This window comes from Xenopus laevis, chromosome 4S (assembly GCF_017654675.1).
Source record: "Xenopus laevis strain J_2021 chromosome 4S, Xenopus_laevis_v10.1, whole genome shotgun sequence".
NCBI classification, from domain to species: domain Eukaryota; kingdom Metazoa; phylum Chordata; class Amphibia; order Anura; family Pipidae; genus Xenopus; species Xenopus laevis.
Genome location: NC_054378.1, coordinates 130,483,661 through 130,617,184, shown reverse-complemented (window position 1 = coordinate 130,617,184; position 133,524 = coordinate 130,483,661). Strand labels below are relative to the sequence as shown.

The 133,524-nt window shown below is 42.7% G+C and overlaps 2 protein-coding genes across 3 annotated transcripts; both read right to left on the bottom strand.

Annotated features, from left to right (window-relative positions):
* Positions 1-7,636: 7,636 nt before the first annotated feature.
* Positions 7,637-34,194, bottom strand: LOC121393410 (sushi domain-containing protein 3-like). Its single transcript, XM_041561872.1, has 5 exons — positions 33,632-34,194; positions 19,264-19,452; positions 13,659-13,806; positions 10,628-10,789; positions 7,637-8,846 (listed from the first exon to the last, which is right to left on the bottom strand). Exons 1-5 carry the CDS (start codon positions 33,717-33,719, stop codon positions 8,648-8,650), a joined length of 786 nt encoding a protein of 261 aa, XP_041417806.1. The 5' UTR covers positions 33,720-34,194; the 3' UTR covers positions 7,637-8,647.
* A 21,905-nt stretch (positions 34,195-56,099) lies between these two features.
* On the bottom strand, positions 56,100-124,617 carry fgd3.S (FYVE, RhoGEF and PH domain containing 3 S homeolog). Of its 2 annotated transcripts, XM_041561871.1 has the most exons (20): positions 124,407-124,617; positions 87,718-87,876; positions 84,889-85,072; positions 84,197-84,773; positions 79,814-79,903; positions 79,566-79,702; positions 78,494-78,650; positions 78,162-78,300; positions 72,974-73,032; positions 71,343-71,489; positions 71,034-71,126; positions 68,798-68,877; positions 66,067-66,097; positions 64,914-65,015; positions 63,870-63,935; positions 61,523-61,645; positions 60,988-61,137; positions 60,163-60,303; positions 58,167-58,208; positions 56,100-58,083 (listed from the first exon to the last, which is right to left on the bottom strand). In XM_041561871.1, exons 1-20 carry the CDS (start codon positions 124,453-124,455, stop codon positions 58,072-58,074), a joined length of 2,538 nt encoding a protein of 845 aa, XP_041417805.1. In that variant the 5' UTR covers positions 124,456-124,617; the 3' UTR covers positions 56,100-58,071. The 2 variants fall into 2 exon arrangements, with proteins under 2 accessions (XP_041417805.1, XP_041417804.1); XM_041561870.1 differs by having other exon boundaries at positions 56,100-58,208.
* Between the last annotated feature and the right edge of the window lie 8,907 nt (positions 124,618-133,524).

Genomic DNA, 133,524 nt, shown 5'->3' with positions numbered 1-133,524 from the left:
GTTATAGATAAATGTTTCATTGCAGAGAAAGGAAATATAAATCACAGGAAACGTCCCACTGATTTCCTTGGAGAAGTATTTGTTTCCCACAGAACCTCCTATAACTGTAGCTACAAACTGTAACACTAGGGGGCAGCATTGCACTGCAGGAAGCTCAGGATAATGTACAGGGGTTGAAGTATCACAGAATAAAGGGGAAATAAATATTATACAAAGGAGGTTTTGGATTGGATTCCGCACTCCTCAGAACCATATGAGAATAGAGATTATAGATACAGCACATTCCTAATTATAACAAGTCATTTAATTACTCGTCTTAATATTCAGACCCTCCCCCATTCATATTCCATTGCTGCAGTCAATCTGCTGTTTCGTTGCTACGGTCACTGGCCATAACAACCAGGCATATGTTTCAGCTGCAGATCTGCAGAACAAAAACAGGTAAATGATTCCAAAACAGAAGATTAAGACTGAGAAATTCAGTTCCCCTTTAAAGGGGAAGTAAAGTGTAAAATAGAATAAGGCTAGAAATGCTGTATTTTGTATACTAAACATAAACATGAACTTACTGCACCACAAGTCTAATCAAACAAATGATTTATACTTTCAAAGTTGGCCACAGGGGGTCACCATCTTGTAACTTTGTTATACATCTTTGCAAGACCAAGACTGTGCACATGCTCAGTGGGGTCTGGGCTGCTTAGGGATCGTCATAAATGATGAAAGCAGCACAAGTCAAATAATATCTGCCAGAAGCCGATACAACAAGACTGATTAATAATCAGAATATAGAGACTGCACTGGGTCCTGTGTTGTCATGTAATCTAATGTGGATTTTATAGTTTTTGTATTGTTTAATACAAACTTTCTCCAACTCTGCAGAACCAGTGGCTGCAGCAAAATAATCCTCCAAATAGAATCCCAGTTTATCTGTTTAAATCTGGCTCCATGATCTTTGTCCCTGCAGCTGGAGTTGGAAACAGTAAAGGGGATGTAAAGGCAAAAATAAAATTCAATACAAATCTCTACACAGTCGCCGACTGCTCTACAGGGAAACAAACAAAGCTGCTTGAGTTCTGCATGGCTGAGAAGTAAGGCGGGGGCTCCCCCTGCTGTTCATAAGTATGATTGTTTCCCTGCAGAGCAGTTAGGGACCGTCTGACAATTCCTATCCACAGCAGTAAATGAAGGGACAATTTCACTGCATACAGTCAAGTTTCTTATAAAAATTGTACATATTTTTTAATTAAAATATATTGGATATAGGTTTCTTTTTCATTAAAGAAAGTAAAAATTGGATTTTTCTTTAGCCTTTACATGCCCTTTAATCTTCAGTGTGGGCCTAATATTTGGTATCCGTAGCAACCAGGTAACAATTTATCAGCATTAATACTGTTTTATTGGCACATTGCTACAAACTCGGAACGTGTATCGGGAGCGGTTTCTGGGGTGTAGGGGTCCCACACATCACACAGGGCTGGAACATAACAATCATTAGGAATTCTCCAGCCCCCCCCCCATATTCATTCTGCTCATTGATCTGCTTAGAGAAGCCCCCCGGGCATCACAGCCTCACCCACTGAATATTTTATGCACCTTCAGACTGGGACAAAATGTGCCAGAGAATAAAATCTGACATTTCACATTACTGACACTTTCCTCAACCCCGAGCTCTAAATAACCCCTTATATCAACATCCAATTAATCACTCATGTATTATAAGGGATAATGTACCCCCTACTGTAAATGATAAGGATATTAGAAGTTACTGAGGGGTTGTTCTGTGACCACATAAAGGCACAAGGTTGCAGGCTGAGTTATACAGGGAACTCTGAGTATCACTCATGTATTATAAGGGATAATGTACCCCCTACTGTAAATGATAAGGATATTAGAAGTCATTGAGGGGTTGTTCTGTGACCATATAAAGGCACAAGGCTGCAGGCTGAGTTATACAGGGAACGCTGAGTATCACTCGTGTATTATAAGGGATAATGTACCCCCTACTGTAAATGATAAGGATATTAGAAGTCACTGAGGGGTTGTTCTGTGACCATATAAAGACACAAGGCTGCAGGCTGAGTTATACAGGGAACTCTGAGTATCACTCATGTATTATAAGGGATAATGTACCCCCTACTGTAAATGATAAGGATATTAGAAGTCACTGAGGGGTTGTTCTGTGACCATATAAAGACACAAGGCTGCAGGCTGAGTTATACAGGGAACTCTGAGTATCACTTATGTATTATAAGGGATAATGTACCCCCTACTGTAAATGATAAGGATATTAGAAGTCACTGAGGGGTTGTTCTGTGACCATATAAAGACACAAGGCTGCAGGCTGAGTTATACAGGGAACTCTGAGTATCACTCATGTATTATAAGGGATAATGTACCCCCTACTGTAAATGATAAGGATATTAGAAGTCACTGAGGGGTTGTTCTGTGACCATATAAAGACACAAGGCTGCAGGCTGAGTTATACAGAGAACTCTGAGTATCACTCATGTATTATAAGGGATAATGTACCCCCTACTGTAAATGATAAGGATATTAGAAGTCATTGAGGGGTTGTTCTGTGACCATATAAAGGCACAAGGCTGCAGGCTGAGTTATACAGGGAACGCTGAGTATCACTCGTGTATTATAAGGGATAATGTACCCCCTACTGTAAATGATAAGGATATTAGAAGTCACTGAGGGGTTGTTCTGTGACCATATAAAGACACAAGGCTGCAGGCTGAGTTATACAGGGAACTCTGAGTATCACTCATGTATTATAAGGGATAATGTACCCCCTACTGTAAATGATAAGGATATTAGAAGTCACTGAGGGGTTGTTCTGTGACCATATAAAGACACAAGGCTGCAGGCTGAGTTATACAGGGAACTCTGAGTATCACTCATGTATTATAAGAGATAATGTACCCCCTACTGTAAATGATAAGAATATTAGAAGTCACGGAGGGGTTGTTCTGTGACCACATAAAGACACAAGGCTGCAGGCTGAGTTATACAGAGAACTCTGAGTATCACTCATGTATTATAAGGGATAATGTACCCCCTACTGTAAATGATAAGGATATTAGAAGTCACTGAGGGGTTGTTCTGTGACCATATAAAGGCACAAGGCTGCAGGCTGAGTTATACAGGTCAGGGAACTGCTAGGTGACTACTGTTATTCGCCCCAAACACCACACTTGTTTATCTTCAGGCTGTGGCCTCATGTTATTTTTGACCCATTTGGAAGGGGGGGGGAGCAAATTGAAGGGAGCCCCAAATTCTAGTGACTCAACATGAAATAACCAGATAGTCACTGCCCAATCAAATCCCATTGGCTGAGCAGGTGAATGGGCAGAATAACTGCCAGGCTTAAAAATGATCACACAAAACAAATCAAAGAATTGAAAAAATCATACTATTTCTTCCCTCCTTCTTATTACTCTTCCCTATTGCAGCAGTATACTAAGTCTAAATGTGCGCTCAACAAAAGTAAATGGCGAATGTAAATGTCGTATCATGGAACATGATCTCAATGACAAAATCAAGTGGGCCCTGTTATTCACTGCCCTCAAGCAGTGGTCCCCAGCGATTGTGTGTTTGCAGGAAACACTTGCTCTTAAAAGGGGTTGGGTTGCTCAGGCGTATCATGCTACCGTATAAAACCCATGATAGAGGTGATTTTAATTAAGAAAAATACCCAATTAAAGGTGCACCAAATATATTCGGATCATTATGGAAGGTATATTATTTTGCATTGTACCCTGCTTACTTTTTAATTTATATTGATAAATGTATACCTAACACCCTCGTTTACCACTGAGGTTTTTCCTGCTAAAGTGGTGGCTACCCCCCCCCCCCCCACACAAACACACACACACAATGCTGGCTGGGAGACTTTAATTGTGGTTTGACCCCAGCTTTGGATAAAATGAACTCAACAGATAATAACTCCACTAAACTTAAGAATTGGGCAGACTCCATGGGCCTAGAGGATGTCTGAAGGGCAAGGAACCCTGCTGAGTATATTCATGTCACTCACTTACGCATCAGGTTTTATCAAGAATTGACTTAGCTCTAGTCTCAACTGACATGGCACCCAAGGTGGTTGACATATTCTATGGTGCTAGGTCTATATCAGATCATTCTCCCCTCATTATTACCCTTCGCCCGGATGTACATCAGGTTTCTTGGAGATGGAGATTGAGTCCCCTATGGCTTTCCCAGGTAGAAATAGCTGAAAAGGTAGAGAGATATTGGGAGGAGAATAAAGATACGGCAAACCCTCCAATACTGTGGGGTGCCTTTAAAGAGGTGGCCCGAGGTGTAAAATAAATATAGTAAGGGCTAGAAGTGTAAACTTACTGAATTAACTCAAAAGAAAATATTATACGCAGCTCAGCGGGGTTTTGAGCAAGTAGAGAAAACCGGTAGATTGTTAGCCTATTTGTCCAAGGTATTCTCCCCCCAAACCATAATACATAGAATATTATCAAGTTCAGGAGAAGAGATTATGGACCCCAGATATCCCTCAGATTTGCAGAATATAATGCTACACTCTACCAATCCCAGGCCCAGTACTCCTCTCAACAATGGTACCCAGATCCCTAAATTACATCCAACGTTTGCAGCCATGCTAGATAGTCCAATCACCCCTAAAGAAATCCAAGAGGCAATAGTTGCAATGGAGTCATCCAAAGCCCCGGGCCCTGATGGATTGCCAATAAAACTGTTTAGGGCATTGGGTGACAGGGTGATGGCACATTGTGTGAAATTTTAACTAAAGCCAAAGATCTAGAAAACCTACCACATTCCTTTGCTAATGCCCTCATTGTGTTAATCCACAAGGAAGGGAAGGATCCAGAACTGTGCGGATCATACCGTCCCATATCGTTAATGAATGTAGAAAAGATTTTAGCAAAAGTGCTGGTCACTAGGCTTAAAATGGTGATCACCCAATTTATTCATCCAGATCAAACAGGGTTCACGCCAAAGCGCTCCACTGATGTTAATCTAAAGAGACTTTATTACAATTTACAGGTACCCCACGACAATATTGGATCCAGAGTTATATTCTGAAAAAGCATTAGATTCCATTGAGTGGCCATACTTGTGGGAGGTGCTGAAATGCTTTGTCTTTGGGGGACACTTTATAAAATGGCTTAAACTTTTGTATAAAAATCCCACAGCCCAGATTCAGTTGAATGAATATATTACTCCATCATTCCCACTTGGCAGAGGTACGTGGCAGGGCTGCCCTCTCTCCCCGCTGTTATTTGCACTTGCAATAGAGCCGCTAGCCATCCAAATCAGGCAATCTACCCGAATGTCAGGGCTTAGATATGGCCCCATGGAGGAGAGGAAATCTTTGTATGCCGACGACATACTCCTCTATGTAGCAGACCCAGGTCCATCACTTGCTGAGATACTGAATATTTTCTCCATATTTAAGACATACGCCGGCCTAAGAATCAATTGGTCCAAGTCCATTATCTTTTCACTAGATGGACAGCAGAACCAGGTAGCAGATCCCGCCTGAAATGGGTGGAAAGATTTAAATATTTGGGGATAAACATTCACTTGAATCCGGATCAATATATTTCTATGAATATTACACCTATTACTCAACACTTATCCAATGCTCTAAACACCTGGGGGACACTTACTCTGTGGGGAAGAATCAACATCATCAAGATGGTGTTCCGTCCAAAATATTTATATGCATTTTACAATTCCCTGACGCCAATCGCTAAGCAGACATGTAAGTCAATACAGGCACTTATACAGCCATTTTTATGGAATAATAAAAATCCCAGGATCTCCTTTGTCACTCTGTCAGCCCCTTAAGATAAAGGAGGTTTAGGTCTCCCAAATCTATACCACTATTACCTGGCGGCTCAGTTAAGTTACATTAACTGGTGGCTTAAAAGGCATGTAAAGTCTAAAATAGAATGAGGCTAGAAATGCTGTATTTTGTATACTAAACATAAAACATGAACTTAATGCACCACAAGCCTAATCAAACAAATGATTTATGCTTTCAACGTTGGCCACAGGGGGTCACCATCTTGTAACTTTGTTAAACATCTTTGCAAGACCAAGACTGTGCACATGCTCAGTGGGGTCTGGGCTGCTTAGGAATCATCATAAACAAAGCTGCTTGAGTTCTGCATGGCTGGGAAGTAAGGCGGGGGCTCCCCCTGCTGTTCATAAGTATGATTGTTTCCCTGCAGAGCAGTTAGGGACCGTCTGACAATTCCTATCCACAGCAGTAAATGAAGGGAGAATTTCACTGCATACTGTCAGGTTTCTTATAAAAACAGTACACATGTTTTAATTCAAGTATATTGGAGATAGGTTTCTTTTTCATTAAAGACAGTAAAAATTAGATTTTATTATTTTTGCCTTTACATGCCCTTTAACCAGGACCTAGATAATCCCAATGTACCACTTCAGGCAAGATTACTAGGCTCGCTAGAGGCCTTAAGAAATTGTATACATAGGAAACCCACGGACTACCAGGATCTCCCACCCTGTATGAGGGCCCCATATGTAGCATGGGAAGCCACACAGAAAATACTTAACATAAAGTCTCCCATACTTACGCCAACATTACCACTGTGGATGAATTCTAACCTGCAACATTTTCGAGCTTCTGAAGCAATGTGATATTGGGGAGAGAAAAAGGTGAAATACCTGGGGGATATAGTGATAAACTCAAGATTTGTGGATTAGAGATCCTTAGGGACAACATAAATGCCCCACAATTACCCATGTATAGGTACCTACAATTGAGGCACATTTTCAGGGCGCAATTCGGACCTGAAGTGTTGGCATTAACGGAACTTCCAATTCTGGTGCAACTGGGGAAGGAGGATACCTCTAAAATTGTGTCAGTCTTATTCTCACGGATACAGGCCCGGTATGTCCTACTACAAGTGGTAGTAGGACATACCGGGCCTGACTGCAGATCAATGGGAAGAAGCTAATGATAAGTTATATCAGTTCCTTATCAGCTCAAGGGATGGATTGATCCAATAGAAATTTCTCTTGAGAACGTATTTAACCCTCGAATAGATTGCACCGAATGGGACAAATTCCCTTAGATTTAAGCAAGAGGTGTGGAGGCAGAGATGGTCCTATTGGCACATGATATGGGCATGTCCAATGATCCAGAGACACTGGGCTAAAGTCACTTATTGGATACACTAGCCCTTCCCCCATTCATTCCCCGGAGGTGTGTTTATTGGGGTTGATAGATGACCTGTTACCTACAAATAATTAAAAGGATACTGGTTAGTTCCTTCTCTTCTATGCCAAAAAGCTGATAGTGATGTGTTGGATGCCCCTCTATCTCCACAGAAAAGAGCCTGGATAGATTATATCAATTAAATGTTATCACTCATTAAACTTTCCTATGAGACCAGGGGACAACCTGACAAATTAGACAGTATATGAGGCACGTATAAATGTTTCCACGATGTTTGCTTAAAATAAATGAGATTTCATGTGATATTTATTGTATATGTTATAGTATATGGTTTAACACAATCAATGCTGTAAAAATTCCCCCCCTCCCCCCCTTTTTTCTTCTGTATCCCCTCCCCCCCATTTTATGTTTGAAACTCAATAAAATAGAATTGAAGAAATCGACAAAAAAAATGTTTCCCTTTTAATCTTGATTGCTCAGACATTATGTGCAAAAATATGCTTTTCTATCAAATTAGAACATTTTTTTTATAAGAGGATTCTGTGCATGTATGGAAATAAATGTGGCATTGCCCCGGTCTGGTGAGGGCGTCACTTTCAGGACCATTCGGAAAAGATTGTGCTGCTGGGAGTTATAGTTCTATGAGGAGCGACCCATCAGAACCAACATCACACTGACCCTCAGTCCAGAGAAACCCAAACAGTAGTCAGTGCCCTCCTTCATGCCCAACCTTGATGGCACAACTCACAGAGGGAGACACTGTCAATGAGATGAAGTGGTTCCGGGTTCTGGTAGAACCTTGAGTCCATCTCTTGTTACACATTATTGGGAATAAACATTAAGATTTCAGGCTGCTTGTGAGAATTGCCTTTACTTGGTACAAAACACTCGCTGGTATCAGAGTCAGATCAAATACAAGAACCCAGTTTGTTATTTATTGCTAAGGCCGGTGCCTCTATCAGCTGGTTCTGACATCGCAGCTCAGACACAGGTTCAAATCTGGCGCCGATCCAGTGAATAAGCCTCAAAATAAACGGCCTCCTGCATTTGCCGCTGCACGGTTACATATAGATACAGCCCTCGTTCTGCAAAAGGAAACTTGGCCCAAGAGCTTACTATTCTCCTAAAGCATTCGAAAATACCGACACTGAAACTTCATGGGCAACAAGTATCAGCACCTTCTCCTTGAGGGACATCTGGGTTCTAAAGGGATATTCCATAGGATTCCTATTGTCTTGAGATGTCGGGTGGTTCCAGAGAATTTTAGAATTTTTTCATGAAACTGAGATTATTTAGCAGAAAAAAACCCCAATTTTCAGTTGGCACCTGGAAATATTCTCTGGAGTTTAATATGATCCGACCCACAAGAATGTTCCAGTCGTGAGTAAGGCACGTGGGTGACCCCATTGGTTCCTCATTATTTATCTATTTGTCTCACTCGGGTAAATGCGCCTCAAATCTTCTCATCAATTTCTTATCCCTCTCATAGACTTCTATTGTGTGCCCCCCACTCACTGTCTGTACGGCACCCCCACAGCTGGGCACAATGACACTGGCGCATCTTCTCCCGGCAGCCGAATGTTCTCCACCAAATCCAACACTAGGGACTTCCCTCGCCCAGACATCGTGGCATCTAAGGGCATTAAAAACAAAAAATTGGTGGAAATAAAGAAATAGTTACGAGTATTGGAGAAGGTAAAGTTTAGGGAAAGGAAAGATGATTATATCCTTTAAACTCTTTTGCCAAAATGGGGTAATGCCCATTGGTAAACACTAGGCGGTATTTTAGATAATACAGGTATGGGATCCCTTATCCACAAAATCCATTATCCAGAAAGCTCAAAAGTATAGGAAGGCAGCATAGGTATTCCCTTGTACCAAGCACAATTCAGCAGGAACAGTCCCTAAGTTTGCTCATAGTCTGTACAGAGAGATCCCATAAAACTATGGCAGCATAGGTATTCCCTGTACTAAGCACAATTCAGCAGGAACAGTCCCTAAGTTTGCTCATAGTCTGTACAGAGAGATCCCATAAAACTATGGTACATAGGTATTCCTCTGTACTAAGCACAATTCAGCAGGAACAGTCCCTAAGTTTGCTCATAGTCTATACAGAGAGATCCCATAAAACTAAGGCAGCATAGGTATTCCTCTGTACTAAGCACAATTCAGCAGGAACAGTCCCTAAGTTTGCTCAAAGTCTATACAGAGAGATCCCACAAAACTATGGCACATAGGTATTCCCTGTACTAAGCACAATTCAGCAGGAACAGTCCATAAGTTTGCTCATAGTCTGTACAGAGAGATCCCATAAAACTATGGCAGCATAGGTATTCCCTGTACTAAGCACAATTCAGCAGGAACAGTCCCCTAAGTTTGCTCATAGTCTGTACAGAGAGATCCCATAAAACTAGGGCAGCATAGGTATTCCCTGTACTAAGCACAATTCAGCAGGAACAGTCCCTAAGTTTGCTCATAGTCTATACAGAGAGATCCCATAAAACTATGGCAGCATAGGTATTCCTCTGTACTAAGCACAATTCAGCAGGAACAGTCCCTAAGTTTGCTTAAAGTCTATACAGAGAGATCCCACAAAACTATGGCACATAGGTATTCCCTGTACTAAGCACAATTCAGCAGGAACAGTCCCTAAGTTTGCTCATAGTCTGTACAGAGAGATCCCATAAAACTATGGCAGCATAGGTATTCCCTGTACTAAGCACAATTCAGCAGGAACAGTCCCTAAGTTTGCTCATAGTCTATACAGAGAGATCCCATAAAACTATGGCAGCATAGGTATTCCTCTGTACTAAGCACAATTCAGCAGGAACAGTCCCTAAGTTTGCTCATAGTCTATACAGAGAGATCCCACAAAACTATGGCACATAGGTATTCCCTGTACTAAGCACAATTCAGCAGGAACAGTCCATAAGTTTGCTCATAGCCTGTATGTATGTAAATTTCTTTTTACATATTACCGGGTTATAAGGGTTAAATTCTCCTCATATTGAGCAAAAGATAATCAGAAGGAAAGAGCCCAGTTATATAATTTAGAATTGTATTTTAGGGGATCAGTTGACTGTTAATTGTTACCCCAGTAATAATATAAATATCTCCCATTATATTCAGGGATTTTTGGGGACAGTCCCCACGATATTCAGCTCTAAACCTTCTACACAAGTCCCTTGATTATAAAGGCAGATTTCCTGGAATTCCCCCCCTCCCGGATCCTTCATTAATATTCACAAATAAATGGTTTCCTGTCAGCGAATCACATTTCCTCATTCTTATCAGATTTATTTTGATTTGTGCAACGTCCAGTAGCCACATGGGGGTTCAGTCCAACAATGGGGGGCACAGGGTTCTGTGTGTTGGAAACAGGGGGGCAGTTGTGCCAATGTCTGAGTTACTCACCTGCAGAATCCGTGGTTCTCATACGCAAAATCCACCCAATCCGCCAACGCAGGCCGGCCGCCATCTTTATTATTGTTATTATTTCTGCCTTTCATCCCAAACTGCTCCACCTGCACATTCTCCAGCCCCTCACAGTCCAACTGATTCCACACGACCTTCTCTCTGGGCACAAAACAAGTTGACAAAAGAAAAAGAAAATAAGGAACGTGCGTCTGATAGAGACTCAATTCCCTCCTGATCCCTCCTGCCCCGAACATCACAAATACCAATTTACTCTTCCATTTTCCTTAACGGCTCAGATAGATTTACATCACCGAGTCACAGCTAGAGATACATTTAGTAGGTTTCAAGCAGCAGCAACTGGTCTGAACCCCAGAAGATATTAAATATATAGATATATAAGAACTATAGTCTCTGGGAAGGGAGTGTGACTGTGGGATAGCAGGTATAGTAGGGAGAGATGGTGCCTATAGTAACAGTGGATAATAGTCTCTGGGAAGGGAGTGTGACTGTGGGATAGCAGGTATAGTAGGGAGAGATGGTGCCTATAGTAACAGTGGGATAATAGTCTCTGGGAAGGGAGTGTGACTGTGGGATCGCAGGTATAGTAGGGAGAGATGGTGCCTATAGTAACAGTGGATAATAGTCTCTGGGAAGGGAGTGTGACTGTGGGATAGCAGGTATAGTAGGGAGAGATGTGTCTATAGTAACAGTGGATAATAGTCTCTGGGAAGGGAGTGTGACTGTGGGATAGCAGGTATAGTAGGGAGAGATGGTGTCTATAGTAACAGTGGATAATAGTCTCTGGGAAGGGAGTGTGACTCTGGGATAACAGGTATAGTAGGGAGAGATGTGCCTATAGTAACAGTGGATAATAGTCTCTGGGAAGGGAGTGTGACTCTGGGATAACAGGTATAGTAGGGAGAGATGTGCCTATAGTAACAGTGGATAATAGTCTCTGGGAAGGGAGTGTGACTGTGGGATAGCAGGTATAGTAGGGAGAGATGGTGCCTATAGTAACAGTGGATAATAGTCTCTGGGAAGGGAGTGTGACTGTGGGATAGCAGGTATAGTAGGGAGAGATGTGTCTATAGTAACAGTGGATAATAGTCTCTGGGAAGGGAGTGTGACTGTGGGATAGCAGGTATAGTAGGGAGAGATGGTGCCTATAGTAACAGTGGATAATAGTCTCTGGGAAGGGAGTGTGACTGTGGGATAGCAGGTATAGTAGGGAGAGATGGTGCCTATAGTAACAGTGGATAATAGTCTCTGGGAAGGGAGTGTGACTGTGGGATAGCAGGTATAGTAGGGAGAGATGGTGCCTATAGTAACAGTGGGATAATAGTCTCTGGGAAGGGAGTGTGACTGTGGGATAGCAGGTATAGTAGGGAGAGATGGTGCCTATAGTAACAGTGGATAATAGTCTCTGGGAAGGGAGTGTGACTGTGGAAAGACATTTTTCTCGCAGGTTTATATGGACTTTAGCTGTAGCTGAACATTAAGTTCTCACCGTGAGGCTCCACTTATTTTCTGCCGCATCCAATTAAAGGGTCTAGTGCCCGACAGATGCTCCAATCAGTTACGGTTCTATTAATGTCCCACTAATAAAGACAATGAGCTGTGACTAATTACACAAATCCCCCGGGGGCTGAAGGTGAATAAATACAGGACAAGGACTCTGGGCACAGGAGGTAGAATTTAAAGGAACAGTAACAGAGAGAGAGAAAGACTCTGGTCATTTGGGTGAAATAAACAGCAATGTTGATTTGTTTCCATGGTGCCTGACAGGGAGGGGCCCAGTTGCAAGTAAGTCATTAGTGCGACCTGTGCCCCTGTGACAAGACACACCATTCTGTGGCATTAGTATTACAATACTTATTGATACTTTTTATTCCTCATCTTTCTATTCAGGCCATTCCTATTCATATTTCAGTCTCTCATTCAAATCAGTGCATGTTGCTAGGGGAATTTGGACCCTAGCAACCAAATGGCTGAAATTACAAACTGGAGAACTGCTGAATAAAATGCTAAATAAGTCAAAAACCACAATTAATAAAAAATTAAAACCAATGGCAAATTGTCTCAGAATAGCCCTCTCTACATCATAGTAACAGTTAATTTAAAGGTGAACACCCCCTTTAAAAGGGAAGTAAAGTGTAAAATAGAATAAGGCTAGAAATGCTGTATTTTGTATACTAAACATAAACATGAACTTACTGCACCACAAGCCTAATCAAACAAATGATTTATGCTTTCAAAGTTGGCCACAGGGGGTCACCATCTTGTAACTTTGTTATACATCTTTGCAAGACCAAGACTGTGCACATGCTCAGTGTGATCTGGGCTGCTTAGGGATCGTCATAAATGATCAAAACAGCACAAGTCAATTAATATCTGCCAGAAGCTGATACACAAGACTGATTAATAATCAGAATATACAGACTGCACTGGGTCCTGTGTTGTCATGTAATCTAATGTGGATTTTATAGTTTTTGTTTTGTTTAATACAAACTTTCTCCAACTCTGCAGAACCAGCGGCTGCAGCAAAATAATCCTCCAAATAGAATCCCAGTTTATCTGTTTAAATCTGGCTCCATGATCTTAGTCCCTGCAGCTGGAGTTGGAAACAGTAAAGGGCAAAAATAAAATCCAATACAAATCTCTACACAGTCGCCGACTGCTCTACAGGGAAACAAACAAAGCTGCTTGAGTTCTGCATGGCTGGGAAGTAAGGCGGGGGCTCCCCCTGCTGTTCATAAGTATGATTGTTTCCCTGCAGAGCAGTTAGGGACCGTCTGACAATTCCAATCCACAGCAGTAAATGAAGGGAGAATTTCACTATATACAGTCAGGTTTCTTATTAAAACGGTACACATTTTTTAATTAAAATATATTGGAGATAGGTTTCTTTTTCATTAAAATGGGATTTGTTTTCCCCTTCCTCAAGTTGAGCCTCCAGCTTTGCAGCACTGCTGGGAATCGGGCCCTTACAGAAGGCGGAGCAACTATACAGACGATTTCCCCTACTTACCTCTCGGAGCGGCGCCTCTCGTTTTTCTTGATGCAGCTGAAGAGACAACACGTCAGGAAGGCCATGGACATGAGCAGGATAATGGCGCAGCTCACAATGGAGGCGATTACGGCGACTTTAAAGCCAAACGTCTCATACCTGGAAAGGGCTGGGGGGACACGGGAGAGAAACGGAACAGACGTTACTGGGGCTCATTCACATCAGGGTGAAAAGCACGGGCGCAATCAGTCATTTTAATCATAATTAAATAATAATGCAGCTCATGAAATGGTTTAGAAACGTGTTCAGACGCAAAGTACATTGTGTAACATCCACAGTGACCCCTTCACCCCCCCCCCCCAATCCACTCGCCTGTAATTGGCCTATAGAGAACAGCAAACTGAGTTGCACTGAGACCTAATGAATATCAAATAGAGAACAACCTGTTTCAGCTCTCAGACTGTCTGGAAGAAACATTCCTGGCTGCAAAGAGGAAACATCTTCAATATAATATTGTACATTAGGCAATTAAATAATTCTGCCCCCCAGCATCTCGGCTGTTCTCTCCCTCCCCACTGCTCATGCATCACATTATACCTGAAAAGGGCAACTTAACCCAGAAACTGTTATATATGATTCATTCCTCATTCTTGCTGGCCTTTAGTTATGTGTAACTGTCACTGTGTCTGACTATCACTGTCTGTCTGTCCCTTTCTCTAGTTTTGACTCCTGATACCTCCCCCAATATCCACTCCTACCTCATGTGTAACTGTCATTGTCACTCTCAGTCTCTTTTCTGCACTGCTGCCTCTGACTCCTGAAATAATGTGTTACAAACCAGCTGATTAACAGATCTTAAGAACAGACTTTTTCTACTTTGTTTCAACAGTCAGACCCAGAGAAGAGAAAGGGACAGACACAATGACAGTTACACAGAACTATAAACCCAGTGAGAATGAGGAATTAATGGATATTGGGAAGTTGTATCAGGAGTCAGAAGCAGCAGTGCAGAGAAGAGAAAGGGACAGACACAATGACAGTTACACAGAACTATAAACCCAGTGAGAATGAGGAATGAATGGATATTGGGAAGTTGTATCAGGAGTCAGAAGCAGCAGTGCAGAGAAGAGAAAGGGACAGACACAATGACAGTTACACAGAACTATAAACCCAGTGAGAATGAGGAATGAATGGATATTGGGAAGTTGTATCAGGAGTCAGAAGCAGCAGTGCAGAGAAAGGGACAGACACAATGACAGTTACACAGAACTATAAACCCAGTGAGAATGAGGAATGAATGGATATTGGGAAGTTGTATCAGGAGTCAGAAGCAGCAGTGCAGAGAAGAGAAAGGGACAGACACAATGACAGTTACACAGAACTATAAACCCAGTGAGAATGAGGAATGAATGGATATTGGGAAGTTGTATCAGGAGTCAGAAGCAGCAGTGCAGAGAAAGGGACAGACACAATGACAGTTACACAGAACTATAAACCCAGTGAGAATGAGGAATGAATGGATATTGGGAAGTTGTATCAGGAGTCAGAAGCAGCAGTGCAGAGAAGAGAAAGGGACAGACACAATGACAGTTACACAGAACTATAAACCCAGTGAGAATGAGGAATGAATGGATATTGGGAAGTTGTATCAGGAGTCAGAAGCAGCAGTGCAGAGAAAGGGACAGACACAATGACAGTTACACAGAACTATAAACCCAGTGAGAATGAGGAATGAATGGATATTGGGAAGTTGTATCAGGAGTCAGAGGCAGCAGTGCAGAGAAAGGGACAGACACAATGACAGTTACACAGAACTATAAACCCAGTGAGAATGAGGAATGAATGGATATTGGGAAGTTGTATCAGGAGTCAGAAGCAGCAGTGCAGAGAAGAGAAAGGGACAGACACAATGACAGTTACACAGAACTATAAACCCAGTGAGAATGAGGAATGAATGGATATTGGGAAGTTGTATCAGGAGTCAGAAGCAGCAGTGCAGAGAAAGGGACAGACACAATGACAGTTACACAGAACTATAAACCCAGTGAGAATGAGGAATGAATGGATATTGGGAAGTTGTATCAGGAGTCAGAAGCAGCAGTGCAGAGAAGAGAAAGGGACAGACACAATGACAGTTACACAGAACTATAAACCCAGTGAGAATGAGGAATGAATGGATATTTGGAAGTTGTATCAGGAGTCAGAAGCAGCAGTGCAGAGAAGAGAAAGGGACAGACACAATGACAGTTACACAGAACTATAAACCCAGTGAGAATGAGGAATGAATGGATATTGGGAAGTTGTATCAGGAGTCAGAAGCAGCAGTGCAGAGAAAGGGACAGACACAATGACAGTTACACAGAACTATAAACCCAGTGAGAATGAGGAATGAATGGATATTGGGAAGTTGTATCAGGAGTCAGAAGCAGCAGTGCAGAGAAGAGAAAGGGACAGACACAATGACAGTTACACAGAACTATAAACCCAGTGAGAATGAGGAATGAATGGATATTGGGAAGTTGTATCAGGAGTCAGAAGCAGCAGTGCAGAGAAGAGAAAGGGACAGACACAATGACAGTTACACAGAACTATAAACCCAGTGAGAATGAGGAATGAATGGATATTTGGAAGTTGTATCAGGAGTCAGAAGCAGCAGTGCAGAGAAGAGAAAGGGACAGACACAATGACAGTTACACAGAACTATAAACCCAGTGAGAATGAGGAATGAATGGATATTGGGAAGTTGTATCAGGAGTCAGAAGCAGCAGTGCAGAGAAAGGGACAGACACAATGACAGTTACACAGAACTATAAACCCAGTGAGAATGAGGAATGAATGGATATTGGGAAGTTGTATCAGGAGTCAGAAGCAGCAGTGCAGAGAAGAGAAAGGGACAGACACAATGACAGTTACACAGAACTATAAACCCAGTGAGAATGAGGAATGAATGGATATTGGGAAGTTGTATCAGGAGTCAGAGGCAGCAGTGCAGAGAAGAGAAAGGGACAGACACAATGACAGTTACACAGAACTATAAACCCAGTGAGAATGAGGAATGAATGGATATTGGGAAGTTGTATCAGGAGTCAGAAGCAGCAGTGCAGAGAAGAGAAAGGGACAGACACAATGACAGTTACACAGAACTATAAACCCAGTGAGAATGAGGAATGAATGGATATTTGGAAGTTGTATCAGGAGTCAGAAGCAGCAGTGCAGAGAAGAGAAAGGGACAGACACAATGACAGTTACACAGAACTATAAACCCAGTGAGAATGAGGAATGAATGGATATTGGGAAGTTGTATCAGGAGTCAGAGGCAGCAGTGCAGAGATGAGAAAGGGACAGACACAATGACAGTTACACAGAACTATAAACCCAGTGAGAATGAGGAATGAATGGATATTGGGAAGTTGTATCAGGAGTCAGAAGCAGCAGTGCAGAGAAGAGAAAGGGACAGTGAGGAATGAATGGACAGACAGACACAATGACAGAATGAATTAGTAGTGGATTTCTGGTCTCTGTCACTTTATGAAACAACTTGTAGATCAGAGTCTCTCAGAGCCCCGGGGCCCATTTCTCTCGTTTGTGACTAATAGCCGGGGGGTTTGGGACACTAATAAGCCCAATGCTCCAGTGGAAACCTCATGTTCCTCACGTCTGTGGAATCACAAGCAGTAACTGTAGGGGGGGCTGATGACTCTTCCGTTCTGCAGTTAAAACCTCAGCGTTGGAGCAGATAAAAGAGGGGGCACATCACTAACTATGAGCCCAATATCTCTCTCTGCGCTAAAGGAACCCAGAAATTTGGCTTGTTGCCACTACTTGTAACTGGCTGTTCGTTGCCATGGCAGCGGCGGCCCTGGATGGGGGTTTATGGGGGAAACAGAGGCATCACCATGTGCAACACCCCGGCCTATGTACCCACTCCCACTGGTAACCAGACACTGGGGCGCAGCGAGTGGCACATTCAGTGTATCACTAGTGGACACCAGTCGCCGCTGTGAAGTGAGGGGGCAGTTGGGCCTATTCATTATGTGGCATAAAAAAGGGCGAGATAATAAATCACACATCGCCACACTTTACTGTGTAAAACAAAAAGACGTAAAGGGGCATCACATTTTCTTCGTTTCTTCTTATGTGACTTCCATCAGAAGGAATGTAATATAACGGCGTCAAATCTGGCATTCGCATAATGTAAAATTACACACGCCTTCACCATTTATTTTACATGGTTTTTACACAGTTATTCCAGCAAATTTTGTTTTACACAGCGTAATGAATATGCCCCTTAGGGTTAACATGGAACTTCTAGTCATCTAAATTGATTGGCTACCTCGTGTCTGCTGGGAGGAGCTACTGGTGAATAAAGGATCAGAGAGTTTATTGTATGGTCCCCTTATATATTTATATATAGTGATCATATCCCCTTATATATTTATATATAGTGATCATATCTCCTTATATATTTATATATAGTGATCATATCCCCTTATATATTTACATATAGTGATCATATCCCTCTTATATATTTATATATAGTGATTATATCCCTCTTATATATTTATATATAGTGATCATATCCCCCTTATATATTTATATATAGTGATCATATCCCCCTTATATATTTATATATAGTGATCATATCCCCTTATATATTTATATATAGTGATCATATCCCCCTTATATATTTATATATAGTGATCATATCCCCTTATATATTTATATATAGTGATCATATCCCCCTTATATATTTATATATAGTGATCATATCCCCTTATATATTTATATATAGTGATCATATCCCCTTATATATTTATATATAGTGATCATATCCCCCTTATATATTTATATATAGTGATCATATCCCCTTATATATTTATATATAGTGATCATATCCCCCTTATATATTTATATATAGTGATCATATCCCCCTTATATATTTATATATAGTGATCATATCCCCCTTATATATTTATATATAGTGATCATATCCCCCTTATATATATATATATATATAGTGATCATAATCCCCCTTATATATTTATATATAGTGATCATATCCCCTTATATATTTATATATAGTGATCATATCCCTTATATATTTATATATAGTGATCATATCCCCCTTATATATTTATATATATAGTGATCATATCCCCCTTATATATTTATATATAGTGATCATATCCCCCTTATATATTTATATATAGTGATCATATCCCCTTATATATTTATATATAGTGATCATATCCCCTTATATATTTATATATACTGATCATATCCCCCTTATATTTTTATAGATAGTGATCATATCCCCTTATATATTTATATATAGTGATCATATCCCCCTTATATATTTATATATAGTGATCATATCCCCTTATATATTTATATATAGTGATCATATCCCCTTATATATTTATATATAGTGATCATATCCCCTTATATATTTATATATAGTGATCATATCCCCCTTATATATTTATATATAGTGATCATATCCCTTTATATATAGTGATCATACCCCCTTATATATTTATATATAGTGATCATATCCCCTTATATATTTACATATAGTGATCATATCCCCCTTATATATTTATATATAGTGATCATATGATATTACCTTTGCACGTGGGGGTCCCTGAGGTCCATAAGGTGCTGTTCCCTCTCCATACACAGGTAGAGATTCCTTCTCCCACCAGTTGGTACATAGAGGAACACTGGAACATTAACACGGAGCCAACGGAGGAGCCATTGCCATAGACGACGTGCAGGGTCCCCGACTCTGGCGGCGACATCTTCTTACACTGATCTGAGAGGAGAAACATGAGAGAGGGAGGGTCTCAATATACTCCATCTAATTACACCTGTATTCTGTGCCCCCCACATTCACTGGTTTGTTAGTGGCGCCCCAGTATAACTGCTTGGTTTGGACGCAACCTTGGCCCTTTCAGGGGCCACAAATATATCTCCGGTAGTATATATATATATATTCTTATAAACAGTGCTTAGTGATGTCATCTGTTCTAATCAGTGATGTCACTTGTGTCACATGACTGATTAAAACATATCAATTAGAACTATAATGTGCCCCTGTGTTATAAGAGGATGGTAAAAGTCATGACATTGTGGATCTCACGTGCGCCTTCTAATATCCTGACACGTGACACTAGGGGGTCCATTATACACACTCAGTATGTAACGATGAGCAGTGACGAGCAAATTATGGATTCTCAGCAAAATTCCGCATTTCACCATCTGCATTTTTTTTCTCGCAAAACTGCAGCAAAAAAGTTGCCATAAAAAATAAAACATCCATTGACTTTCATGTATTTGGAGTGAGAAAAAAATTGCCACGGATAAAAAAAAAAAATTGACACCTATTGACTTTAAATTTTTTTTTTCGCGAGTTTTTTGGCAAAATGAAAAAGGACAGATTCGCTCCTCACTGATCATTTACAGTAAAATTATTGCTCTTATTATAAAGTAAATTCCAACTGATTAAAGTTCATTTCATTCTGAATTTCCATCTTCCCCCTCGTGAGTTCCGCTGATAAATATTCCTGCCCAGATATAAGTCGCCCCCCGGCCTGAGACGCCTGGACCCCCCGTGTGCCCAGAATATATTAGAAATACATTATAGAATGAGTCGAGTGCTGTCGCTTGTGTTTTGGTAGAAGAGAAGAAATACAAAGTAGGTCTGAGGGAAGATTTACAGGAGCTGAATATAATCACATATAATACATAAAAGCCATGAATATTTTGTAAATTACATCCTTATAAACGGTGAGTAGTGATGTCATTTTTGTCACATGACTCACTGAAACTTGTGTATTATAATAAATAAAGTACTTTCCCTTGTTGGAAAATATGAGGATATTAGAAGTCACTTTAGAGTTCCATGACTCAGCCTTCGGCCTCGTACTTTTATATGGTCATGAAACTCCTCTGTGACTTAGAATATCCTTATATTTTACAATAGGGGGTACTTTATTCACTATATAATTACCCTTCGCACCCAATTCCCTTGTACAAGCAGCGCAGCACCTTGGGGGTCCGGCCAGAGAACTAGAAGCCTCTAACTGCACTGCAGGTTTCTCAGTTATAACGACTGCCCATGGAATGGTAAAGTTATTGGGGTGAGCGGGAGGAACCCCAAAAGGAAAACTCATAAGTAAATGTGCAGATCAGGATGCTGAGGTGCCCCCCCAGACCCCTGTGTAGATCTTAGAGAAAGTGAGAGTATCCGCCGTTGCACTTTGTTATTATTCCAAAGCCAAATGAATTCCTATCGGCGTCACTAACAAACTGCAATAAACTGGGGGAGGGGTTTTCATCGGATTAAAGTGATACTCACATCTGTAAACTAATGGCTCCAATGGATTCTGGGCGGAGAAACAACCCCAGGATTAAAAATTAAACTTCATTTACAACCGTCTTCTCTGTGTTCTCCACATTGTCAGGCCAAGAAAATGGGTGGAGCTTCTTTGTGTGCACTGCTGGTGGGAACCTACCTGTCCCCTTAAGGTGGCCATACACAATAAGATTCGCTCGTTCGGCAACCTCACCTCATGGATCTTTCCCTGATATTCCCACTAATGGCAGGGCGCTATCGGGTTAATACAAACGTTCGGCCCTAGGGCCAAAAGATTGGATTATAATGAAGAAAATTGGCCTTGACAGGTCTTTGGATTGCATCATCAATTTAAGGTGGCCATACACGGGCCGATTAAAGCTGCCGACAGACCGTCATCAGTATTGGCCCGTGTACGGGGCTTCCCCGATCGAGATCTGCCCGAAAGTCGGCCAGATCTTGATCTGATGGGACTAAAAATCCCGTTGGATCGCGGCCGCATCTGTTGGTTGATGTGGTCCCGTGATCCGACCGCCCGTTCCCATTTATTAAGATCCGATCGTTGGGCCCTAGGTTCCTATCAAACACTATTATATTATATTATTATTACTACTATTATTATAGCAATAAATTCCTCCGATTATAAAGGGGCTTATGATTATCATTGTTGAATGTTTGAAGGGAAAAATCGGTTTCTATAGGTTACTAGACCCAACTCCAACTCTCTTTTTATTTCCTCATCATTTAAACTGCTGCCTGGTTCCTAGGGTAAGTGGGACCCTAGCAACCAGATGAGAGAAATATTAAATAGTAAATCATTTAAAAACAAAAAGTTAAGGCCGCTCACAAATTATTGAAATGATGATACGTGCTGTTAATCATTAGGTAACCGCCCCCTTTTAGCATCAAATCCAATAATAAATATTATGGAAAATAAAAATAAACACAAGGCAGATCGAGAGAGAATTTTTACATTACGGGTTCCTAAGGCAACCGCAAGGTTAAGGTAATAACTGCCGTTGCCCCTAGCAACCAGTTTAAAGTTGAACACCTGAAAAAGTGGGATTTTAGCAGCCGTGCTCGCAATGCTGGATCCCCTGACTGTATCCAACTTAAAGGGGAGGCATAGCGCCCATAAACCCCCCCCTCGTCATGCAGCCAATGAGAATATAGGATAATATATGGCACCTTGTTTCAATTTGGCCTAAAGATGATTAACTTTAGAAACAACTCCATTGGTGGAGCTGCACCTACATTGTCTCTGGTCTGAGTGGTAGGCGTGTCCTAAGCACAGTAGGATGTTGACAGCCAATTACAGCTCTGTCCTTACACATGTAGAGATACTGCAGTTCCCTGTCAGGTCCTCCTAACTGCTGAATGTCTCTACATATCTGTTTTGTATGGACTCCCCCAACTTCCAACAACCTCTTCCACAATTCCAAATGCATTTCTTGCTTTTGCCTCACACCCAATGTCATCCCCACAAGTTTTCTTTGGATTGGGGGGCCCTAACGTCAATCTTGTTGGCGTGGAACCAAGATGTTGCTCAGTTACTGGTGTGTTTGGGCTCGTTGTCCCCCCATTTCAAGGGCATTTGCTCTTGGGCATAAGGAAACATGACAAGTATTTGGATTGAAACTGATCCCTGGTATAAAGGGATAAATAGACCCAACACCAGAGTATGAGAAACATCCCCATATCATGATGCTTGTGCTTCACTCTGCACTGGGGCTTCAATTCAGTGTTTGGGGGCGTCTGACAAACTGTCTGCGGCCCCTACACCCAAAAACAACAATCTTGTTTCATCAGTCCCCAAACTGTTGCGCCATTTCTCTTTAGGCCAGTCAGTGTGTTCTTCGGCAAATTGTAAGCTCTTCAGCACACATCTACAACAATGAGATCATTTTAGCTGAACAGACTCTCATTTTCTGCACTTCTTTCTATGTTTGTCCCTCTCCTTTTGAAGCAAAGTGGGTTGTTCTTCTAAGCAATGTGTGGAAGGAGCCATTTGAGTGAGAGTTTCAGAGAGAAATACAATATAACCGTTATTAAGTCAATGACACACAGCAGCATGGCATGACTGTTTCTATTCTATTTCTATTATTCTACTACACCTACTAGTAGTCATAAAATGTATTATTTATATATGTGTGTGTGTCTAGTGATATCACAATAACAACGTCAACAGGCGTGTAGTGATATCACAATAACAACATGTACAATTGCGTAGTGCTGATATTTGCTACTAACTGTCAGCAGCATCTCAGACAAAAGTCTGTCCATGCACAAAGGATATATTTCAGATTATTGGTGCCTGTGTCTCCAGCTGATTCGGTGGGTCCAGGGGAGGCACCTTCCAACCCCCGGTGAGTCTGACACCTCAGTAACTTGATTATTTCCCACAGTGAGACAAATCCACAAGTCAGATTGTGCAGCGAGTAGCAACGTTATTATTATTATTATTAACATGTATTTATGTAGCGCCAACATATTGTGTAGCGCTGTACGTTACAGTAATACCCAGTGATGCAGCAGAGTCTCCCCTCGCCAGACTATAAATCAGCCAAACAAAGGGCCGGCACAGATTTCCAACATGGATTTTTCCATAATAATCAACACAAAAGAGGCCAACGCATTAGTAATAAAACCTCAGTCAACTGCCTGTGATCCCCCGAGACCCAACAATAAAAAATGCATGAAAACTGCAACTTTGTCGTTATTAATATTCCTTCATTTCTTCAGGAAACTTCATCTCTCTACTAAATGTCAATGGGAATTATTGTTGTATTACACAGACTGCCAAGCAGGACGCACGGTGCAGCCCCATTAAACTGACACAGACGCAGTATATGAAATTCACTGATAGTCTCACGTGTCATTCATTCATGTTACTTACTCAAAGGGGAGCTGTACCCCACAAGAGAACTCATTCAGAATAGAATATTGCACCTTCATTTGTTTCAAACATAAAAACTGTTTTAAAATAAACTGTCCATCCAACTATGACCCCACAGTATTCTGTCCCATGTCTGGACTAAGTTCTTGGCCCTTCCCTTCATAAAATGCATCAGTGTTCAAATGAACTCCACTACTTACGGTACAGGCTCCCTGCCCCTTCCCTATAAGCTGCCATCAGAAGGTGCTGGTCCCACCCACTACTTGAGTCACAGACTTCCTGTCCCATACCCTATAGGCTGCCATCAGAGGGTTCTAGTCCCACCCACTACTTGGGTCACAGACTTTCTGTCCCATCCCCTAACTGCTGCCAGAGGGCTCTAGTCCCACCCACTACTTGAGTCAGAGATTTCCTGTCCCATCTCTTATAAGCTGCCATCAGAAGATTCTAGTCCCACCCACTACTTGGGTCACAAACTTTCTGTCCCATCCCCTATAGGCTGCCATCAAAAGGTTCTAGTCCCACCCACTACTTGAGTCACAGACTTCCTGTCCCATCCCCTATAGGCTGCCATCAAAAGGTTCTAGTCCCACCCACTACTTGGGTCACAAACTTTCTGTCCCGTCCTCTATCTGCTGCCAGAGGGCTCTAGTCCCACCCACTACTTGATTCACAGATTTCCTATCCTACCGCCTGTAAGCTGACATCAGAGGATTTTGTTACCACCCACTACTTGGGTCACAGGCTTCTAGTCCCACCCTCTGTAAGGTGCCATTAGTGTGTTTTAGTCCCACCAGGGCCCCATCAGGAAACACAGGGAGCAATACGATTATTTTTCAGTTCTCCCACAGGAGCCCCAATTATTAACTCATGTTACTGGAGCTCCTGGGTGTAAGGCCTTACTTATAAGTACAGTGGGACCCCATTTTTTCATAATTGAATTTATACTAATGCCTCTGTTTCCCCCTAGTACAGAGTATGTATAAAACTGAATCTGAACAGAGGGTTATTATAAGCCCACCCTGTATACCCCACCCAAAAGGTACCTGCACCCCCTCAAACCAAAATCCGCAGCTTTATCTTGCTCCATATAAAGGGCAACACATTGCAATTAAACCACTGGCTGTATGTTGTCACTTTGTGCATATATTGTGTATATTTAATGGATTCTAGGGCCCCCCGAGCCTCCTATGACAAAGGACCCCATTAATCATTGCAGGACATGTATACAAGGTTTCTGTACATAATTGCACTGGGGAGGTGGCGGTATAGTAAATACGAGTGCGGCACTCGGCTGAACAATAGTATTGGGGAAACGTTGGGGAAACGCATTGCATCTGTGACGGTGACGGCGTTTGAACTAAAATAGGAACAAAACACTCATTTTAAAGAGGCAAATGAAACTGCCACCCTGGTGCCGACTCAGCAGTTGTTTCGCCGCTGCAGGGACTCATCTCCATTGCAAATCAGCACAAACACAAAGAGAAGCAACAAAATCATCGGCTGAGCGACTCCTGAGTCACATCTGGGACCTCCGGACATAAAAGCTCTCGGATACTGAAAGCAGCAGCTCAGCTTGAAATAAGACACATATTATCCTTCATACTATTTACTGTGGACTGAAAACTCAGTCATGTGACCTGCACCGCTACCTGTTGTGGAACAGTAAGTGGCTCTGACATTTCAATGTCCTATTAATCCTCTGCCAGGGAGACTGCGTGTTTGGTCCCAAAACTCATGCTGGTAACGTCCCTCCCTCGCCTACAAAGTTACCCCTACAATCACCCAAATGCTCCCAGAAGGGTGCATACCTCCCAACTGTCCCGTTTTTCACTGAGCAGTCCCGATTCTGACAGCTCAACCCCCAGTCCCAGATTGTTACTGAAATGTCCAGACATTCTCTTTGATCTCCTGCACCGAAACAGCCAGAAATAGATGCAAAGCTTCTAAAACTTAATTGGCTTTTGGCAGAGAGCCCAGAATATGTGGCAGGTGCACTTAGATACTTGTGTAACAATTTAAGATAAGCAAAGAAACAATTGTAACAATTTAAGATAAACAAAGAAACAATTGTAACAATTTAAGATAAGGAAAGAAACAATTGTAGCAATTTAAGATAAGTATAGAAACAATTGTAACAATTTAAGATAAGGAAAGAAACAATTGTAACAATCTAAGATATGGAAAGAAACAATTGTAACAATTTAAGATAAGGAAAGAAACAACTGTAACAATCTAAGATAAGCAAAGAAACAATTGTAACAATTTAAAATAAGGAAAGAAACAATTGTAACAATTTCAGATAAGCAAAGAAACAATTGTAACCATTTAAGATAAGCAGGTATTTTGGGGAAACTGTGACTTGCAGCTTAAAGGGCAATTCACCTTCATTAACAAAACTGTAATGACATATAGACAAATATAAAAAGTCCTCTGCACTCAACCCACTATCAATATATTTAAGACAGAGACATTTTGTGCTACTGCTATTGAAAAATGCCTTACCCTTTAAACAACACAGGGATTGTTTGTCCATATATTACAATATATTTAAGATGAAAAACTACGTCAAAGTCGTCCCATATCTGGCCAGTCCTACTCTGAACTTTCATCTGATTCATATTATGCAGAACCCAGTTGGTGAGTGGAGTTCCCCTTTAATAAATGGTGCTGCCCATGAATGATAAAGCAGTTACGGTATTTCTGGGTAAGTCGGCAGTTGTAGCCTCGTTAGTTAAGGACCATGAATCATTTCAGTTCGTTAGGGACCCGCCAGTTGAGGGGTTTGGGATAATTGTAACATTCATCAGCTCGGAGCAGAGGAGAATCATTCGCTTGCGCGTCTCGCTGCGAATGTTACCGATGTATCTTGGGTGACACTCGCCGTTTAGCTTAACCCCTTCCTGGCTGGTGAAGCCTCTCAATGTAGAGTGAAATATTCCCTTTTCGGTGCTTTGCACGTTTGATTTACAGAGTGTTTTCTTAAAAGTAATGAAGCCGTTATTGGCCAATATATCAAGTTGATTTTATTCGCCGCATGACACGCTGCAAAAATTGGCCGTCGCATTTGTTTGTGCCAGTTAGAGAGGGAGGCTCATAACAGCGGCTTTTATTAAGCACCAATGTGGCACAATTAATAGGGATACACCCAATCCAAGATTCTGTTCGGGATTCGGCCTTTTTCAGCACGATTCGGATTTGAACCAAATCCGAATCCTAATTTGCATATGCAAATTAGGGGTGGGAGGGAAATCGTGTGACTTTTTGTCACAAAACAAGGAAGTAAAAAATGTTTCCCCTTCCTACCCCTAATTTGCATATGCAAATTAGGATTCGGTATTCGGCCGAATCTTTCATGAAGGATTCGGGGGTTCGGATGAATCCAAAATAATGGATTCGGTGCATTCCTAGTAATTAATGAACCTGAGATGATACGAGGCTGAATTTGGAGACGTGGGGTCGTAACGTGTGGGCCGGCCCAAGAACCATAGCGGCAGGTTCAGGCTGGTGAAACACCTTTAGGGGGATGGAGCAGGTATAGGCCAAACCTGTGCCCAATTGCTGCTCTGGCAATTAGTATAGTTTATATGTATATAGTTATATATATAAGTAATGACATCATGCTGGGTCAGGTCAGGTTTGGGAGAGAGCAGGTCGGCCAACGTGCCCGGGAACCAAATTTGCAACCGTCCATGCCCCCCAAACAGCTCCCTGCCAGTCTCCTCACTAATTTGCTTCTCCTTTAATTCCACGTCACAGGGGTGAGCCGCCTGCAATTGGGTCACCATCAGAAACTTTGGGGCCCCATACAAATTATTTATCTGCACCCACCCCAGGAACACAAGTGCATTGCACCAAAATACTGGGCTGAACCCCCTAAGCAAACGGATTTGATAGGACAAAAGGCTGAACAATGATACAAACCCCCCAATCCCTGGAAACCAGCAGTGAATCTATAAAGGAAACTGCTGGGGGCAATAAATATTCAATCAGTAGTAGTTCATATAAATAGTACAAATAATTTAAAGGATTGTTCCAAGCACTTTTTCACTTCACTTCAGATCATTCACCAAAAAAACTGAAAACAATTTAAAAAAAAAAGTGTCCGAAGGTGAATAACCGTTTTAATGCGCTAATAAGTCAGTCACTTTATTCGGGGGCAGTGGAATGTACTTTGAGTTTTTTAACTTTATTGGGGGTTAGTGGGTTAAATGTTACCGACCTTACTGCACCGGTCACACTGCTCTGCCCTCTCATTGCTTTATACACAATTTAGCCAAGTTGCTTAAGTATCAGGAGTCAGAGGCAGCAGTGCAGAGAAAGGGACAGACACAATGACAGTTACACAGAACTATAAACCCAGTGAGAATGAGGAATGAATGGATATTGGGAAGTTGTATCAGGAGTCAGAAGCAGCAGTGCAGAGAAGAGAAAGGGACAGACACAATGACAGTTACACAGAACTATAAACCCAGTGAGAATGAGGAATGAATGGATATTGGGAAGTTGTATCAGGAGTCAGAAGCAGCAGTGCAGAGAAGAGAAAGGGACAGACACAATGACAGTTACACAGAACTATAAACCCAGTGAGAATGAGGAATGAATGGATATTGGGAAGTTGTATCAGGAGTCAGAGGCAGCAGTGCAGAGAAAGGGACAGACACAATGACAGTTACACAGAACAATAAACCCAGTAAGAATGAGGAATGAATGGATATTGGGAAGTTGTATCAGGAGTCAGAGGCAGCAGTGCAGAGAAAGGGACAGACACAATGACAGTTACACAGAACAATAAACCCAGTAAGAATGAGGAATGAATGGATATTGGGAAGTTGTATCAGGAGTCAGAGGCAGCAGTGCAGAGAAGAGAAAGGGACAGACACAATGACAGTTACACAGAACTATAAACCCAGTGAGAATGAGGAATGAATGGATATTGGGAAGTTGTATCAGGAGTCAGAAGCAGCAGTGCAGAGAAGAGAAAGAGACAGACACAATGACAGTTACACAGAACCATAAACCCAGTGAGAATGAGGAATGAATGGATATTGGGAAGTTGTATCAGGAGTCAGAAGCAGCAGTGCAGAGAAAGGGACAGACACAATGACAGTTACACAGAACAATAAACCCAGTAAGAATGAGGAATGAATGGATATTGGGAAGTTGTATCAGGAGTCAGAGGCAGCAGTGCAGAGAAAGGGACAGACACAATGACAGTTACACAGAACTATAAACCCAGTGAGAATGAGGAATGAATGGATATTGGGAAGTTGTATCAGGAGTCAGAGGCAGCAGTGCAGAGAAAGGGACAGACACAATGACAGTTACACAGAACAATAAACCCAGTGAGAATGAGGAATGAATGGATATTGGGAAGTTGTATCAGGAGTCAGAGGCAGCAGTGCAGAGAAGAGAAAGGGACAGACACAATGACAGTTACACAGAACTATAAACCCAGTGAGAATGAGGAATGAATGGATATTGGGAAGTTGTATCAGGAGTCAGAGGCAGCAGTGCAGAGAAAGGGACAGACACAATGACAGTTACACAGAACTATAAACCCAGTGAGAATGAGGAATGAATGGATATTGGGAAGTTGTATCAGGAGTCAGAAGCAGCAGTGCAGAGAAAGGGACAGACACAATGACAGTTACACAGAACTATAAACCCAGTGAGAATGAGGAATGAATGGATATTGGGAAGTTGTATCAGGAGTCAGAAGCAGCAGTGCAGAGAAGAGAAAGGGACAGACACAATGACAATTGCGCAGATAGTAATTATATATATACAGTAGAGCATTTGGTTTCCCCAGTGATTATAACCTGATTATTGGTTGTCCCACGGCACAAGGTGGATAGAAGTGATACATTTATAACGTTCCCAGACGTGTCAGAAATGCCCCACATGCTCCTTCTATTGAACAGAAACAGCCCACACTGATAGTTGTCTTATTGCAAAAGGGGTGATTAACTGAATGGGGTACAGGACTGGTTCTAGGCTCGTCCCACAGCCCCCAAGCAAGAACTACTGTGGCTCATACCCAATGTCACACACAGACCCAGTTCCTGATTATTGGGAAATTGCTCAAAAGAGTTAAAACAAGATTTTCTTGAATAGCAAAATTCGATTTTGGGTGGAGTTACCCTTTAAGGCTGGACAGGGTTGATCCATTATCTTTAACCCTCTGATAATTGTTCCTCAATGGGATTTTCAGCCAAATATAAATCTTCTCAGCGCCCCATATCTGAACTTGTGAGATCACATTAACCGAATGTTTCACAGGGAAACAATTCTCTCCTATTTGAGGTTTCTGGTTGCGGGTGGATTAAATGATAATAAGAATCTCCCTGACTCGTCTCTCAGTTCAGAATTGTCACATTCCTGCGAGGGGGTAACAAGTGGCATTGGGGGGAGCTGCACCCTGTACTGACGCTTATGAGAAATTAAATATTTACTAATGTGCTGACACTTACTGTTCCCAAATCTCATTCTACAGAGATGCACTGCTGGGAATAAAACTCCCCCCTCTATATTTATAATAGTAACTAGAATCTCAGCTGCCATAAAATCACAATGGGCCCCTCACACCAATTACTTCTGGGGACAAACAGTCTATTTAGTTTCCTACAATTCAGTCAATTAGTAAAATATTATCAGCATAGGAAGGGGCTTATTTACTGTAAGGGCAGTCAGGTTAAGGGATTCCCTACCAAGAGAGGGGAATGAGTGATTCATTGGTGGGGAGGAAAGGAGATCTCACCATCAGCATAGGAAGGGGTTCTTTACTGTAAGGACAGTCAGGTTATGGGATTCCCTACCAAGAGAGGGCAATGAGTGATTCATTGGTGGAGAGGAAAGGAGATCTCACCATCAGCATAGGAAGGGGTTCTTTACTGTAAGGACAGTCAGGTTATGGGATTCCCTACCAAGAGAGGGGGAATGAGTGATTCCTTGGTGGGGAGGAAAGGAGATCTTACCATCAGCATAGGAAGGGGTTCTTTACTGTAAGGGCAGTCAGGTTATGGGATTCCCTACCAAGAGAGGGCAATGAGTGATTCATTGGTGGAGAGGAAAGGAGATCTCACCATCAGCATAGGAAGGGGTTCTTTACTGTAAGGACAGTCAGGTTATGGGATTCCCTACCAAGAGAGGGGGAATGAGTGATTCCTTGGTGGGGAGGAAAGGAGATCTTACCATCAGCATAGGAAGGGGTTCTTTACTGTAAGGGCAGTCAGGTTATGGGATTCCCTACCAAGAGAGGGGGAATGAGTGATTCATTGGTGGGGAGGAAAGGAGATCTCACCATCAGCATAGGAAGGGGTTCTTTACTGTAAGGACAGTCAGGTTATGGGATTCCCTACCAAGAGAGGGGGAATGAGTGATTCCTTGGTGGGGAGGAAAGGAGATCTTACCATCAGCATAGGAAGGGGTTCTTTACTGTAAGGGCAGTCAGGTTATGGGATTCCCTACCAAGAGAGGGGGAATGAGTGATTCATTGGTGGGGAGGAAAGGAGATCTCACCATCAGTATAGGAAGGGGTTCTTTACTGTAAGGACAGTCAGGTTATGGGATTCCCTACCAAGAGAGGGGAATGAGTGATTCATTGGTGGAGAGGAAAGGAGATCTCACCATCAGCATAGGAAGGGGTTCTTTACTGTAAGGACAGTCAGGTTATGGGATTCCCTACCAAGAGAGGGGGAATGAGTGATTCATTGGTGGGGAGGAAAGGAGATCCCACCATCAGCATAGGAAGGGGTTCTTTACTGTAAGGACAGTCAGGTTATGGGATTCCCTACCAAGAGAGGGGGAATGAGTGATTCATTGGTGGGGAGGAAAGGAGATCTCACCATCAGCATAGGAAGGGGTTCTTTACTGTAAGGGCAGTCAGGTTATGGGATTCCCTACCAAGAGAGGGGGAATGAGTGATTCATTGGTGGGGAGGAAAGGAGATCCCACCATCAGCATAGGAAGGGGTTCTTTACTGTAAGGACAGTCAGGTTATGGGATTCCCTACCAAGAGAGGGGGAATGAGTGATTCCTTGGTGGGGAGGAAAGGAGATCTTACCATCAGCATAGGAAGGGGTTCTTTACTGTAAGGGCAGTCAGGTTATGGGATTCCCTACCAAGAGAGGGGGAATGAGTGATTCATTGGTGGGGGAGGAAAGGAGATCTCACCATCAGCATAGGAAGGGGTTCTTTACTGTAAGGACAGTCAGGTTATGGCATTCCCTACCAAGAGAGGGGGAATGAGTGATTCATTGGTGGGGAGGAAAGGAGATCTCACCATCAGCATAGGAAGGGGTTCTTTACTGTAAGGACAGTCAGGTTATGGGATTCCCTACCAAGAGAGGGGGAATGAGTGATTCATTGGTGGGGAGGAAAGGAGATCTCACCATCAGCATAGGAAGGGGTTCTTTACTGTAAGGACAGTCAGGTTATGGGATTCCCTACCAAGAGAGGGGAATGAGTGATTCATTGGTGGGGAGGAAAGGAGATCTCACCATCAGCATAGGAAGGGGTTCTTTACTGTAAGGGCAGTCAGGTTATGGGATTCCCTACCAAGAGAGGGGAATGAGTGATTCATTGGTGGGGAGGAAAGGAGATCTCACCATCAGCATAGGAAGGGGTTCTTTACTGTAAGGACAGTCAGGTTAAGGGATTCCCTACCAAGAGAGGGGGAATGAGTGATTCATTGGTGGGGAGGAAAGGAGATCTCACCATCAGCATAGGAAGGGGTTCTTTACTGTAAGGACAGTCAGGTTAAGGGATTCCCTACCAAGAGAGGGGGAATGAGTGATTCATTGGTGGGGAGGAAAGGAGATCTCACCATCAGCATAGGAATTTAGCAGCTGAATGGATAGGGTACTGTGGTGCCACATAAGATCATAGGCAGAAGAACAATTACAGCACCTTTATCTGAATCACGCTCCACTCTAGGGCCCTTCCATTGTGGCTCTGTCACCCCCTCTCTGCTCTAACTGCCCAATATACATGGCACTTAACCCCCCCCTTAGATTGTGAGCTCTTGGAGAAAGAACTAAACACTTATTAATTGTATGTTGTTTGGGTTAGAGATTGTTTCCAGACTTATCTTCTATAAACATTCCATAGCCAATGTGATTGCAAGCTCCTAGGCACAGGTCCAGCCTGTGAGATGAGTACTGAGCATTAATCTCTGTATATACTCTGTATATGTTCTCAAACGACAGGTTCTTTTCATCAGGATCTGCACCAAGTGTGACCAGTATATAAATATCGGTTGAACAATTAGAGTGTAAGCTCTTTGATGCAGGAAACAGCTCGGGCTCCTCGTGTCCCTTGTTCCCTGTCTGCACATTACACAGGATCTCATACAATATAAATCAATAATTCCCTCTATACCTTGTGGGCACCAATATGACTCCCCAAATAATTCTTTGTGCCCAGCAGACTCCCCTGGTGACGTCATTAAGCCACAAGGAAGCAGGGGGGCACCCACTCAGGAAGCAGGGGGCACCCACTTGAGACAAATAGTAAATGCCTCCAGCCTGAGCAGCACCAAGGGTTAATGACTTTCACTTAAAGACACAGACAACATAAAGGGCCTTTATTGTAAGAGTTGGTGCAGGTAAAGGGTTAACAAAAGTTTTGGAAAGGAAATCGCCCATTTAACCCTTTATTAAGAGGGAATCAGGTCCCAGTGGGACATTCAGGCAGGTCCCCCCTGTCCCCAGATTAATGTTGGGGCCCCCCATGTGTTACCTGATCTGTTGTACAACTTGTCTCTCCCCTCTGACACCAGGACATTAGGAGACAAGTCCAACACTGAGTCAGTGACCGGCTCCATCATCACAAACGCCCGAAATCGCTCGTCTCTCAGCGGCAGCAGCTCAGACTGAAGGAAAAACTGCCCGTCTGCTCATCCGCGGCCCTCAGTCTCCTCTCTGAATGTATAATGACTGGAGGGACCGCCCGGCCCACGTCTCCTGCCGCTGTCGCATCATCTGGAGGAGAATTGGGCGCAAGTGAAACAGTCGCGAAGTCTGAGCCGCTCAAACCTCAACCGACGCTGCTGCTGCTGCTGCAGGAAAACTGAACTCAAGTGCGACCTCTGTGGCTCCCGGCTGGTACTGCAGCAGCGCTCGCACTGATTAAAGGAGCAGTAACACCAAATCATTTATTCATGTCAATTTAATCCCCTGTGTTACCCTGGACTGGTACATAGGAATAAATTAGATACATTAGATTCATTAGATACATTAAAAATCACAGTTACAACAACATTTCCCACCCCAAGCCCCAAACCCCACACTATAGTTAAAAGACAACACAGACACCAGCGCTAAAAACATTACCCCCCCCCCACATACAAGTTATAAAAATCAATTGAAGGTCAGGGCCCTCCATAAATAGGGTTCCCACCTTTTCTTGACTAAAATATCGGCCTTCCTATATATTTATGTTTATTCCCTGTTAATAACATTGGGATCACTGACCTTCCTATATATTTATCTTTATTCCCTATTACTAACATTGGGATCACTGACCTTCCTATATATTTATCTTTATTCCCTATTAATAACATTGGGATCACTGACCTTCCTATATATTTATGTTTATTCCCTTTTAATAACATTGGGATCACTGACCTTCCTATATATTTATCTTTATTCCCTATTAATAACATTGGGATCACTGACCTTCCTATATATTTATCTTTATTCCCTATTAATAACATTGGGATCACTGACCTTCCTATATATTTATCTTTATTCCCTATTAATAACATTGGGATCACTGACCTTCCTATATATTTATCTTTATTCCCTATTAATAACATTGGGATCACTGACCTTCCTATATATTTATCTTTATTCCCTATTAATAACATTGGGATCACTGACCTCCTATTATATTTATCTTTATTCCCTATTAATACATTGGGATCTATATACTGACCTTCCTATATTTTATCTTTATTCCCTATTAATAACATTGGGATCACTGACCTTCCTATATATTTATGTTTATTCCCTTTTAATAACATTGGGATCACTGACCTTCCTATATATTTATCTTTATTCCCTATTAATAACATTGGGATCACTGACCTTCCTATATATTTATCTTTATTCCTTATTAATAACATTGGGATAATAAACGGCTGGTCTATAGAGTCCACATTTGCACAGCCGATAAGCTCCATGGAATACAATGGGTTTAGTTCATAGCAAGGAGGCAAATGCTATAACACAATTATTGCCAAGAGACAGTTTGTTGGAAAATATTTTGACTTTATGGTGTTACCGGTCCTTTAAAATACTTGCAGGAGGGATGAGACAAGGTTACAAGTTGTTAGACATGGGAATCATTCTGGGAATGTTCTGCTTCACTGGCACAATGTACCCCCTGCTCTTACCCCTCCAGCTCTCATTAAATCTTACATATTAACCCCCTGCACACCCTTAAGACACAGTGGGGGTCATTAGTGACATTAGTGACATGGGGCTGAATTATTCACATGGATCCCACGTTGCTAAATCTCCTGCAACTGGATGAGGCAACTGAACGGATCCTGGATTTAGGGAATGAATAATTAAAGGGGCTCATTTCTAAAGCAGAAGCCTAATTACATTCATCTCATCATTAACCCCTAAATCTGGGCCCCAATGAAGTTCAGACCTTAACCCCCCTATACTTATTGGCCTCCAGCAACTACTGGGTCTGCCCCCCCCCCCTGCCCAGCTCTCATTTCTACCCTCCCCACGGCGGCGACTCCTTGGGGTAAATAAAAACATGAGCAACAATGGGCCTCTATTATATAGACCCCCCCCCGCCTCTATAAAAACCGTAGGGAGAAGGACAACAAAAAAGCAGAAACATTCGGGAAGTCTGTGACCTCTGGGGCGAGGTTTGACCTTTACTATGGAGACAAGACAAAGGGCCCAGTTGTGCCCCAGTTCCGGCTGTTTATTGGGCACCCGGGGGCTAATAAAGTCGCCAGTAATGGGCAGTCGCCAGGGAACGTGTGGTGCCGGCTATTGACTGTCATGTGATTAATCTGGGGGTGAGGGGTTAATTGCTGCAGCAACTCCCTGCTCTGCTCTGAGCTGCAATGAAGTTACACAGGGTGGTACTTACCTGCTTGTACCACTCACAGTCACATGGGGAGGGTAAGAGGTTGGCAAACACTGGCACTGCCTTCACTATTGGATATTGATCTGATGCCCCTCCCCCACTGATACCACATAGGCCCCGCCCATTGCTATTGGTGAATTGTTGCCCTATTGGCTGGATCTTTGTGCCCTTCCCATAAACCTGAGCCTGGGAGTAGAAGTGGCAGAATAAAGAGTAGGAATGTGCCTGGCACCCTCCAAACTTTGCACCCTAAGCACCCGCCTCTTCTACCCACCCCTAATTCCCAGCCAATCTGCCCACTCAGTCTCTCCCTCCCACTCATTCTGTGCCACATGGCAACTCCCGTAAATAAACTTGCGGCTGCAGGAGGTTTTGTTTCTGCCTTTAATTAAATGTTCACACGCTCCAGACTCCCGAGGTTTTGCCGATAATTGTCAGACCCCGGGATCTGGGGATAGAGGGTCCCATTTTCCAACATCAGGTCACCCCCCCCCCAAACAAACTGAATCTTTATCCACTTTCAAGGGATTGTTCACCTTTAAATTAAGGTGAGGCCTGAATAGAAAGATAAGTAATAAAAAGTAGCAATAACTATAAATCTGCAACCTTATTCATAACCTGAATGCCCTTACAGTAAAGAACCCCTTCCTATGCTGATGGTGAGATCTCCTTTCCTCCCCACCAATGAATCACTCATTCCCCCTCTCTTGGTAGGGAATCCAATAACCTGACTGTCCTTACTGTAAAGAACCCCCTCCTATGCTGATGGTGAGATCTCCTTTCCTCCCCACCAATGAATCACTCATTCCCCCTCTCTTGGTAGGGAATCCCATAACCTGACTGTCCTTACAGTAAAGAACCCCTTCCTATGCTGATGGTGAGATCTCCTTTCCTCCCCACCAATGAATCACTCATTCCCCCTCTCTTGGTAGGGAATCCCATAACCTGACTGCCCTTACAGTAAAGAACCCCTTCCTATGCTGATGGTGAGATCTCCTTTCCTCCCCACCAATGAATCACTCATTCCCCCTCTCTTGGTAGAGAATCCCTTAACCTGACTGTCCTTACAGTAAAGAACCCCTTCCTATGCTGATGGTGAGATCTCCTTTCCTCCCCACCAATGAATCACTCATTCCCCCTCTCTTGGTAGGGAATCCCATAACCTGACTGTCCTTACAGTAAAGAACCCCTTCCTATGCTGATGGTGAGATCTCCTTTCCTCCCCACCAATGAATCACTCATTCCCCTCTCTTGGTAGGGAATCCCATAACCTGACTGTCCTTACAGTAAAGAACCCCTTCCTATACTGATGGTGAGATCTCCTTTCCTCCCCACCAATGAATCACTCATTCCCCCTCTCTTGGTAGGGAATCCCATAACCTGACTGTCCTTACAGTAAAGAACCCCTTTCTATATTCCTGTTTCAATATAAAGTCCACTATCACCTTGAGATTGAAGACGTCTATTAGGTGAATCTATATATATATATACTGAACAAAACAGCCTGGCGTCTTGTATTTATCATTTTTCCCCTGGCAGATTATTATTATTAGGTTATTCCATTGTATATAATATAATACAAAGCAACAAATAGTAGGTTTTGAGTCTCTGCAGTGACCAGTTCTGTGTCCCACCAACAATATAATAATTCATTTTAACAATTATTTCTGCTCAAATGTTCTCTGCCCTTAATCTGGGGCACCTTGTACTTTTAATCACATTAATGCAGATTATATACGGACATTTACTCACAGCCATGTTGATGCTAAAGTATCTCACGCTTTCATGATCCCTAATTATTAATAGATTCATATTAAGTAATTCCAGATATTTCCTTAAAGAATTGTAAGATCAGCAACATATGAATCAGCTGCAGAGTGTGACCTTCTCTGTCTCCTTCCTGCCCCAATCCCCAAAGTGTAAAGATTAGAAAAAATTGAGCCAATCACTGGGAAGCACTGGGGGTAATGGCGGAAATATACCAAGTCTGTAATTAGTGCTAATTAATTGTATATTTCCATTAGCTATTCCACAGCCTGAGACACTGAGATAGGCCAATGTTTTTGAACATCCCCCATCCAGATTGGAATTATGGAAATATATATTTAATATTCACACATCAACCTAAAAAATGCCAACCCAGGAAACTAAAGATATAGTTATTACTCTCAGCTTACTATAGACACCATCTCTCCCTACTATACCTGCTATCCCACAGTCACACTCCCTTCCCAGAGACTATTATCCACTGTTACTATAGGCACCATCTCTCCCTACTATACCTGCTATCCCACAGTCACACTCCCTTCCCAGAGACTATTATCCACTGTTACTATAGACACCATCTCTCCCTACTATACCTGCTATCCCACAGTCACACTCCCTTCCCAGAGACTATTATCCACTGTTTACTATAGGCACCATCTCTCCCTACTATACCTGCTATCCCACAGTCACACTCCCTTCCAGAGACTATTATCCACTGTTACTATAGGCACCATCTCTCCCTACTATACCTGTTATCCCACAGTCACACTCCCTTCCCAGAGACTATTATCCACTGTTACTATAGGCACATCTCTCCCTACTATACCTGCTATCCCACAGTCACACTCCCTTCCAGAGACTATTATCCACTGTTACTATAGACACATCTCTTCCCTACTATACCTGCTATCCCACAGTCCACACTCCCTTCCCAGAGACTATTATCCACTGTTACTATAGACACCATCTCTCCTACTATACCTGCTATCCCACAGTCACACTCCCTTCCCAGAGACTATTATCCACTGTTACTATAGACACCATCTCCCCCTACTATACCTTGCCTATCCCACAGTCACACTCCCTTCCCAGAGACTATTATCCCCACTGTTACTATAGACACCATCTCTCCCTACTATACCTGCTACCCACAGTCACACTCCCTTCCCAGAGACTATTATCCACTGTTACTATAGACACCATCTCTCTCTTACTTATACCTACTATCCCACAGTCACACTCCCTTCCCAGAGACTATTATCCACTGTTACTATAGGCACCATCTTCTCCCTACTATACCTGCTATCCCACAGTCACACTCCCTTCCCAGAGACTATTATCCACTGTTACTATAGACACCATCTCTCCCTACTATACCTGCTATCCCACAGTCACACTCCTTTTCCAGAGACTATTATCCACTGTTACTATAGGTACCATCTCTCCCTACTATACCTGCTATCCACAGTCACACTCCCTTCCCAGAGACTATTATCCACTGTTAGTATAGACACATCTCTCCCCTACTATTACCTGCTATCCCACAGTCCACACTCCCTTCCCAGAGACTATTATCCCACTGTACTATAGACACCATCTCTCCCTACTATACCTGCTATCCCACAGTCACACTCCCTTCCCAGAGACTATTATCCACTGTTACTATAGGTACCATCTCTCCCTACTATACCTGCTATCCCACAGTCACACTCCCTTCCCAGAGGACTATTATCCACTGTTACTATAGACACATCTCTCCCTACTATACCTGCTATCCCACAGTCACACTCCCTTCCCAGAGACTATTATCCCACTGTTACTATAGACACCATCTCTCCCTACTATACCTGCTATCCCACAGTCACACTCCCTTCCCAGAGACTATTATCCCACTGTTACTATAGACACCATCTCCCCCTACTATACTTGCTATCCCACAGTCACACTCCCTTCCCAGAGACTATTATCCACTGTTACTATAGGCACCATCTCCCCCTACTATACCTGCTATCCCACAGTCACACTCCCTTCCCAGAGACTATTATCCCACTGTTACTATAGACACCATCTCTCCCTACTATACCTGCTATCCCACAGTCACACTCCCTTCCCAGAGACTATTATCCACTGTTACTATAGGCACCATCTCTCCCTACTATACCTGCTATCCCACAGTCACAGTCTCTTCCCAGAGACTATTATCCACTGTTACTATAGACACCATCTCTCCCTACTATACTTGCTATCCCACAGTCACACTCCCTTCCCAGAGACTATTATCCACTGTTACTATAGGCACCATCTCTCCCTACTACACCTGCTATCCCACAGTCACAGTCTCTTCCCAGAGACTATTATCCACTGTTACTATAGACACCATCTCTCCCTACTATACCTGCTATCCCACAGTCACACTCCCTTCCCAGAGACTATTATCCACTGTTACTATAGGCACCATCTCTCCCTACTATACCTGCTATCCCACAGTCACACTCCCTTCCCAGAGACTATTATCCACTGTTACTATAGACACCATCTCTCCCTACTATACCTGCTATCCCACAGTCACACTCCCTTCCCAGAGACTATTATCCACTGTTACTATAGGCACCATCTCTCCCTACTATACCTGCTATCCCACAGTCACAGTCTCTTCCCAGAGACTATTATCCACTGTTACTATAGACACCATCTCTCCCTACTATACCTGCTATCCCACAGTCACACTCCCTTCCCAGAGACTATTATCCACTGTTACTATAGGCACCATCTCTCCCTACTATACCTGCTATCCCACAGTCACACTCCCTTCCCAGAGACTATTATCCCACTGTTACTATAGACACCATCTCTCCCTACTATACCTGCTATCCCACAGTCACACTCCCTTCCCAGAGACTATTATCCACTGTTACTATAGACACCATCTCTCCCTACTATACCTGCTATCCCACAGTCACACTCCCTTCCCAGAGACTATTATCCACTGTTACTATAGTAACATCTCTCCCTACTATACCTGCTATCCCACAGTCACACTCCCTTCCCAGAGACTATTATCTCACTGTTACTATAGGCACATCTCTCCCTACTATATCTGCTATCCCACAGTCACACTCCCTTCCCAGAGACTATTATCCACTGTTACTATAGACACATCTCTCCCTACTATACCTGCTATCCCACAGTCACACTCCCTTCCCAGAGACTATTATCCACTGTTACTATAGACACCATCTCTCCCTACTATACCTGCTATCCCACAGTCACACTCCCTTCCCAGAGACTATTATCCACTGTTACTATAGACACATCTCTCCCTACTATACCTGCTATCCCACAGTCACACTCCCTCCCAGAGACTATTATCCACTGTTACTATAGGCACCATCTCTCCCTACTATACCTGCTATCCCACAGTCACACTCCCTTCCCAGAGACTATTATCCACTGTTACTATAGACACCATCTCTCCCTACTATACCTGCTATTCCACAGTCACACTCCCTTCCCAGAGACTATTATCCCACTGTTACTATAGGCACCATCTCTCCCTACTATACCTGCTACCCCACAGTCACACTCCCTTCCCAGAGACTATTATCCACTGTTACTATAGGCACCATCTCTCCCTACTATACCTGCTATCTCACAGTCACACTCCCTTCCCAGAGACTATTATCCCACTGTTACTATAGACACATCTCTCCCTACTATACCTGCTATCCCACAGTCACACTCCCTTCCCAGAGACTATTATCCACTGTTACTATAGACACATCTCTCCCTACTATACGTGCTATCCCACAGTCACACTCCCTTCCCAGAGACTATTATCCACTGTTACTATAGACACATCTCTCCCTACTATACGTGCTATCCCACAGTCACACTCCCTTCCCAGAGACTATTATCCACTGTTACTATAGACACATCTCTCCCTACTATACGTGCTATCCCACAGTCACACTCCCTTCCCAGAGACTATTATCCACTGTTACTATAGACACATCTCTCCCTACTATACCTGCTATACAGTTTATTACAGAGCATTACAATCCCTGATGCAGAACAGATATGACACAGAGAAGACACAATGCTATGAGTTGTATATTTAACAAGAAAACTAATACAATTCCCAGTATACAGTAATCCTGTGTAGTTTCCAGCTGTTCCGTGTGATGATGCTGCACAATCTGCAGGTATATAATAACATATAATAACATGGGCATATTCATTACTGATAACCTACAGCAAAGAGTCGCAGGTACCTAACATTTGTCTTTAACGTAATGTAGGGAAGTGTCTGTATCTGGCTGGTTGCTATGGGTTACGTGCTATATTTTACCAATGATGTGTAAATGAATATCTATTTATATGGTGCCCCCTGTGTACTCGGCGCTGAACGTTATTACAGGACAGTGACAGACAAAACAGGGGAACCAACACTACAATAAAATGAATCTGAATCTACATCTACACACTGAGGTTGAGTCTATTAAGAGACACAGAAGGGAGGCGGCACTTTCCTGCAGAGCTGACATTCTACTATACTACTGTATGTGATGCAGCTTCTCTGATCTATGAGAACATTATTTGTGCATCAGTCAGGCCCCCCTGAGAGACAAGAATGGGTAATTAAGGCTTAAGGTGAATTTTTTGTTCTGTATGTGGTGTCCTGGAGCATCAAAACCAAATATCATTAAAGGAGAACTAACCCTATAAGTGTATAACACTATTGTGTATCAAATTTTAGAGTCCAAATGCCCAATCTGGCCTTTACATCTAGCAAAAATAGCCCTAAAGTTCTTAGTTTAAGGTTCCCATAGTGATACCAGTTTATAGGCGGGTGCCCTTAAGTCAGAGCATCTTCTTCACCCAACAGCACCAGCTTGGGACACAGGGGGTTGTGGGAAATGTTTCAACTAAAATTATGGCTAAAGAGGCCATTGCCCATAGGGGCTTCTCTCTGTATTCACAGGACTCCCATGGGCAGGAAAAAGAGTGGCCTTTGGGATTATTCTGTTGGGGTGAAGCTCATGTTGGTGGGATCATCTAAACCTCTAAGGATCCTCCAAAAGGAAGAGAAGGAGGGTTGTTCATCAGTGATATTGTGCTTTGTCCCTAGGGAAATGCTCTTAGCTATGTGTGGGGGTCTCACCATCTCTCTCTGTCCACCATGTCTCTGGGTTACCATGGATTCTATGAGGAATGTGGTCATCTATGTTATCACTTGCAACTATATCTCTACACACTGGACCAGTACATGAACACATTGGGATCACCTGCTCCATGGTTACAAGAACAGAGTGCGGCTGGTGGGAGCCAACAAGGAACCATTAGACATTGGACCTCCACCTCTCCTCTCCCCCCTTTTCTCATCCCTCCTGTTTTATTAGTTGATCCTTTCTTGACTGCTTGTCTTATTTCTCTTGTCTCTTTCCCCCATCCTCTGCCCCGTAACCCTCTTTCCTCCCTCTTCTTTCCCCTTCTATATTTCTTTTCTGCCCATTTCTCTCTCTACTCCCCATCTGTCTCTCATCCCCTCCCCTCTCCTTTTCTCCCCCAACTGTTTGTCCTTACTCTCCCCCCATCCTCCCTCTTCTCTCCCCTTCTATATTTCTCCTCTCCCCCATTTGTCTCTCTACTCCCTAACCCCCTTTCCCTTCTCTACTTCTGTCTCTCATCCCCTCTCCTTTCCTTTTCTCCCCCAACTGTTTGGCCTTACTCTCCCCCATCCTCCCTCTTCTCTCCCCTTCTATATTTCTCCTCTCCCCCATTTGTCTCTCTACTCCCTAACCCCCTTTCCCTTCTCTCCTTCTGTCTCTCATCCCCTCTCCTTTCCTTTTCTCTCACAACTGTTTGGCCTTACTCTCCCCCATCCTCCCTCTTCTCTCCCCTTCTATATTTCTCCTCTCCCCCATTGTGTTATTATTCCCAGGCAGTGTACAAATAATAAGTGACAATGCAAAGCTGTGACGGGGAGACCAGAATGGGCCACTGAAGGGCCAGACCCAGTAGTTGGGGTGTTGGATACATATTACCCCGGGTACCACACGAGACAGATTTATTTTTTCACTTCTACCAGGATTTAACAAGGAGGAAAGTTTTGCAGTAAATGAAAAGTTCCAGTAGAACCAAGTGATAGAAACCTCAGAGCAACTTAATCCCTGGATTTATCGTAGGTTTATAGTGGCCGAGTCTCTGCACCTCCTCAGCTCCCCCCGGCAGTGGAATATTGGCAAGTTAAGCTTTTCCTTCACTAACTCTCTGTCCCACTGACCCAATAAACCCAGATTTGTTCTTCAGCCCTTCTCATTATATTTCACTTAATCCTCACTCTCCCCCGTGGGAATCTTTACCTTTTAATCCTTCACATTCATTTCTCTATCCCGTGGATTATCTGGAACTTTCCAATCACAATGGCCGCCTGATTGGGAACAAGACTTATAGTCTGAGCCCTTTCTTCAGGTTTTGCTTTCCCTTGATTTAATCTTCTATCTGTTGAAATATGGTTGAAATGGAGCAAATTCATTCAAGTCGTCGCTTCCTTCCCAATAACACACAGAATTTAGCCGCCTTGGGATCTAATGCAGAAAACTTGAGCCGAGCTGGGACCATATTCTGGGTCACATTTCCCATGAAAAGCTTCTTTGTGCCGGGGATTTGGAGGAAAGTACTGGGCTATTGTTACTACTCCAGCCTGAGATTTACAGACCATTCTTGTCTGGGGCAACATCTCCTCTTACACATCTCCTTCTATTTCCATCCACATTCTCTCCTGAGTCTCTTCTTCTCCAACCTCCCCGGCCTGTCCAGCACCAATTACTTTCCAGCACAGGTTTTTATTGAAGAGAAGGGTCAGAGCTCTGGAATCAGGAGGGGGTATAATGTGGCAAAATATTCAAGGGACATATAATAAAACTTTTATGGGATCTCTCTGTACAGACTATGAGCAAACTTAGGGACTGTTCCTGCTGAATTGTGCTTAGTACAAGGAATACCTATGTGCCATAGTTTTATGGGATCTCTCTGTACAGACTATGAGCAAACTTAGGGACTGTTCCTGCTGAATTGTGCTTAGTACAGGGAATACCTATGCTGCCATAGTTTTATGTCTAAAGAACCCATACATAAATATACGCAGTGAGTGAATATTTACATATAATACACAAAAGCCATGAATATCTTGTAAATTATATCCTTATAAACGGTGAGTTCTGATGTCATCAGTTATAAACGGTGAGTAGTGATGTAATTTCTGTCACATGACTCACTAAAATTTGTGTATTATAATTAATAAAGTACCCCCAGTTGTAAAATATGAGGATATTAGAAGTTACCTTGGAGTTCCATGACCTGTATAAAAACACTCGGCCTTCGGCCTCGTACTTTTATATGGTCATGAAACTCCTCGGTAACTTATAATATCCTTATATTTTACAAGAGGGGGTACTTTATTCACTATATAAATCCGACCTGTGTGAGTCGGTGCCATTGTTTGGATGAGTGAGTTCCGGAGGCTGTAATTGGTTGTTACAAGGTCACAATTGAGTTGCACTGTGGGTTCTCACATCTGTTGCAGAGTCAGTAGTCGTGTTGCTTGGCTGAACAGTGCAGTGTTTAGTTAATCCCTCCCTCTAATCTATCAGTTTGGTCGGCTGCCAGTGGCTACAGCAGTTACATCTCATCAGACTGAGCCGAAGGACAGGGAACGGCTGTCACTTTATAGGGAATGAGAGAGATGAGAGTGAACAATCCATCAGCAGAGACTACAGAGTCAGTGTCTGGGCAGATTCCTGATACACAGGCCTCTGTATACTAATCTGCGGATTAAAGGGGATGTAAACTCACAATGACAAATGTTACCTAAAGAGAAAAATTCCAACTCTGCTCCACTTCCCAATATCCATTTATTTCTCATCTCTGCACTGCTGCCTCTGACTCCTGATACAACTTCCCAATATCCATTCATTCCTCATTCTCACTGGGTTTATAGTTCTGTGTAACTGTCATTGTGTCTGTCCCTTTCTCTTCTCTGCACTGCTGCTCTGACTCCTGATACAACTTCCCATATCCATTCATTCCTCATTCTCACTGGGTTTATAGTTCTGTGTAACTGTCATTGTGTCTGTCCGCTTTCTCTTCTCTGCACTGCTGCTTCTGACTCCTGATACAACTTCCCAATATCCATTCATTCCTCATTCTCACTGGGTTTATAGTTCTGTGTAACTGTCATTGTGTCTGTCCCTTTCTCTGCACTGCTGCCTCTGACTCCTGATGAGCAAAGCTTCCAATATCCATTCATTCCTCATTCTCACTGGGGTTTATAGTTCTGTGTAACTGTCATTGTGTCTGTCCTTTCTCTGCACTGCTGCTTCTGACTCTGATACAACTTCCCAATATCCATTCAATCTCCTCATTCTCACTGGGTTTATAGTTCTGTGTAACTGTCATTGTGTCTGTCCCTTTCTCTTCTCTGCACTGCTGCTTATGACTCCTGATACAACTTCCCAATATCCATCTCATTCCTCATTCTCACTGGGTTTATAGTTCTGTGTAACTGTCATTGTGTCTGTCCTTCTCTTCTCTGCACTGCTGCTTCTGACTCCTGATACAACTTCCCAATATCCATTCATTCCTCATTCTCACTGGGTTTATAGTTCTGTGTAACTGTCATTGTGTCTGTCCTTTCTCTGCACTGCTGCTTCTGACTCCTGATACAACTTCCCCATATCCATTCATTCCTCATTCTCACTGGTTTATAGTTCTGTGTACTGTCATTGTGTCTGTCCCCTCTTCTCTGCACTGCTGCTTCTGACTCCTGATACAACTTCCCAATATCATTCATTCCTCATTCTCACTGGTTTATAGTTCTGTGTAACTGTCATTGTGTTCTGTCCTTTCTCTTCTCTGCACTGCTGCTTCTGATCCTGATACAACTTCCAATATCCATTCATTCTCATTCTCACTGGGTTTATAGTTCTGTGTAACTGTCATTGTGTCTGTCGGCTTTCTCTGCACTGCTGCTTCTGACTCCTGATACAACTTCCCAATATCCAGTTCATTTCTCATTCTCACTGGGTTTATAGTTCTGTGTAACTGTCATTGTGTCTGTCCCTTTCTCTGCACTGCTGCCTCTGACTCCTGATACAACTTCCCAATATCCATTCATTCCTCATTCTCACTGGGTTTATAGTTCTGTGTAATTGGTCATTGTGTCTGTCCCTTTCTCTGCACTGCTGCTTCTGACTCCTGATACAACTTCCCAATATCCATTCATTCCTCATTCTCACTGGGTTTATAGTTCTGTGTAACTGTCATTGTGTCTGTCCCTTTCTCTTCTCTGCACTGCTGCTTCTGACTCCTGATACAACTTCCCAATATCCATTCATTCCTCATTCTCACTGGGTTTATAGTTCTGTGTAATTGTCATTGTGTCTGTCCCTTTCTCTGCACTGCTGCTTCTGACTCCTGATACAACTTCCCAATATCCATTCATTCCTCATTCTCACTGGGTTTATAGTTCTGTGTAACTGTCATTGTGTCTGTCCCTTTCTCTTCTCTGCAGTGCTGCTTCTGACTCCTGATACAACTTCCCAATATCCATTCATTCCTCATTCTCACTGGGTTTATAGTTCTGTGTAACTGTCATTGTGTCTGTCCCTTTCTCTTCTCTGCACTGCTGGTTCTGACTCCTGATACAACTTCCCAATATCCATTCATTCCTCATTCTCACTGGGTTTATAGTTCTGTGTAACTGTCATTGTGTCTGTCCCTTTCTCTGCACTGCTGCTTCTGACTCCTGATACAACTTCCCAATATCCATTCATTCCTCATTCTCACTCGGTTTATAGTTCTGTGTAACTGTCATTGTGTCTGTCCCTTTCTCTGCACTGCTGCTTCTGACTCCTGATACAACTTCCCAATATCCATTCATTCCTCATTCTCACTGGGTTTATAGTTCTGTGTAACTGTCATTGTGTCTGTCCCTTTCTCTGCACTGCTGCCTCTGACTCCTGATACAACTTCCCAATATCCATTCATTCCTCATTCTCACTGGGTTTATAGTTCTGTGTAACTGTCATTGTGTCTGTCCCTTTCTCTGCACTGCTGCTTCTGACTCCTGATACAACTTCCCAATATCCATTCATTCCTCATTCTCACTGGGTTTATAGTTCTGTGTAACTGTCATTGTGTCTGTCCCTTTCTCTTCTCTGCACTGCTGCCTCTGACTCCTGATACAACTTCCCAATATCCATTCATTCCTCATTCTCACTGGGTTTATAGTTCTGTGTAACTGTCATTGTGTCTGTCCCTTTCTCTGCACTGCTGCTTCTGACTCCTGATACAACTTCCCAATATCCATTCATTCCTCATTCTCACTGGGTTTATAGTTCTGTGTAACTGTCATTGTGTCTGTCCCTTTCTCTGCACTGCTGCTTCTGACTCCTGATACAACTTCCCAATATCCATTCATTCCTCATTCTCACTGGGTTTATAGTTCTGTGTAACTGTCATTGTGTCTGTCCCTTTCTCTTCTCTGCACTGCTGCTTCTGACTCCTGATACAACTTCCCAATATCCATTCATTCCTCATTCTCACTGGGTTTATAGTTCTGTGTAACTGTCATTGTGTCTGTCTGTAAGGGGGGTTAAGGGTTAACACCGAATTATGAAAGGGTAGGAAGGGGTTAACACTGTCACCATGGAAACCCAACTTGATCCAAAGATTAAAGTCCACACTCTTGATGATAAAACAAACTTGAACTGTTTATTTGGACACACTTTCTTTCATCAGATGACTCTTCCTTACATCAGGGCATACAGATATACAATCCACGGCAATGATACACTTCTCCTTTGCTGGCTAAGCCGACACTCCAAACACACAAAGGTTTTTCCCCAAAACCTTCCGAAGGACATCCCTTTCCAGGGTTACTCACCACCTCCCTGCTTCAGCCGGGCTGACACCACGCCAGTGCACCACTGACCTTTCAGGGTAGGACTTTTCTTGTGACACCTTCCGGTCCTACCAGTCCGGCATACGACCTATGCCCCTCTGGCCTACTCCGGATAGGACTTTTCTTTTCCCCCTCCTTCAGGATGTCCTTTTTCCTATAACTTCCACTTGCACCCTCACTGGCTTAGCCTTGGCACATATGCCACTACCTCCTCGTTGGGGTCTTAACTACCCATGCTAAATAGTCCTGACTATCTGAAATACCTAGTATTTCACACTTGTGCCCTCTCTCTATCTAAATCCAAATGCATGTTAACAAACCTTTGGTGTGTCTCCCCTTTAAATACCTTCTCAATTAAACACTACCCTGACACTTACTGTGCATGTGCTGCTCTTAACTCTGTGCATGTGCTTTCCCTCTGCTCTCCAGCATGGAACCTCCTGAACCATAGGTTTGACACCACTGCCACCTTGTGGTAGTTTCTAGTAATTACATTCAGATATTTACAACAATTTCCAAGCACTTCACACTTTGCACAATCCACAATCACATTTCCATTTAACATTCTGCCAATCACAAATTTTGCATAACATCCATTCAGATACATATTCAACACTTGATCACCCTCTTACACGTCCCTTTCTCTGCACTGCTGCCTCTGACTCCTGATACAACTTCCCAATATCCATTCATTCCTCATTCTCACTGGGTTTATAGTTCTGTGTAACTGTCATTGTGTCTGTCCCTTTCTCTTCTCTGCACTGCTGCTTCTGACTCCTGATACAACTTCCCAATATCCATTCATTCCTCATTCTCACTCGGTTTATAGTTCTGTGTAACTGTCATTGTGTCTGTCCCTTTCTCTGCACTGCTGCTTCTGACTCCTGATACAACTTCCCAATATCCATTCATTCTCATTCTCACTGGGTTTATAGTTCTGTGTAACTGTCATTGTGTCTGTCCCTTTCTGTCTCTCACTGCTGCCTCTGACTCCTGATACAACTTTCCCAATATCCATTCATTCCTCATTCTCACTGGTTTATAGTTCTGTGTAACTGTCATTGTGTCTGTCACCTCTGTGTCGTCTGTCCCTTTTCTTCTCTGCACTGCTGCCTCTGACTCCTGATACAACTTCCAATATCCATTCATTCCTCATTCTCACTGGGTTTATAGTTCTGTGTAACTGTCATTGTGTCTGTCCCTTTCTCTGCACTGCTGCCTCTGACTCCTGATACAACTTCCCAATATCCATTCATTCCTCATTCTCACTGGGTTTATAGTTCTGTGTAACTGTCATTGTGTCTGTCCCTTTCTCTTCTCTGCACTGCTGCTTCTGACTCCTGATACAACTTCCCAATATCCATTCATTCCTCATTCTCACTGGGTTTATAGTTCTGTGTAACTGTCATTGTGTCTGTCCCTTTCTCTGCACTGCTGCTTCTGACTCCTGATACAACTTCCCAATATCCATTCATTCCTCATTCTCACTGGGTTTATAGTTCTGTGTAACTGTCATTGCTATTGTCTGTCACTGTCTGTCCCTTTCTGTATACTGCACTGCTGGTTCTGACTCCTGAAACAATATAGCATAGACCAACTGATTAAAAACCATTGCTGCATTGTTTCCAGAGTCTGCCCCAATAAATCAGCTGAATAGACAGATAGGCTATAGATACAGTAGATAGATAACAGAATGAATCATGGGGGATCTGCAGTATTGGGGATCCAGCTTTGCCAGAGATCCAGTGATTTCCATCAATTCTCATCATCGTCATCATCATCATCATTAGGAAAATGAATTCTCCAGGGCAAGTTGTTTTGATGTAATGAGCAGTAAACAAGTGCAATTATCCTGACAACTAAAAGACGGAGATAATCGGAACGCAGCTCTGAAATCTCCATTTCTCAGGAATATTGTTCTAAGCGGCAGCAAATGAAGTTTCCTGAGCAGTTAATTAAATCTAAATCTGCCCAATAGGAGCCATTTAAGGGTCTCATGGACCCGACTGATACATTTGAAATGAATCCGCTCCATTAAATATTCTATAATAAATGTTTTAGCGCATGGAATGAGGGGGGAGATGGGGGCGATGGCTCCTCGGAGATAATAACAAAGGGAAATATACTGATTTATTGCCGGCGCTACAAATACGGTTTTATTGCAGTTTTGTCGCCCGTGCGTCACCGTTTCATTTTGCCGATTCGCTGTTCCTTTTGCAATTATTGAAATTGAAATGAGTGAATTGTGCCTGGAATGTAAAGGGGAAGTGAAGCTTAAATAGATCTCAGATGAACAAGCAGTGGGGACATGAATATTCTGTTGGTCCCATTTACACTGATAATATAATGAACTTTGAACAACAGCGTCACCTGCTGCCCATTGTGGCAGATAGGGGACAGTCGACTGAAAATTAATTTCCTAAGAAGAGAAACATTAATGCCAATCAGACTGGGTCGGCAAATACCAGATAAAAATTCCGGTGGGCCCCAACAACCCTGATCTGCTCCCCACTTCACACTATTGTCGCTCTCCCTTACCTTCCCCCAATCTCAGCTCCAATGGAAAAGAACAAGGAAATCACAGGGGAGGGAGGCTGAGGGGCCCGGGATATATGTGGGTCCCTGAGGTGGCAATCCCAATGGGCCCCAGGCCCCCCAATTCAACACTGCACCAAACACCTTCCATGCTGACGGCTTGTAAATAAAATCAGATGAGTCACAATGGAATTTGACAGGGGAGCCCGGGGCCACTGTGAGTTTTCCCAATATCCTGATGGACCAGTCCAACTCTAGTGTTAGGAGGAGAATTGTGGAAAAGAGGCAATAGCTCTCCTAGATAGACCTGAAAGCCCAGCCTTAAGGGCAGTTAAGATGACATTTGGGGTGAATATGTATCTCTTGCCCTAGATATTCCTGAAACTATGGCTCAAAGTCTGAAACCCCCAATAGTTTCAGTGAGGGGCCTGGGCAGAAGTTAGATGTGCAAGGGGGCTCCAATAGTTGGACCTACAAGGAGGCTTCAAGTTTGGGAACCAGAACTAAGTTTGTGAACATTCTGGTGTTGTCATTGACTACCTGTTGCCCCAGTTGGGCTTCCAATGACTTGCACAGAGCAAACACTTCATTCCTTTCAACAGAAGGTCTCGTTCTACTAAACTGTGTTCACCTGTCAGCCCCGTCCATGGATTTCATACGACCTCATGAAATAGTGCCGGCAAGTGAAGAATTAGCCAATTGGTGGTGACAAACGGTGTTGGGGTTAAGTGTTGGGGGCATCGCAGGTAATGGGTTTGTTTTCATATCAGTTGGTTCAGGCAGAAGATCCAATCGGCCAAGGACTCCAGTTTCCCTCACTTTACAGGATTCTGTGTTACTCCAGGGGGAGATTCAGGTCGGCCCAGTTTGGTTCACCATGTAAGTGTCATGTCCAGTATCTCAAGCCCAGAACAGACGTCAAGGTCAGGGCTCAATCTTCTGTCTATAACAGTCGCCTTTTGTTTCTGGAGAAGACCTTCACTACTCAGATGCCACCAGATCTTAAATTGAGAGAACTAAGGCGAGGGTTCTGGGCAGACAAGGGAACCGGAACGTGTGACAGGAGGAACTATTATCATTATTATTATTAATAACACTTATTTACTGTATATAGCACCAACATATTTCATACACTGAAGAGTAAATGTGTTTATACAACTAACCTAAATCACATGAGTTACATACATCACAACCAATCCCGGTACAAAAGGTGAGGAAGGTTCTGTGCAGAAAGAGCTTACAATCTAAAGGGAAGGGAATAATACACAAGGTGTGGGAGTGGGCAAGATCAGAATTAAGTGGGTGAGAAATGTGGTATTGTATGTGGTGTTGTATGGGAGTGAGGAATGGGGTCAGAGCAAAGAGAAGTCGTGGAACAGGCCGGGTCAAACCAATCAGTAACGCAGTACAAAGTCTGGACCCGGAAGGTCAGTAACAGGTAAAGGTCAGTAATTAGCAGAGGTCAGGGACAGACAAAGGTGAGACAATAAGGGCACAAGGGATTTCTAACAATAGACCTACGTTGGGCAGTGAGTGAAAGGATGAGGTGCCTTTAAATAATTGAAGTTTACACCAAGTGCCATGTTATAAGATGCAGCGCCAAATAAAAATACTCGCGCGTCAAACCAGGAAGAACACGTGTGAATGCGCCAACCCAAGAGGAAGGCTGTGGGCATCGCCACCTCTCCACTAGAGCCCCAGGTTTTCCTACAGTGAGTAAGTAACTTGCACCTGACCCTAACCTGCAAATCCTTAACCCACATCCAAACCTAAACTGCAAAATGTTACCATGGTAGGACCTGCAAACAACCTGCACCCCTGTCTTCTTACTCTGCTCCCCCTCTTGTTCCTGTAGGGACCTATAGGATTTTCTATGCCCCTATAGAGTTAATTCCCTACCTTTCTTATGTTGTTGTTGTATTGTTTGTTATTGGGCATAAGCCCTTGTAACAATACTTGTATTACACCAAAAGCTATTGGCCAAGAGTGTAGTGACCCCTCCCTGCCGCACGTCTATATAGTGTGTGTAAGGGGTGAGGGACTTTCTCTTTGGCTCCTGGTGTCGGTGCTGCTATTTCCCATTGATCCTGAGATCACCAAGGCCCCAGTAAAGCCATTCGCCCCAAAGGGACCTGTACCTTTGGTGATTAAGTCAGGGACCATGAAACCCTGTGAATGAGGATTAGTTATCATCTCTAGGAGAGGGAGATAGTCAGGTTATACAGCATGAGCAGCTGTGTGCTCCATCAAGGAGAGTAGCAGTAGCCTCCCAAAGGCTTCTTGTTTGCCTTTAGTGCAGGGACTCAGTGTATAGGGTGTTGGGCTTTAGACTTTGTCTCCCTAACTACTCCACTGGTGATCCTGATTCCCACAGAGGTATATCTGTCTTCTGGGAATTGATCTACACTTGAATACTATGCCTTATGGGAGTGACAGTCTTCATTGTGCTGTATCATGTTCTACTATCCTCCCTCCTCTGTCATATGCTTCATCTGCTTATTACCAGTTGTAAGTAAACCTGGGGACATTGTCTTTGTACAATAAACTACCACCTGTTGTTTTATTAAGAACCTCCTGGCGTCCAATTCCTATGTTTTATATACAGTGGCCTGGGTTGTGTAGTTCTACTACACCCTAAAGGGAAAGCTTCCACCTGACGAAGGCCCTGACCCTGTTGTGTAAGTCGCAGTGTAACCCTCGCTCACACCATTACACTTTAACTCCTTATGGTCTGGATAGCGTTACATTCCTTTAGGGGCAGAGTAAAAATGCACTTCCCCAGTCTGATCCACACACAGTGGCGCCATCAGAAATCACAGGGCCACGTACTACAACATTTTCGGGGCCCCTCGGGCTCCCGCCACCCCAGCCCACTAGCCCCACCGCAGATCCCCCACACACAGTAAAAGGTTACACAGACATAAGTGTTGGCTAAAGGATTAATAAGCCCTTCCAAAAAAATGGTGGCCAGGGCACCCCCCTTAAGTTATAAAAAGCCACTAGTGGCCACAATAGTAAAAAAAACCATTGGTTGCCAAAAAACTTGAAAAGATTGAAAGCCACAGGGCCCGGGACAACTGTCCGAACCCAACCCACAATGGCCGGCCAAATTTCTACCCCATCCCACGAGTCCCCACAAATTTCAATCTAACCTGCACATCAGTGCCGAGTACAGTTAGTGGCAGCCTATTTATTGGTCTATATCTTGGTACAGTGACAGTTATGTCCAATAATTCATTTACGATATTCGTTTTTATTCCTCACCTAGAATCAAGGGCAGCAGGAGGATTAGGGGGGGCACCATAAAGGGGACATGACGCTATGGGATGATCAATAATTGGGCAGTAAATCACTGATTTAGCAAATGAGGCTGAAACGTCTTTGCTGCTTAACGTGAACTTGGATATTAATTAGTGTGATATTAAATTAGTGTGATATTAAATTACTGTGAGAAATCTCATCTAGGGAGCAGTTGGCCAGATAAATCCCTTTCAAATCAGTTGGAAACCTTCTTGTTACTTATTAACCCAACAGGAGCTGCTTTTTATTATGACTGGGTCTGAATGTGCAGTTAATTCTGTGTTGGGGATTATTAGGTTTATTAGAATGGGGGGGGGGGGGTTTAGGCAAATAAAGGGCCGTTCCTAGTCCCCCCTCTACTTTATATGGTGCTGACCAGGTTTGCTGAAGGTCCAGGGCAGGATTTCTGACCCATCTCTCAGCCAATCCCTGTCCCGTGTTGAGCCCTCCAGCAGTATCAGATCTACATTCGCCCACTTGGAAGCTCTTGGAACTCCATCATCATCATCATTTCTCCCCCTTGTACAGAAAGAACCACATAATGGGGAGGTGCAGTTTCGGGAGAAGCGACAGAGATGAGGAACATTTCCGCTTAAGTCCTTCAGTCCTGAGCCCAGATCCAGAGTGAAGTGTAGGACACGGCTAGAGATACTGTGAGACGATATACAGGAGGGGTGACACGGGTGCAGGTCCCATAGGTGCAGCCAACGTTCATACAACCAAATGTGACTGTCAGAGTCGACCAATGGAGATACAGAAAGGCACATGGAGCGATCGGCTCAACCTATTTATGGCTGTTCAGCTCCTGCCGCAAACTATAACCTCCTGCACTTGGCTTTGTTCCTTCTGACTTGAGCCAAAATGACCTCCAATAAACGTCTACAAACCTCATTAGTCAGGGCTTTGTCTTTCTTCCGTCTGATGGAGGTGGGAATAAGGAGAGACTCCGTTCGGAATCATGTTCATGGGCGGCTCCATCACTGCCAATTCAACCATCAAACCTGGAGACAGTTAGAGTCCTGAGACAACAATCCAAGGGGTCAAGCAAGAAGCTCTCCAACCATTTCATAGTTATGGGCCATAAACCAAGGATTCCCATTGCTCCCAGTCAATATATTGAGGGAAATGAGTCTTTGCTAAAACTTTTATTAGCTTTTTTCTTTTTTTTTTTAAACATCTGAAAATATTTATATAACATTATTTACAAATCATAAATAAAATCACAGATTATCCAATAATTAAAAAAAAACCATTCCCGGTTGAGCTAAAACCGCTGCTGAACACGCACTTTATAGAAAACATTTCTGTGTCCAGGAAACATGAGAAAGGCGCTTGGTCTGTGGCTCCGGTACCGTCCAATGAGCAAAGTCATTCCAGGGGCCACAGGAATAATGGAGGAAATCACATGACCCATTGGTTTTATCATCCACTTATTATTATTATTATATTATTCTCCTGTAAAATAATGTGACACACATAACGTAATCTGAGGGGAGACACTATATAATCTATAGAGCATCAGGGGAGTCACATACAGAGGCCTGACATCAGTACATAACAACTGAGGAACTACATGTCCCACAAAGCACCGCGGGTCATTCTGATCACCCTCTGCCAAGTACAGAACCTTTGAGGGTCCAACAACAGCCCAGTGAGTCCAACAAAACATTATAACATAGAACTGCATTTCACCCTCTGCCTAAAGAAAGACCAACTCTTCCACCTGCATTTAGTCTCTTCCTAAAGACACAGTAGACCTGCACCTACTACTCCCTACACATCAGTACTTGGGCATCTAGAGAGGTATTGCAGGGCAGCACATTGAACCCCTCAAACAAATGCACCTTTAGTGGCCAACACAGGACTGGGCAAGTCCAATTAGAGTAGTTTTAGCAACTGGCCTACTCCTACTTTACTCATTCCTTTGGATGATGCCAACAATCGCTTTTCCTTGAGTGATGTCACCAATGAAACCATTAAGTCATAAACGTCCCCATTACGCCTCTCTGGTTGGTTTTGAATCTTTAGGTTCCAGCCCAGCCAGTAAAACCATCATATTTGTGCCAATGTTATTGGTCGATTAAAGATGAGAATCAATTCTATGGGGCAGATTTATCAAGGGTTGAATTTCGAATTCATGGGAGTTTTTCAAAACTCCCATAAACTCCCATGAACTCGAAATTTGGCCGATGGCAATTTATCAAAAAAAAATGTAATTTTCAAAACTTGGGGAATAGGATTGACCTGAAAACTCAAATCAAATTTTTTAGGTGGCAAATACTTTTAGGTGGCAAATAGTCAAATTTGAGTTCTTAAAGGGCCAGTGTATGATAAATCTCGAAAATCAAATTTGAACTCGAATTGAATTTTAATAATTCCCCAGTCAAATTTGACAGTTTTGGCCATAAAAATTTTTGAAAATTAAAATTTTCACTTTGACCCTTCCCATATATGTGCTTGTCTTGCCTTGGATCAACACTGCCAGCTGCTGGAGAGAGTCCATTTGACCTGCCCTAAAGACACTTGTTCTAACTGTCATCCTCATCTTCCAAACTGAGCAGGTTCCTCCCTCAATACCCACTTCACTTACTCTTTCTTATGGTGCCAGGATTTACCAATTGGCTTCAGACGGTTGGACGACTCTACACTCAAGGGAAGAAGATTTCCCACAACCTGGCAGTTAAGTCTGCAACTTCGTCTCCTTTCTGTAATTTATGGCACAAAGTGGAAGCAACTTCCTAAGTGCCCAATACTCACTGGTTCTGGGTGCTTCACCCCTGGGTGCTGGTTCCTCTTTATTGTCCGTTACCCACCTGACTAAGGCTTATTATAGTCCGTCTATCTGTCCAACCAGACTCCCACACACGTGTATCCCCCCAGCTTGCTCCTTGGCCTCCATCCCATGATCAGAGGGGCTGAGGGCTGAGTCCAAATGGCAAGTTCAGAGCTCTGGTTCCAGTTCTTCCACCTCCCAGTTGGATCTCTGTAGGACACTGTGTCTTGTGCTTGACATTATCTTTACTATTCACATATACAACCAGCACGGAACAACATCTGGGATTCTCCTTATTTAAATACACAGAACAGAGTGAGAGACGGACAACATGGCGGGAATTCTAATATTTTGGCTCTTTGAACCCCGACCCTCCAACCTTCTGTCCCAAATGAGGACAAAACATCATCATACGGAGGGAACTTAAATCAGACTTATAACTGGACTGGACATACAAATATTGATACAGACACATGGGCACCAGCAACTGCTTCTCCACCTCTTGCTACAACTCCCAGTACCCTGTGCAAGTCAAAAGCTAGAGAGGTACCCCGGGGCTATAACTACGTGCAGGACAAAGTGCGTCTCTTCCAGCTCCAAGTGGAGATTTTGAGTCTGTTTCAAAAGCACAAGAGTCTCTAGAACTTTTCTAGATCCTCTGCCGTAATGGAGGGGTCGCCTCTAGATGCTTTGCTGAGAATCACCTTCCATTTCTGGAGCAAATCTTCATCCTCTGCACTGAAAAACAGAGTTTGCTGCGACTGAGATAATTTAAATACGTGTTTCAAGTCCAACTTGTCACCGGCACTCGGCAAACTCACATCATATCCCGGCAGTGGTATTGCCCGAGGGGTCCTCCCATCCTGAAATAAAGGGTAACATGGACATGGATTATTGCTTTTCTGTATTGAATTAACTAACCCAAAAAGCAACAATGAGTTTAAATGTGTATATTTCTGGTAAAGAATAATGTACCCCCCACTCTAAATGATAAGGATATTAGAAGTCAATGAGGGGTTGTTCTATGACCATATAAAGACACAAGGCTGCAGGCTGAGTTATACAGGGAACTCTGAGTATCACTCATGTATTATAAGGGATAATGTACCCCCCACTCTAAATGATAAGGATATTAGAAGTCACTGAGGGGTTGTTCTGTGACCATATAAAGGCACAAGGCTGCAGGCTGAGTTATACAGGGAACTCTGAGTATCACTCATGTATTATAAGGGATAATGTACCCCCTACTGTAAATGATAAGGATATTAGAAGTCACTGAGGGGTTGTTCTGTGACCATATAAAGGCACAAGGCTGCAGGCTGAGTTATACAGGGAACTCTGAGTATCACTCATGTATTATAAGGGATAATGTACCCCCCACTCTAAATGATAAGGATATTAGAAGTCACTGAGGGGTTGTTCTGTGACCATATAAAGGCACAAGGCTGCAGGCTGAGTTATACAGGGAACTCTGAGTATCACTCATGTATTATAAGGGATAATGTACCCCCTACTGTAAATGATAAGGATATTAGAAGTCACTGAGGGGTTGTTCTGTGACCATATAAAGGCACAAGGCTGCAGGCTGAGTTATACAGGGAACTCTGAGTATCACTCATGTATTATAAGAGATAATGTACCCCCTACTGTAAATGATAAGGATATTAGAAGTCACTGAGGGGTTTCCACCAACAACAACCTCTATTCAGTTCCGTAACCTGGTGAGTTGCCAGAAAGTGCTATTTATTCTACTAAAAAGATAGTTCCTTGTTATTGTAATGGCCACTAAATGGGTTTATGGTGCATTTTTAAGACTGAGAGGCCTGGGGATTTGCTTTGAGCAAATACTTAAATACACTTATTTGCCTCTTAATATCCAATCATTCACCAGGGGAAAGGCTGGGAAATGACTTATGTCTGTCCGTGCATTAAATACCATGAGCTTTATGTCTGTCTGTGCATTAAATGTCACACGTGTGACCTGCGACTGCGATTGGAAAATTAACACTAACATTAAATTCCAGCTGCTCCTGTCCCTGCTTTTCGGAACATTAAGCTCACAGTTCCGGCACCTGGTGGAGAATTTCTGAACTACAGAAATGTCAGGGTTTTATAATGAGTATTTCCAGGAGCTCCTCATTATTCCTGTATATTAAAGTGCAAGCTGCGGAGCCAAGCATGAAGGGCAAGTAAGTGTCAGTAAGGGCAGGGCAAGAGGAGACTAACGGAGGCTGTTCCACATCAGAGGCAGCTGCTAGAATTGGGTTTAATTAGATGGATTTCTGTGGGTCCAAAATGAAGCTCTGGAACCAACAGGTGCCTCCATGAATTCAGCGCTGCCAGTATTTGGCAATGATGTAATCATGAGGGGTGCAAGGGGGTGCCATGTAGGTGTCCCCCCTCCTGCCCATTTACCTATTAACCCTGTGTTTTGTGCAAAGCACATCCAGACCCTGGAGAGAAATGCTCCCTGAATGGCCAACTCCCACACCTTGTGTCTCATTCCCTTCACTTTTAGATTGTTAGCTCTTTTGCACAGGGCCTTCCTCACCTTTTGTTGTTATGTAATTCTGTATGTTCTATGTATGTGATTCTTGTATTAGCACATTTATTTTACGGCGCTGCGCAGTATGTTGGCGCTCTAAAAAGACTTAATAACGGGGGACACTCTTATTCTTCTGGCCTTGGTCTTTTGATCCCCAAGTTTATTCTCTTTTCATAACCATGGACTTTAGCACTCAGATCTGACGGGCTCTTTAACTCCCATAATCCCCAGCTACACAAAGGTACCCGGCCCCTCGCAGATTAACCTCTCACCTGGCCGCTCCCCTGGATGTACATGACGAGGGGCTCGTTCTTGGGGATACACACCCACACTTTTGTCCATGTCCTCCCCTTCTCCAGGTACAGGAGGTTACTGCTGAACACACAGGTTTCTGGAGATAAGGAATTTTGTTTCTATAAAGAAAGGGAGAAAGTCGGGAAGAGTCAGTGGTTGCATGTAACAAATTCATGTTAAAGGTGTTGTTGACCTTTAAATTAACTCTTAGTATGATGTACAGAGTGATATTCTGAGACAATTTGCAATTGCTTTTTATTTTTTATTATTTGTGGTTTTTGACTTATTTTTCAGTAGCTCTCCAGTTTGCAATTTCAGCCATCTGGTTGCTACGGTCCAATTTACCCTAGCAACCATGCACTGATTTGAATAAGAGACTGAAATATGAATAGGAGAGGCCTGAATAGAAAGATGTGCAATAAAAAGTCCAGTAACAATACATTTGTAGCCTTACAGAGCATTTGTTTTTTTTAGATAGATGGGGTCAGTGACCCTCATTTGAAAGCAGGAAAGAGTCAGAAGAGGAAGGGAAATAATTCAAAAACAACAACAGATAAATAATGAAGACCAATTGAAATGTTGCTTAGAAGTGCCCATTCTATAACCGACAAAGTTAACATGAAGGTGAAGCGCCCCATTAAGACTCTCAGCTGTACCCCTGATATATCAGTTTGCAGGGAGATTAGGGTGCCCCTGGGTGGGTCCAGAAGCCCAAAATATAAAAACCAAGATTTGCCCCCGAGGAGCCCATTTGTATTAGGGATCTGCCCCAGAGTTGGGCAAATAGTCTTGGGATTTATTACCTCCACTTTCTTCTTCGTTTCCCCTGAATCTGCGGAGCCCCCCGGACTTCCAGGGACAGAGGGAACGAGAGGGAAACATTCCTTACAGACCCGGTTGTGTCGGTTGTTTTCCGGCAGCAGCTTAAACTCGGAGCATTTCGCACAAATCACCTGGAGGTGGGGGGGGGGGGAAATAAACAAAAAATCATCAAGACCCCAAATGACGTCTCCATTCTGATCTCCTGCAAAGGATTAAAGGCCATAAAATCTGCATCTCTCACAACAAAAGACTAAAATTACATTTTCTCTAATGTGCGTCTCGTTCCCCCAGTGAAATCAGCGCAGAAAGGACAGAGATCTCTACACGACGACGTATTTAATAATGGAGTCTGAATTGTCAATACTCTACAGATGTTTCCCTTACTAAGGCTGCTGGGAGTTGTAGTGTAAGTGCAGCAGGTTGGGTAGCCCCTACTACTACCCCAGGTCCCCTTCTTTATGCCCATAATGCAGCATTCTGCGCTATAACAAAGCGTCACTGCTGGATATGACTCACGACGCCGCATTGCTTGCAGTGGTGTCTCCGCTTCGTTATGGAGTGAAAACTTTCCCCGCAGCCCTTGCAGTTCGGCTTCTCCTTCTCCCGCTTTATCTTGGAGGATTTTCGGAAGGAATTTGCCTGTTGAGGAGACAAGGAACAAATGGAATAACGTGAATCTCACGGCACCCCCACGTCCCCCCAAATCTATAGAGTTTCTTATTTATTTGCTGCGAACATACAGTGTCATTTCCTTGTATCTAAACACACACTACATATAACGGCTACTTGAACTGTCGTAACACTTCCCCTTTAGATTATGACAAAATAAAAGCTGTGTCTGTGTGAGTGTGAGTGAGTGTGAGTGAGTGTGAGTGTGAGTGTGTGTTTGTGTCACTTGAATAAGAAATCAGCAGTATTTGTAGCCCCTGCCCTCACACTGTGAGTGTTGTGCCAAGTCCAAACCAATGTTCAGAAAATAATTTACAAATAGGAAATGTGTTAATTAGACTTTATTTTAGAACACAAATATCCTTGTAATAAACAGAGAGGCCATTGGTCGACTGAGCGTGACTGTCACCTGCTGGTCTAATGTGTCTCAGAGGTTCTTAAAGGAACAGGAAAATGTTTTAAAGGAATTACAGTATAATGTAGCGTTGATCTGCACTGAAACAACTGGTGTGTTTGCTTCAGAAACTCTACTATAGTTTATATAAACAAGCTGCTGTGTAGCCATGGGGGCAGCCATTCAAGCACAGGATACACAGTAGATAACAGATAAGTACTACTATAGTTTATATAAACAAGCTGCGGTGTAGCCATGGGGGCAGCCATTCAAGCACAGGATACACAGTAGATAACAGATAAATACTACTATAGTTTATAGAAACAAGCTGCTGTGTAGCCATGGGGGCAGCCATTCAAGCACAGGATACACAGTAGATAACAGATAAGTACTACTATAGTTTATATAAACAAGCTGCTGTGTAGCCATGGGGGCAGCCATTCAAGCACAGGATACACAGTAGATAACAGATAAGTACTACTATAGTATATTTATCTACTGTGTATCCTGTGCTTGAATGGCTGCCCCCATGGCTACACAGCAGCTTGTTTATATAAACTATAGTAGTACTTATCTGTTATCTACTGTGTATCCTGTGCTTGAATGGCTGTCCCCATGGCTACACAGCAGCTTGTTTAGATAAACTATAGTAGTACTTATCTATCTACTGTGTATCCTGTGCTTGAATGGCTGCCCCCATGGCTACACAGCAGCTTGTTTATATAAACTATAGTAGTACTTATCTGTTATCTACTGTGTATCCTGTGCTTGAATGGCTGCTCCCATGGCTACACAGCAGCTTGTTTATATAAACTATAGTAGTACTTATCTGTTATCTACTGTGTATCCTGTGCTTGAATGGCTGCCCCCATGGCTACACAGCAGCTTGTTTATATAAACTATAGTAGTACTTATCTGTTATCTACTGTGTATCCTGTGCTTGAATGGCTGCCCCCATTGCTATACAGCAGCTTGTTTATATAAACTATAGTAGTACTTATCTGTTATCTACTGTGTATCCTGTGCTTGAATGGCTGCTCCCATGGCTACACAGCAGCTTGTTTAGATAAACTATAGTAGTACTTATCTGTTATCTACTGTGTATCCTGTGCTTGAATGGCTGCCCCCATGGCTACACAGCAGCTTGTTTATATAAACTATAGTAGTACTTATCTGTTATCTACTGTGTATCCTGTGCTTGAATGGCTGCTCCCATGGCTACACAGCAGCTTGTTTATATAAACTATAGTAGTACTTATCTGTATATATAAACTATAGTTTCTGAAGCAAATGCACCAGTTTTAACAATACAGGCAACACAATGTTATATATTCATTACTTACCTGACCCTAACCTGCCCTCCCTTAGCCTGCACCTGTCCGCATCTGTGTCTCTGGGTTGCTTTTATAGACCCGCCCCCGCTGATGATGTAATAAAAGGGGCGGGGCGAGCAGGCACATCGTCTATAAAAGACTAACCCGGAAGTCAGAAGCCGACACGTTGGCAGGTGGGAGAGCAGGAGAAGAGTTCAACCCGCCAAGAAGCGTTCAAGGTCGGCCCGAACCCACCCGACCCACAGGTAAACCCGGGGTATCGGCCTGCACATCACTAATGGGGAGCCGCTCAGAACTGACCAGCAGGTGGCGCTGTTGTTTCCATTTCATCTTATCAGCAGGTTAATATTGGTTAATATATAACACTATTGTAGTGTATGGGGAGGGATCCTGATATATCAGCCGACCCCTGGGCTTCAATTCAGATCATATGGATCAGCTCATGTGGAACTAAGGAAAAACCTACCCCTCCTGGGGAGCCGCAGCCTTCCGTCCCTGAGGAGTAATCACAGGGGCCCCCCGAGCCTGCGACCTACAGAGGGAATAAGAAAGCTCAGTGTTACTCACTCAGTGTTACTCAAGAGCTTGCACTCTCTTTATGTCCTGATTGTGGACTCCCCTATTGACAGTGGGGAAACCAAAGCCCCAGTCACACAACTAAACGGGATCCCTGGGCAGTGGAACCGAGCTTGGCCCTGGTACTACAGTCCGGTTGGCATCATATTAACATGCGCAGCGCCAGGAAGGTTTTGTTACAGTGAAACAGCGGCAGAACGAGGCTCATTTCTCAGCAGCCCATTCCCTGGGCAGATTTATTACAGAATCCGCTTCTTTAGGCAAATTATGGAAACCAATTAAACACATTTCTATAGATTTAAGAGGCAATTACACCGGGTTCATTTTCCGGAGAAGTCTTGAAAGTAATTAAATATCTCTGAGCTGTAAATGGGGAGAATTTATGGCCGGACTGGAACTATAACTGGTCCAATACATTAAATATTTCCTCTCCCCCCGGTGGTGCCAAACAGACACAGTTTCTAATGAGCTTCACTGATCATAAAGAATTGAACAGAGACAAATAGGCTCCATTTATAGAAATCTGGGGAGAGTTTATATTAAACCTTCTATTGTTTATATTAGAGAGAGTAAAGGGCAACTAAGGTTGGAGCTGAGTTTGGAGACTAATTTGTGGCAACGCAGAGGCTGCTGTGTTTAGTCACATGTACTGCAGCAGTGTAGAGGTTAAATCCCATGTACTGAGTGGTTACTGCATGCGGGGAGTTATGAAGCTGCGGGGAGTTATCAAGTTGCCCAGTGAGCAGCCAGGACAGGTAGGAGATCACAGAGAAGGAATGGCTACTGCACAAGATAAACAAACCACTGCCATACAATGTTACCCACTAACCAAAAGAAGGTGTTTCGGTGATTTTGGGGGGTCTCTCTGGAGGAGGTTTCCATGGAAGAAACACAAACTAGACCCATGGAAACCAGTAGGGCGTTTCCCACTCACCGGTGAATCGGGACAATTCTCGTCTTCTCTGCAAAAGGAACTGTTAAACGCTCGGAAGGTTTTGCTGTTCTGTTTGTGCTTCTCGATCGTCGCTTGGATAACCTGGAACGTTCCAGAAAAGCAACATTGTGACATGAGATTTATTCACTTGTTTAACTAGGGGAGCAGTGTCCCCCCATGGGTTAATGTCTCGCTGTCCCTTGTGTATCTGCTGCCTGGGTCACATACATCAGAGAGGCTCTTTCTATATGGGACTATGAATCCCACGAGCACCGAGAGACAGCAAGAGAGACAGCGAGAGAGACAGAGGGGGGTCTCGCCTGCAGTCTCTTAGTGAGAGGGGGAAGCTGATGATTTGCAGCCTGTCATAGAGAATGGAGAGAGTTCCAAGAGATGAAGAGAGGCTCTTCAATTCTGAGAAATTCATTGGGGGCTGAACCAGGCCTGGACTGGGAGTCAAAATAGGCCCAAATAGGCTTATTTACACAGAGGCCCAAATAGCCCCCTACCAGCCCACTATATGGTAACTTTCTATGGAACCATACAGCAGCCCCTCTGGCATTTGCCAGAACCCACAGATTGCCAGTCCGGGCCTGGGCTGAACTAGCAGAATCTGCTGCCTCCTACTCACAACCTGCAAGAGGATCATCCATCTGCCCAAAGAGTCTAAATCCCTCCTGCACTTTATTCATTGGCCCCTCAGATCCAACCACTGGCCAGAAATGACCCACAGGCTTCATGTTTAACAAATACTCCAATATCCTTAGAATAAATGATGGATAAGCCTGTGACGCGCAGCTTGCACTTATGTCTCTCAGGGAAGGAATTCGCCACATTAATCTGTTTCAACTGCAATGTGCAGCAATGACCAGCAGGAGGTGCCAGTGTCCAACTAAAAGTCATCCCAGTGGCTCCTGTATGAACTGGAACCAATTTCTCATATATCTGGCCTTATACATGAGGAATTACTGGCAGTAATAAGAAAAATAAATAGGTGAAAATGTTCATATCTACATCCTGCTGCTTCTAACAAGTTTCCTTTTAAGGGGAAGTCCACCCCAAAATAGATTTCAATTAAATAATAATTCCCCACAGACTGTACCATTACTGGGAAATGTCACAACCAACACAATAAATAACTCCATCTACTTACCTGTATCCACTCTTTCTTCTCCTCTTCTGTCCTGTAATCGCAATACAGATTATCAGTGTCACCTCATATAACAACAATTAATTAGGGGAGGGACTATCAATGGCTGCTATGGGAATCAATATGGCACCTCCTCCTCCCATATCTATAAATACAAATATACAGAGAAGGAATGTTCTGGGCACACAATAAGCTATACCCTCATACTGTACTGTCTAAGGGAATCAATATGGCACCTCCCTCCTCCTCCCATATCTATAAATACAAATATACAGAGAAGGAATGTTCTGGGCACACAATAAGCTATACCCTCATACTGTACTGTCTAAGGGAATCAATATGGCACCTCCCTCCTCCCATATGTATGAATACAAATATACAGAGAAGGAATGTTCTGGGCACACAATAAGCTATACCCTCATACTGTACTGTCTAAGGGAATCAATATGGCACCTCCTCCTCCCATATGTATAAATACAAATATACAGAGAAGGAATGTTCTGGGCACACAATAAGCTATACCCTTATACTGTACTGTCTAAGGGAATCAATATGGCACCTCCTCCTTCCATATGTATAAATACAAATATACAGAGAAGGAATGTTCTGGGCACACAATAAGCTATACCCTCATACTGTACTGTCTAAGGGAATCAATATGGCACCTCCCTCCTCCTCCCATATGTATAAATACAAATATACAGAGAAGGAATGTTCTGGGCACACAATAAGCTATACCCTCATACTGTACTGTCTAAGGGAATCAATATGGTACCTCCTCCTCCCATATGTATAAATACAAATATACAGAGAAGGAATGTTCTGGGCACACAATAAGCTATACCCTCATACTGTACTGTCTAAGGGAATCAATATGGCACCTCCTCCTCCCATATGTATAAATACAAATATACAGAGAAGGAATGTTCTGGGCACACAATAAGCTATACCCTCATACTGTACTGTCTAAGGGAATCAATATGGCACCTCCTCCTCCCATATGTATAAATACAAATATACAGAGAAGGAATGTTCTGGGCACACAATAAGCTATACCCTCATACTGTACTGTCTAAGGGAATCAATATGGCACCTCCTCCTCCCATATGTATAAATACAAATATACAGAGAAGGAATGTTCTGGGCACACAATAAGCTATACCCTCATACTGTACTGTCTAAGGGAATCATATGGCACCTCCTCCTCCCATATGTATAAATACAAATATACAGAGAAGGAATGTTCTGGGAACACAATAAGCTATACCCTCATACTGTACTGTCTAAGGGAATCAATATGGCACCTCCTCCCATATGTATAAATACAAATATACAGAGAAGGAATGTTCTGGGCACACAATAAGCTATACCCTCATACTGTACTGTCTAAGGGAATCAATATGGCACCTCCTCCTCCCATATGTATAAATACAAATATACAGAGAAGGAATGTTCTGGGCACACAATAAGCTATACCCTCATACTGTACTGTCTAAGGGAATCAATATGGCACCTCCTCCTCCCATATGTATAAATACAAATATACAGAGAAGGAATGTTCTGGGCACACAATAAGCTATACCCTCATACTGTACTGTCTAAGGGAATCAATATGGCACCTCCTCCTCCCATATGTATAAATACAAATATACAGAGAAGGAATGTTCTGGGCACACAATAAGCTATACCCTCATACTGTACTGTCTAAGGGAATCAATATGGCACCTCCTCCTCCCATATGTATAAATACAAATATACAGAGAAGGAATGTTCTGGGCACACAATAAGCTATACCCTCATACTGTACTGTCTAAGGGAATCAATATGGCACCTCCTCCTCCCATATGTATAAATACAAATATACAGAGAAGGAATGTTCTGGGAACACAATAAGCTATACCCTCATACTGTACTGTCTAAGGGAATCAATATGGCACCTCCTCCTCCCATATGTATAAATACAAATATACAGAGAAGGAATGTTCTGGGCACACAATAAGCTATACCCTCATACTGTACTGTCTAAGGGAATCAATATGGCACCTCCTCCTCCCATATGTATAAATACAAATATACAGAGAAGGAATGTTCTGGGCACACAATAAGCTATACCCTCATACTGTACTGTCTAAGGGAATCAATATGGCACCTCCTCCTCCCATATGTATAAATACAAATATACAGAGAAGGAATGTTCTGGGCACACAATAAGCTATACCCTCATACTGTACTGTCTAAGGGAATCAATATGGCACCTCCTCCTCCCATATGTATAAATACAAATATACAGAGAAGGAATGTTCTGGGCACACAATAAGCTATACCCTCATACTGTACTGTCTAAGGGAATCAATATGGCACCTCCTCCTCCCATATGTATAAATACAAATATACAGAGAAGGAATGTTCTGGGCACACAATAAGCTATACCCTCATACTGTACTGTCTAAGGGAATCAATATGGCACCTCCTCCTCCCATATGTATAAATACAAATATACAGAGAAGGATGTTCTGGGCACACAATAAGCTATACCCTCATACTGTACTGTCTAAGGGAATCAATATGGCACCTCCTCCTCCCATATGTATAAATACAAATATACAGAGAAGGAATGTTCTGGGCACACAATAAGCTGTACCCTCATACTGTACTGAGAGGCAGAAAATTTGTAGCCAGACACACAATAAATATTACCCATGATGCAGATGGAGATATAGAAATAAATCGGTACCTCGTCTGCAGCTCCAGGGATCTCTTTTTCCCAATTATTTGGAACATATAAGGGGAATGGTTCTTCACAGTCTCCTGTACCTGAGATGAAGAGAAGGAAAATGTGTAGAATTCGCTGCGTGACAGCGAGGGGGTCACATTGTAAGGCTACAAATAATCTCATTACTATTAATCCCACAGGGCAGATTGCTCGTTATTTCTGTTTCAGGGCAAATACTTTCCCTTATGAATCAGCCCCGCGAGTCACAGGGATAAAATACTAAAGATTAAAGACATAAATGCAAAAGGCCTAAAAGTACAAATGACGTGAGGAACGAGTCCATTATGAGCCTCACAGTGAAATGAACAAGACTTTAGTCCTGACAGCAGGTATTAATGGCCAGATAAAGAGTCTGAACCCCCAGGGGTTAATTGTACAGGTTAATATTTTGAAAATAGAAAAAGGGACAAAAAGATTTTCCAAGGTATAAATGTTTGACCATGCCCATTTTGTGGCCACACCCCCTAATTACCATGTTCATTTTACTAAATTTGGCAAGTTTCAACACATTTCTGTGGTTTTTATGTGTTATTACAGTTTTGCTAATGAGGGTGAATTGCCCTTTAAGATGCAAGCCACAGTTTCCCTAAGAGACCGGATAATCTGAAATTGTTACAATTGTTTCTTTGCTTATCTTAAATCGTTACAATTGTTTATCTGCTTATTTTAAATTAGGGATGCACCGAATCCAGGATTCGGTTCGGGATTCGGCCAAGATTTGGCCTTTTTCAGCAGGATTCGGATTCGGCCGAATCCTTGTGCCTGGCCGAACCGAATCCGAATCTGAATTTGCATATGCAAATTGTGGGGTGGGCGGGATTTCATGCGACTTTGTGTTACAAAAAAAGAAAGCAAACCAATTTTTTTCCACTTTTTCCTTTCCCGCCCCTAATTTGCATATGCAAAGTAGGGTTCGGATTCAGTTCGGTATTCGACCAAATCTTCCAAGATGGATTCGGGGTTTCGGCAGAATCCAAAATAGTGGATTCGGTGCATCCCTATTTTAAATCGTTACAATTGTTTCTTTGCTTATCTTAAATTGTTACAATTGCATCTTTCCTTATCTTATTGTTACAATTGTTTCTTTGATTATGTTAAATTGTTACAATTACTTATTTTCTTATGTTAAATTCTTACAACTGTTTCTTTGCTTGTCTTAAATTGCTACAATTGTTTCTTTGCTTATCTTAAATTGCTACAATTGTTTCTTTGCTTATCTTAAATCATTACAATTGTTCCTTTGCTTATCTTAAATTGTTACAATTGTTTCTTTGCTTATCTTAAATTGTTACAATTGCTTCTTTCCTTATCTTATAGTTACAATTGTTTCTTTGATTATCTTAAATTGTTACAATTACTTATTTGCTTATGTTAAATTGTTACAATTGTTTCTTTGCTTGTCTTAAATTGCTGCAATTGTTTCTTTGCAAATTGTTACAATTGCTTGTTTGCGTATCTAAAATTGTTACAAATGTATCTAAGTGCACCTGCCAGGCTGCCATGTATTCTGGGCTCTCTGCCAAAAGCCAATTACGTTTTAGAAATGTTGTCTCTTTTCTGGCTGTTCAGTGCAGGAGAAAGAAAAAGTCGGGACAGTTCAGTAACAAATCCGGGACTGCAGGTTGACCTGTCAAAATCGGGACGGTCTCACAAAAAACGTGACAATTGGGAGGTGTGTTATTATATAGGTTTTATGGTGTAAGGCATTTGTCACTACTCATCGGCTCTTATAAGACTTGTTCATAAGGGGAAAGAGGAAAAAGAAGACAATGACACAAGTATATTGGAAATCTGGAAATCAATGCAATGTATCAAAGTGCAACTCAACTTATTAAATTTGATATATCACTCAACCTCCCTAGCCACGCCCACTGCACTCTCCTGAGTCTGCCTGACTCCTCCCACCCCAGTTACACCCAATTGGCTTCTCCTGAGCAAAGCCCTATCTCTCGGTCCCATTGAGTTTGCTTGAAGGGTGAAATATACTGTATGTCTCCAATCAAATCAGCTTCACCAAATACATCTCTCCCTCCGACCTCTGAGGATCTATTCACCCTCTTATCTGTCCATCAGTGAAAGGGACACAGATCCCAATAGCAGATCCAATGTGGGAAGATCATTTCCCCTTATAATAAGAATTTCTGTACAAAACTCAATGTTTAGATTAAGAACCAGAAGGACATTTCTGGGCACCAACCTGAATTGCAGAGATGTCAATCTTTTCCCGAACACTGAACTTCTGTCCCATGAGCCGTAATTTGGGCACGCAGTAGAGGAGCATGTTGTTGAACTGCACAGAGGCACAAGATTAGGGTCAACACAAGAGAAGGATCATGGGGCCCAGTGTGTAGAGATACAGACTTTATGAATAATTATGGAGAGTGATGGAGATTTTATTACAGGCCAATCCAAAATTGGACAGACTGCCATGAAACAGAATTAAGAAGAATTTCATGGAAGCCACATAACATGTTTAACACTGATCATCCCCATGTGTCAGACTTACCAGGTACAAATACCGGTCCTGTGTCGTTCCGTTCTTCGCTGATAATTTCTGGATTTGTCCTTCCTTAATGAGTTCATTGGCCGGATTAACAATATCTTCCTCCCCACCAAGTCGCTCATAGACCTCCAGCAGTTTGTGCATCTTCTCCTTTATATGGAATAAAATACAAGTGATATTTACTCTTTTTTCCCTTCACATTAAGTGGTTTTCTACACTCTGAGAAAATACAATATTTATACATTTGTGTAGACGTTACCATATTGTATCTCTGAGCTCATTGATATAAAAGAAGAAGAAATGCTCAGCAGATGTCAGGGGCCTGTAACATATCTACACCCAATGTCCCAGCCCTGGTCTTCTCACAGAACTGAATTCATTCTCCCCTATAAAATCTGTTCAATGGAAAGGAAAATTTGATTTACAGACTTTGTTGTAAAACTCCAAATCCATGAGCTATATCAAAAGTCACAGAACAACCCCTCAGTGACTTCTAATATCCTTATCATTTACAGTAGGGGGTACATTATCCCTTATAATACATGAGTGATACTCAGAGTTCCCTGTATAACTCAGCCTGCAGCCTTGTGCCTTTATATGGTCACAGAACAACCCCTCAGTGACTTCTAATATCCTTATCATTTACAGTAGGGGGTATATTATCCCTTATAATACATGAGTGATACTCAGAGTTCCCTGTATAACTCAGCCTGCAGCCTTGTGCCTTTATATGGTCACAGAACAACCCCTCAGTGACTTCTAATATCCTTATCATTTACAGTAGGGGGTACATTATCCCTTATAATACATGAGTGATATTCAGAGTTCCCTGTATAACACAGCCTGCAGCCTTGTGCCTTTATATGGTCACAGAACAACCCCTCAGTGACTTCTAATATCCTTATCATTTACAGTAGGGGGTACATTATCCCTTATAATACATGAGTGATACTCAGAGTTCCCTGTATAACTCAGCCTGCAGCCTTGTGCCTTTATATGGTCACAGAACAACCCCTCAGTGACTTCTAATATCCTTATCATTTACAGTAGGGGGTACATTATCCCTTATAATACATGAGTGATACTCAGAGTTCCCTGTATAACTCAGCCTGCAGCCTTGTGCCTTTATATGGTCACAGAACAACCCCTCAGTGACTTCTAATATCCTTATCATTTACAGTAGGGGGTACATTATCCCTTATAATACATGAGTGATACTCAGAGTTCCCTGTATAACTCAGCCTGCAGCCTTGTGCCTTTATATGGTCACAGAACCTCTCAGTGACTTCTAATATCCTTATCATTTACAGTAGGGGATACTTTATCCCTTATACAAAACAGAAAGCAGGTATAGATTACTGACAAGAAAATGCCATATTTGAATATGTAGGAGTATAAAACAGCAAGCCATGTTGATTCTAATGGGAAGAGGATTTAAAAACATGGCTAAACATAAATAAAAGTAGTGATGACATCACATGTGCGGGTTGAAAATTAATTGGAAAACATACATATAAATTTACAGTTTCATAGCAGAGAAAAATGTAGATGTAGAGGATAAAATATGGTGACAGCTCTACATAAGGTTAAAAAAAATTTTAATAAAAGCCATGAAAGAGCAAAAAGTGACCTACCATTTTACGAATTGCTGCATTTGAGTGATTGGCTGCAGTAGAAATCAACTCCAGGGACTCTGAAATGAGTAGAGTTACATATTATAGAGAAAATAGAAATACGCTGCCTGTAATTGCATTATTGTGTGAAAGTTGTTACACAGAGATGGTTATAGGGGAACCCAGGCAAGGCCTGGTGAGATGGTGCCTATAGTAGGGAGAGATGGTGTCTATAGTAACAGTGGGATAATAGTCTCTGGGAAGGGAGTGTGACTGTGGGATAGCAGGTATAGTAGGGAGAGATGGTGCCTATAGTAACAGTGGATAATAGTCTCTGGGAAGGGAGTGTGACTGTGGGATAGCAGGTATAGTAGGGAGAGATGTGTCTATAGTAACAGTGGATAATAGTCTCTGGGAAGGGAGTGTGACTGTGGGATAGCAGGTATAGTAGGGAGAGATGTGTCTATAGTAACAGTGGATAATAGTCTCTGGGAAGGGAGTGTGACTGTGGGATAGCAGGTATAGTAGGGAGAGATGTGTCTATAGTAACAGTGGATAATAGTCTCTGGGAAGGGAGTGTGACTGTGGGATAGCAGGTATAGTAGGGAGAGATGGTGTCTATAGTAACAGTGGGATAATAGTCTCTAGTAAGGGAGTGTGACTGTGGGATAGCAGGTATAGTAGGGAGAGATGGTGCCGATAGTAACAGTGGATAATAGTCTCTGGGAAGGGAGTGTGACTGTGGGATAGCAGGTATAGTAGGGAGAGATGGTGCCTATAGTAACAGTGGATAATAGTCTCTGGGAAGGGAGTGTGACTGTGGGATAGCAGGTATAGTAGGGAGAGATGGTGCCTATAGTAACAGTGGATAATAGTCTCTGGGAAGGGAGTGTGACTGTGGGATAGCAGGTATAGTAGGGAGAGATGGTGCCTATAGTAACAGTGGATAATAGTCTCTGGGAAGGGAGTGTGACTGTGGGATAGCAGGTATAGTAGGGAGAGATGGTGTCTATAGTAACAGTGGGATAATAGTCTCTAGTAAGGGAGTGTGACTGTGGGATAGCAGGTATAGTAGGGAGAGATGGTGCCGATAGTAACAGTGGATAATAGTCTCTGGGAAGGGAGTGTGACTGTGGGATAGCAGGTATAGTAGGGAGAGATGGTGCCTATAGTAACAGTGGATAATAGTCTCTGGGAAGGGAGTGTGACTGTGGGATAGCAGGTATAGTAGGGAGAGATGGTGTCTATAGTAACAGTGGATAATAGTCTCTGGGAAGGGAGTGTGACTGTGGGATAGCAGGTATAATAGGGAGAGATGGTGTCTATAGTAACAGTGGATAATAGTCTCTGGGAAGGGAGTGTGACTGTGGGATAGCAGGTATAGTAGGGAGAGATGGTGTCTATAGTAACAGTGGATAATAGTCTCTGGGAAGGGAGTGTGACTGTGGGATAGCAGGTATAGTAGGGAGAGATGGTGCCTATAGTAACAGTGGATAATAGTCTCTGGGAAGGGAGTGTGACTGTGGGATAGCAGGTATAGTAGGGAGAGATGGTGTCTATAGTAACAGTGGGATAATAGTCTCTAGTAAGGGAGTGTGACTGTGGGATAGCAGGTATAGTAGGGAGAGATGGTGCCGATAGTAACAGTGGATAATAGTCTCTGGGAAGGGAGTGTGACTGTGGGATAGCAGGTATAGTAGGGAGAGATGGTGCCTATAGTAACAGTGGATAATAGTCTCTGGGAAGGGAGTGTGACTGTGAGATAGCAGGTATAGTAGGGAGAGATGGTGCCTATAGAAAAGGATATTGCAGCAAGCAGTAAAAAAAATCCAAAATTATTTTTTAAATATGTTAATAGTAAAAAAATGAAGCAGGAAGGGGCGGGACCCTTACTATCAGAGGGGGGTCAGCTGGTTGATGAAAACAAAATAAAAGCGCAGATTCTGAACTCATATTTTTCATCTGTCTACACAAATGAGGAACCAGTAAGTGAAGGTTTCCTTCTTAACAGTCCCAATTCTAGTAATACAACTAATGATGCATGGTTCACACATGAAGAAATTCAAAAGAGACTTGAACATGTTAAGATTAACAAAGGTCCAGGGCCAGATGGTATTCATCCCAGGGTAATTAGCGAGCTTAGCTCTGTGATTGCCAAACCTCTTTACTTAATTTTTCAGGATTCATTGAGATCTGGCATAGTTCCGAGAGACTGGCGAATTGCTAATGTGGTGCCTCTATTCAAAAAAGGATCCCGTTCTCAGCCTCAAAACTATAGGCCAGTTAGTCTGACGTCAGTGGTAGGAAAGCTTTTCGAAGGGTTAATAAAGGATAAGATACTGGACTTCATAGCAAATCATAATACTATGAGTTTGTGCCAGCATGGTTTTATGCGTAATAGATCTTGCCAGACTAACTTAATTTCTTTTTACGAGAATGTAAGTAGAGACCTGGATTCTGGGATGGCAGTGGATGTGATTTACTTAGACTTTGCTAAAGCATTTGATACAGTGCCACACAAAAGGTTACTGGTTAAATGAAGGAATGTTGGCCTGGAACATAGTATTTGTACCTGGATAGAGAACTGGCTAAAAGATAGACTACAAAGAGTGGTGGTAAATGGAACATGTTCTAATTGGACCAGTGTTGTTAGTGGAGTACCGCAGGGCTCTGTACTAGGTCCCTTGCTTTTCAACTTGTTTATTAATGACCTGGAGGTGGCCATTGAAAGTACTGGTTCTATTTTTGCAGATGAGACTAAATTGTGCAGAACTATAGGTTCCATGCAGGATGCTGCCACTTTGCACAGTGATTTGTCTAAACTGGAAAACTGGGCAGCAAACTGGAAAATGAGGTTCAACGTTGATAAATGCAGGTTATGCACTTTGGCAAAAATAATATAAATGCAAGTTATACACTAAATGGCAGTGTGTTGGGAGTTTCCTTAAATGAGAAGGATCTAGGGGTCTTTGTAGATAACAAGTTGTCTAATTCTGGGCAGTGTCATTCTGTGGCTACTAAAGCAAATAAAGTTCTTGTATAAAAAAGGGCATTAACTCAAGGGATGAAACATAATTGTGTCTCTTTATAGGTCCCTGGTGAGGCCTCATCTGGAGTATGGGGGCAGTTTTGGACTCCAGTCCTTAAGAGGGATATAAATGAGCTGGAGAGAGTGCAGAGACTAAGTGCAACTAAACTGGTTAGAGGGAGGGAAGAGTTAAATTATGAGGGGAGACTGACAAGGTTGGGGTTGTTTTCTCTGGAAAAAAGGCGCTTGTGAGGGGACATGATTAGACTTTACAAGTACATTAGAGGACATTATAGACAAATAGCAGGGGACCTTTTTACCCATAAAGAGAATCACGTACCAGAGGCCTCCCCTTCAGACTAGAGGAAAAGAAGTTTCATTTAAAGGAACAGAGTAGGGGGTTCATCACAGTGAGGACAGTGAGGTTGGGGAATGCACTGCCGGGTGATGATTCAGTTAATGACTATAAGAGGGACTTGGATGATTTCTTGGACAGACATAATACAAAGGCTATTGTGATACTAAACTCTATAGTTAGTATAGATATGGGTATATATCATTTATGTGACAGTAAGGAGGGGTGTGTGTATGGGGCTGGGTTTTCATTTGGAGGGGTTGAACGTGATGGACTTTGTCTTTTTTCAACCCAATTTAACTATGTAACTATGTAACTATGTAACTATAGTTAACAGTGGGATAATAGTCTCTGGGAAGGGAGTGTGACTGTGGATAGCAGGTATAGTAGGGAGATATGGTGTCTATAGTAACAGTGGATAATAGTCTCTGGGAAGGGAGTGTGACTGTGGATAGCAGGTATAGTAGGGAGAGATGGTGCCTATAGTAACAGTGGATAATAGTCTCTGGGAAGGGAGTGTGACTGTGGGATAGCAGGTATAGTAGGGAGAGATGGTGTCTATAGTAAACAGTGGATAATAGTCTCTGGGAAGGGAGTGTGACTGTGGGGATAGCAGGTATAGTAGGGAGAGATGGTGCCTATAGTAACAGTGGATAATAGTCTCTGGGAAGGGAGTGTGACTGTGGGATAACAGTATAGTAGGGAGAGATGGTGTCTATAGTAACAGTGGATAATAGTCTCTGGGAAGGGAGTGTGACTGTGGGATAGCAGGTATAGTAGGGAGAGATGGTGTCTATAGTAACAGTGGGATAATAGTCTCTAGTAAGGGAGTGTGACTGTGGGATAGCAGGTATAGTAGGGAGAGATGGTGTCTATAGTAACAGTGGATAATAGTCTCTGGGAAGGGAGTGTGACTGTGGGATAGCAGGTATAGTAGGGAGAGATGTGTCTATAGTAACAGTGGATAATAGTCTCTGGGAAGGGAGTGTGACTGTGGGATAGCAGGTATAGTAGGGAGAGATGGTGCCTATAGTAACAGTGGATAATAGTCTCTGGGAAGGGAGTGTGACTGTGGGATAGCAGGTATAGTAGGGAGAGATGGTGTCTATAGTAACAGTGGATAATAGTCTCTGGGAAGGGAGTGTGACTGTGGGATAGCAGGTATAGTAGGGAGAGATGGTGCCTATAGTAACAGTGGATAATAGTCTCTGGGAAGGGAGTGTGACTGTGGGATAACAGGTATAGTAGGGAGAGATGGTGTCTATAGTAACAGTGGATAATAGTCTCTGGGAAGGGAGTATGACTGTGGGATAGCAGGTATAGTAGGGAGAGATGTGTCTATAGTAACAGTGGGATATAGTCTCTGGAAGGGAGTGTGACTGTGGGATAGCAGGTATAGTAGAGAGAGATGGTGTCTATAGTAACAGTGGGATAATAGTCTTGGGAAGGGAGTGTGACTGTGGGATAGCAGGTATAGTAGGGAGAGATGGTGTCTATAGTAACAGTGGATAATAGTCTCTGGGAAGGGAGTGTGACTGTGGGATAGCAGGTATAGTAGGGAGAGATGGTGCCTATAGTAACAGTGGATAATAGTCTCTGGGAAGGGAGTATGACTGTGGGATAGCAGGTATAGTAGGGAGAGATGGTGCCTATAGTAACAGTGGGGATAGTAGCCGGGGTATCCAGTAGCATCCCCAGATCTGAACCTAACTGTAATTTAGGCTGATTTTTTCTGCTGCTATTCTCACACTGTTGTAAGATATAGCCAGTGTATAGGTTGCTTCATATCAAAGGGAATCCTATCATTTATAAGCTCAAACTCTTACTTTCTGAATCCTTCCAATCAGGAGAGTCCTCTGGGAGTTTCTTCAGATAATCTTTTAGTAAAAGTTCATAGCGGGGAATCCTCTGCACAGGCTCTAACATATGATGCTGTAAGGTCAGGTTTCCGCATATTTGGTCCTTCTGAAGGTAACAGGAAAAAAAAAGAATTCAGTAGACAGTCTAGTGGGGAGAAGCAGAGTCAGGCCAAGAAGGTGATCCTTGTACTGCGCTATTGTCTATGGTCACTACATATTAGCAGATGCTGTGACTGTTGGGAGATACATGGAGAATATCAGAATGAAATACACCCAGTACTAAGTCTATTGAAACGTACCTGGATTGTGTGAACTACCTCTTTAAAGGTAGAGGAACGTTGTGTCCAGCTGTTGACCATGTCCATCGCTTTATCAAAGTTTTTGACATATTCCCCATACATCTTCAGGAACGGGGCCAGCTTCTGTAGGATGTCACCGATCCGGGGGTTCGTATCCCTAGAGAGACCGGCAAGTTGACTATTAATTCAGTGTGTCATTTTAGATTCCACTGTAGTTGACTAAGTCTCTGTATTGTGAGAATGGGGTCACTGGCTCCTTCTTGGTTCCACCTTTATCATCCTAAAAGTTGGCCGAATTATGTTTTGATGAGCCAAAAAAATCTGCTACAACTGGCGCCCACACACCAAACTCTCAATGTTTGGGCTCAAAACAATCCTGGTAACAGAAGCAGAGAGAAGTACAGGTATGGGACCTGTTATCCAGAATGCTCGGGACCTGCAGTTTTCCAGATGATGGATCTTTCTGTAATTTGGATCTTCATACCTTTAAGTCTACTAGAAAATCATATAAACATGAAATAAACCCAATAGGCTGGTTTTGCTTCCAATAAGGATTAATTATATCTTAGTTGGGATCAAGTACAAGTTACTGTTTTATTATTAAAGGTATGGGACCTGTTATCCAGAATACTTGGGACCTGGGGGTTTTCTGGATAACAGATCTTTCCATAATTTGGATCTTCATCATATAAACATGAAATAAAGCCAATAGGCTGGTTTTGCCTCCAATAAGGATTAATTATATCTTAGTTGGGATCAAGTACAAGTTACTGATTTATTATTACACAGAAAAGGAAATCAGTTTTACAAATTTGGATTATTTGGATAAATTGGAGTCTATGGGAGACGGCCTTTCCATACTTCGGAGCTTTCTGGATTATGGGTTTCTGGGCGACTGATCCCAAACCTGTAGTAGATAGAATTGTTGGAAAGGGGAAATTACTAAAGATATAAAAAGACTACCATGAGGTTTAATGGGGGGGAAATATGTCGTTAGTCCTGCCATATATCAATATAGAAATCTAGAAGTGAAGGGATTGGTTCTAGAGTTGGAATAGAGAAGAGAACTCACCACTCTTGCATTATTCTCGCCTTAAGTTCGGGAAGGAGGAACTGACAGTGGAAGCGATAAATTGAGGAGATATTAGAGAATATTCCATTGATCACATCCTGGGGGATACCTGCAGATAACAACCTTGTGCAGAACACCTAGGAGCACAATGGAACAACACAATGAGTGTTACACCTGGTTGGACCAGCAACGTAGAGCATCATGGGAAACTTTGTGCATCTATTGTTCTGACTCATTGGACCACATACCTGATCCAGTAGATCCAACCTCTTCACATAGGCCTCCTCCGTCTGCAGCAGCTCCCGGGCGATGTTGTACAGTCTCTGATGTTCAGAAAACTAAAAATGAAATGTTTAATTAGTGACACGTGGGACAGAACCGAGCAGCCAATGTGCAGAGCAGATCAGAACTTGAGCCTTATTTGGTTCTGATCTCTGGTGTGTAGAGTTGTGCTAAAACTACTAGCAAATGGTTACTACAGGAATTGCAACAGGAATTGGTCCACATCATTCATTTGTCAATATTTTTACAAAGTCTAGTTTTAAGTCATGTCACACGGCTCAAAATTGAGGAGAAATAGGTTCCCCCCCCCCCCCGAGTAGCTGTCACGGTCATAGAACCAGTAGAACCAGTCGTTAGTTCTGGTTTGACCTTTCTGCTTGAGATCTCACATTTTAGTCAGTCTTTAAGTTCCGCCAACAAACCAATGAACAAAGTTATTACAATGTGCAGTAAAGTTGGCTGTAAATGTTGACATTGTCCAACACAAGCTTTCATACAATGCACTGTGTGTAGTGTCTGCAAAATGATTGGTCTAATAACAGTTTGCTGGATACATGAAAATGCAATATATGAGCCAAGGTATATGGTCACCTGACTGCCCAACATCTCAGTCCCAACTCAAGGGGTTTTATATGAAGTTTCCCTCCCTTTGCTGCTATAACTGCCCCGGTGCTTCTGGGAAGGTCCCACTAGATGTTGGAACATTGCTACTGGGAGTTGTTTCCATTCAGCTACAAGAGTGAGGTTGGGCACTGATGTTGGGGATCAGGCTCACAGTTGGGGTTCCAGTTTATCCCACAGCGGTTCAGTTAGGTTGCCCTCCTCTTGATGCTTTAACTGCCCCAGTGCTTTTGGAAAGGTTCCCACTAGATGTTGGAACATTGTTGCTGGGAGTTGCTTCCATTTAGCCACAAGAGTGAGGTTGGGCACTGATGTTGGGGATCAGGCTCACAGTTGGGGTTCCAGTTCATCCCACAGGGGGTCAGTTGGATTGCACCTGCTTTTGATGTTATAACTGCTCTGGTGCTTCTGGGAAGGTTCCCACTACATGTTGGAACATTGTTGCTGGGAGTTGCTTCCATTCAGCCACAAGAGTGAGGTTGGGCACTGATGTTGGGGATCAGGCTCACAGTTGGGGTTCCAATTCATCCCACAGGGGTTCAGTTGGGTTGAGGGGTTTGTGCAGTCAGGTTCTTCCCATCTCAGCAAACCCATTCTGTATGGACCTGGCTCTGTGCATGGGGGATATTATTGTGCTGAAACAGAAAAAGGGCCCCAAACTGTTCCACAAAGTAGGAATCACGGAATTGACAGGAATGTCATTGGATGGTGTTGCTGCACCTGGCAATGGTGGGTGTGGCTTAGACAATTCCAATAACTTGGTGGGGTGCTTATGTATAGATGTAGGGCCACCTTCAGAGACATCAGTGTGGGACTACTTATTAACCTTGTCCTCAGCCTTATTAGTGAGAGTGACCCCCATAATTAAATGGTTGTTGTTCCTCAACACAAAAAACACATTGTGTAACTGTAGAATAGTTTGGATACAAACAAAACCACAAAACTTTGGGCCACCTCTGACCTTCTTTCAAGCGTCAAGTCTTGTCATACACACAAACACAACGGCAGACATTTCTTACATTGACTTATAATGATTCCATTGTCAATCAGTGACTGGCGAGAAACAAGGCAACACTAAAACCTTTATTGAAGATGTTTACAGAAACATTACAAGTCGCCATTTCTGGGTAAAACCAGAATGTATTTGGCGCAGGAATGAAATCCAAGAAGCCTCAGTCTGACACCAATTCAGCCGCAGTCATATTGTGTTTAGGATTCCGAGATGGTGTATGTGATATTTCATGATTATTAATGGGTGGCCTGTGAGCGGCTTGGGGTTATTTTGCACCTTTAGATCTGCCCGTGAAATCTGATAACTCATCCTACAGGAATGAAGAAATAGATTTAAAGAGCCGGGAGAAGAAAATACAAATTGAATGTGCCATTGTGATAGATGTGTATAGATGTGCCCAGCTCGGAGGAGAACCAATTACATATTAAGGGGGCCAAGGCACAATCTTTGCTGCTGACGAACAGATCTCCTTGTAGAGGCCAAGTAGCTGGACACTTCCATCAAAGTGATCACAATCACCTTTAAGTTAAGGAGAACTAAAGCCTAACTAAAGAAGTAGGTAGAAATGTTGTACATGATGTTTTGTGCTTCTGTACCAGCCCAAGGCAACCACAGCCCTTTAGCAGTAAAGATCTGTGTCTCCAAAGATGCCCCAGTAGCTCCCCATCTTCTTTTCTGCTGATTCACTGCACATGCTCTGTGCTGCTGTCACTTACTGAGCTTAGGGAGCCACTCACAATATACAGTACACATAGAATAGAAATGTCACAATATAAGGCTGATTAGTAATTAATACACATAATTACTACATGGCAGCACAGAAACCAGTGCAATTAGCATCAGAATTGAATAATCAGCAAACCTGTAGCATCAGCTTATATTACAGCCAGGGAAGCTCATTTTCTGCTGGATAATTAGTGACGAGCCCTAAGCTTAGCTTCTCAACAGCCAATCAGAGCCCACTGAGCATGTGAGTGTCACAGACACTTTCCAAGATGGTGACCCCCTGTGACAAGTTTGAAGTCCTGGATCATTGCTGCTATTGACAAGCTCAAACTTTAGCCTCGTGCAATAAGTTCACTATATCAAATAGGACATTTTTAGCCACATTCATTTGTAGGGTTTAGTTCTCCTTTAATGGGGTTGATCATGTCTAATACAGTAAGCCAGAATGCCATAAAAAATACGTATGGGGGTTATTAGTGCACGTTCCATAGACACCGTTACCAGTTATGGTCTAAAACAGTAACACGGCCATTATTGATCGGGTGCAAGTAGGAACTTAAGGGCATGAAACCCCTTGTGCAGTCTCCAATGGGGGGTTCTAAGGGCCACAGCAAATGAGTGCGCTTGATTAAACAATAGCAGGGTTCAATTTTATATAAGAATCTTCAGTAAAACATATTGGCAATACAATATTCTGCATAGAGAATCTTAGTAACTGGCAAAGGCTCTTGTGCTCAGACAGTTGCATTTATTTCTATGAATGGGAGGTCACCCACAGACTGAAATTATTCAGTGACCCCCCCCCCCAATAACCAAGTGGATAACTACAAGGGTCACAGAAATCAATTTGTGGTCCAGGGGTGGGTTACCAGATGACAAACACATCAATCACATTGTGAGGGGTCCCCTTAATATGCCTATAAGGGTGGGAGTTAAAGGGGAACACTGGCCACTCCTGTTACATTATTATAATCCTTCGACAGTTACTGTGAGACGTATACGTAGCCCTTCCTAAAGGAATCCTCACACCTTCTAAACTGTGTGTGGGAAATTCTAGGGTACATAGTTTTATTTATAGGGTATATAGTTTTATTTATAGGGTACATAGTTTTATTTATAGGTTATATCGTTTTATTTATAGGGTACATAGTTTTATTTATAGGGTACATAGTTTTATTTATAGGTTATATAGTTTTATTTATAGGGTACATAGTTTTATTTATAGGGTATATAGTTTTATTTATAGGTTATATAGTTTTATTTATAGGGTACATAGTTTTATTTATAGGGTACATAGTTTTATTTATAGGGTATATAGTTTTATTTATAGGGTATATAGTTTTATTTATAGGGTACATAGTTTTATTTATAGGGTATATAGTTTTATTTATAGGTTATATAGTTTTATTTATAGGGTACATAGTTTTATTTATAGGGTATATAGTTTTATTTATAGGGTATATAGTTTTATTTATAGGGTATATAGTTTTATTTATAGGGTACATAGTTTTATTTATAGGGTACATAGTTTTATTTATAGGGTATATAGTTTTATCAAGTTCTTTTAGATGTCTAGAAATAAAGGTGGACCTGCAATATAAAGGGCAAGATTGGCACCCCCATGACCCTATGCCCTATTTTAATACAGAGCAAACTCTGCCATATTATGGTTCTATTGCTCTACTCAGTCTTGTGCCATTGACTAACCATTACAAGCTTTCAATGTCCACTGATATTCAATAAACAGTAGGGTAGGAAAGAACACCTTACCCAATACACACACATACTGTACATTGCTATTCAGGCGGGAGCTGACAATTTTGTTTCCTGGTTGAAAGTAAATTAATTTTTATTGATGATAGTTTTCTGTTCAAAGAAACTCCTATTGATCATTCAATCTCCCATTTGAACGACTGCTTGGTTGCTAGGTTAAGCGAGACCCTAACAACCCTTTGCTCCTCAATGCTCAGAGCTTGAGTTTCTTTCTTACCTTAGTGGAATCGACGTTCTCTGCCTTGGGCACCTCCATGGCCTCCTGTTCTTCACTGCTGCCCTCATCCAGGTCACTGTCCTCATCCTGAGTGGAATCTCTTTTCTGATCCACAGACGATGAGTCCGAATTCTTCCTGATGATGCCGATTTCCACCATATGGACAGGCAAGGAAAGCTTTTTGTGCTCCATGCTCTCGTCATTGGGAAACACCTCCCCAACGACACCACAAGAAGGGCTGTCAATGCCACTGTCTCTGTTGGGAATTTTCCCATTATCATTATGATCCACAGTCAGATTCCCATTCTCCTGCGGAGGCTGCTCAGTCCGGTTCATAGAGGCATTATTATTACCCCCACAGTTGTTAATATCATTTATTGTAAAGTCTCTGATTTTCAGGTTATCCCTGGGCCTTTCTGAACTGGGTTCCTCCTCAGTTGGCCTTCCTTGCTCACCCAATGGGATCCCACTCTCTGAGTCTCTAGTAGAAACATGGGCACAACACAGGGGGCTTGTTCCTTGCTCCATCTTGATGCTAAAATGGTAACGACTGTGTCTCCCAAGCTGGACCGGTTGCCTAATGAGAAGCAGAGATGTTACATTGGAATGACAGATACATGTATAGAGGTAAGTACACAGCCAGTATGGAGCACATGGGGAATACGTTTTGTATCAGCCAATGTGTTTCTTACCTAAGGCTTTCAAACTTCTTGATGAGGATACTGATGTCCGAGGTCTCAGACCTGTTCCGCTCTTTAATTCCAGGACGTCTGGTGGGTTTGGGTACTAGGGACAATGGCTTTGATGGGGCAGGAGGAATTCTGTGGTTTGTGATTTCTTTCCCCAATGCTTTCAGGTGGGCTGGTTTAGGAGGTACTGTGCATGGAGACAATAAACAAGCAGAATTGACTTGAAAAAGAGTAAACACAAAGGAACTTTTGTTCCGTCAGAAACTCTGTGATTGTTATTATGGGGTAAGTCAGGCTCAATATTATTCTGCACGATTATGGGGTAAGGTGGGATATTACTCAGAATCCCTGGCAGTGCACTGAGAGTCTAAAGGTGGCCATACACAGGGAGATCCACTCTTTTGGTGACATTGAGGTGGGCGATATCGGGCTGATCCAATCGTGGTCCCTAGGGCCCAATGATCGGATCAGAATGCAGGCCATACAGGGACCACATCAACGAAAAGATGACCGGCATGTGGCTGACTTTCAACCAGATATGGATCAGGGACGCACGTCGGATGACCCCACACATGGGCCAATAAGTTGCCGATTCGGTCTGTCGGCAGCTTTTATCGGCCCGAGTATGGGGGCCTTAAGTTTAGGTGGAACCTTACCCAACAGGTGCAATACTATAAAATAGGACTTGCAGTATAAACCACTGTGAGTGGAGACCCCAATCACCCCCATATAGTGGCCTATTGATATAATGGATAATCTCAGGATGGAGGATTAGACTGTGAAGCCCCAGATGCAACAATGAAGCTCAGTGGTCTCCGGGTGATGCCAGAGCTGGGGGGGGGGGACAATGGTTGCACATTGCAGCCCCTGACAACTTACTAGGAACAGATTTTTAGTAACGGTGACCCCTTTATCTCTAGAGCCTACTGTGAGCTGCATGTGTATGTCAGACACCCATATAATGAAGTTCAAGAGGCTTGAGAGCACAAACACACAAACACACACCTGTCTGCTGATCTATTCCTCCCACATACACATTGTTCTCTAAACATGTGGCTAACCCCTTCCCTCCTTCCTTCCTTCTCACTATCAACTGCAGAACAAGCCATTAGTACTCCCTGCACCCTCCGACCAGACCTTCAGCCTGACATGCAGGACAGTGTCGAGGGGTTGCACAAAATTTAGAGGGGTCCAGCGACCAATGAAGCTAAATCCTGAGCTCCTTGAGGGCATCTCAGGAGCTGATGGGGCTGGTGGAGGATGCTGGGAGAAGTCTTTCGCTCTAGCCCATTATATAGAACTAACTAACCAAATTATGGGTTAGGCACCAGATCCAGGATTCATCTTAACATCGGCACTTGGGCCAGGATTTGGCCAAAATGAATCTAGATCAATTATATTATATAAATTATATTATTATTAATAATAATAATAATAATAATTTGTTTATCATGAGTCCAATTAATAGGGATTGTGCTGAACATAATATATGCCTGTTTTTTAAATCGAGACATATCCATGGTTTTTGTTATTTCTTAGATTAAACCACTTTCACTTCTAATTTCCTCCTCCTCACTTCCTGGTTCAACCAAGCTGCTGTTTGCAGAGGAGAAGATATTAATACACACATAACTGGTCCACAGTGACGTTGTCTCCATATCTTAAGGCCTTACAAAGGGTGCAGTTTAGGGAAGGGAGGGGTTTGTTTATATGGAAGTCATCATCTCTAATTTAATAAATTCTTCTTTCAGAGCAGGAGGGAGAACAGGGAAAAACATTTTCCATTAGTTCTATATCACAGCCAGGGTCGGAATGAGCCAGCAGGACACCAGGGAAAATATAGTGGGCCCCACCGTCCCAGACCTGCTCCCCAAAGCTGCCTGACAATGTACATAAAGATTGTGCACATAAAGAGATAGGAAGGTATCTGGGAAGGGGAGTAGAAGAGGGTCTCAAGTGGGGCAGGGAGGCCTGTGGGTGTGATGGAGGGTTTGGAAAGGGACTGGGGGTTGTGCCGGCCCCTGATGCCGCAGCTCTGGTGGGCCCAGACTCCTCAAGTTCTACGCTGATCCCCACTATAGACAAAATACATTTTCAACACACATTTTGGGCAAATTCCTCAAACTTGGAGAAGAAACCCCGAAGGCGACCCTAGGCCTAACCTAATACGCTGAGTAAGGCCTCAGTTGGCCCATTTTTGGGTTTAGGGCCAAAGAAGCAAGTCATGGGAAGTGGCATTTGTCCCTGCTCAGCGCACAACAATCACGTGTGTAAATGTAGACATTCAAGTGGATCCCAAACAGGACAAAGGTTTTGGGAATGAAAGAGACAGGGAGCATTGGCGTACTCTGTATTCTCTGTACAGACCAACTGCAATACAGTCCCCAAAGGGAACGACAGTAATGCAATGAAACCAATCACACGGCTCAATAAAGGTGAATGTAAAAAGCACCAGAACTTATTGGGTCAGTCATAATTGGAGCTTCAAGACTTGAGGAAACCCAAGCAAATATTTAGGCAACTCCCTTAAAGGGAGAAAAGCCCAATTATGGTTGTGTACAGTACAGTTGCTGAATAATAAAAAGGCTATAACAGCAGATCTCTGGACAAGGATAGAGAAGAAATGGTGGTGGGTAAAAGACAGTTAAACATCAACTCCCAGCACCCTACAAAAGCCCATTGTGAACATTACTGATAAAGTCCGTAACAATTTAGGAAATGTTCTTCGTTACATTTGACTTTCCAAAACGTTTCTGTTCTTGATACCCCCTTATAAAGTGTCCGCCTGTCACATCTCATCATCGACACCATCACTTAGTGTCACAGCTTTACCTTGGGGTTTTTCGGAGAGGGGCGTTCTGATTGGCCGAGGTCTGCCTTTGTACTTTCTTCCACTTTGCTGAATACATGGTCTGGGGCCAATTTGCTTCAGCCCCCCGAACCCACTTGATTCAATGCGACATCTGAGCTGAGAGGGGGCGATGCTGCGACCTGGAAAGAAAGGGAAAGAGGTGTGAGACTTTGGGGCAGAGAATGGGCTGATGGCACTTGCTTAAGACTTATAGAGGAGGGGGGATAACACTGATACTGATTGATATTATTGTTGGCAACATTTGGGTGGGGGTACCTAAGCCCACTACAAAAGGGACACCCTGATCATGGATACTTGCAGCCTTAGACTGAACTATAATAACAAAACACACATATTATTTTTATATATATATATATATATATACACACACATACATATACACACACAGGTATGGAATTCATTATCCAGAAATCTATTATCCAGAAAGGCTGGCGCCCACAGACTCCATTATAGTCAAATAATATAAATTTATAATCAAAATTTTTTTTAAATGATTTCCTTTTTCTCTGTAATAATAAAACAGTCGCTTGTACTTGATCCCAACTAAGATATAATTAATCCTCATTGGAAGCAAAACCAGTCTATTGGGTTTATTTAAGATTTACATGATTTTCTAGTAAACTAATGGTATGAAGATCCAAATTATAGAAAGATCCATTATCCGGAAAGCCCCAACCATTCTGGATGACAGGTCCCATACCTGTATAATATTTATACTGTATATAGCAGCAATGACAGATTGTGTCAGTGTCGGACTGGGATGCCAGGGGCCCACCAGAAAACCTTAGACCAAGGGCAACTCTCCAATCTGTTTCTCCTCTTCCTCTCCTTACTCAATCTCTATTCTCCAAGTCTCTTTCCTTTCGATTTTATAATCTATTATTGTATCTATTAATCCTATTTGTTCCCATACAGAAGTAGGTAATGACCATGAAACAGGCCAAATGTTTAGAAGCAGGAGGGCCCACTGACACTTGGGCCCACCGAGAGTTTTCCTGGTATCCCAATGGGCCAGTCCAACACTGGATTTTGTGCAGCCTCCTCCGTAAAGAGAAACAGAAAGGAGACATTGGTACCGGCACAGAGAGAGGCTGGTATTGGTTCTATCACTTGGCCGGAGAGGAAGATTCCCCAGTTTGCAGAGGAGACATTTTGGGGCTCAGCCTCCCAATAGAAGTGTGTAGGTAAGTGTGTGTAGGTAAGTGTGTGTAGGTAAGTGTGTGTAGGTAAGTATCTGTGACAGATCAGGTTGGTAAGAGAAGTGCTTGCGTGTGCAGAGAAACCACAACACTTCCTTCCGGAGACACAGAACTCCTCTTCCTCTGTTGCACTTAATACCCAGTCCCAGAGACAAACACAGAAATACAGAGCCAACAAAAGAATAGTGTGCAGTTGTACAGGGAGTTGTACAGGGAGTTGTAAAGGCCAAACAGGAGCACGGTACTGACACTAGCCCAAACATGGGGCAGCAATGATGGAGAGAGGTGTATTCCTCTACATTCATTATAATGACTAGGGATGCACCGAATCCACTATTTTGGATTCGGCTGAACCCCCGAATCCTTAGTGAAAGATCCGGCCGAATACCGAACCGAATCCTAATTTGCATATGCAAATTAGGGATGGGAAGGGGAAAACATTTTTTACTTCCTTGTTTTGTGACAAATTTGCGACAATTTCCCTCCCCACCCTTAATTTGCATATGCAAATTAGGATTTGGTTCGGCCAGGCAGAAGGATTCGGACAAATCCGAATCCTGCTGAAAAAGGCCGAATTCTGGCCGAATCCCGAACCGAATCCTGGATTCGGTGCATCCCTAATAATGACTGTTATTGGTTATGCCTGCAATAAATCATCTCCTCCCCCTTGTCATGTGACTCCATTTATTTTATTAGAAGACTGTAAGCCAATGCCAATGCCTTCAATGTGTTCTCCAAAAGAATCCCTTTGTGCAGTGGCAATAAGCTTCGTATTAAAGGAAAACTTTACCCCCAAAATGAATACTTGAGAGACAGTTTATATCAAATTAAGTGCCATATTAAAGAATTTTATCAAACTGGAATATATATTTAAGTAAATATTGCCCTTTTACATCTCTTGCCTTGAACCCCCATTTAGTGATGGTCTGTGTGCTGCCTCAGAGATCACCTGACTAGAAATACTACAGCTCTAACTGTAACAGGAAGAGATCACCTGACCAGAAATACCGCTGCTCTAACTGTAACAGGAAGAGATCACCTGACCAGAAATACTGCAGCTCTAACTGTACAGGAAGAGATCACCTGACCAGAAATACTGCAGCTCTAACTGTAACAGGAAGAGATCACCTGACCAGAAATACTGCAGCTCTAACTGTAACAGGAAGAGATCACCTGACCAGAAATACTGCAGCTCTAGCTGTAACAGGAAGAGATCACCTGACCAGAAATACTGCAGCTCTAACTGTAACAGAAAGAGATCATCTGACCAGAAATACTGCAGCTCTAACTGTAACAGGAAGAGATCACCTGACCAGAAATACTGCAGCTCTAGCTGTAACAGGAAGAGATCACCTGACGAGAAATACTGCAGCTCTAACTGTAACAGGAAGAGATCACCTGACCAGAAATACTGCAGCTCTAACTGTAACAGGAAGAGATCACCTGACCAGAAATACTGCAGCTCTAACTGTAACAGGAAGAGATCACCTGACCAGAAATACTGCAGCTCTAACTGTAACAGGAAGAGATCACCTGACCAGAAATACAGCAGCTCTAACTGTACAGGAAGAGATCACCTGACCAGAAATACCGCAGCTCTAACTGTAACAGGAAGAGATCACCTGACCAGAAATACTACAGCTCTAGCTGTAACAGGAAGAGATCACCTGACCAGAAATACTGCAGCTCTAACTGTAACAAGAAGAGATCACCTGACCAGAAATACTGCAGCTCTAACTGTAACAGGAAGAGATCACCTGACCAGAAATACAGCAGCTCTAACTGTACAGGAAGAGATCACCTGACCAGAAATACCGCAGCTCTAACTGTAACAGGAAGAGATCACCTGACCAGAAATACTACAGCTCTAGCTGTAACAGGAAGAGATCACCTGACCAGAAATACCGCAGCTCTAACTGTAACAGGAAGAGATCACCTGACCGGAAATACCGCAGCTCTAACTGTAACAGGAAGAGATCACCTGACCAGAAATACTGCAGCTCTAACTGTAACAGGAAGAGATCACCTGACCAGAAATACTGCAGCTCTAACTGTAACAGGAAGAGATCACCTGACCAGAAATACTGCAGCTCTAACTGTAACAGGAAGAGATCCCACTCATACAGGGAAATAGAAATCTGCACGACTCTTACATACAAGAGCCAAGAACAACACATGAAATAAAAGAGAAACGGACGTAGGCATTTACATACGTGAGTTAATAAGTTCAATTGTCTCTATAGAAATCTTATAGTGTGGGATTTTATGTCTGAGCCTCCAGCAATGTTTTCCACCCTAAATAAAGCAGCTTATTCCAGGAGGCGAGAGCCGGTATTTGGGTCACTTTATTTAGTGCCGCTCTGCTTGGCAGGAGAACTTGACTATTAAAGAGATAAGTTTGTGGGTCGCACGCGGCACAGTGACGAGAATGTAGGAGATTTCACTAAGAAATTCATAATAAGAACCAAACAATCCTTTTCTGGGAGAATTTTCATGGGGGAACTTATTCAATAGCCAGAAGTTCTGCTACACAGTTACTGGTATTAAAGGCCAAGCACAGAGCTGGGCCAGTGACAGCTGCAGTCCTCCATTGTGGAATATATTGCTAAGGGACCTGTTATCCAGAATGCTTACATGACCTTGTTTTTTTTTTTTGATAACGGAGTTAAATTCAGTAATTTGGATCTTCATACTTAAACCCAATAGGCTGGTTTTGCTTCCGATAAGGATTAATTATATCTTAGTACAAGCGACTGTTTTATAGTTACACAGAAAAAGAAAATCAGTTTTAAACACTTGGATAAAATGGGAGTCTATGGGAGACGGCCTTTCCCTAATTCAGAGCTTTCTTGATAACAGATCCCTTAACTACATATATCATAAACTGCCAATACATGAGAAGATCTGCTCACCAGTAATGGCGGGATCCCAATAAGGGGGCTATGCAAGTGAAAGACCACATTATGGGGCATCTGGCCTGTCCTCTGTCAGCTTAAACATAAACTCTGGAGACCCACAGCAAATTCAGTGTGTTTTTATTTCTCACACAACATGTTTCGGATACAGGTATCCTTCATCAGGAGCTTGTTGATCCTCTGTCACATCAGACCAATGGTTTGGCCCCATAAACACAGACCAATGAGCTCCCAGAAGGCTGGAGGGCTCAAGACACCAGCTACAATCAAACCTTGTCCAGTAAATACATTTTCACCACTTTCTGAGGTTACTTGCCCTTTCAGGAACACTTCAGTATCACTAGATGTGGTTTCAAACGTAAACACTCAGAGCAAAGTTATTAACGGTTTCTCGGAGCCAATGGGGCAGCTCCTGGGTAACCACAAGCACTTCCGCATTTCTAAATACAGAACCAAGACAAGAGCTGAATGTTAAAGGGACTTATTAACTGGGTGAGTGGTGTATAACAGGCGGCACAGTCTGCAGCAGGCAATTGTAGATAGAGAACGGACTCCTCTAGAATATCTGGGCAGAGTAGTAACTGTTGGGCAGCATGGCCTTAGTATAAAGTCATACCAAGCAATAACTACGGTGAAACGCGTGGGGAGAATAGTAATACAGCAATATAAATTGGGATGTGCGGGGCCCATGGATGCTGCCACCTGGGGGCCCCCACCCCAGCTGCGAGTGCCACCCCCCCAAGCACCACCACTACCCCCCTGCACTTACCCAACTGGCTGCATTCTCCTTGCTGGTGCAAACGCACACAGGGAAAATGGTGGAGCACTGCATTAAGCGCATAAGAAGCGGACCTGTAATCCAGAATGCACCGGACCTGGGGTTTTTCAGATAAGGGGTGTTTCCATAATTTAAATCTCCATATCTTAAGTCTACTAAATATTAAACACAATGGGTTTGTTCTGCCTCCAGTAGGGTTGCCACCCGGCCGGTATTTTACCGGTCTAGCCGGTAAAACACCTGCCAAGGCCAGGGCCAGTATTACAAATTTACCGGCAATGTAGCTGCCGGTAAATCTGTAATACCCCTATCAAAAGCCCTTGGTCTGCCCCAATCTGCTGAAAACGTACCTTTTTTCCCTCGTCTGTCCAATTGCGTGTCGTGGCTCTGCCCCCTTCAACGTCACGACACGCCCCCTCCGCCATCACAACACGCCCCTTTTCTTCCCACCCCCGCCATGGCCGGGGAAATCTTTTTGAAAGGTAACAACCCTAGCCTAAAGTGAGGGTTAATTACATTTTAATTGGGATCCAGTTGCATAACTATTAGGGATGCACCGAATCCAGTATTCGATTCGGGATTCAGCCATTTTCAGCAGGATTCGGGGTTGGGCCGAATTGTTCTGCTCGGGCGAACCGAATCTGAATCCTAATTTGCATATGAAGATTAGGAGCGGGGGGAAATCTCTTGACTTTTTTCACAAAACAAGGAAGTAAAAAATGTTTTCCCCTTCCCACCCCTAATTTGCACATGCAAATTAGGATTCGATTTTCAGCTGAATCATTCACAAAGGATTCGGGGGTTTGGCCAAAACTAAAATAGTGGATTCGGTGCATCCTTAATAACTATAGGAGGAAGCAGACCGCGCAGTCACAGGGGGGCCCGGACTGTACGTGAATTAGAAAACCCCCTCCTCGCAAACCGCTCTCTTACCGGCGAGGAAGGGGACGCTGGTCAGGGCAGGCGATGGGCGGAGTCGGGGTAGGTAAAGGGCGGAGTTGGTGTGGGACAGGAAGTGGGATGGGTGTGCGCCAGGCTCAATTCGGATCAATTACTAGTGCTCTATTATTATTACAGAGGAAAAGGGAATCACTTTAAAAATTATGAATTATTTGATGAAAATGGAATCTATTAGAAATATCCTTCCTGTGATTTAGAGCTTCCTGGATAATGGGTTTCTGGATAACAGATCCCATACCTGTAATAACTATTGGACAACACACATAGAGAATAGAACTAGAAGGAAAGCAATACGACTAATAGTGGGTGGGAATAGTAGGATAACAAAAGGTTTGTTCCCATTTGGATCATGATGGAGGGGAAAGTTGCAGTTCTGCGCAACACTTCTGTATGTGCGAAACCATCGCTCCTTCTGGGTCCCACTGATCTGTCACACACAGTTCATGATTAGTGATGAAAAATTTGTTTAAACAGTTTTTTTTAAGAGTGACTCTTCGGTCCAAATGCATTAAAGTCAATAGGCGTCTGAAATATTTTGATGCGCGCTAATTTTATGCGCACAACCATTTTGACGTGCGTCAATAATATTTGTTTTGTCGCTGCGAATTTTCCACTGCGGTCATTTCGCGAAAACATTTGCGGCCCAAGAAATGCAGAAATTCACCGCGGATCTATGTCTGGCGAATAAATTCGCCCATAACTATTCATGATTAGAGAGGTTTTAGGGGGTTCCATTGGACCCTCTAAAAACCAAACATATATGGAATCCACAGCCTGCCTGGCTAATTAGTAATTCATTTAGATGTATGATAAAAACGTAGTGCGTCTATTCCTGCGCTCCCCTGCAGCTGAATGCACCGTACCGCAGGGGAGCACAGCAGTAAGAGCCCTGAATCAGTTCAGTCTGCAGCATGCATCTAAATGTGCTAATTAGCCATGCAGGCTGCTGATTCCATATTTGTTCGGTTTTAAAGGGGTGAGGTGACAACCCTATATTTCAAGCGGTGTCCCCCCATCTGGCTCCCTTCAGCAACAGATTTAGTGGGCGGGCGCCCAGAGGCCACGCGGTCCTAGCACCCGCCCACTTACCCCCTCCAGTGTGAGCGCGCCTACCACCCTAAACCTGGGCCTTTGTGGCCTCGCCTTGCAGAACATGTGGTTCCAAAGAGCCAAAGCGCAGGCAGCACAGCAGCACCTCGCACCCTCTGCAGCGCAAGGCACCCAAGGGACGTGTCTCAGACTCTGTGCAAATCTTCATTTGCTCTTTCAACTCAGAACAATTAAACACCCTCCCGTCTTCACAAAGAAATCTACAAAAATAGAAAATAAATAAAATTCTTAATAAAAGTTCATTTTTACAGAAGTGGCGGCGCAAGTAACAGGAAACGGCACTTTCTGACTAACGCGGAAGGAAATCCATTGTGTTATCTGCGCTGCAAAGTCACCGTCCTAATCTCACAGCGATAGATTTCTCTCCGGGATATTAGAAATGATTGTTTTAATTGTCAATATATCTGTGGTTTGTGCCATTTCTAACATGGATGATGAGTGCAGAACAGTGACCTTGAAAGTACTTTTATGTTCTTACTTCCCTGCTCCTTCAGTGCAGTTAAAACTACTGGTCACTAATGAGAACACCTCGTTTACTAACTCCTCCTTGTCTGTAAGATGGAGATACAGAAAACAACTGGGGGGGGGGAGCGGTTATACAGAACCTCCATTTAAATTCATGATTTTGATTTACAGGGGGAGAGAGTAAATGTAAAAACAAAACAACAGTCAATGCTTTATAATAAAAAAAGGAAGAACATGTGGATTTTTGGAAGGGAAAGGAAGAATACATTTTTCAGTACAATGTCTGTTGATGTTTCTAATGTTAAACACAGGCTTATTTCCCCTTTAAAGCACTGTGCCTGTGATGTGCAGATATAATGAACTGGCGCATCTCCGAGTAAATAAAGATAAACACAGAACATAAGTTCCATAGAGTTTATTGGTAGGGTTAATGCTGCGCTACTTTATAACACAGAAGGGGGTCTCGGCTCGAAGGCAGGACTAGGAGGGTCTCACTGAGAGACAACACTCACTGCATATTTAACAGCCTCGAATATTTCTCTCTCACTAACAGAGCGGCTTGAGTTCATATAATGATGAGCCGACTCTCCCCACCTCTAACTACAGACCTGAATACAATGCGCTGGGCCTGATGAGAGCACAGGCAGCACAGACATGTATTTTTGTTAAATATTAAAAACTTATGATTATATAGGAGTATAGAGCAGTTATTATATAGGAGTATAGAGCAGTTATTATATAGGAGTATAGAGCAGTTATTATATAGGAGTATAGAGCAGTTAATATATAGGAGTATAGAGCAGTTATATATAGGAGTATAGAGCAGTTATTATATAGGAGTATAGAGCAGTTATTATATAGGAGTATAGAGCAGTTATTATATAGGAGTATAGAGCAGTTATTATATAGGAGTATAGAGCAGTTATTATATAGGAGTATAGAGCAGTTATTATATAGGAGTATAGAGCAGTTAATATATAGGAGTATACAGCAGTTATTATATAGGAGTATAGAGCAGTTATTATATAGGAGTATAGAGCAGTTATTATATAGGAGTATAGAGCAGTTATTATATAGGAGTATAGAGCAGTTAATATCTGCACAACTGAAGTCTGGTGGTGGTGGGTATCATCATGCCAAGGGGTTTAGGGGTCTGAATACATTTGCCAGGTGATTTATGCGACAGATTTTCATGTCACTTTAAGACAAAGGGATCCTGAGTCTCCCATAGGGAAATATTCCTTTATAACCTGTCATAGCCCTAGAGGGAGTGTAGGGTGTCACAGGGAGGCTTCTGAAGAGTCAGTCAGTGTGCGTGACAAGGGCAGGTAGTAACGTGGCAGCCTGAGGGCCCAACTGTAATTATGAGAAGTGTCATTAACAAGAATGAGTTATTCAGCTGGAGATGTAAGGTCACAGGTTCCTCCATTCCAATGGGCCTCTGTCATTCAGGCCACCAAATCCCCAGCTGCAGTAGCCACAGTACCTTGAGGCTTCATAGCCACGAATTCTGCTCTGTCCCACATTAACCCAGTGAGAACGAGGAATGAATGGATATTGGGAAGTTGTATCAGGAGTCAGAAGCAGCAGTGCAGAGAAGAGAAAGGGACAGACACAATGACAGTTACACAGAACTATAAACCCAGTGAGAATGAGGAATGAATGGATATTGGGAAGTTGTATCAGGAGTCAGAAGCAGCAGTGCAGAGAAAGGGACAGACACAATGACAGTTACACAGAACTATAAACCCAGTGAGAATGAGGAATGAATGGATATTGGGAAGTTGTATCAGGAGTCAGAAGCAGCAGTGCAGAGAAGAGAAAGGGACAGACACAATGACAGTTACACAGAACTATAAACCCAGTGAGAATGAGCAATGAATGGATATAGGGAAGTTGCTTATAATGATATTTTTTTTAATTAGGCAAAACACTGTTTTGGGTGGAGTTTCCCTTTAATGGTTTCTCTAGATACATAATTAACTGCCTCAGACTAAACTCTGAATCAGAGATTTTCCTGCTCGGATGTTGCTGACTAAAGGGAGAGAGAGACCTTGGGCGGATTTTACAACCAATCAGGTAGCGGATCCCCTGCCCTACATGTTGTTCAGCTCATTATAATTAGGGCCACACCAGTTCTAGGAGTTCCCCAATAGACTAATTGTGCTTCAAACATCACAAGGACAATTGCAATAGACATCACCTCTGCATCAGATCCCTTTATAGGCCGGAATAAAACAGCGCCCCCTATGGATCAGATGCAGACACAGCAGGATCCTTTATATAGTCAGCTGGAGGTTCTGGTGGGTGGTCAGGGGCGTAACTGCAGAGGAATCAGACCGTGCGGCTGCAGGGGCCCAGGAGGTATAGGGGCCCATGAGGTCCTAATTCATATAAAATCTAAATAAATATTGGTAAAACTGGTCAACCTGGAGTGGGTGGTGCCATTGTTGACACATGGGCCCCAAAGTAAGGGTAAGGTCACACTGGGAGTTTTGGGGAGATTTAGTCGCCTGGCGACTAATCACCTCGTCTTTGCGGCGACCAATCTCCCCAAGGGAAACTTCAGCGACTTCGGAAAACGGATCGCTGCGTGTGATACGCGCCGGTGATTTTTCATTTTAGCCAGCACAGAGTGAGGGAAGGAGTTTGGGGAGATTGGTCGCCGCAAAGACGAGGTGATTAGTCGCCAGGCGACTAAATCTCCCCAAACGCCCAGTGTGACCTTACCCTAAAAGGTTTGTTCTGAGATTATTGCCCCATAAACACAGCAGGAATCCTTAGGGAGGAGTCAGACCTTTATGTAACAACACAAGCAGCCAATGAGCCGGCAGGAGAGGCTAAAGGAAGGGGCTACGTTATACACTCTGTCTGGTCCATATATAATAGAGCAGGTATGAAACAGTTTCACTTCTTACAATAAAGCAGAACAGGGAAATCCCAATATAGAGTCTTCCCCTCTTATATAAATAGAGGGGAAGAGGGGCATTCCCATGGTAACTGGGCATTTAGAGGGCACCAATTTAATATGCTAAGCCCTTACCAAACTCATACCCCTGATAATAAATCATGTCTGCCAGCTATTCCTGCTCCCCTAAATTGGAAGTTGGGGGCAGGGCAAAGACAGAATACACTGGGGTTTACTATTTATTTCAGGTCCAGAGACTACTGGGCCCCCCCTGGTCTCATATTATTCAGGGGACGCACTGGCAGAAAATGCATCAATGGGGAGATGGGAAAGTTCACTTTAAGCCGTGCCAGGAAGCAGTTAAAAGGCAAACAACATGTTTGTGTTAAAATCTGTTTCCCTTTATTAATAATAACAATAATAATAATTATTATTATTATAAGTATTTTTATTAAAAACAAAGACCTGCTGTGATTCATCTGATTCACTGGGATATGAATGAACCAGAAAATCCTGTACAAGGAGGGTGAGGGGAGAACAACACATGATTAGTCTGATGCATAAGTTACTTAACCTGCCATTAGCCCTGCTTAGTAGTATTCCTAGTGGTCCAGTAACCCATAGCAACCAATCAGAAATAAGCATTCACTGGTGTAGTGTATAACGAATACAGACAAAAACTAACTATGCTCAATGTTGGAAGGGGTTCAGGCTCACTGGGGCCACAGCATCAGGCGTCACCCGGGCCCCTGCCCCCCCCATCACCTCCAGGGGCCCCTGCACCAACGTCAATCCCATCTCCCCCCTCCCGGTGCTGTTAGACAGATAAAATGAAGAAGGATAATAACAAGTAGAACATTTCTGTAAAATCCAGATCATTCTTGGGCTTCTGGGCCTGGAGGTGATGGTATTTTGTGACCCTCGGCTTTTATCATGGAACACAGAATGCACTCATCCCATTGGCTCATTTACTGTACAGAAAATTTATATATTTAACCCTTTAATCATTAGCATGCCTCCATCATCATCCAGGTTGCCCCCAGTGGGGTGCATGAATGGTAATGACACACCTCCCAAAAATTTAGAAATAGAAAGAGGGGCAAACGCATTTACCGAGCCCAAATACCCATGTCCAGTTTAGAAAATTTGGCAAGTTACGAAAGTTTGAACATATATCATCTTATATTAAATTGTTACAATTGTTCTTTGCTTATTTTTAAATTGTTACATTTGTTTCTTAGCGTATTTTCAAATTGTTACAATTGTTTCTTTGCTTATCTTAAATTGTTACAAAAGTATCTAAGTGCACCTGCCACATATGCTGGGTTCTCTGCTAAAAGCCAATTAAGTTAGAAACGTTGTTTCTTTTTCTGCCTGTTCAGTGCAGGAGATCAAAGAGAAAGTTGGGACATTCCAGCAACAAACCTGGGACTGTGGGTTGAGCTGTCAAAATCAGGACTGTCTCGTGAAAAAAGGGATAGTTGAGAATTATGGGTAAGGGCAGAGACAGACGAAAAGATTCGGAGAGATTTAGTCGCTCGGCAACAAATAGCCTCTTCTTCGGGCGACTAATCTCCCCGAACTGCCTCCCTGCCGGCTACAATCTAAATTCGGGCGACTTCGGAAAACGAAGCAATCCAAGTTCCATCCCACTGGTGATTTCGATTCTAGCCGACGGGAGTGACTAAATCTCCCCGATTCTACTCGTCCGTCTCTGCTCTTAGGAACATTTTTGGAGATTTCTGTACTTCCCACATGAACTGGTACAGAGGATACCTGGGGGCGGGGCAAGGAAGATGGGGCAAGTTGAAAGAGGTGCCCTGGTCTGGGGTAGGAGCTTAGCGATTATATGCACATGGGGAGGGGCTAATAAATTGGCTCCTCCCAGCGGTTTTCTTCCTCCTTTCTTTGTAAAGATAAAACAGAATGTGGTTCTGATCAATCCTGATCCAGTTTAGCCAAATGGCATTTTCATCTCTTCTTGCCAAATTTTGTCTTCAACCTCCCGACAAAGTCAGCCGCAATTGTTTTTATTAACTGACAGAAGTGATCAGAGTATCCATGTTTTTCATAAAAACTTCGAAATGTAATTAAGCTTCTAAACACAGCCCAAATGTTCTATTTGTAAAGAGGGTCAGTGAAAGAATCCCTCCCCTGTTTGCAATGCTCAACCTGTGTCTCTCCAGCTGTTATTAAAGTGGTTGTTCCCCTTTAAATTAACTGTTAGTATGACGTAGAGAGGGATATTCTGAGACAATTTGCATTTGGTTCTTATTTTTTATTATTTGTGTTTTTCGAGTTATTTCGCTTTTTATTCAGCAGCTCTCCAGTTTGCATTTTCTGCCATCTGGTTGCTAGGGCCCAAATTCCCCTAGCAACCATGCATTGATTTGAATAAGAGACTGGAAATTGAATAGGTGAGGCCTGACTGAAAGATGAGGAATAAAAAGTAGCAATAACAATTTTAAAGCTGAAAAGAGTCAGAAGAAGAAGGCAAAAGATTTAAAAAAAAATAAACAATGAAGACCAATTGAAAAGTAGCTTAGGATTTGCCAATTTATAATATACTAAAAGTTAACTTAAACCACCTTTTAACTCCCAGATACTGGTACAGGCTGAGGGCAACACATAAATCCAATGTTCATGAAACAAATAACCAGTTCAGATGTGAAATTGTGTCTCCATTTGGTGTCAGGCTGCAAGAGGTTAAACATGTTCCAGTAGAGAAGCTCTGCTATTAGTAACCCCTGGGCTCTCTATGAGAATAAAGCTACAAACATCACACAGTCTGTCACACAGTGCAGAGACAGAGAGAAAGGACATTAGAAATAAAAGGGGAGACTCACCGGCTGCTGCACCTCCTGCCGAGCTCCTGTTCTGCTACTGAAGCCGCAGAGTTACCCAAATAACAGAGCAGTTACATTGCTGCTTGCAGAGCATGCTGGGAACTAGGAACCAGTCGGGGCGGGTTCTGAGCGTTACTCACTGACAGCATTTACTAATAGAGACTGCTAGTAAATAGGAAGCACTGACTGGTGACACTTCTACCTACAAAGCAACTTATGCTTGTGTCTATGGGAGGAGGCAGAGATACTCTGCAACTGCTTTTTGTTTCTCTTTCTTCCTGGTCTCACTCTCTCTTTAACCTGGTCTATCTGGTTGCTAGGGGAAGTGTCCTGGCAACCTGTTACCTCTTGTGTTCCTCTTTAGGCTCTACTTTACTTATTAAATACAGCATTCAAATTCCATGCCTATTTGCTATGGACAGTGAAACCACATATGTTGTGCAAACCCAAACACAAAATTGTATCAGGAGTCAGAGGCAGCAGTGCAGAGAAAGGGACAGACACAATGAAAGTTACACAGAACTATAAACCCAGTGAGAATGAGGAATGAATGGATATTGGGAAGTTGTATCAGGAGTCAGAAGCAGCAGTGCAGAGAAAGGGACAGACACAATGACAGTTACACAGAACTATAAACCCAGTGAGAATGAGGAATGAATGGATATTGGGAAGTTGTATCAGGAGTCAGAGGCAGCAGTGCAGAGAAAGGGACAGACACAATGACAGTTACACAGAACTATAAACCCAGTGAGAATGAGGAATGAATGGATATTGGGAAGTTGTATCAGGAGTCAGAAGCAGCAGTGTAGAGAAAGGGACAGACACAATGACAGTTACACAGAACTATAAACCCAGTGAGAATGAGGAATGAATGGATATTGGGAAGTTGTATCAGGAGTCAGAGGCAGCAGTGCAGAGAAAGGGACAGACACAATGACAGTTACACAGAACTATAAACCCAGTGAGAATGAGGAATGAATGGATATTGGGAAGTTGTATCAGGAGTCAGAAGCAGCAGTGCAGAGAAGAGAAAGGGACAGACACAATGACAGTTACACAGAACTATAAACCCAGTGAGAATGAGGAATGAATGGATATTGGGAAGTTGTATCAGGAGTCAGAGGCAGCAGTGCAGAGAAAGGGACAGACACAATGACAGTTACACAGAACTATAAACCCAGTGAGAATGAGGAATGAATGGATATTGGGAAGTTGTATCAGGAGTCAGAGGCAGCAGTGCAGAGAAGAGAAAGGGACAGACACAATGACAGTTACACAGAACTATAAACCCAGTGAGAATGAGGAATGAATGGATATTGGGAAGTTGTATCAGGAGTCAGAAGCAGCAGTGCAGAGAAGAGAAAGGGACAGACACAATGACAGTTACACAGAACTATAAACCCAGTGAGAATGAGGAATGAATGGATATTGGGAAGTTGTATCAGGAGTCAGAGGCAGCAGTGCAGAGAAAGGGACAGACACAATGACAGTTACACAGAACTATAAACCCAGTGAGAATGAGGAATGAATGGATATTGGGAAGTTGTATCAGGAGTCAGAGGCAGCAGTGCAGAGAAAGGGACAGACACAATGACAGTTACACAGAACTATAAACCCAGTGAGAATGAGGAATGAATGGATATTGGGAAGTTGTATCAGGAGTCAGAGGCAGCAGTGCAGAGAAAGGGACAGACACAATGACAGTTACACAGAACTATAAACCCAGTGAGAATGAGGAATGAATGGATATTGGGAAGTTGTATCAGGAGTCAGAGGCAGCAGTGCAGAGAAAGGGACAGACACAATGACAGTTACACAGAACTATAAACCCAGTGAGAATGAGGAATGAATGGATATTGGGAAGTTGTATCAGGAGTCAGAGGCAGCAGTGCAGAGAAGAGAAAGGGACAGACACAATGACAGTTACACAGAACTATAAACCCAGTGAGAATGAGGAATGAATGGATATTGGGAAGTTGTATCAGGAGTCAGAGGCAGCAGTGCAGAGAAGAGAAAGGGACAGACACAATGACAGTTACACAGAACTATAAACCCAGTGAGAATGGGTGGTGGGTCAGTAAGAAGAGTGTAGGGAGGATGATGTGAGAATTGGGGCACGGGGGGGGTTGGCAGCAAGAGGATGTGGTTTCATAGGAGACGTCACAATGACAAAACTGCTAAAGGGGAAGTTAAACTGTTCAATATAAATTGCACCAAAAGTATTGGGTCATTAAATAGGACACAACCCCTTTTTTTCCAGTTGTGACCCTCATTTGTAATAATGGACTATTAACCAACTGTGGGCCCAAATGGAACAATGTTGGTTGGGGGCCCCTATACTTAAAGGGCAAATAATACCAAAAAAGTTAATTTTTTTTATGAATTGAAAAGTCTCACCTGTTGATTGCCGACTGCAAAAATAAACCATTTTTGGCAAAAAAAAATCCTATTTTATATAAGAAAGGTTTAAATTCTTCTCCTGTAGGTACTTACCCACTGTTACCTGCCATGGACCCACAAGTCTTTTTGCCCATTTGTAGCACATTGTGAGGTTATAGTTCCTCTCTAGCAGCAATGAGCAACCTGCAGTTCTGTTGAGCTGCTCCTAACTGCCATTATAACCTCCTAACTGTCCCATTTTCTGTAGGACAGTCCCGATTCTGACAGCTCAGCCAATAGTCCTGGATTTTTATCAAATAATCCAAAAATTCTCTTTGATCTCTTGCACTGATGCCAGAAAAAGATACAAAGTTTCTGACAAGTAAATAAAATACAAGGCTTTTGGCTGAGCCTAGAATACTCAGCACCTGCACTGAGATACATTTGTAATAATTTAAGATAAGCAAATCAATTGTACAATTGTATTTAATATCAGCAAGTCTCTTGGAGAAACTGAGACTTGCAAGTTAATGGCCAATTCTAAGGATTTTTTTTAATTGGTCTTCATTATTTATAGTTTTAAATGATTTGCATTCTTCTTCTGACTCTTTTCAGATTTCCAATGGGGGTCACTGACCCCATCTAAAAACAAATGCTCTGTAAGGCTACAAATGTATTGTTATTTTACTTTTTATTACTCATCTTTCTATTCAGGCTTCTCCTATTCTTATTCCAGTCTCTTATTCAAATCAGTGTATAGTTGCTAGGGGAATTTGGACCCTAGCAACCAGATGGCTGAAATTGCAAACTTGAGAGCTGCTGGATAACTGAAAAACTACACATAATAAAAAAATTAAAACCAATTGCAAATTGTCTTAGAACATCCCTCTCTACATCATACTAACAGTTAATTTAAAGGTGAACAATTTAAAGGGAAATTTTCACCTTCATTAGCAAAACTGTTATAACACATAAAACATTAAAAATTTAATAAAATTGAACATGGTAATTAGGGCGTGCCCCATGCTACAGATCTTTTCCCAGGTTTCAATCCTCCCCTCCAACAGTTGGGATCCAAAGAGGCCAAGCACTTTCAAAGAATAGAACAGGGACACCTCCTGGACAGTTACTGAACTGCAGGGAAAATAATTTAACCCAGGACAGGGAACGTGTATATGAGAAGCACACTTACTGTAGCTGCCCAAATTTCTTAGGGTATTTCCTGAAATGACGGGTAACAAAACCTTGAGCCCCTACAAGATTTACATCATTTACCAAAAAAAAAAAAAAAGAAGCAGAGTAAATACCAGTGCAGCTGACAAAGCAGAGACATAAGGTCCTTAATCTGTCAGAAAGATAATTATAAAGAATAAATTATGAGCCCTGCATAACCTTAGGATTTGTCATTTAAATAATATATAATAATAAAATAATATATTTATATGTCACTGTGTGCTCATCTCTATGCAAATAAAGAAAAGACTCATCACAACTACTGGTTATTAAACTTGTCTGCTCTTCCCCCTGCAACTGTTAATTCTCATTGGCCAGAGGCTGCTCTCATTATGGGGAAGAGGCGGGGCTGTGAGTATGGCAGGGAATGGGAGAGAGGCGCATACAGCTGGTGCGCTGGTTTCACATACAGTAGCGTTGTACAGGGAAATTATAGGAGTTACACTTCTTTGGGTCTTAAAAAGTTCACTGTCACAACTCATTAAAATAATAACTGGGGATTTACTAAATCTGTTATCATGGTCACCTAATGGGAGAAATTGGGTTCTAACTAAAAGCACTAACTGCAATAAGCATTTTTACTTATTGCTATGAACCCAGGGATGTAAATGAAGACTTCAAATATCCTTATCATTTACAGTAGGGGGTACATTATCCCTTATAATACATGAGTGATACTCAGAGTTCCCTGTATAACTCAGCCTGCAGCCTTGTGCCTTTATATGGTCACAGAACAACCCCTCAGTGACTTCTAATATCCTTATCATTTACAGTAGGGGGTACATTAGCCCTTATAATACATGAGTGATACTCAGAGTTCCCTGTATAACTCAGCCTGCAGCCTTGTGTCTTTATATGGTCACAGAACAACCCCTCAGTGACTTCTAATATCCTTATCATTTACAGTAGGGGGTACATTATCCCTTATAATACATGAGTGATACTCAGAGTTCCCTGTATAACTCAGCCTGCAGCCTTGTGCCTTTATATGGTCACAGAACAACCCCTCAGTGACTTCTAATATCCTTATCATTTACAGTAGGGGGTACATTATCCCTTATAATACATGAGTGATACTCAGAGTTCCCTGTATAACTCAGCCTGCAGCCTTGTGCCTTTATATGGTCACAGAACAACCCCTCAGTGACTTCTAATATCCTTATCATTTACAGTAGGGGGTACATTATCCCTTATAATACATGAGTGATACTCAGAGTTCCCTGTATAACTCAGCCTGCAGCCTTGTGCCTTTATATGGTCACAGAACAACCCCTCAGTGACTTCTAATATCCTTATCATTTACAGTAGGGGGTACATTATCCCTTATAATACATGAGTGATACTCAGAGTTCCCTGTATAACTCAGCCTGCAGCCTTGTGCCTTTATATGGTCACAGAACAACCCCTCAGTGACTTCTAATATCCTTATCATTTACAGTAGGGGGTACATTATCCCTTATAATACATGAGTGATACTCAGAGTTCCCTGTATAACTCAGCCTGCAGCCTTGTGCCTTTATATGGTCACAGAACAACCCCTCAGTGACTTCTAATATCCTTATCATTTACAGTAGGGGGTACATTATCCCTTATAATACATGAGTGATACTCAGAGTTCCCTGTATAACTCAGCCTGCAGCCTTGTGCCTTTATATGGTCACAGAACAACCCCTCAGTGACTTCTAATATCCTTATCATTTACAGTAGGGGGTACATTATCCCTTATAATACATGAGTGATACTCAGAGTTCCCTGTATAACTCAGCCTGCAGCCTTGTGCCTTTATATGGTCACAGAACAACCCCTCAGTGACTTCTAATATCCTTATCATTTACAGTAGGGGTACATTATCCCTTATAATACATGAGTGATACTCAGAGTTCCCTGTATAACTCAGCCTGCAGCCTTGTGCCTTTATATGGTCACAGAACAACCCCTCAGTGACTTCTAATATCCTTATCATTTACAGTAGGGGGTACATTATCCCTTATAATACATGAGTGATACTCAGAGTTCCCTGTATAACTCAGCCTGCAGCCTTGTGCCTTTATATGGTCACAGAACAACCCCTCAGTGACTTCTAATATCCTTATCATATATGTATATTGTGCTGAGAAGGAAAGAGGCATCATCGGAGTGGGGTCCGACCCTGGAAAGAGGAAATACCTGGGGCTGCGGCAGGGAAAACAAAACCATGGGAATGTTACAATAAGTGAATCTGGGCCTTTAATGCAGCAGAAATGGACCCAATTAAAGCTTGTGTAAAAACAATACAGGATTAAATAAAACAGGGGTTATTAATGTAATTTTATCCCTTTGCTCAGTCTGACTAATCCCCAAAACCAGGCAGATCTGATGCCTTTGGGCTGATCACACAGACAGGTGGGAGGAACGGCGGAAGCTGCACATTCTGCTACATTTCTACTGATCTTAATGTGAGAACATGCAGAATCCAACACACAGTACTGCGCCAGATGCAGCCCAAATACACCCAAACCACCACCTCCGAAAAACTGCCCATACCTCCCAACTGTCCCTTTTTCAGAGGGACAGTCCCTCTTTTGACAGCTCAACCCACAGTCCCTCATTTGTACTGGAAAGTCCCTCTTTTCTCTGCACTGAACAGCCAGAAAAAGAAACAAAGTTTCTCACTTAATTGGCTTTTAGCAGAGAGCCCAGAACAGTTATGACGGTTATGATCCAACAGGTATTCAGAAAAGGGCCCAAAGAGTGTTTAGGAGTAAATGAGCACCCAAGGGTGCCCACATTCCACTCTGTTGTTTTAAGGGCTGAATTTAAGGCAATATCCCCCTGCAATTATTTCTGCCTAAACTGATTCCATCGCAGGCTGCCGCGAGGATGAAATGACAGCACAGCGATTGTCAGCTTGAACAAAAACTTAATGGTTTCTGTTTTTGTCTGGCGGAAAGATTAAAGGGCAAGAGATGTTTTGCTGAAATCTGAACCTGCAATCACGGCCGTCACACAGAGGATTCACAGGGATCTGCCAGCTGGCATTGTGCAACTGTCAGACAGAGAAGACTAATGGGAGAAAATTCCACCTGTTCCTGCTTGACTCACCTTTATTGCTCTGAGCCCCACGTATGAAGCCAATGTCATATCTACAGGCCTCAAAACTCAATTGCCACCCACTGGCTGGTGTATAGGGCTTTATACTCACTTGCTATAAATAAATATATCAGGGACACTAAAGGCGCAAGTGCAAATAACAGACATAAATCACCTCTGATGTCTCTGATGTTGGGAGATAATATGAGGCAGAAACAAGAGGGGTCACAAATTGGGATGTGAATCAGAATAAAGTGAATCAGGGATAACAGAAAGAAGGTGACGCACAAGATTCTCAAAGTAATTGTGTATTTCCAGGCTTTTGGCAAACGTTGTACAATAGGGCTGTCACTTTTATATACCAGGGTGATTAAAAAACAAAAGTTCAAGGAGAAACAGTTACTGTTTAAGAAGTAACATTTATTCACAAACCCCAGCCTGAAATTCCAGGGTCGACGCTACTGAAGTGGCCAAAAACCCAAGTTAATTCACTGCAGAAAAGAAAAGGGTCGTCTCCAGGAAAATGGGTCCCTGAATGACACAGAAATGATTTGTGAAACACTGTCTGTATTCCTTTAAATCTCATTCTCTGTTCTGGGCAATGGGCAGAAGCAGAACTTGAGGTTTTACCAACTCACCTAAATGCAGAAGCAAAAGGTTTATTTGGGGAAGGAATCAGAGATACCAGGGCCACTTATAGAATAATGAGTTTGATGATATATTCCCAGGCTGACAGAGAGGAGAAGGCAGAGAACTATTTTGCTTTTGGGTCCAGTGACTTCTAGATACAACTGCAGCCTAAAAACTGAACCTCGATGTAATATCAACAAATTCTTCAGGATAATGTTCAAGCATCAGTCACAAAGTTGAAGTTCCGCTGCAGGGGTCGGATATTCCAACAAGACAATGACCCTAAACTCACTTGGAAATCTACAAAGACATTTATGCAGAGGGACAAGTCCAATATTCTGGAGTCCCCCGACTTGAATATCATGGAAAATCTATGGGATGATTTGAAGCAGACTGTCCATGCTCGGCAGCCATCAAATTTAACTGAACTGGAGAGATTTTGTATGGACCAATGGTCACAAATAGCCACATCCACAATCCAGACACTCATCAAAGGCTATAGGAGGCGTCTAGAGGCTGTTACATTTGTAACTAAGTATTAATATCTCTGTTGGGGTGCCTAAATTTATGCACGTGCCTAATTTTGTTATGATGCATATTTTCTGTTAATCCAATAAACTTTATGTCACTGCTGAAATACTACTGTTTCCATAAGGCAAGTTATATATTAAAAGGAAGTTGCTACTTTGAAAGCTCAGCCAACGATAAACAAAACTCCAAAGAATTATGAGGGGTTCCCAAACTTTTTCATGTGACTGTATATAGGCTCAGGTTTGCCCAAATTCCAAAGCAACTCTGGGATTCAGTCCATTGCTTGACATGTGGTACCATTTAAAGGTGGCCATAGACTCAAAGATCCGCTCGTTTGGCGACATCGCCAAACGAGCGTATCTTTCACCGATATGCCACTAACGGCATGGCTATATCAGTCCGCCAAGGGGCTCTGATGGGTCGGTCGGTTAAAAATCAAACCTTCCCGATCAAAATTGTGGACAGATATCGATCGGGAAGACCCGGCGGAAGCCCCCATACACGGGCAGATAAGCTGTCAAATCGGTCCAAACGACCAATATCAGCAGCTTTATCTGCCCATGTATGGCCACCTTAAGGAACATCTAATTGGGTGGGACACTTGATGGGTGCCTAGTCGCCCAGTGGATAATCCAAGCCCACAATGCTCAGCCAAATGGCAATGGTGCTTGATCCATTCCCCCCAATGTGTTCTGATAACTGCAAATCCCACTCCAAATCCTATAGGGAGCCAGACTCCAGCCCCCAACTCAACCCCTAGTTCCAGCCCGGCAAACCCACACTGCACTGCTCACAATTATGGGTCAGTGATGAGCAAAATTGTTCCCCAAGTTTCGTCACAAAAATGACACCCATAATGCATGAAAAAAAAATTGTCAATGTTGTCATGAATGAATTTTGGCGAATTTTCATCCATTTTGCTAATTTTGGGTGAAGGAAAACAGGTTAGATTCGCCCATCACTAGTCAGAACATAGCTAAAGAGTTTCTGGAATACAAGTACTATATCAGTTTATTATCCTTCTAGAGGCCCTACTAGTTTATAGAATATGGGGGTTAGAATATAAAATAAGAATATGGGGGGGGGGAGTTATATAAGATGCAGATTTTACACCAGGTATAAGGCTGTTTATAGTCTCTGCACTAACCAAACAAGGGACAAACCAAATGCTGCTTTCAAATGAAATTAGATGTATAAATAACTGAATAGCTTTAAATAATTGAAAAAGGGTGTTTTTGGTTGCAGTTCCCCTTTAATGTGCAGTGTTAGTAGATAATTGCACTCTGTACAGACAGAGAATAAATATATTTACTGTATAAACATAGAACAGAGCAGACGTCTTCCCCTTAGGCCGTGGCATCAATATTGATGGAGGACAGGCTAAGGCATTACATATGGAGTAATCAAGCAGGAGCCGCTCATAGATCTACACAAGACACTTCACTCCATCATCACCTCCTGGGACAATGTCTTCACATTCCCATAAAGAAAAAGAGTGGCCATGATAGCGAGAAAACCATCGACCTTGAGAGCGATCAATAGAGCCGGAGACATCTCCTGACTGTATGAGACAGACGAGACTTCTGCTCTTATTTCTCTTTTCCAGAGACTCCCGGCCACGTCTCTACTCTACTTGGAGTTGTATGTTCATCTTGCTGAGCCCCTGCATTTAGGTATATGGGCACATAGAGAAGCCAGGCCTTCCAACTGTCATTTGCTGTAACCAACCAGCCTGCCAAGTGCCGCAGCTTCTCCGCCAGGAATACATCATATAAACCCTTAAAGGGACACTATTGAAAAAACTGTTTAGATTGGGCCCTGGGGCTCAAGACTAATCAAGAACAATGTTCTGTTGTCAAAAAGTAATTTAATTTCATCCCTTTAAGCGCCAGTTGTACTGTCTCCTCTGACATCTTGGAGAGTGTGAGATAGCAATCAGTTCCCAAGCTGTCACGCAGGAACGAGCGATGTCTCATAACATAAGCGCCCGGACTGGTTTTATAACCGAGCTCAGACGGTGAACCAGGGACAGATCAATGATTGGCCGCATTTCTCATCGGCATCAATATAACAAGCAGACGTTCCTCTAAAGTGACCACGTGACCTGTTTATATTTAGGTTTTACAATAACTGTTAATTAAAATATTGTTTGTCCAAAGGCTTCTCATTCATCTGCATATCTGAGTTAATTCATGTCAGCTCTACAGCAGTAGCGCCCTCTGGTGGTCATTTTTCTTTTAAATAAAAAATGGTGGAAAGCTTAAAGCGATTTCTGTAGTGGTAACTGTTAAACCAAGTGTATCTCAGGCACAGGGAGAACCACCCTTCGATCAAGCTACGTAGCATGTCTGGTCTGCCCCAAAATATTTTTAAAAAATAGCATCCCTTTAAATGGCCTCAACCAAAACTATGAGCCAATCCAACACAAAAATGTACAACTAGCTAGAATGAGCTACTTACTCTAGGTTTAGGGGATTGGTTGACAGGTACTAACAGCCCCAACAGGCTCCCTGGGATTGGCTGCTTCCACATTGAATACAGCAGTTAATTATGTGACACTCCAATGGGGCAGGGTATTCATCATGAACAAGTGTCGTGGCTCACAGCAGTTACCTATATAAGATGCACCCCAGCTTTAAATCCTTTAAAGGGATACTGTCATGGGAAAACATGTTTTTTTCAAAACGCATCAATTAATAGTGCTGCTCCAGCAGAATTCTGCACTGAAATCCATCAGCTGCCTCCAGTCATGTGACTTGTGCTCTGATAAACTTCAATCACTCTTTACTGCTGTACTGCAAATTGGATTGATATCACCCCTTCCCTTCCCCCCCCACCCCAGCAGCCGAACAACGGAAGGTAACGAGATAGCAGCTCCCTAACACAAGATAACAGCTGCCTGGTAGATCTAAGAACAACACTCAATAGTAAAAACCGATGTCTAAAAACCAAGTCCCACTGAGACTGATTCAGTTACACCCTAAAGTGCAGGCACAAGTCACATGACTGGGGCAGCTGGGAAACTGACAAAATGTCTAGCCCCATGTCAGATTTCAAAATTGAATATAAAAAAATCGGTTTGCTCTTTTGAGAAATAGATTTCAGTGCAGAATTCTGCTGGAGCAGCACTAGCAACTGATGTGTTTTGGAAAAAACATGTTTTTCCATGACGGTATCCCTTTAAATCCTCCAAGCTTACTAGATATCCTGCAGAAGCAGATTCCTAATGGAAAGTTTAATGCAAAAACCCGCACTCGGGGAACAAAAGTCTCTGTAACTGTGTATTAAAATGTAGCACCATTACGCAGGTCCCTCCGAAACAGAATCATCAAGAACAGTCATCCTATAGAAGAACAGTGACCAGACACATGCGATGGCCAAGGATTATGGTTTATCATTTGGTTTAGGATAAGGCCCGGGGGCCAGTATAACGGTGTTAAATTTCAAGAATTGCCAATTGATACTTGCCTTTTTATAAATATGTCCAAAACGACCAGTGCCCAAATCCAATACATAAATGTGTCATATACACGACTTGCAGCATCAGGATTTGCAGACTTTAATTGGGAAAAGTGATTTACAAGATGAGCACAACCCAATTCTATGGAGGAATAACGAATACGTGGATATTTTCCTATATCTTTAACTTTGATATGAGTGAAGGTGACGTCCGAAGTCTACTGACCAATAACCACTGGCTTAAGGCAAGATGATAATACAGGTATAGGACCTATTCTCCAGAATGCTCGAGACCTGGGATTTTCTGGATATTGGATCTTTCTGTAATTTGGATCTTCATACCTTAAATCTACTAGAAAATCATATAAACATGAAATAAAGCCAATAGGTTGGTTTTGCCTTCAATAAGGATTAATTATATCTTAGTTGGGATCAAGTACAAGTTACTGTTTTATTATTACACAGAAAAAGGAAATCATTTTTAAAATTTTTGGATTTTTGGATATGGGAGATGGCCTTTCTGTAATTCGGAACTTTCTGGATAACGGATCCCATAACTGTATATACTTCTTCATTCTAGTCTGCCCATTTGCAGCCCATAAATTGGACCTTTCTCTAGTTCCCCCTACATTATGGGATCTCAAACTGGAGCATCCGCTGTACCTGCCTGATTGAGGCCCTGAGCCTGGCACTGTACAGATTTTATTAACCCAGTAAATATATATAAATATAAACACGTCCTTCAAATTTAACCCTTCCTGTGCTGGCACTAAGCACTGCCCCCCATTGTGCAGAATAGTATGCAGAGACGCGGCAGCCATTGGGTCTGACAGTTTGCCCATCGACTTTGCGCCAAACAGATTTCCTGCAAAAAATATTTTATTGGGCACAAATGAAAACCAGTGGTCGGAGTTGACTTTAAGTGTAGAATGAAGCAGAAAACAAGGTTAGTGCTAAGAAACGCGCTGATCTGTGTATTCATGTAATCGGCCAGATTAGGGATTGTAGGGCAGATCTCGCTTTCATATAAAGTAGGTCAGTCGGCAGATTACAGGAGAAACAATGGAGACACCAAATAATTCCTGGGATCTGGCAAAAGTGCTGGGGGATAATCTCTGCACAGAAACGTCATACACTTTCATTTGCTGGTGTTACTGTTCCTTTCAGGGATGCACCGAATCCACTATTTTGGATTCGGCCGAACCCCCGAATCCTCCGTGAAAGATTCGGCCGAATACCGAACCGAATCCTAATTTGCATATGCAAATTAGGGATGGGAAGCGTAACATTTTTTTACTTCCTTTTTTTGTGCCAAAAAGTCACGTATATGCAAATTAGGATTCAGATTTGGTTCGGCCGGGCAGAAGGAATCCGAATCATGCTGAAAAAAGTCGAATCCTGGATTCGGTGTATCCCTAGTTCCTTTTATGGGGAACTATATCCCCCCTTTCCATCACTTTTTAACTAGTATCCCCCTCCCTCTCACCAACCCAATTCAACTCCCACAACTGACCCTCTCCCAGGTATATGTGCCCATGGCCATCTGGGAAAAGGGATGGGGTTTTGGGGTGTTAGTTAAAAAGCGATAGGGTGTTTAGTGGCATTTTAACACTTATTTATAGCAAAGGTTTCCTCGTTTCTGATTGGCTGTCAGTAGACCAATGTGCCCCCAGCACAGACTTGAGAATATAAAGAAAAGAGGGTGGCAGTTTGGCCACATATCCACTAGGGGAATCTGTCAGTTATTTATTCACAACAGGTTGAACATTAAGCAGCTGAGGAATCTCTTGGGGTACAGGGCTGTCAATCAAAGCTTTCAAGCAGAGTCCTGATATCAGGGCAGATTTCATTGATCTTCTTACACCCTCCCCAAATTGTCCATCACCCCACCCAAGACAAGCTGTCCGGTCCATCACCAGCTGCAGGCCATATACTGCACAAATATAGTCATCCAACACTAAGAACTTATTATGGTCTATAGAGTGCAGCACTCTTCCCAACTTAATAACTTCAGGTGCGTAAAAAAAATGAAGTTGAATATCACATTGTTCCCTTTATGACGCCAAGCTTTATAAAACACAAGGGCAGTAACAATATGCTGTATACACATGTATATTATGGGTATAATTTCCAATTCATGTAGATCAGAGAGATGTAATAAGCACCAGACAAGACAAGACTTGTATTCCCGTCAGCCCTGCCAGCTGTGAGAGGTTTCTCTATTAGAATATAATGAACAGACACCAAAAAAAGGGCATAAAATCCAACTTAGGGTCTCTGGTTGCCAAGGCAACTTCTTTTGCAACTTCTCTCTTAAGGGAGAACGTGCATCTTCCCAGATTTATCTATAAAAGCCATTAAACCTTCATCTTCCTCCTCCTCGCTCAGTACATCAGTCAGGGATTGTGCTGAATGAATGAGAATTCTCCTTCCAAAGAGACTGGACTTGATGGCCGGTGTCTTTCTTCAACCTCACCTTCTATCTTCCTTTACAAGCTGCGGCACTAAAAGGGTTAAGGTGCTGGTTGCTAGGCTGAGTTTCCTAACAACCGTGCTTTGGAAAGTGGTATGTGAAGCAAAGGGCCTCATTAGAACTACTTTTAATGAACATGGATAAGTAATAAATTTAGCAACACAATCAGTGGGCATTGGAGTCAGAACAGCAACAAACAACTCAAGTAAAATAAATAAAGACCAACTGCAAAGCTGAATCTGGCAATTTAAATTAAAACTTCCCTTTTGCATTTCATTAGAATATTAAACAGCAAGTTTCCTATTCTGTACACATAAGAAATATACACCTGGCGTGACGCTGGAGCCCTTTGCGGTGCAGTTGAGACTAATCGTGTCCGAGGTAGTTCCTACTTGCAATTAAACAATTAACAACTCCCGGCTAAGCCTTGGCCTCCCCAAAGAGAACATACAAGGTTAAAACATGCATTACTTTTGCTTGTTGCCATAGCAATGCAGCTCCCATTTCCCACTGGACCGCAGAGCTGACATTCTGAAGGGCACATGAAATTGGAGCTGTTTTTGCAGTCTCATTACTTTTGGCATGCTTATTATTATTATTATTATTATTATTATAATAAAGGTGCAGTGGGACTCAAATAGGAGCAGGTTTTGCACCAGCGCACGACCCCACTATATAAATATATAAGGGACTGGCCAGGTCTGACTATTCTGGGATCCAATTTCTTTCTATATGTTGCTAATTTGGCCTTTAAACTAGGAGCTGCATGCTACAGAGAGCAGAGCCTACAGAACAGGTGCATCTTCAGGTAACTACAGTTCCCAGCATCCTCCAGCAGCCAGTGCAGGGAGCAGTGTAACGGCTGGAGAGCCGGAGCTGGTGACTGTGTAAGGAAGACCCTTTATCTCCCAAAAGATCACATCTTGTCCCCACAAATAAAGGAGAAACATGGATTTGTAGCCAATCAGCACTTACCCCAACTGTACCATTTGCCGGGCACCCTGAATCCTGATGCCCAGAAGAGTCGCCCAGCGCAGCCCCCAGTCTCCTCTCTCAGCGCCAGGCAACTGGGTCATGTGAAGGTTGTTCCACCCAATGTTACTGCATCCCAAAGGGTCCCAGTGCCCAACTCCTTCATTCACAGCAGCACTCAGCACTGACCAAACCAGACTGGGAGTAGAGACTGGGAGTAGAGTGCAGCAGCAGAAAGCCTCCCTACAGTTGCCATGGAAAAAAATGTGCGGGGGGGAGGGATGACAAAAGCAGCCAATGAGCACAGAGGAAAAGCACTGGATGAGCTGACAAAAAGATCTCTCCTTGTCTGTGCGACACTAACAGGCATGTACTCCTACAGACTGTGCTTGCACACTCACCTGCAGAACCAACAAACATGCACTCTAACAATCTGTGCTTGCACACTCACCTGTAGAACCAACAAACATGCACTCTAACAATCTGTGATTGCACACTCACCTGCAGATCCAACAAACATGCACTCTAACAATCTGTGCTTGCACACTCACCTGCAGAACCAACAAACATGCACTCTAACAATATGTGCTTGCACACTCACCTGCAGAACCAACAAACATGCACTCTAACAATCTGTGCTTGCACACTCACCTGCAGAACAAACAAACATGCACTCTAACAATATGTGCTTGCACACTCACCTGCAGAACAAACAAACATGCACTCTAACAATATGTGCTTGCACACTCACCTGCAGAACCAAACATGCACTCTAACAATCTGTGATTGCACACTCACCTGCAGATCCAACAAACATGCACTCTAACAATCTGTGCTTGCACACTCACCTGCAGAACCAACAAACATGCACTCTAACAATCTGTGCTTGCACACTCACCTGTAGAACCAAACATGCACTCTAACAATATGTGCTTGCACACTCACCTGCAGAACCAACAAACATGCACTCTAACAATCTGTGCTTGCACACTCACCTGCAGAACAAACAAACATGCACTCTAACAATCTGTGCTTGCACACTCACCTGTAGCCAATCAGCACTTACCCCAACTGTACCATCTGCCCGGCACCCGCCTCACTGGCACCCTGAATCCTGATGCCCAGAAGAGTCGCTCAAAACGTTTACTCTCATTCCCAAGCCAGAAACTAATTTTTGTACAGCAAGACCAACATGTAGGGACATCTACTGGTCAAACTGTGGCATTGCACCTCAAACACCATCTTATCATTACAGTTAAAGGAACACCAAAAAATGTTTTAAAGGAATGACAATATAATGTAGTGTTGCCCTTAGGGTTGCCACCTTTCCTACATTTGGAATCCTGGAAGGTGGCAGTAGAGGCGGGGCCGGAAACTCAGAAACTCTACTATGTTTATATAAACAAGCTGCTGTGTAGCCATGGGGGCAGCCATTCAAGCACAGGATACACAGTAGATAACAGATAATTACTACTATAGTTTATATAAACAAGTTGCAGTGTAGCCATGGGGGCAGCCATTCAAGCACAGGATACACAGTAGATAACAGATAAGTACTATTATAGTTTATATAAACAAGCTGCTGTGTAGCCATGGGGACAGCCATTCAAGCACAGGATACACAGTAGATAACAGATAAGTACTACTATAGTTTATATAAACAAGCTGCAGTGTAGCCATGGGGACAGCCATTCAAGCACAGGATACACAGTAGATAACAGATAAGTACTACTATAGTTTATATAAACAAGCTGCTGTGTAGCCATGGGGACAGCCATTCAAGCACAGGATACACAGTAGATAACAGATAAGTACTACTATAGTTTATATAAACAAGCTGCTGTGTAGCCATGGGGCAGCCATTCAAGCACAGGATACACAGTAGATAACAGATAATTACTACTATAGTTTATATAAACAAGTTGCAGTGTAGCCATGGGGACAGCCATTCAAGCACAGGATACACAGTAGATAACAGATAAGTACTACTATAGTTTATATAAACAAGCTGCTGTGTAGCCATGGGGGCAGCCACTCAAGCACAGGATACACAGTAGATAACAGATAATTACTACTATAGTTTATATAAACAAGCTGGAGTGTAGCCATGGGGACAGCCATTCAAGCACAGGGTACACAGTAGATAACAGATAAGTACTACTATAGTTTATATAAACAAGCTGCAGTGTAGCCATGGGGGCAGCCATTCAAGCACAGGATACACAGTAGATAACAGATAAGTACTACTATAGTTTATATCAACAAGCTGCAGTGTAGCCATGGGGGCAGCCATTCAAGCACAGGATACACAGTAGATAACAGATAAGTACTACTATAGTTTATATCAACAAGCTGCTGTGTAGCCATGGGGGCAGCCATTCAAGCACAGGATACACAGTAGATAACAGATAAGTACTACTATAGTTTATATAAACAAGGTGCTGTGTAGCCATGGGGGCAGCCATTCAAGCACAGGATACACAGTAGATAACGGATAAGTACTACTATAGTTTTTATAAACAAGCTGCTGTGTAGCCATGGGGGCAGCCATTCAAGCACTGGATACACAGTAGATAACAGATAAGTACTACTATAGTTTATATAAACAAGCTGCTGTGTAGTCATGGGGACAGCCATTCAAGCACAGGGTACACAGTAGATAACAGATAAGTACTACTATAGTTTATATAAACAAGCTGCTGTGTAGTCATGGGGGCAGCCATTCAAGCACAGGATACACAGTAGATAACAGATAAGTACTACTATAGTTTATATAAACAAGCTGCAGTGTAGCCATGGGGGCAGCCATTCAAGCACAGGATACACAGTAGATAACAGATAAGTACTACTATAGTTTATATCAACAAGCTGCTGTGTAGCCATGGGGGCAGCCATTCAAGCACAGGATACACAGTAGATAACAGATAAGTACTACTATAGTTTATATAAACAAGCTGCAGTGTAGCCATGGGGGCAGCCATTCAAGCACAGGATACACAGTAGATAACAGATAAGTACTACTATAGTTTATATAAACAAGCTGCTGTGTAGCCATGGGGGCAGCCATTCAAGCACAGGATACACAGTAGATAACAGATAATTACTACTATAGTTTATATAAACAAGCTGCAGTGTAGCCATGGGGGCAGCCATTCAAGCACAGGATACACAGTAGATAACAGATAAGTACTACTATATAGTGAATAAAGTACCCCCTTTTGTAAAATATAAGGATATTATAAGTTACCGAGGAGTTTCATGACCATATAAAAGTACGAGGCCGAAGGCCGAGTGTTTTTATACAGGTCATGGAACTCCGAGGTAACTTCTAATATCCTCATATTTTACAACTGGGGGTACTTTATTTATTATAATACACACATTTCAATGAGTCATGTGACAGAAATTACATCAGAACTCACCGTTTATAACTGATGACATCAGAACTCACCGTTTATAAGGATATCATTTACAGGATATTCATGGCTTTTGTGTATTATATTTTATATAAACAAGCTGCAGTGTAGCCATGGGGGCAGCCATTCAAGCACAGGATACACAGTAGATAACAGATAAGTACTACTATAGTTTATATAAACAAGCTGCAGTGTAGCCATGGGGGCAGCCATTCAAGCACAGGATACACAGTAGATAACAGATAAGTACCACTATAGTTTATATAAACAAGCTGCAGTGTAGCCATGGGGGCAGCCATTCAAGCACAGGATACACAGTAGATAACAAATGTCAGAGTGGAATAAACTGAATCATCATAGAGCAAGTAGAAGACTATTATATAAAAGGGAAACCGACATATGTTCTGCCTCTTTCTTTGGATTTCTACTTCCTGGAATGTGGGTGCAGGTAAGGAATACCTCCCAACATTAGATAAAAAGAGGGGGGGGGGAGATCTGCAGTGGGGCTACAAAAATGTGGCCACACCCCCAATTAACATGTCAATTATACAAACTTGGGAAGTTTGAACACATTTCTGGGGGTATTAGGGTCATGTTTTGTGTGTTAGTACAGTTTTACAAATAAAGATGACATTACTCTTTAAGCTGCCAGTTCTCTCAAGAGACCTGCTTATCTTGTTGCTTATAATTGTATCTCTGCGCAGGTGCTGAGTATACTGGTCTCTGCAGGAGATCAAAGAGAAATGTGGGAAATTACAATAAGAATCCAGGACTGTGGGTGAACTGTCAAAAGCAGGGCTGTCCTGGGAAAAACGGGACAGTGGGGAGGTATGGATTAGATAGATCCAGTAGATGAAGCTAGTGTGAGGATAGTTCTATAATAAAAGTTATTCGAGGAGTGAGGGATAGATTCAGCTTAGCTAATAAGCAGCCTGAGCTCCACCGAAGAGAATTTGATTATATTAGCATTCTCGGTGTATAATGTACTGTTGCTATGAATTGGTAACATTTATGTGTTTGCTTTGAAAAGATTGCTATAGTTTATGTAAGTATAGCTGCAGCCATTGAATGGGGGCAGCCATTCAAGCTATAAAAGGAGAAAAGGCACAGGATACACAGCAGATAACAGATAAGCCCTGTAATAGAATACAATAGGATTCTACAAAATGCATCTGGTATCTGCTATGTGACCTGTGCTTGAATGGCTATCCCCATGACTAGGGAGTTTTTTTCACTCTAATAAATTCGAATGTGCTCACAAATCGAATGGGAGGTTATTTAAGAAAAAACTCGGACATCTAACATTCGATCGAATAGGAACGACCCAAAAATCCGAATCAAAGTTTTCCTCTGAAAAAAAACTTGAATGTCAGGAAGGCTATTAACATCTTCAAATGTTTCAACTGACCTCTGTCATTGACTTGTACATGAAGTCGGCGGGTGCAAAGTATTGAATTAGAACGGTTTCCAAGGGTCAAGGTGTGATAAATTTCACATTCAAATTTGAGTTGGTGGTTTTAAATTCAAAATTGTGACCCAAAACTCAAAACTTTTAATTTACCATTCGAACATTAGTAAATCTGCCCCCTATATTTTCATTACTTTAATATTTTGGTGTTACTGTTCCTTTAAGCTGGGGACCCACAGTACAGACTTAGGGACTACATATATGTATGTATATAATACTCCGGGAGGTTGTACTGCATTATGAATATAGTTATCTGTTTTAAGAACCACTAGTGCCCAATTGATTTACTCAATCTTTAAAGTTATAGTTCTGCAACATCCTTCCTCCACTAAATCCACAGGGGCCCATCCCATTTAACTATTGGGCTACACTGTGTCCAATCACAACATGAACTGGGAATGCTCCTCCCACCTATGCAGGGACACGCCTCTGAGGAGCCAGAGCAGAATATGAATGATATGCACTGCTGCTCCTTTCCTGGCATGCAGCAAATATCTAATTATTTTAACAGTTACTTATGCACAGCCAAAAGATCAAGCAGAGCTAAACAGAGAATGTTCCTTACTCTCCACCCCAGCAGAGATAATTTACTGTTCAACTCACATACTGGGGTCGATTCCTGTGCCCTTGTACACAGAACTTACAGTTTAAGCCGGGTGCCTAGATGCAGGAGCATGATCTAATGTGCCTACCCCACCACTGAACTCATTTTATTTCCCCTGAGACAAAAGATTTTGCTGAAATTAGGATTTTAGAGACATTTCTGCAAGTTGGGCAGGGAAATGTTACTGCGCCAGATACTGATCTTCACAATATCCCACATTGAATCTGGTGAGGAGAGACCATTTAGTGACTTAATTGTGCATTAATTGTGCACCAACATGGGGACAGGAACTAAAAACCAAACCTCTCCCAGTATAGTGAGTACCAAGCCTGGAATTGAAAGACAACAGGAGACAATGTATTGTCTGCTGACTCTTTACTTGGTGGCGAATGCTTCAGCATGGCATAGGATTGCAACTTTTTGGGGCAGCGAAGTTCGGGAAGGGATGGCGGAGCGATGATGTCACAGGGCGGAGTAGTGCAGTTCAGGGCCGGCACTGATGCAGTCGGTGGGCGGGGCTATGACGTTAGTCTCAGAGAGTCCTGTCCAGTTTTCCTAATTTTGAAAACCAGGTAGGTACTTTTAACCCGCTTGGGTCTGGGTCAGACTGGGCCGGTGGGAGACCGGGAAAAAACCTGGTGGGACCCATCTCTTTTGGCCCAGACCTGCTCCCTGCACTGCTGCTGCTGCTTACCTCCCACCCTGAACCCAGCCACGCAGAGCAGGAAAAGGTACATATGCGCGGGGGAAAGAAGGTACGGTTTGCACCTGGAGGGCCCTTGAGGCTGCAGGCCCGGTGGGCCCTGGGGCCCTAGTCCAACACTGTGGCCAACTCTTCTGAAAACCTCGGGTCAAAAGTGGGTTGGGGGCGACTCTAGCATGGCAGCTGTCACTTATTCATATTTACTGTATAAATAAAGCAGTGGCGTTAAAGCAATGGAAACCCACCCCCCTGTTTGTACACACACTTCTTCTTGATGTGGTGTGGGTGCAAAAGTTTATTTTGGAGAGTTGCAGACCCCCTGATCCAAGGGCCCCCCTGGGGTCTGCTTCTTCTATTGTTATGCGAATGCACAAAAGACGAGCATTGAGGAACAGATTATTATATTTATATAAATACATAGATCACACATCACAATGTAACATAAATGAACACGTTTTATAAAATGTGGATCTCCCCGGGCAAGAGAAAGAAACAGCAGGACCAGAACTCACAGAAAAAAAACTACAGATTATCCCAAATGAATTATAATACAAAATATCAGACTGTTTACGTGTTGTTAAGGGAGAAAAGAACAAGAACGTCACAATGTGACACAATAATACAGGGAGCTGAGAAGCCAAATGTTCTTAGGGCAGTTGGGACCCACAGTCATAAGCACAGCACAAAGATTTGGGTGACGTGGGCAGTAAGTGTCATAAAGAAGAATTTAAGCCTAGTGATGGGAGAATTTGTCCCATTTTGATTCGCCACGAAATTCGTGAAATGGCGAAAAATTTGCGAAATTCGGCGCAAATTCACACCTGCCAAATAAATTCGCCCATGACTATTTAAGCCTAGAAATAAATATGCCCAGCTGCACTGATGAGAATGAGGCATATTCTCTGTAAAACATAAATAATAGCTGTTTTATATAATGTACTTATTGAACCAGCCCAGAGGTTCTGCAGCTCCATATCAGTAATGATCCCTCACATTTGCCCCCAGCAGCTCCCCATCTCCTGTTCTTGTTAGTGTGAGTCAGTGGCACTGCACATGCTCAGTGGGCTCTGGGGAGGAGCTAAGATTAAGGATTATGCGAAATCATCAAGCGGAAAGTGAGGTCACATCTGTCATAGAATCTGATGATCTTTCTATTCAGGTCTCCTCTATTTATGTCCCAGTCTCTTATTCAAACCATTGTGTGGTTGCTAGCAGGGTCGGACTACTACCGGGACTACTGTCCAGGGCCCTCTCCGCCCCCCCTGCCGCCCCCCTACGATGACGCGCCAAGCATGCTTGGCGAATCAGTGAATGGTGCCGTGCGCATGCGCAGATGGTGCTGCATGTCACATAGAAAAATATCAGATACGATCGGGACAGGGGCCCATTAATGGTCGGGGCCCACCGGGTTATTTCCCGGTATCCTGCCGGGCCAGTCCGACACTGGTTGCTAGGGTAAATTGCGCTCTAGCAACCAGAGTGCTGATGAAATTCCAAACTGGAGAGCTGCTGAGCAAAAAGAGGAATCATTCAAAACCCACAAAAATTTAATAATAAAGACCAATTGCAAATTATCTCAGAATTTCACTGTCTAAATTGATGTCCATTCAGCATATGTATTTTCCAGGTACTACAATGAATGTGTGACTCTGTATCTGAGCTTCCACATGCAGCATCTTCTGTCTGGAGACACACAATGAGGTGCAACTGAACTATAACAAACTCACTAGAACACTTTGGGTTCAACAAACCCATACTGGCACCTTAGATGTATAAACCCACGTGTGACGGCCCTAAATGGCCCAAAACGAAAAGTATCCTGCAGAGCTTTATAGTCCAACCGTACACATCAGTCCCAGTGGAGCGAAGCTTACAATCATATTGACACTCTCTAAGGGTAACTTCACACATAGGTTTGCCTCTAGATCCCTTTAAAACTGGGCACATATCAAAGAGAGAAACCAAAGCAAAGTAATATGATTAATGTGTCCCATTGAATGAACACCCTGCAGAGCTAATAAGCAATTAACTTAGATGCAAGTTGTAGACTACACTGAGTCATATGTAGTATGTGTCTGAATTAATTGCCAATTAGCCCACAATCCCACTCATTTCCATTATTTCCAGAAATAATCTCTAATTCCATTTCAGATGCAAAACTGCATAGTGATGGCCCCCTGGGCAACATAACCAGTAATTGCTGGAACTACAACTCCCAGCAGCCCCTGAGAACCTGTGGCATAGGATTCTCAAACTTGTAGTGCAACAATAGCCTGAGGCTGTAGATCAGACAACCCTAATAATGATGGTAATGCCCCTCTCAATGTAAGGGTGCTTTGAAGGGCCCCTGCCTGCACTGAACCACTCTGAGGTGCAACACACTGATACCCCAGCAACCCAAATTTAGAATAAAAAACCTTACAGCAGGTTAACATTCTAACAATGGTTCCATATGGGGCTACACAGTTTCCTAGAGGGTGCAACTACTCCCAGTCCCCCAAGAATCCCCCAAAGTATTTCCCAACACTCACCTTCTGCACCACTGAGAGTGTTAGCTCTGGGGCCAGTCATCCTGTTCATGCTCCTCTGCCTACAGGGGGTTGGATTCCTTTCCTTCCACACTGGGATGTTGGTTCAGAGCTGAAACTTCCTCAGAAAATAACTTTTTGGTTCATTCCCAAAGCAGCACAAACCCCACCATCAAGCCCCCCGCCTACCCCTGCACAGGCTCCGGCCAACCCACTCTCTAAGGGTGCCAATCAGCATGTAGAGAACTCTTTCTCAGGGAGCCAATCAGATTCCACAGCAGCTCTCAGCCAGCCAATCATAAGTGCAGGGCAGTATTATAGGAATTTTCTGTTTTATTCTAATTTTCCCCATTTGTTAATGTGATTTCTCTGCAGGGAGTGTCCCTCTGAGGACAAAAGGGGAAGAAGAGGATCCGCTTATTTATTTATATCTATCCCCCTCCAGATCCAACTATACAGGAGTTTCTGTCTCTCACACTCACACTCACTATTGCTGCTGCTATTTGTTTCTCTATCATCTCTATATCTGGAGAGTCAGTAAGTAAAGAATAGGGGGTCATGCTTTAATCATGCAACTGCACCCCCATTTGGGTTGAGATGATAAGTAGGGACTGGCCCCCCATGGGGATGAGGGTAAATGCCACAGGCAGTGATTGGGGCACTGACCACCAAGAGCAAATTTAAAGGTGTCATTTACCTTTAAGTTAACTTTTAATATGTATTAGTATGGTCAATTCTAAGCAATGTTTCAATTGGTCTTTATTATTTATTTTTTTGTAGTTATTTTTGTAGGGTCACTGACCCATGTAAAAAAAACAAAATGTTCTGTAAGGCTACAAATGTATTTTTATTGCTACTTTTTGTTACTCATGTTTCTGTTTAGGCCTCTCTTAATCACAGTCAAGTCTCTTATTCAAAGCAATGAATAAATGGGTAATTTGGACCCTAGCAACAAGACTATTAAAATTACATACTAAAGAGCTGCTGAATAAAAAGCTAAATAACTCAAAAAACACAAATATTTAAAAGAACAATTAGAAATTGTCTCATCACTCTCTACATCATACTAAAAGCGAACTCAAAGGTGAACAATCCATTTAAGGAGGTTGCTTCATAGTGTAGGGGATGTGAAAGAGTTTATTTTCACTGCTGTGGAAATAATGATAATTCTAAGTGTTATAAAAGGGGGGAGCAGCCATGTTCTTAATCTTTGGATCCACTCTGTACAGAGGGTAGTGTTAATGGGGGGCTTGGGACAGTAAATGAGAAGCCTGGATTGGACTGCCACCTGTTTGGTTTTGCCGCAAGCAGTTCAGTTTTTTTAAAGGGGTGGTTCACCTTTAAATTTTTTTTTTTCAAAATGAATCAGTTAATAGTGCTGCTCCAGCAGAATTCTGCACTGAAATCCATTTCTCAAAAGAGCAAACAGATTTTTTTATATTCAATTTTGAAATCTGACATGGGGCTAGACATATTGTCAGTTTCCCTGCTGCCCCCAGTCATGTGACTTGTGCTCTGATAAACTTCAATCACTCTTTACTGCTGTACTGCAAGTTGGAGTGATATCACCCCCTCCCTTCCCCCCCCCCCCCCCCCAGCAGCCAAACAACAGAACAATGGGAAGGTAACCAGATAGCAGCTCCCTAACACAAGATAACAGCTGCCTGGTAGATCTAAGAACAACACTCAATAGTAAAAACCCATGTCTCACTGAGACACATTCAGTTACATTGAGAAGGAAAAACAGCAGCCTGCCAGAAAGCATTTCTCTCCTAAAGTGCAGGCACAAGTCACATGACCAGGGGCAGCTGGGAAATTGACAAAATGTCTAGCCCCATGTCAGATTTCAAAATTGAATATAAAAAAATCTGTTCACTCTTTTGAGAAATGGATTTCAGTGCAGAATTCTGCTGGAGTATCACTATGAACTGATGCATTTTGAAAAAAACATGTTTTCCAATGACAGGATCCCTTTAAGTTAACTTTTAGTATGTTATAGAACGGCTAAGCAACTTTTCAATTGGTCTTCTTTGTTTATTTATTTTAGTTTTCAAATTAATTACCTTTTTCTTCGGGCTCTTTACAATTTTCAAAAGGGGGTCACTGACCCCATCTAAAAACAAATGCTCTTTAAGGCTACACATTTATTGATATTGCTACTTTTTATTATTCATCTTTCCATTCAGGTCCTCTCCTATTCGAAAGCCAGTCTTCCATTCAAATCAATGCATGGTTGCTGGGGCGATTTGGAGAAATATTTCAGAAATTACAAACTGGAGAGCTGGTGAATAAAAAGCGCAACAACTCAAGAATGACAAATAATAAAAAATGAAAACCAATAGCAAATTGTCTCAGAATATCCCTCTCTACTTCATACTAAAGGATAACTGAAAGGTGAACAACCCATTTAAGGCCTGTTCGGGTCTCAAACCTGGACAATAATCTGCCTAATAAATGAAAAACATTGAAAACGTTAGACACTATTAGAATTAGACCTAAATTAGAATTGTTGCATTTCAGCTTTCTGGATAACTTATTTGTGTATGATAGTTCCTATAATTATATATAGTTCCTATACCTGTAATTAAAGTATTGGGGTTACTCACAATATACAGACAGAGATATGGGGTGGTTTTGAAACTTTCTGTCCATTGATAACACTGGACAGTAATGCAATAACCCCACCCATGACTCCATTGACATCATTGTGTCTGCCTCTGATGTCATCATCATGTCCACCACAACATCACTGCCTCACCCCCAATGCTACGGTATCTGCTCTGCTCACTTTCTTTGGGTTTCACTGCTGGTAAAGGTGGCAACCCTAAGCCTGGGCCAGAAAGTATGGAGGGCAATGACAGTGACACATGGGGAGTTGTGTTACCCACCTAATTACCTTGCTATTGCCCTGGATGTAAATCACACAGGTATCATGTGAAAATGCAGGGACAGAATGAGATAATCAGGGTGGCTAAGATTAGTAGCCCTATGCTACATTTAGAAGTACAAAAAGTAGTTGGAGATACACACCTTTTTTGACCTTGCCAATTTTTGTGACCACACTCCCTAATTACCATGTTAATTTTACAAAATTTGGCAGGTTATGAATGTTTTATCACATTTCTGTGGTTTTTATGTTACTACAGTTTTGCTAATGAAGGTGAATTGCCCTTTAACCTGCAAGTCACAGTTTCCCCAAGCAACCTGCTTATCTTAAATTGTTATAAATGTTCCTTTGCTTATCTTAAATTGTTACAAATGTTTCTTTGCTTATCTTAAATTGTACAAATGAATTGAATTACACCCGCCATGTGTTCTGGGCTCTCTGCCAAAAGCCAATTACGTTTTAGAAACTTTGTATCTTTTTCTGGCTGTTCAGTGCAGGAGATCAAAGAGAAAGTCAGGACATTTCAGTAACAAGCCGGGACTGTGGGTTGAGCTGTCAAAATTAGGACTGTCCTGCGAAAAACGGGACAGTTGGGAGGGATGCAATAATGCAAATACATGTTACATGGGGGCTGCTAGGACTTGTATTATATGCTTCATCTAGGAGGAACTTTATGGTTTAGGGGCTCGGAGTAGAGCAGATTACTTTAGGAGACCCCACTGGAGGTGACATTTGTGGTGAGAAGTTAACCTATTGAACTTCCACATACACACCCCCTTGGATTTAGGGGAATTACCCCCCTTCCTAGACTCTCTTCACTCTAGGTATTCCCCTGGATTTCTAATATTCCCGTCTCAGTTAGGTGTGGGCATGTGCGCTGAGCGTCTGGTGGTAGGATAATGGCCTCTGTGTATTTGCAGTTGTTATTCCACATTCCTAATAGGCCATGCCCAAAATTTCTCGTATCTTGCGGTTCCCAGCTACGGTAAGTTGATGCCTCTGTATATACAGTCATTATTTATAGTGAATAAGCTATCTGTGTGATGAACTTATTAGGTTTATTGAAGCTATGTCAATGTAAATAAAGTATGTCTGCTGGTCCCTCATTTGCTTTGATTTTACTTCATTTTTGAAAAAGAATACTCTATGTATGTACTTGTATAGGCAGGGTGTTCCCTGGTACTCATGTAACTTCCTCTACTTCCTTTGCACAGGGGAGTGTATTTCCTGGTACTCATGTGACTCTCTACTTCCCTTGCATGAGGGAGTGTATTTCCTGGTACTCATGTGACTGTCTCTATTTCTTTTGCATGGGGGAGTGTATTTCCTGTTACTCGTGTGACTATCTCTACTTCCTTTGCATGAGGGAGTGTATTTCCTGGTACTCATGTGACTGTCTCTACTTCCTGTGCACGGGGGAGTCTATTACCTGGTACTCATGTGACTGTCTCTACTTCCTTTGCATGGGGGAGTGTATTTCCTGGTACTCATGTGACTCTCTACTTCCTTTGCATGAGGGAGTGTATTTCCTGGTACTCATGTGACTGTCTCTATTTCTTTTGCACGGGGGAGTGTATTTCCTGTTACTCGTGTGACTATCTCTACTTCCTTTGCATGAGGGAGTGTATTTCCTGGTACTCATGTGACTGTCTCTACTTCCTTTGCACGGGGGAGTCTATTACCTGGTACTCATGTGACTGTCTCTACTTCCTTTGCATGGGGGAGTGTATTTCCTGGTACTCATGTGACTGTCTCTACTTCCTTTGCATGAGGAAGTGTATTTCTTGGTACTCATGTGACTGTCTCTACTTCCTTTGCATGGGGAAGTGTATTTCCTGATACTCATGTGACTCTCTACTTCCTTTGCATGGGGGAGTGTATTTCCTGGTACTCATGTGACTGTCTCTACTTCCTTTGCATGAGGAAGTGTATTTCTTGGTACTCATGTGACTGTCTCTACTTCCTTTGCACGGGGAAGTGTATTTCCTGATACTCATGTGACTGTCTCTACTTCCTTTGCATGAGGAAGTGTATTTCTTGGTACTCATGTGACTGTCTCTACTTCCTTTGCACAGGGAGTGTATTTCCTGGTACTCATGTGACTGTCTCTACTTCCTTTGCATGGGGGAGTGTATTTCCTGATACTCATGTGACTGTCTCTACTTCCTTTGCATGGGGGAGTGTATTTCCTGGTACTCATGTGACTGTCTCTACTTCCTTTGCACAGGGAGTGTATTTCCTGGTACTCATGTGACTGTCTCTACTTCCTTTGCATGGGGGAGTGTATTTCCTGATACTCATGTGACTGTCTCTACTTCCTTTGCATGGGGGAGTGTATTTCCTGATACTCATGTGACTGTCTCTACTTCCTTTGCATGGGGGAGTGTATTTCCTGGTACTCATGTGACTGTCTCTACTTCCTTTGCATGGGGGAGTGTATTTCCTGATACTCATGTGACTGTCTCTACTTCCTTTGCATGGGGGAGTGTATTTCCTGGTACTCATGTGACTGTCTCTACTTCCTTTGCATGGGGAAGTGTATTTCCTGGAACTCATGTGACTGTCTCTACATTACAGTAAAAATCTAGAGCTAGAAAATGTTGTATTTAATATACTGTGCTTACTGTAGCAGCCCTTTAACAGTAATGCTCAAGGCATTGCCCCCAGCAGCTCCCCATCTTGATCTTGTTAGGCATCATTTGTATGTCAGTGGCACTGCACATGCTCAGTGGGCTCTGGGCTGCTGGGGAGGAGCTAAGCTTAGGGGTTGTGGGAAATCATCAAGCAGTAAGTGACGTCACATCTGTCATAGAGGCTGATGTTTCAGAGCCGACTATAAACTAGAATAATTACTGTGGCCAGGGAACCCACAGATATAGCATGTCTGGTAAGCACCCAAGAACCTCCCTTGGTCCACAATCACCACTTTGGACCACCACCAAAAATCCCTAATCTCCAATCCTATCACCCAATCCCCATTCCGGACAACTGTTGTTGTGGAGAGTGGGACCCTAAGCTCAGTAAGTGACAGCAGCACAGAGCATTTGCAGTGAATCAGCAGAAAAGAAGATGGGGAGCTACTGGGGCATCTTTGGGGCGCAGATCTTCCCTGCTAAAAGATGACAATGGTGTGAAATGTAGTTCTCCTTTAACATGGCTGCAGTTCACTTCAATAAAATGAGGAAATAGAGTGTGTGTATCAGACTATGCACAGAGCTCAGTTATAGGGTATTTATAAGACTGGTAGAAGTTAGACATAAGGACATTAGGGTGCTCCTCGGGGCCACATCACATACAGGCAAGTGTGACCCTCATGTGCTGTTCTGCTGTTAAATCAGGAAACACAGTCTCTTTGTGAGAGTCTCTCAGTTTCAGCCTTTATTAACTCTATTGCCTCTGGCTAAATGGGAATTTGATTATCAAATGACTTGATAAAACCACGAGGCAATGCAAAACAAACCATGTCTAAATAATTTAGGGGCATTCCAGGAGCAGTGTGTAAAGCCAGCACAGGGGTACCACTAAAATCCCCAGAGGGTCAGATTTGATCTATTTTTGGATTGTAAACTTCTTCCACCAGTGAACGGAAAGTAATTCTAAACAACTACAATGTACAATGAATTAAAGGGCTAATTTGTAATTGTTATTGAAAGCAGTAATTGTTTCTGCTCCTTGGCACAAATCAGTTGTCCTTGTTAATCAGATTGCTTCAGCTACATTGTTTCATCGGTCAGAACCAGAGGTGCAGGTCAAATGAACTGATTTCAATAGCAGAAACCTTTACAAGTAACTTTCAATAAATGGTGAAAATGTGTAATTACTGCATATTGGGAGGAAAACCCTTTGGGGGATGCCGGAATGCAAGAGAGCACTCAGTATATGTGGGATAGAAAGGAAGGGAAGAAGCGCTTCAGGCAGCAGGTTACCTGGGACAGCAAAAAATGTGTCCCTTTAAATATAAAGAATGTAAGATCTGTCGTACGATAATAAGAACCCAAACACACTGAATTATAAGTCAAAAACATGGAAAAAAATCTGAAAAGAAGGTCATTGAATATAAAGATATCATTTTTCATAGAGTTAACTGTCATTATAATGTGGATTCTGCCCTATGGGTCCAGGTGACAAATCTCCACCACTTCATCAAGTGCTTCTCCTCCTCTGTATCTAAACTGCACCATTATCCACCCAGCGGGCCCCACGCGAGCCCTTGTGCAACAGCCACACTAAATGTTTATTTTTAATGGAAACTTCAATGGCGCAGCCAAGATGCATCTGATTCTCCAACAATCTGGTCATTTCTGCAGTGAATTGTTCATAGCAAACACGAGATTGAGGGAAAGTACCTGATATGTAAACAGGAAGTACTTTAAGCAAATGAGAGTGTGTGTCCTGTGAAGTAATCAGGAAGTACTTACAGCAAATGAGAGAGTGAGGGGGAGTGTCCTGTGAGGTAACCAGGAAGTACTTACAGCTAATGAGAGAGTGAGGGGGAGTATCCTGTGAGGTAACCAGGAAGTACTTACAGCAAATGAGAGTGAGTGTCCTGTGAGGTAACCAGGAAGTACTTACAGCAAATGAGAGAGTAAGGGGGAGCGTCCTGTGAGGTAACCAGGAAGTACTTACAGCAAATGAGAGTGAGGGGGAATGTCCTGTGAGATAACCAGGAAGTACTTACAGCAAATGAGAGTGAGGGGGCGTGTCCTGTTAGGTAACCAGGAAGTACTTACAGCAAATGAGAGTGAGTGTCCTGTGAGGTAGCCAGGAAGTACTTACAGCACATGAGAGAGTGAGGGGACGTGTCCTGTGAGGTAGCCAGGAAGTACTTACAGCACATGAGAGAGTGAGGGGGCGTGTCCGTGAGGTAACCAGGAAGTACTTACAGCAAATGAGAGAATGAGGGGGGAGTGTCCTGTGAGGTAACCAGGAAGTACTTACAGCAAATGAGAGAGTGAGGGGGAGTGTCCTGTGAGGTAACCAGGAAGTACTTACAGCAAATGAGAGAGTGAGGGGGACTGTCCTGTGAGGTAACCAGGAAGTACTTACAGCAAATGAGAGTGAGTGTCCTGTGAGGTAACCAGGAAGTACTTACAGCAAATGAGTGAGGGGGAGTGTCCCGTGAGATAACCAGGAAGTACTTTCAGCCAATGAGCATCAGACAGATAAGTAACTGCTCATATACAACAGTGTGAGTTTTCTAAGGGAATATTTAATTGTCCAGTCATATACAAGCTATTAAGGGAAGACCCATAATGCCACTCACTCATATAAACACAGATAGGCCTCAAGTGAAATGACAGCCTCAGTGAGCAATGAGCATAAAAGAACGACTTTATAAAGTGTCAGTTGAGGTAACAGAACTTTAAGGGGCAGATTTATTAAAGGGATCCTGTCATCAGAAAACGCATCAGTTAATAGTGCTACTCCAGCAGAATTCTGCACTGACATCCATTTCTCAAAAGAGCAAACAGGTTTTTTTATATTCAATTTTGAAATCTGACATGGGGCTAGACATATTGTCAATTTCCCAGCTGCCCCTGGTCAGTGCAGAATTCTGCTGGAGCAGCGCTATTAACTGATTTATTTTGAAAAAAAAATTTTTTTCCCATGACAGTATCCCTTTAAGTTTCGAATGGTAAATTAGAATTTTAGATTTTTTTTTTTGTCAAAACTCACAAATTCGAATTTAAACGCACCAATTCAAAAGTAAATTCATGGAAACGGTTCTAATTCGAATATTCGGCACATAAAACACGCAGAGGTCATTTACAAATCAACGGCAGATGTGAGTTGAACCATTTGATCGTGTTAATTGCATTCCTGACATTTGAGGGGTTTTTGAGTTGTGAGTACATTCGAATGTATTAAAATAAAAAAAAAATTAAAAATCACATAAAATCGAAATTCAGCCTATGATAAACAACCCCAAGGATCTTAAATCTTTGAAAAATGCTAGGATTTCTCTTAACAAACAAATGCACTCTATGGAGCAGTGTGCATAGTGGCTAAGCTCCATTTTTTACACTTTGCTTCTTGCTCCATGGTTTGTGTCTGCAGTCAGCACCGGATTTGTTTGCCGGCCGCCCCTAGGCCACGCAGTCCGACCAGGCGCCGTGCGGTCCTAGCACCCGCCTACATTTTCCCTTCCCAGCACGCCGGCGAAAAAGCGCCAGCGCAGCTGGTGTAATTAAATGGGGACGCACACGACATGCCGCCCCTATTTTTTGCTGCCCT

Bases quoted from the DNA above. Each gene is read 5' to 3' on its own strand.
- LOC121393410 (XM_041561872.1), bottom strand. From the start codon at position 33,719: ATGATGGAGCCGGTCACTGACTCAGTGTTGGACTTGTCTCCTAATGTC. The intron at 13,807-19,263 runs GTAATATCATAT...GTGTCCCCCCAG, and splicing joins AGGGACCCCCACGTGCAAAG to CCCTTTCCAGGTATGAGACG. The intron at 10,790-13,658 runs GTAAGTAGGGGA...TTTTGTGCCCAG, and splicing joins GAGAGGCGCCGCTCCGAGAG to AGAGAAGGTCGTGTGGAATC.
- fgd3.S (XM_041561870.1), bottom strand. From the start codon at position 124,455: ATGAACAGGATGACTGGCCCCAGAGCTAACACTCTCAGTGGTGCAGAA. The intron at 85,073-87,717 runs GTAAAGCTGTGA...CTCCATGCACAG, and splicing joins CCTCTCCGAAAAACCCCAAG to TACCTCCTAAACCAGCCCAC. The intron at 71,490-72,973 runs GTAGGTCACTTT...TTCCATATAAAG, and splicing joins ATGCAGCAATTCGTAAAATG to GAGAAGATGCACAAACTGCT.